Source organism: Pinus tabuliformis, chromosome J, assembly GCF_031772625.1.
Source record: "Pinus tabuliformis cultivar Carrire ecotype Pingquan chromosome J, CPIR1, whole genome shotgun sequence".
NCBI lineage: Eukaryota > Viridiplantae > Streptophyta > Pinopsida > Pinales > Pinaceae > Pinus > Pinus tabuliformis.
The window spans coordinates 698,845,562-698,989,740 of NC_142295.1; positions in this window are offsets into that span (position 1 = coordinate 698,845,562).

A 144,179-nucleotide genomic window follows, 5' to 3' on the forward strand; every position below is an offset into this window, starting at 1 on the left:
CCATAACCAGGCCACATCATTTAACCAGGCATATAACTAGCACATAACCAAAATTAATCCATCACAAATTAGTTATAAAATCAAGACAATAATTGTTGATACCTAATCTTTTGGATCAGGAGAATTATGTAAATATTGTAAATAAAAAAAATAAGGAAAGTGAAGAGACACTGGAATTTGAATTCCAAGAACCTCCCTTCAATGTATTTATCAATGATCTCTTAATGTAAATGCACAATCAAATTTATGGAGTTACTCCTAGCCTAACATGGTATTAGAGCCAGCTCCCAAAATTGGATTTTTATTGTACGTCTTGTCATTGTCTTCATTTTCCCTACCATTATTCTTTGTTCCTCTGCTAAATTTGAAGTGTAGACCTGTGTATCCATTTTTCTTGGCCTGTGTTAATGGATGTGTTGAATTTTTTGTCACTCCTGTGCATTGAGATCCTAAAAAAAACAGTTCATATTTTAATGATTGTATCATAGTATATGCATTAAGTTGAAGTCTTGGAATGGTGTTCATTTGTATGCGTTGAAACGAGTTGCAGTTTATCTCTATGCGTTGAATGTTGAGACTGTGAAGGCGTTTGACTGGTATGTGTTATGGTATGCATTGATTGTTATATAGTATGTGTTGGAAAATTAACTATACATTAGCCATTTTTGAAGGACGGGGTATACGTTGAACAATTTTTCAAGGACTGTGTTGAATATTTTTCGAAAACCGTGTGTTGAATGACATATATGTGTATGAAAGTTTGTCTGGTATGTTGTGTTAATATTTTTTTGAAGGGTTGTGTTGAAAACCATGAATCATAGTTTTAGTTATTTCCATATGATATGTGTGTTGCTGTGGCTCCATATATGGTTCTCCCATGATTGTCATATTTCAAGTGATTATATAATGGAATTTTAAAGGGGCCAAAGCATATGAAGTGTTATGTAATGGCATTATCATATTTCAAGTAATTATATAATGGATTTTTAAAGGGGATGAAGCATATGAAGTGTTATGTGATGGCATAAGAAATTCATTGAACCTTTTTTTAATGGTCATATATGGTATATAAGAAATTCATTGAACTCTTTTTATATGAAATTACCATATGGTATATGGAAGGTATAAATTATATTTTATAAGTGGAAGTTTATAAATTCACATTAAACTATTGATGTTGTATAGTGAAGACTGAAGTTGGTAGTGAGGTTTTTAAGTCAGCCTTGTAAGAAGGCAAAAGTAAAGCTGCAAATATTTTGAAAATCAAAAGCACATAGTTCTTTTTTATGATGCATTCACTAATCTATATTGTAGGAGTAGTTCTCTCTAGCAAAGAGAACTATCATGAGCGGTCCCAGAAGATAAAACACACTTTGATTTTCAATGAATTGTGGAAAGGGGTTTGTGAAGGAGAGGGAGACAACACACCTAAAAATCCTACTTCAGATAAGGAGCTTTCCATCCAGGTAAACAAAAATAAATAGGCTTATGCCTTGATTGCTAATCCAGGTGGATATTGGTGGCCAATCGCCTATTCCACTTGGACCCCCAACACTGTCTCTTACATTTTTTTGGTTTCCTTAATTGTAGCAAAATTTACTATTTTTGGTAGTTTTCCAGGTCCTGAACTTCTGGAGCCATTTTGAGGCCCTAAACGATGTTTTTAGGGAAAATGGAGAGACAATAAATGTCCCATACTAGATCACTTATTTATTTTTTCGGCATCCTCTTTGAGATATTTGAAACGAGGTATTATGATAGCCAATCGGAGATCATATGCCAAAGTTACGACCCCAATAAGTTGATGTACCAATTTATCCACACAGGGTGCATAGTTTTGGCGCTTCATCTCCTAGGGTTAGGTTTTTATATGTTTAGGGGTTTCCATTGTTTCTCAATAATAAATAGGCCTTTGAGCCTCATTGTAACATAGTTCAGAGGCATGTAGCTACCACATCTCTTCTCAGAGATAGGCTACCATCACCCAAGCTAGTTTATTTCCATTATGTTTGTAAGCATATTTCAATATTCTGGTATTGATGAAATGAAGTGTTCATTATGATGCATTTTTGTATTTATAGTTATATGTGTATTTGTTACATTTTTGTTTAAGTTCGGATCAGTGGTATCAGAGCAGTCTGCTCTTTCTTTGTTTTTCTTTGCATGTCCCCAACGATGTCAGGGTATAAGGAGTTAGGGATCGATATGGTTGAACCTTTGCAAGACCAACCTTGCAAACCCCGATGGCCTCCCATGGAGGAAGAAAAGAAAGACGAGGGGGGCAGGACATGCTTTCAAAATATTGCTTGAGGAATCCCTCGAGTGACAGAGGAACGCAGTGATGGATTACTTTGCTCAGATCCTTCGACAACTACCCACATGCGACACATATTCATCCAACAGCCACTTTGGAGGCGCAAATCCTTTTAAGGTACAAGTTAACTTCAATATTCTCGTATTTGAGGGCCAGATAAAAGTAGACGCCATAGATAAATGGTTGAATTTGTTGAAAGGATATTTTTTAGTTCATTACTTTTCCAATCAGGAAAATATTACTTTTGCAGTTCTCAAAGCCACCCCACACATGAAGGACTGGTAGGAAACCTAATGTGAACAAAAGGATGAGAGGGAATCCTCAATGTTTTCACCGCACCCACTTGGGATTATTTCTGAGACACCATCAAGGAACAATATTACCCTGTCAGGAGCTATGAAGATAAATACATAAAGTGTACCATGCTATGATAGGGAAGGGACCAAGATGTGCTAGAGTTCAAAAATGTTTTCCATACCCTCCGCATGAAGTTGGGTATCAAGGATTCTAAGTGGAATCTGATACTCATGTACCGAGGCTTTATACACAAGTACATCTAGGATGAGATGCAGTTCCTGAACATCTCCTCTCTCATCACGACTTACCAATACGTTGTCAAGATTGAGCATAAGTTGAAACAGAAGAAGCAAGAATTTGGATCTGTGAATCTTGAGAAAGGAAAAGGCACCCCCAAACCACAAAGAAAAGGCCAAATCCAAGGCAGGGAAACCCAGGACAACCCTCCAAAACCACAAGAAAATAAAAACACCACAAAGACAAAGAAGGACATGGGAAAATGGTGTGAGTTCCATAAGAGCTCCACTCATAACACAAGTGAGTGTTGATCCAAGCAGTCACTAGTGGTCGAGATGAAGGCTTCCAAATCAGATGCATGTTCTGACTCTGAGTCAGAACCCTACAAGGGGAATGATAAAGGGAAGCAGATCACTGATGTGCCACCGTGGCCACCACTAAGATGCAGAAGAATGAGTTTGAAGATCTAGAGGAGGGGGAATGCCTCTTCCACTCATAGATATAGGTGAAAGGTTCTCCGCTGCAGTTCATTGTCGACAACGAGAACCAAAATAACCTCATTTCAGAAGAGGTCATGAAACAGTTGGGCCTATCGATGACAACACATCCACTCATATACCATCAGCTAGATTCACCAAGGACGAGATCTCCGCGTCAGCCAGTAGTGTTGCCTTCCCTACAGCATCAAGCACTTCATGGATGAGGTACTGTGTGATGTTTCTCCTATTGAAGTTTGTGATGTATTATTAGGAAAGCCAAACTTGTGGAAGTGACATGTTGTATATGATTCTAGACCTTGCTATATGATTATTACTTTGGGCAATAAGTTGTACAAGATACCAGAGGTAGCCCCGCCTACTACCATATCTTTGATCACTGAAAGAAATGTAGTGAGATCATTTCTTAGACTAGGAAATTTGTTTTCCTTATGATTGGCCCTCGAGGCAAGAATAAGGTTGTGGCCACGACTTCTATACAAGGATCCTCCACATAATGATAGCATATGGACAAGGTCATGGAGGAGTACAGGGAGATTTTCACCTCACCTACAGGGGTACCTTTGCACTGTCAGGTCAAGCACTCCATCGATCTGACCCTGGGCACGCCGCTACCCAATGGACTAATCTATCGATGCTCTGTTCTAGAGAACGATGAGATCAAGAGGTAGATTCAAGAGCTGTTGCAGAAAGGGCACATTAGGCCAAGCTCATCACCCTGTGGCAACGTGATTGTATTGGTACAGAAGAAGGATGGGACCTGAAGACTTTGTATTGACTATTGGGTGTTGAACAAGATCACTATCTGGAATAGGTACTCAATCCCACAATTGATGACCTTCTGGACTAGCTCAAGGGGGCCAAATATTTCAGAAAGATTGACATGAAGTTCGGTTATCACCAGGTGCCTATCAAACCCTCCGATGTGTGGAAGACTACCTTCAAATCCAAGGAGGGCCTTTTGAATGGTTGGTCATGCCTTTAGGGTTGACGAATGCCCTGCAACCTTCATGCGATTGATGGATGACATCTTGCGACCCTTCACCAATGCCTTTGTGGTGGTATATTTAGATGACATATTGATCTTCATACAAATCTAGGAAGAGAACCTCCGCCATATTCGATAGGTCCTTCAAACCCTCCGATAACACAAAATGTGTGCCAATTTGGAGAAATGCACTTTTGGCATGACGTAGGTTCAATATTTGGGGTACATCATTGATGATAAGGATGTGCATGTGGACCCATCGAAGATACAAGTCATTCGAGATTGACCATCCCCAACCACTCTAACAGAGCTCCGTAGCTTTCTGGGTCTTACCAATTTATACTGTAGGTTCATGTTGAGATTCTCTCATATCACTTGGCCTTTAAGTCAAGTCAGGAAGGGCAAAGCGAAAGCAAAGTTTTTTTGGTCCGAAAACCAATAGAAGGAATTTTCCAAGTTGAAGCATCGCCTCTGCTCTACATTAGTGCTCACATTACCAAACCTGTAGCAACCATTTGAGATTGAGACAACCACCTCCAACTATGTTATTGGTGCATTTCTTACTCAGCAGGGGCATCTAGTGGCTTACCTTAGTCAGACGCATTCAAAAATAGTCTAAAAGTATCCCAATTATGACAAAGAAATGTATTCCATTGTGTAGGCCCATCGTCAATGGAAGCATTACATTCTAGGGAAGGAAACGATCATCCACATAGACCACCAACCCCTGCAGTTCATATAGACACAAAGGAAGTTGCAAAATGGTAGCCATCAGACATGGTCCACATACCTGCAAAAATTCCAATTGAACATTAAGTACAAGAAGGGAAACACTAATAATGTTGCAGACTTCCTTAGCCAACCACTAGTCATGGCATTGATCACTGTGCTTGACTCATATGGGCACGTGACTTCGGGTTGGTCACAAATTTATGAGAGATATCTAGAATTAAACAACACATATTAGACACCTTGGAAGGTAAGAAAGTTCAAAATTTTCACCTCAAGGATGCATTGTTATGCCACCTAGGACATATATGTGTTACTTCAAGCGAGCGTGCCAAGAGGATTTGGGAGGCGCACTATAGTCGGATCAGTGGACATTTCAAAGTAGAGAAAATAGTGGTAGTACTACAAAAGTATTTTTATTGGCTGAACCTTCATCAGGATGTTGGGAGGTACATTAAATCCTACATTGCTTGTGCCATTGCCCAACCAACCATCAAGAAGAAATGCCTATATACTCCTCTGTCTACTCCTAGTTGACCTTGGAACTCCATCTCCAAGGATTACATGTTAGGCCTTCCTTCTACTAAGCATGACAATGACTGCCTTTTCATGCTCAGCGACAGATTCTCTAAGATGGCCATTATGGTAGCCTACAAGAAGAGTATCACAATAGAGGCCACTGTTAAGCTCTTGTTTGAGCGAGTGTGGGTACACTTTGGGATCCCACATCCCATTGTCCATGATCGGGAAAAAAAATTGCTAAGTGCATTTTGGTCAAGTCTCTCGTCAATGTTGGATACCAAACTCACTAAGTCCACGAGTTTCCATCCCCATCCTGATGGCCAAACAAAAGTCGTCAACAGGATGATCATACACATTTTGTGGATGTACAACTCGAAGCATCCATGCACATGGGATGAAAGCCTCCCCTATGTCTAGCACGACTAAAATAGAGCTCTCCACAGCTCCACGGGCCACAACCCCTTTCAGGTAGGGCTGGGACTTCAACCATTATTTCCCATTGATGTGGCCATACCATTTTCATATAGTCAGGCATATTTGGCTCATGTCCAGTCTGAAGCTGACAGGACTAACAACTTCATTGAGTGCATTCAACACATCCACCAGTAGGTCCATGATATATTGGACATAGCCGATACTAAGTATAAGAAACACCATGATCATCATCAGGTGTCGCACTAATTCCAAGTGGGTGACAAGGTTTGGCTACATTTACAGAAGGAGCACCTCGCTGGACCCCACCATGAGCTTCACCCACTCTGATATGGGCCATACACCATCACCAAGGTTGTAGCGGACAATGCCTTCGAGCTTAGCATTCCACCATTACTTGGTCTGCACCCAATGTTCCATATAGACTACCTTCATCCACACTTTCCACCATTGTTGGACATATCCGACGTTGCAGAAAAACTCACGCTAACAGAGCTAAACCCAAACTACATGGAACATGCCACAAACTAATCATATCACGAAAACATAGATCAAGAACACTTGCCAGTAGAAGATCCTATATTGGGTTGTCAAAGATGGCAAACTCCTTCACCAAGGCAAGTGGCTCACCAGGGACCAATTTTAGCAGAAGTTTCCCCATCTCATGGAGGCAATCAACGCATTGGGGACCATTGCTTTCTAAGGGGGGAGGAATGATCTAGGTGGATATTTGTGGCCACCTTCCTATTTCACTTGGACCCCCAACATTGTCTCTTCTAATTTTTTGTTTTCCTTAACTATAGCACAATTTACTATTTTTGGCAGTTTTCCAGGTCCTCAACTTCCAAAGTCGTTTTGAGGCCTTAAACAACAATTATAGGGAAAATAAGGAGACCAAAAACTTCACAAATTGGCTTACCTATTTGTTTTTAGCCTTCTCTTTGAGATATTCAAAAAGAGGTATTATGATAACCAAACAGAGATTGTATGCCAAAGTTATGACCCCAGGAAGGTGATGTACCAATTTACCCAAATGGGGCCCACAGTTTTGGCGCTTCATCTCCTAGGGTTAGGTTTTTGGATGTTTAGGGTTTTCCATTGTTTCTCAATAATAAATAGGCCTTTGAGCCTCATTGTAACACAATTCATGGGCATGTAGCTGCCACATCTCTTCTCAGAGATAAGCTACGATCACCCGAGCCAGTTTATTTCCATTTTGTTTGTAAACATATTTCAATATTCTGATATTAATGAAATGAAGTGTTAATTCTGTTGCATTTCGATATTTATGGTTATATGTGTAATTTGTTGTGTTCCTGTTTAAGTTCAGATCATTTATAGTTTCAGTAAAAGAGAAGAATCATGCACAATATTCTTCTAGAGGAAGAGATGGTTGAAGACGAAGAGGAAGGAAGAATTTTAGAGGTAGGGGGGCAGACATTTCCAAGGAGAAAGGTATGATATTAATTGCATATGATGCAATAGAGATGGATATGATGCTTCCACTTGTAAGTTTCCTTGGGATAGAATTTAGTAGGAAATAAATGAAGAAAAGGGTAAAACATCTTATAAAGGGAAAGGAAAAGCACCTAAGTCTGCTCATCATGTTGTGGCAAATTGCAACATTGGAGTAATTGAAGAATTATTGAATGATTCACTTGCTTCATGGAAATATTATTGGTTTCTTGATTCAGGAGCAACTTACCACATGAATTTCAGAAGAGATTTCTTTGAAGAATTCACTGGCAATGTTAATGGAGCATAATTTATAGATAAGTCAAAAATCAAGCCACCAAGGCTTGGTACCATCAGGCTGAAATTGCCTGGTCTTCCAGACTTTCTTCTACATGATGTTCTGTATCTACCAAAGTTGAGGAAAAAATTGTTATCTTTGGTCCACATCTTCCGGCAAGGACACTCCATTAATATATTTGATGCCAAGGTTGAGGTCAGAAAAGCATCAGATCACTCACTTTCCATGACTGGGATAGAAGAAGAAAGACTTTTGAAGCTGCAAGGAACCTCTGCTCGTGCACAAAAATTTCCATACAGTTCCCACTATGATGAAGGTACACTTCCATCAAGTGTTTTATGGCATGCTATATTTGGACATTTGAACTATTATATCCTTCATTTGTTGAAGAAAAATGGTGTTACTGGTTTTCCAACTATTCGTAGGAAACTTAAGCAATGTGATGCTTGTATCTTAGGAAAGCATAACAAACAATCTTTTCATGATTCTCATTCAAGATCAAATAGAAAACTTGAACTCATTCATTTTGATTTATGTGTCCCAATGCCTTTTCCTTCTGCAAATGGTAATAAATATATGATGACATTTATTGATGAATACACCAGAATGTTTTGGGTTTATTTATTGAAGAACAAATATGAAGCTTTTGAAACATTCAAGAACTTTCATGCATGGATTGAAAATGATTCACAATCAAATATTGGATCTATTTGTACTAATAATGGAAAATAATATACATAAAATGAATTTGAAAACTATCTTTTCCAACATGGGATCAAACATCAAACAATTGTGCCTTATAATCCACAACAGAATTGAGTAGATAAAAGAATGAGCAGGACAACCTTAAATATGGTATGTTTGATGATATTTTTCAAGAATGTTAAGTTGACGTTTGGGTTGATGCGGTTCTATGTGTTGTGTATATAAAGAATAGGTGTCCATCTCATGCTATCAAAAACAAGATTCCCTATGAAATGTGGTATGGCCACATTCCTTCAGTGAGGCATCTTAGGGTTTTTGGTTCCACCTGTTATGCCTTGATACCTAAGGAACAAAGAAACAAACTTTGTGCAAGGAGTCACAAATGTATCTTCTTCGAGTACTCAAATACATCCAAAGCATATCGTCTCTATGATGAAGTGAATAAGAAGTTTATAATATCTAGAGATGTGATCTTTCTTGAATCTTCTAAGTCTAACAATGTTGTTGAGTGACAACTTGATCACTTAGATAGATTCAGACATGCAAATTATTTTCAAGAGTTTGATAATGAGATTCCACATCTTGAAGGGGGGATCCCTATATTGGATCAATCTATGGAATCTTCTTCTGAAGAAACTTCTCCCTCACATGAAGCTCCAACCACTGATGACCCTTTGAGTGATGTGATTGACAAAATTGGGAGACTAAATCTTGATTCAGCCCCATCTCAGACAACTAAGCAACCTAGACCATCTCATCAAGGTCCTCCAAAATGGTTGGCGATGACACTTGAAAGTTCTCGTCCTAATCAGGTTGGAAATACAGGAAGAAGAAGCTCAACCAGACAGAATGGAGGTGATGTAGACAATCCTAGTTCACCTGTTGATATGGATGTTTCTTGTCGTTGTGAGCTAGATTTTTCTACAAATTTTGAGCCAACTTCCTCCAAATAATCCACTTCTCATGATGAATGGAAGGAAGTGTTGCAAAAATAATATGATGCTTTGATAAAGAATGGCACCTAGAATTTGGTTGATTCTCCATTGGCAACCAAACCAATAGGCTACAAGTGGGTCTTCATAAACAAGTACAAAGCAAATGTCTCACTTGACAAGCACAAGGTTAGGCTTGTGGAAAAAGATTTTGCACAAAAGGAAAGCGGTTAACTATGAGGAGACCTTTTCCCCCACAACACAATGGGATACCATCCCGACACTCTTTTCCCTAGAATCTCAGAACAGTTGGAAAGTCCATCAAATGAATGTAAAAACTGATTTATTGAATGGAGATTTGAAAGAAAATGTTTTTATGTGCCAACCATAAGGATTTGTTTTGAATGTTCATGAACAAAAAGTATGCAAGCTTGTGAAATCCTTGTATGGCCTCAAGCAAGCACCTCTAGCATGGTACGAGAAATTAACTGAGCATCTTCTAAAACACAATTTCAAACATTATGATCTTGATGATGCAACTTTGTTTTCAAGAAAGTTGGAAAAACAATTTATATATGTTGGTGTAAGTAGATGATCTTTTGATGATAGTGAACAATGAGAACTACATTTCATCCATAAAGAAAGAATGGGGGAAAAGTTTTCAAATGACATATTTGGGCTATTTTCACTACTATCTTGGTATTAAAGTAACTCAACATCCAAAGTCTATGTTCCTCTCTCAAAAGAAGTACATTGGAGATCTGTTGAATAGGTTTGGCGTGGCTAAGTGCAATCCTCTGACTACTCCAATGGAACAAAACTTAAAGCTCACATCCACTTTCAATCCAGGAAAATCCCATGCCAATGACAACAAAGCAACCAAATAACCACATGCATGTACCATGCATCCAAATCTTAGTATTGAAATAACACATGCAAACTGTTACCTACAATGTCCTCTTGTTTTCTCTTATTTTCCAACATTTTACTTGTATTCCCTTTCTTTGCTTTGCTTGCTTGCTTTTCCAAGTGCTTCCTCTCTCTTCTCTTAGAGCCTTATTTCTAAAGGTGATTAATACTAGAACTGACAAAAAATTGTGCATTTTTTCTTTGATGCCTTTTTATCATTGACGTCTAGTATCTTCATTTCATTTTTCTCTTTTCTTTCATTCTCCTTTAATTTCTCTCTAATTTCCCTTGCATGCATATTTGTGTCTCTTAATCTCTCGTTTCTCATATTTTTGTTTATTTCTCATATTAAATTGTCATTTATGGCCTCTTGCCTTTTCCAATTTCCATAGACATTAATTAACCACAAGTGATGCCCACTATTGTGTTTTTCCCTCTATTATCACTCCTCCGGATCTCCAAGGCTGAGGAAGAGTCTAACTAAGGTAACCACAGACCAATCTTTTAGCTTGGTAGCTAGCCCTACCAAGCCAGAAAGGGCTCTCTCCAAAGGATCATATCCAGGAGGGTTGGATCGATTAGGGTTTTAGGCTAGATGTAAAGTGTAGGGGGTTGTTTGATTTTGTTTTGGTTGGGTAGTCACAAGGATGAGTGATTTAGGTCAGAGGGACTAGGTTAGAGCAAATGAGATATGATTGCAGACATTCAAAGGGGAAAGGTAGGTATGAAACTTAATATTTAAAAGGTGATTTGATGAGATGGTTTAAGACTGATGAGGAGTTAGGAAGAGCATAAGAGATGTATTCTTTCTAAACTGAGGAAAAATGGACAAATTATGATAAATTACCCAAAACAGAGCATGAACAAACCTGTATTCTACCTATCAACTTGTTAATTACCATATAACATAAATGGAATGGTTTATGAACTGATAAAACATTCATACAAATGATCACAAAGAAGAAACAATGCTGAAAATTCATACCACATGTATCCCAGAAAAATCGCTGTAACTCATCTATTGAAAATTGCCAAAATATGATATAATAGTCTCTGATCACTAGTATAGCATCCCTACTAAATCCAACCTGTAAAAGGACTGATAAAATACATAATATAGGCCAACAACCAAATTATCCTAGGCTCAGGGGTCAAATCCATGAGTGGAAGAGCAATTGCAAGAAAGGCTAAACTGATAGCTGGAGTGTAGGGTGGTCAAAGTGACTCATCCCTCACTCTAGCAAACTAATTCGTTACATGCCACATAGGCCATCTAATTGATGTATCTACCCTAGGTAAAAGTAAAAACATGATAATTGCATCATCTAGATCAATTACATAGGTAAAACTTGAATTTCCCATAGATAAAAACCAACCTGGGATGAAACAGTGAAAATTGTGGAAAATTGTCAAACGAGTAGTGACCCTGGTGAAACGTGCAGTGTCCTCTTCAAGTTGACTTTTGACCGCCTTCCTGATGTCCAAATCTAGCCTAGGATAGGTCATTAGAAATCTTATCCTATCTAGTCTCCAAAAATTCCCTTGGTTTTCAAGACGAGCTTCATTTCCACCTCCAAAATTTCAATATCCCAAGACTTCTCAAACGCGCAGCGACCAAGCCAGAAAAGATGCAGAAAGGTGATTTTTTGGAAGTTTTTGACCCTTTTGGTTGACTAGTTTTGCTCCAAATTCTTAGAAAAATTTCAGGGTGCGTGTCCTCATCATTCTGAATCCAAAAACTCTTACCATTTTCTCATTGGATGCCCAAAACAAAAGCGCAATGTCCTAGGTGCTGCGCGTTTGACCATGCTAACTGTGCAAAAATTTCTTCAAAAAACACAGCAAAACATATCTTGCCAAAATTGTTCAAAAATGGCCAAAATTGGTGCGCTGATAGCTGGCTATATGTTTAAGGCATGGATTGATGCCTCAGAAAGGATATCCAACCTCTTTTTCTCCTCTTTCTTGGTCAAAGCCTCACTTTTTGCATGAGCTCTTTTGAGCTTGGCTCTTGCAATTTTGTCTCTCATAGCATAATGCTTTGCCATCCTTCTTTGAATATCATTGTCCTTCTTAGCCTTTCCTAGGAGGTTCTCCAGACGACCATTTACCTTCTCAAGCCAATATTCTCGGTTTTCATTTACCATCTTGGAAAATTGCTCATTCAAGGTGAGCTGATTTGCCATTTCTTCCTCCCTTTTCCTTTCCTGCTCCAGGGCTCTTTTTAGGCCTCTAGTCCTTAGCCTTCTTCTTGGAACCTGTTCATCAAGTGTCTCACCATACTGCCCATATGCCTCATCAAGTAAGGCATTTTCCTTTTCAGTCTCTCTCTTTGCCTTTCCGAGCTGAATCTCCATAAGCTCATTTTTGACCTCAAAATACCTATTTCCTGCTCATTGTAGGAAATTATCTATGGCCCTTTGCAAGTTGACCTTGAGCTCTCCTATGAGTGCATTCTTCTCCTTGATGAAAATAGCTATGTTTTTACTATCATCATGTTCATCTGATTCAAATAACTGAAAATCATGCTCTATCTCATGGAGGTCTTCCTCCTGTTGCTGGACCTTTGCGTCTACAACTTTTTCCTTACCCTTATGTACCTATTTTTTTGATGAAGAAGGCAAGGCCCCTCAAAAATTTAGTGGGGCAAACACTTTCCTATGCCCTCTCTAATAGGTATGTGCCAAGGTACCTAAACCAGCCCTTTTGGGTTTGCTGCTCTCACCATGCTCAATATGCTCATGCTCAGTTCCTTTATCTCTGCCAAGTGAATGAATAGGCTAATGAAATGGTGATGATGGAGGTGATTGTGTGGCCTACTCATGATATGAATATGAATGATGTATAGACTGAGGTGGAGGAATGGAGGTGGGTGGATGAGAGGTTGAAGGTGCCTCTTGGCCATGCTGAATAGTTGGGACTGTGAAAACCTCATTGGATATGAAAGTGTCCCATGCAATGTTAAGCTAATCAAGGTAGTATAGGACTATCATTTTGATGAGAGAATGGTGAAATATGCTCTACAGTTGATGATCATGATCTTTCATTCGGGAAATGTGTGACATCTTGTCGATATCCTGGTAAAGATAGTAGAGCAGATTCAACATTCTGACTCTTGTAAAATGCATGAGTAACTGAATATGATAGGAATAGAGCCTAGAAAACTTTCCCTCACATGTGAAGTACTTCATGATGATTTTCATCATAGGAACATATCTATCTAGGAGGTAAGAGAAAGGAAAATTCCTCCTTTCATTCTTATGGTTGGGTTTAAGGTATGGCTCATAGTAGCAATAATCCAAATCTGCCTATTTAAACCACATTTCCTCAACATCTGGGATCCAGTAGCAGCTGATATGATAGCAGAAGATATGGTAAAGGTGACATCGGAAAAGGTTGCTTTATTTTCATGGAGGCTGATAAGGAACTATCTGGTCAATTTAGAATGATGCTGTGTCCTTTCCACCTTCTCACAAAACTCAAAACAACCCATATGTTTAAATCTTGTGACAGTGATGGGAGATGACATGAGCTCTTTAGTGTTGGTTGGTTCAAATCTAATGATTTTCCCTCCTTTTATATATTTCCTCCTCTATTGTTTTTCTCCATCACTCTGACTTGTGTGTTCTTCTTTCGCTATGATTTGTTGCTTTTAAAACCCTAGGGGAATGATAGAATGGACTGTGGGTATTGGAAATATGGAACGATGTGAGGAGAGATGATGAGGAGGAGATGGGAATATGTGGAATGAGGGAGACGATAGGGAATAGTTATTAAGAGAGGGAGGAATAGTGATGAAAACTAGGAAATGTGATTTTGAGATGGTGGGAATGTATGGCTAGGGTTTTCTCTTAGGAAAAAAAACAAACAATTTAAACCCTATGTAGGCAAACAAAGGATGGAAGGAGTGAGTAATTCTTCCACCAACATGATTTGCTAGGGTGAATGATGATTAACTTGGAAACTTGGTGGCGATGGAGGGTTTTTAGAACGTTTGACTCCTTCCAGATGAACGCGCAGCGACCTGGGCAAAGGCATAGCGACTTATGTTGGAAATAACACTGAGAGGGGGGTGAATCAGTATTATCAAATCAATAATTTTATTTTTCAAACAGATTTATATACGCTACTTCAGTGAAGTGAACTAGCGTGTACACGCAAGTGTGATTAGAGAAACCAATGTATATCTAGAGAACTTGTGATTTAGACAATTTATCATGTGTTGATATTAAACCAGTACATCAGTAACTTATTAGACAATGCAGTAAAAGCAGAATAAAGCATCACACATAAGCAACACACATGAACACCAAGATTTAAGGTGGAAAACCAATGTGGGTGAAAACCACCTACTGTTGTCGTCTCTGTCTTCTTTTAATAACAAGAAAATTTGTTTACAATCTTGTACTGGTGCAGACTCATACCAGTATGCAGGCTTCTACATGCAGAAGGTTACAACCTTCTCTCGTTCCCCAACTTCTACTGGAAGGGAGCTACAACCTCCTAGCTCTTGTACTAGCCAATATGTTTACTAGTACATAGCTGCCAACCTACAGAAAACTCCACTCTTTCACCAGGGACCACGTTTCATGAATTTTCAAAGTGGATGCTCCTGACACATATCAAGACATATGAAGACCTTGACTCATCAATAACCCATCAGAAATTTAGAAACTCAAACTTCATCAACCAACCTATAGTTAATCTGAAACAATCAGATCACTATCACTAGAACACTATGCTAAACCTAGAAACCTACATCATCATTCAGAACCAGCTGTAACATGAGAAACCATGCATCAGACTGTATATGCTACTTGGCTAAACCCAAATTGTGTGTATACACTACTTCCATTAATCATACCTGTGTATACCTCCAAAGCTACTGCAAACATAAACTTTTTAATCAAGTATGTACCAACCAGCAATATATTGAACATCTACAGAGCTTTACATAGGCAGCAACAGAGATCACTTCTTCTCACTTATACAATCAATCTATCAAATATCAAACTCCTTATTCATTCAGTTTTACATTCAGATCTAAGAAGACTTCACTGAATGACAGTAGTAAAACAACAACATTGATCTAATAGATCAATCATCCTTGAACATCAAGCTTTTCTTTTTCATACACTACTTGGAAGAGATGAACTAGCATGTATACGCACCTTCACCAAAGCGAACCAGCATTGTTGGGCATGGGATCCCCATCAGTAGGTTTTGAGGCTAAAAGCCCAAGTTTTGGTCAAGGTGTAGAACTCCGCAAAGTACAGACGTGGAGCACGAATTGGATAATCAAGTCATAGGGTTGTCCACCCTAAGAATTGTAATTTAATGTAAATTTGTGTCGGCCTACCCATGGTCCACGGACCATGGGATTTTATATATAAAGAGAGGCTCTAAATTGTAAAGTCATCTAAGCTAAGTAGAGATATAGAATAGCGAAGGCATGGTAAGAGCATAGAGTGAAAGTTGAAGTGTATTTTGTCGTAGTAGTAGGAAGAGGCTCTGCAGCTGAGTGCGCAGAGGCCTAGTAGAGTCCGCAACTGAGTGCACAAGGCGTAGTCAGGTTTGTACTTGGGATGGAAAGCTAATAAAGAGAAGTTTATTTTTTCCATCTATTCTTGAATATGTATTTTGATGTTATGCATTACTTTTACTCTGTTATTTACTGTGCGCAATTGATAAATACATGTGTGAATTCTTATATGTGAATTTAATTTAAGTAATCAGCTATCGAAAGGCTAATTAAGGAAGACTTGGGTAAATAACATAGTTCGCGCTATGGCTAGAACTGCACGAAGGCAGTATCACATGGCGCGGGGTGCCAATAGGCGTGCATAGCATAGTAAGTGCGAAGGTTGGACAGCGTACCAATCACCACATATCAGACATCCCCAGGGTGCAGAAACCTGGTTCTAGAAACCTCCCATACTACTTTGGGTGAGACCTTAGTCCGTGCTCCACGGACTTTTGCCGAAAGGGCTAGTAGTACCAGGGTCAGGCCCCACTAAGCCAACAAATGGTTCCGTTGCTGGGACTAGGATCTTCATAAGGGATGTCTGATGTCATGACACTCAAACCCAACAAAGAAGGAAATTAAAGAGTAGTTGGACAAGAATATTCATGAGTTAGTGACACAGGAAAATAGGAATCCACAAGTATCTAAGGAACAGTGGTTGGATTGCTACTTGTACACTGAAATCCATGAGATTTTCTTTGCATCTTTTCCGTCGAAGCCGTATGAGTGGATCGCGAAGTCAGCAAACAACCAAGGAATGTGTAGGCTCGATAAATCGCTAGTGTGGACTCTAGAACTAGTGCACAGACTATAAGTCTCGGAAGATAAGATCGCACGAGCTGTGGACTATTGGCTCAACCGGATAATTAGGGGATTTATCACTGAGTTTGTGGTAGACACAACCATCAGTTACAATGAGGCAGAGTTACATTTTCTCAAGGGACCGCGAGGTAAGTATATTAAATCTTTGAACACCTGGATTAATATGTTGTTATGTGAAAAGTGGGTTATGCGAATAAATTAATGTTTGGGACTATGCAGAGTGGAAATATCTACAGAAACAGAAGTAGCGAAGAATTAGAAAACAATCCCTTAATTTCACCCTCACGGGAGAGCAAGGACGAACTCACGAAGGTTTCTCCAAGAAGCGCGGTCAGTTTGATAAGGCAACAGATTCTGTGGTTACCACCTCCACCCACACTGCCACCTGCTTCACCTCCCTCTCCTCCATCTCCACCCACTCCACCTCCACCACCTCCATAGTTCAGTCTGGTGAGTGCAATTAAACTACCAGTTTTCAGAGGAGTAGAGAATGAGGATTCAGACCAATTCTAGTTCGCGGTAAGAGCAATATGGGAAGCACAGGGCGTCACGGACAACAATATTAAGAAGGTTACATTGGTGAGTGCACTGCAAGATCTCTCATTGACATGGTATATCAAGCACTCTAATGACCACCAAAATGCAGGGATAGCAAAAATCCAGAATGCACTGAATAGGGAATTTAGTAGACCAAAGTCAGAAATGATATCAATCATTGAGTTTAATGAGATCACGATTCTCCCGAGTGAGCCTCCCTGGGATCTGGATCAACGACTGAAGAGTACGATCCGCGAAGCCAATATGACATTGACAGATGCACAACATCGCATATGGTTTGTAGCATCTCTGGCACCGCACTTGAGGATAGCGTTGTCACAACAGAAACTTTCTACCCAAGTTGAAGCATTGGAAATGGCAATGAGATTACATGAGACCCCGATACGAGACCCTGGGTTGGGAGTTCAAAAAATCCACGGGCAACTACAAAATCTGTGTTTTGAAATGCAAAGCTTGAAGTAGGATAGGGCACCACGACTAGAGACACACGAGGAAGTATGGTGCATAAAATGCAAAGGCCAGGGCCATGACAAGGATCACTGTCCAGTGTTCGCGAACTACTTGGCAGGAGGAGGGCCAATGCCATTGAGACCAGAGGCACAGGCAAGACCGAGTGCGGCACCCGCTTTATCGTGCGCGATCTATGAGATAGGAGGGAAACACATAACAAACAATTGCCATTTGTTGCAGAAGTATACACAGACACCCCAACAATTGTTTTGTAATTTTTGCAGGTCAGTATGCCACAATGGGTGCACTTGCCACAGTTACGAGCTAATGATGGATCGGACCCCAGCCTATAGGATGCAGACCGAAACGCAAGCCCTCGACCCATATGCGAGGATGACGCTTGCTGGATTTCAGGGGCGAGGTCGAGGATGAGGTGGAATGGGACTAGGAAGGGGCCGCGAACAATTAATTTATTACAATTGCGGAGGACCAGGGCACTATGCCCACGATTGTACCAACCCAACAAGGATATCCTGTTCGTATTGTGCTCAGCTTGATCATGAAACAATATACTGTCCTACGTTGATCACAAAGATAAGTGAAAAAGGGGTATTCCAGCCTCCCCCGACTTAGAATATACAAATGATGAGATCTGAGCCGCACGAAGAAGACCCGAATGTAAACATGATGCTCAGAAGTGCTGCGACCATGGGAGAGGATGAGGGGAAGTAGCCAGAGGAAAGTACATGGGTTCACAAGGCTCCTACAAAGGAACCCGAGTTTGACTTAGAACATGCAAAGGAGACATTCATGGAAGCTAAGAAGAGCTTCGCGGAGGCCTCCACTTCAGGTAGTAAGGATCAACCAGAGCCAAGAATGGATTCTTCAATGCTCATTACCTTTCTGGAGACGTGCATGAAATTGAAGTGCGACAAAAAATCAGTTAAGGGACACAGGAGCTGATCACCAGGTGTGCGGAGTCAGGAGAACCGCGCATAGTTTGGAAATTAGGGAAGCATGCATTGCGCACTGAAAGGGAGATGAGGTTGACTGCACAGATTGGTGAGTATGAAATGGATCAGGTAATCCTAGATCTGGGTTTGGACGTGAATGTATTACTGAAGAAAACATGGGAACACATGGGTAGGCCCACATTACAGTGGTCCCCTATTCAATTATGAATGGCGAACCAACATAATATTTTTCTAATGGGGAGGTTGCAAGGGGTAACAGTTGATATTGAAGGTGTGAGCGCACAGGCAGATTTTGAAGTAATAGAGATTGCCGATGACAACAATCCCTATCCCGTGTTGTTAGGAATAGACTTGGCCACTGATATGAATGGAGTCATCAATTTGAAGAAGCGCAAAATGATCTTCGAGAAAAATTCACTACGCATAGTAATCCCACTGGACAAAGCTGAAGGAGCGCGCTACACTGAACCATTTCATGACGATGATAGTGACGATGATCTTAATTGTATATACAAGATAACTGTGCAAGATCAGGATTGGGTGAATTCGACTACAAATGGGAGGATCTCGTGGAAGCGTCAAAGCTCCTGTACTTCAGATTCAAACGAGGAAGTAGAGCGATGGAAGAATCAGTTACACGAAGTGACAACGCTGAATTGCGACATGATGATTAGATCACTGCATTGCGTGATGACAGAGGTAAGAAATCTGCTGACATATGATGGATTGACAGAGGTGGGTGAATTCCTGAGAAAATTTGAAACCGCAGTACTGGAATAGCAGCAGTTCAATGCGTTGAAATGGGCACCGCATGCAACACCCGCATGATTGTGGGGTGCGCATCAAGAAAACTTTTAGGACTGGCGCGAATGTAGAAGGATGATGCACTTATGATTTGGAAGCCCCAAGCTTCTAACAAGAGTTGGTTATCGAGGACGAAACAACTTGCGCGCCCACCTGTCTCTATGGGTACAGACATGTGTTGTCATGTGCAGTCCACCCAAGCACACCCCAACTTCAAGATCGAAAATTGGAATAGGACACTGCAATAGGAGAGGCAACACACCACAAACATTCCACGTAGAAGCATTTAATAAGGTATGCGGGATCCTAAATAGAGTTCACCACGCAAGACGAACTGATTGGGACTTGCGTGTACCAGCGGTCCAATGGGCCTATAGGGCAATGTGCAAAAACCGGAGCATGAGATGATTTTGAAGCTGAGGAGCAGGGTCAAGACCATAATTTTGCAAAAAATGAATCCTCGTGCAATAGCTCCCACAGTTGGGACAGTACGCGAGGAGTAGAACAAAGGAATTATGCAGCTATGCGAGGGTGAACTTATGTGGATTCAGGAAGACATTCAGCGAGGGAACCTTAAGCTTCACGAACTCGAAGAGGATCGATTACGACTAAGGAAGAAAAGCATGTTAATAGATGTGGAGATCAAAAAACTGGAAAATGAAATTGTGCAAGCATGTCTCGTCAATAAACTAAGAATGACAAGACCAGATACAGACAGCCATACTATGGCCTTATAATATTGTCGTCGAGCATTTGTGACTCTTCTACTGTGGCTACGACCACACCTTACCAGACAGAGTAACCAGGGGAGCACACCGCATAAGGAGGAATGCACGTCGATGACTATCGCAAGGGTAATTGAGGAGCACCCACGGACTAGGCTGGAAGGTGGATTGAAGTCTAGCACAAGTGGTGCGACAACCTGACTAACCGTCAGAAGCACAGTCTCAGTGCTCCAATCAGTTGAAAGAGAGTGCATGACTATAAAAGACTCTGCGTGGGAGCTGCGCGATAAGAAGGTTGCACACAGGATCAATATGTCACAAGGGTCGCGCCCATGCATAGGGGGCTGTGCTGCCGCGCAGGTAGGCTAGGAGGCGACCGTTAGTGTCACTGTTCATGACAAGATGTCCAATTTAAGACAAAGTGGAGCGAGTGGCAGGCAATTAAGACACGAAGTCAGAACTATATTTGGGACGATCTGCCACCAAGCTAGCATTAATGGGCCAAATGTGGGGGGAACGGTCGAATTTGAATTCCAAAAGGCCTATAGATCACAGGTGGCTATCTAGCGAACAACCCTTGGCATTTTAAGAATTCAATTGTTGTGCTATCAAGTGGGTATGGACCTTATGAACTTGGAAGCTTTGAGAGAAAGTTCAGTGTTTGAGACATTACCGAAGGAGACGCATGACCTCCTGAATAGAATGATTTCGATAATCAAGGAAGTCGTGCAAAGACCTACCCTGTAGGTGGGGGCTGTACCGAAAATTCCAAAATCACCCCAGATGCCAAGGCCCAAGACGAATCCACAGGCGGCGAGACCCATCTGCATGTCCCCGCGAAATCCGCAGTTTGGAAAAATTTCTATGGAAGACAAGGGAAAGATTGTTAATCTTGAGACAGATGATGAGGAAGAGGACCTCCAGGATTTCATAGAGGAGATAGAGGAAAATGAAGAAATGGAAGAAGACATCCAGCTAGTGTGCACTGCAACAAAACTGCCCAAGTATGTCCCTCCATGGAAAGGGAAAGAAAAAGTACCCAAGGATTTGGATGCCACTAAGAGCGCACTCCAAACCTCGCTCCTTCCAGATGGAATTTTATTTGAAGGTTTGGTTCTGGACCGCCTGCCCACGATGAAATTTGAAGATTGGGACCTTGCGGACAGTGAAAAGTTCCCACATTTGGAGACTAGAAAACTCATGAAGTAGAGCAAGGAGGGGTCTGTTACAATGCTAGAACCATAGAAATGGTTGTGCAGTGTGGAGAAGGCCAGGCTACTCCACCTACTATGGATTCCACATTTTCACCATGCACCAATTATGATCTTTGTCATCAGGAAGCTACTTTTCTTGGTGCACAATGGGTATCTATTGCTGGAGGAGCCCATTCCCATCATGGCAGAACTGATTCACAGGATTTCTCAACTTCCCTATGAGGGAAGGGACCCTGTAGAAAAACCTGGAAAAAGTGAAGATTTGGTGCTTGCAGAGACCATGACAAAGAAATAGAAGTTGGAAAAGAAGCAGAGAGGCTATGTAATTAGTAGCATTCCAGACAAAAGGGTACGCATAGCCACCCATCTGCTGGCCGGGAAGGTGATGAGAAAATGTCCTGGCAATGAGGTACCAGCGATGGTCGTCGCGCTAGCCGAACAATGTGCGGAGGGGGTCTAATTAAACTGGGTCGCCTTCCTTTGTGAATAATTCCTCACCAACTGCAAAGAAGTTCAGGAGCAGGGAAAGACCTTCCACTACGCGTGGTTTCTCTTGTCCATATTATTGGTGACTAGGGAATTGCCTAAGGACAATCAGTTCCCTCCTATTGAACAGGATTTTCCAGAGGCAGCAAAATACACGTTGCTCTGGGTGACGAAGGACACCAAAAGGATCCGCGAGACCAAGATTTTCTGGGTGCTCATGGAGGCGAGCGTCCGGATGTGGATCAACAAGAGGCCACGTCTATCCCCCACAGTGTATGACATTCTACGAAGCTTTGAAGACTTCAAGGCAGATATGCACAACGTCTACATTAAGGCGCGTAAGGATTTGGCATAGAATAGGACCAAACTGTCGTTCATCGTGTTTTATGATGCCATTTTCGTTGTGCTCGATGTTAGTGTCAGTGTCTTCATCCCTCTGTCAGAGATCAAATTCTCTTGTTGCATTGCATCTTAGGTGACTCGCTTAGTCAGCTACATTCCATTAGGAGCATGGATCATCTGACGGTAGTGGCTTGCTGTACATTTACCCTCATGTCCTTTACCTACTGACCCATGTTTATTCATCAAGATCATCTGCAGTCACTTTTGTCATTAAAATTTCAAGAGTCATTCTTTTAGGGTTTCACTATCATTAGGTCTAGGGTTTCATCAAATAGGTTTTCAAAATGTCCAATAACAGTCAGCAGGTACATGAGGAGGTTCTAGTACCAATAAATTTCATAAAAAATTGCTCAGAGATGTGTTTTTCCTCAAAACTCTGTTTTGAGGAAAAACAGAGTATTTTAGATTTTATTGTATTAATTCATGTATTTTCAGTTCTCTTGTATGTAAAGCAGTTCAGAGGCAACCCTGGTCTCCTTCCCAAGCCTCAGTAGCTCCAATCCCCTGCAAAGAAGACAAAGCACAAGTCATTCGGTTCATCACAAGCGCAAATAAAGTCAAAAGCTCAAAAACAGAGTTAAAAAATAAAGTCATATTCCAAACTTTGTAAAAGTGGGCTTTTATGAATCAAATATTTAAAGATCCTTGTATATAAATTATGTTTTCAATTCAAAATCTCATTTCATCCAACAAGAAGAATTGAAGCAAGGCAAGGCCGTGTTTGAGTCAAGGGAGAACATTGGTGAGAAAACCGTCTGAAGTCTGAGGCACGATGCACTGAGCAAGTGGCACAGCGCATAGGAAAAATTTTGCCAGTTTGACCAAGTATACTCTGTTTTTCGCCTAGCTTTTGCCAGTTTGACTTTTTCACCTTCTTAATGTCAAATTTTTGATGTAATTTAATGTACATTGATGGATCATGATGTAAATATGTCAAAATTTTACTTATGGAGGTAGATTCATCTATTAAAAGGTTGTTTGAAACTGAATGAATCAGTTCCCTTGTTTCTAGAGGCATGTTGTTCCATTGCCTAATTTCTAGTTCTCAATTTAGAATTAGTTGTAACAGCTCCTAAACATGTGAGCTAGACCCCTAGAGGCTAGGATGAGCTATGGTTTGTCTATATCTTATGTTTTTTTAGTCATTAGCATGGTTGGACTCTTGAGAAAGCAAGGAGATTCATTGTACACCCATATCAACATTTTGGCTAAGGAAGTGAGACCAGGGTTTGTAGCACTCTTTGGGATCCTTGTGGCATTTTGTTTTGGTACAGTGCTTTTCTTTGTAATTGTGAATTTACTTATGTGTTATGTATGACATTATCTATCTTGTTTCTTCCTAACTAAATCAAACAAGAGTGAAAGTAGAATCCATTGAAATTGCAGTGCTCTACTTGAGGTTTTCTTTAGTTTCTTGATGTTTTCAGCTGTTTGGAGAGGATCCATGGCTCCTCTTGCCCTCTTCAACTCCTCACCTATCTAATCCCTCCATCTCATTTGATTTGAAGTGCCAAAATCAGTTGCCTACCTTGCCCCATTGAGATCTCTGCAAGACTGAGCCTCATTCCCTGCACCCAAGATCTGCCTTTTCATTAGAGCCAACAAAACATCATTTTATTCAATCAAACTCTTTGCACTTATACCTAGCCTAAGATCAGTAGTTATATCAGTCATCTCAAGCATTTAGAGATTATATTTTGCTGAGATTGACCAGGAGAGATCCCTCTCCCAACCTAGTAGGGCTAGCTACCAAGTTAAGCGTGGTTTGATGTTGGCCCTGGATCCTACCTTTCTCAGCCTAAGGTAGATTTAGGCTCTAACACTCGACTCATGGCCACCCGAGTGGCGCACCCTAGATCTAGCAGCATGAATAAGATTTCAGTACAAAAACAGAGTGATGCCACGAAGCTACTGGCTCAGCAGAAGCACAACGAGCAGTTGGTTGAGGAGGTCAGGGCTTTCCGCGAGGCAGCGAAGGCCACCGCAGAGAAGACCAAGGCCACCGAAAAATCAACAGCACCGGTGACAGGGGCCACCACGACGCAGGTGGAAGGAGGTCCGAACCTGACCACGGGATAGGGGACAGAGGACACGGCAGAAGGTGCGGACCCTAGCACGACATCTACACAATTGAAACGGTCGTGCGGTATGGAACGAATAGGCCCATGGAAGAAGACCAAGGCTTCCAAACTGGATGGTGAACCCATTACACTCATAGAGGGTGACCTATATGACACTGGCGACACAATTCACTAGGTCACTAGGGAAGCGCTCCAAGAAGCAATGATGGAGCAGCATATTGTGCTGGGGGTCCTCAGGGAGTAGCTCCAAGAACTTTAGGTGCAGCCCCCATAGGAGGGAACAGTAGCCGCCTACTGTGCCGCAAGTACATTAGCAACCGAGCAATTGCTACGAGCCAAAATGGCTAACACCGTCGCACTGCCGGAAGGAGCACTGGCAATAGACAACACGGAGGATAGAGCCGCAGTGGGTTAGATCAAGGGACTTGGCCCAAACTGGCTGCCCTGTCGTGGGATATATTATACTAGCTACAGGACAGAGAAATAATAGAACTTTGTGCTAGGGAAGGATGCGCCATACAAGTGCTCAGTGAACAGTGAATCAACATTGAACAGCTTAGTCTACAACGTGATGAAGTACTGGCACATAATCAACAGCTGGAGCAGATAGTAGAAGAAGCATGTTGTTGTGCTCCAGAGTTAGAAATTGCAACAGACCTACTAGTTGGAGTGCGAATTCATAGAATGGCCAGTGGATTCCATGAGGCAAAGGAGGAAGCAACGGGGATACATTTGGACCTCAACCTTCATATTTCCAAACTGTGATTAAAGGCGCAGTCATCCACGCCCCCAGAAGTTAGGGAACATCGTGCTAACACTATCCAAAAGGGGCTGGAGGAAATAGAACAGGTAGTGCAGGACTTTACTATGATGTTGGAAGAATCCCTCATAGTCCTCACTTCCTTACAGGAGGACCCCACCATACAGCGCCTGGAAATAGAAGTGCGGGAGCTCCAAGTGCAGTATGACATTGTGTGTAGAACGACATAGATAGTTGTCCTGACCCAGCGATTGGTGAAGCTACAACAAGTGAAGGCGTTGAAGGAACAAGTGGATGTCGCACGATAGAAAGAGGTAGTACTTAAAGCATAAGTCCAACCATGGATTGATGAGGCCTTCCGCATCACTACCGATATCGAAGGAAAGCTCGCACAAATGAAGGTGATGCATGCCTTAAGACATGGATCTACTCCTGACAGTGAGCATTCGGTAGAAAGAGTAGAGAAGATCCAGCAGATGACAGAACAGTGCACTGTGGACCTTCGCATAACACAAGCACAGTTGGAGGGGCTCCATGCAAAGATCGCCGCACTCGCAGAGTGACTCGGGATGAGTCATGATGATTGTGTTGGGGGCCTGTTGGGCATGGGATCCCCCGCAGCAGGTTTTGGGGCTCAAAGCCCAAGTTTTGGTCAAAGATGGTGTAGAACTTCGTGAAGTACGAGCGCAGAGTGTGAATTGGATAATGAAGTCATAGGGTTGTCCACCTTAGGAATTGTAATTTAATGTAAAGTTGTGTCGGCCCACCCATGGTCTGTGGACCATGGGATTGTATATATAGAGCGAGGCTCTAAATTGTAAAGTCGGCTAAGCTAAGTAGAGATATAGAATAGCAAAGGCATGGTAAGAGCGTAGAGTGAAATTTGAAGAGTATTGGGTCATAGTAGTAGGAAGTGGCTCTACAGCTGAGTGTGTAGAGGCCTAGTAGAGTCTGCAGTTGAGTACGCGAACCCCTACAGCTGAGTGCGCAGGGCGGAGTTGGGTTTGTACTTGGGATTGAAAGCTAATAAAGAGAATTTTATTCTATTCATCTATTCTTGAATCCATATTTTGATGTTATGCATTACTTTTACTCTGTTATTTACTACGTGCAATTGATAAATGCATGTATGAATGCTTAGATGTGAATTTAATTTAAGTAATCAACTATCAAAAGGCTAATTAAGGAAGACTTTGGTAAATAACAAGAAGCTAAGAAGAGCTTCACGGAGGCCTCCACTTCAGGTAGTAAGGATCAACCAGAGCTAGGAATGGATCCTTCAATGCTCATTACCTTTCTGGAGACGTGCATGAAATTGAAGTGCGACAAAAAATCAGTTAAGGGACACAGGAGCTGATCACCAGGTGTGCGGAGTCAGGAGAACCGCGCATAGTTTGGAAATTAGGGAAGCATACATTGCGCACTGAAAGGGAGATGAAGTTGACTGTACAGATTGGTGAGTATGAAATGGATCAGGTAATCCTAGATCTGGGTTTGGACGTGAATGTATTACTGAAGAAAACATGGGAACGCTTGGGTAGGCCCACATTACAGTGGTCCCCTATTCAATTATGAATGGCGAACCAACATAATATTTTTCTAATGGGGAGGTTGCAAGGGGTAACAGTTGATATTGAAGGTGTGAGCGCACAGGCAGATTTTGAAGTAATAGAGATTGCCGATGACAACAATCCCTATCCCGTGTTGTTAGGAATAGACTTGGCCACTGATATGAATGGAGTCATCAATTTGAAGAAGCGCAAAATGATCTTCGAGAAAAATTCACTACGCGTAGTAATCCCACTGGACAAAGCTGAAGGAGCGCGCTACACTGAACCAGTTCATGACGATGATAGTGACGATGATCTTAATTGTATATACAAGATAACTGCGCAAGATCAGGATTGGGTGAATCCGACTACAAATGGGAGGATCTCGTGGAAGCGTCAAAGCTCCTGTACTTCAGATTCAAACGAGGAAGTAGAGCGATGGAAGAATCAGTTACACGAAGTGACAACGCTGAATTGCAACATGATGATTAGATCACTGCATTGCGTGATGACAGAGGTAAGAAATCTGCTGACATATGATGGATTGACAGAGGTGGGTGAATTCCTGAGAAAATTTGAAACCGCAGTACTGGAATAGCAGCAGTTCAATGCGTTGAAATGGGCACCGCATGCAACACCCGCATGATTGTGGGGTGCGCATCAAGAAAACTTTTAGGACTGGCGCGAATGTAGAAGGATGATGCACTTATGATTTGGAAGCCCCAAGCTTCGAACAAGAGTTGGTTATCGAGGACGAAACAACTTGCGCGCCCACCTGTCTCTATGGGTACAGACATGTGTTGTTCATGTGCAGTCCACCCAAGCACACCCCAACTTCAAGATCGAAAATTGGAATAGGACACTGCAATAGGAGAGGTAACACACCACAAATATTCCACGTAGAAGCATTTAATAAGGTATGCGGGATCCTAAATAGAGTTCACCACGCAAGACGAACTGATTGGGACTTGCGTGTACCAGCGGTCCAATGGGCCTATAGGGCAATGTGCAAAAACCGGAGCACAAGATGATTTTGAAGCTGAGGAGCAGGGTCAAGACCATAATTTTGGAAAAAATGAATCCTCGTGCAATAGCTCCCACAGTTGGGACAGTACGCAAGGACTAGAACAAAGGAATTATGCAGCTATGCGCTTATGTGGATTCAGGAAGCCATTCAGCGAGGGAACCTTAAGCTTCGCGAACTCGAAGAGGATCGATTACGACTACGGAAGAAAAGCATGTTAATAGATGTGGAGATCAAAAAACTGGAAAATGAAATTGTGCAAGCATGTCTCGTCAATAAACTAAGAATGACAAGACCAGATATAGACAGCCATACTATGGCCTTATAATATTGTCGTCGAGCATTTGTGACTCTTCTACTGTGGCTACGACCACACCTTACCAGACAGAGTAACCAGGGGAGCACACCGCATAAGGAGGAATGCACGTCGATGACTATCGCAAGGGTAATTGAGGAGCACCCACGGACTAGGCTGGAAGGTGGATTGAAGTCTAGCACAAGTGGTGCGACCACCTGACTAACCGTCAAAATCACAGTCTCAGTACTCCAATCAGTTGAAAGAGAGTGCATGACTATAAAAGACTCTGCGTGGGAGCTGCGCGATAAGAAGGTTGCGCACAGGATCAATATGTCACAAGGGTCGCGCCCATGCATAGGGGGCTGTGCTGCCACGCAGGTAGGCTAGGAGGTGACCGTTAGTGTCACTGTTCATGACAAGATGTCCAATTTAAGACAAAGTGGAGCGAGTGGCAGGCAATTAAGACACGAAGTCAGAACTATATTTGGGACAATCTGCCACCAAGCTAGCATTAATGGGCCAAATGTGGGGGGAACGGTCGAATTTGAATTCCAAAAGGCCTATAGATCACAGGTGGCTATCTAGCGAACAACCCTTGGCATTTTAAGAATTCAATTGTTGTGCTATCAAGTGGGTATGGACCTTATGAACTTGGAAGCTTTGAGAGAAAGCTCAGTGTTTGAGACATTACCGAAGGAGACGCATGACCTCCTGAATAGAATGATTTCGATAATCAAGGAAGTCGTGCAAAGACCTACGCTGTAGGTGGGGGCTGTACCGAAAATACCAAAATCACCCCAGATGCCAAGGCCCAAGACGAATCCACAGGCGGCGAGACCCATCTGCATGTCCCCGCGAAATCCGCAGTTTGGAAAAATTTCTATGGAAGACAAGGGAAAGATTGTTAATCTTGAGACAGATGTTGAGGAAGAGGACCTCCAGGATTTCATAGAGGAGATAGAGGCAAATGAAGAAATGGAAGAAGACATCCAGCTAGTGTGCACTGCAACAAAACTGCCCAAGTATGTCCCTCCATGGAAAGGGAAAGAAAAAGTACCCAAGGATTTGGATGCCACTAAGAGCGCACTCCAAACCTCGCTCCTTCCAGATGGAATTTTATTTGAAGGTTTGGTTCTGGACCGCCTGCCCACGATGAAATTTGAAGATTGGGACCTTGCGGACAGTGAAAAGTTCCCACATTTGGAGACTAGAAAACTCATGAAGTAGAGCAAGGAGGGGTCTGTTACAATGCTAGAACCACAGAAATGGTTGTGCAGTGTGGAGAAGGCCAGGCTACTCCACCTACTATGGATTCCACATTTTCACCATGCACCAATTATGATCTTTGTCATCGGGAAGCTACTTTTCTTGGTGCACAATGGGTATCTATTGCTGGAGGAGCACATTCCCATCATGGCAAAATTGATTCACAGGATTTCTCGACTTCCCTATGAGGGAAGGGACCCTGTAGAAAAACCTGGAAAAAGTGGAGATTTGGCGCTTGCAGAGACCATCACAAAGAAATAGAAGTTGGAAAAGAAGCAGAGAGGCTATGTAATTAGTAGCATTCCAGACAAAAGGGTACGCATAGCCACCCATCTGCTGGCCGGGAAGGTGATGAGAAAATGTCCTGGCAATGAGGTACCAGAGATGGTCGTCGCGCTAGCCGAACAATGTGCGGAGGGGGTCCAATTAAACTGGGTCGCCTTCCGTTGTGAATAATTCCTCACCAACTGCAAAGAAGTTCAGGAGCAGGGAAAGACCTTCCACTACGCGTGGTTTCTCTTGTCCATATTATTGGTGACTAGGGAATTGCCTAAGGACAATCAGTTCCCTCCTATTGAACAGGATTTTCCAGAGGCAGCAAAATACACGTTGCTCTGGGTGACGAAGGACACCAAAAGGATCCGCGAGACCAAGATTTTCTGGGTTCTCATGGAGGCGAGCGTCCGGATGTGGATCAACAAGAGGCCACGTCTATCCCCCACAGTGTATGACATTCTACGAAGCTTTGAAGACTTCAAGGCAGATATGCACAACGTCTACATTAAGGCGCATAAGGATTTGGCATAGAATAGGACCAAATTGTCATTCATCGTGTTTTATGATGCCATTTTCGTTGTGCTCGATGTTAGTGTCAGTATCTTCATCCCTCTGTCAGAGATCAAATTCTCTTGTTGCATTGCATCTTAGGTGACTCGCTTAGTCAGCTACATTCCAATAGGAGCATGGATCATCTGACGGTAGTGGCTTGCTATACATTTACCCTCATGTCCTTTACCTACTCACCCACGTTTATTCATCAAGATCATCTGCAGTCACTTTTGTCATTAAAATTTCAAGAGTCATTCTTTTAGGGTTTCACTATCATTAGGTCTAGGGTTTCAACAAATAGGTTTTCAAAATGTCCAATAACAGTCAGCAGGTACATGAGGAGGTTCTAGTACTAATAAATTTCATAAAAAATTGCTCAGAGATGTGTTTTTCCTCAAAACTCTGTTTTGAGGAAAAACAGAGTATTTTAGATTTTATTTTATTAATTCATGTATTTTCAGTTCTATTGTACGTAAAGCAGTTCAGAGGCAACCCTGGTTTCCTTCCCAAGCCTCAGTAGCTCCAATCCCCTGCAAAGAAGACAAAGCACAAGTCATTCGGTTCATCACAAGCGCAAATAAAGTCAAAAGCTCAAAAACAGAGTTAAAAAATAAAGTCATATTCCAAACTTTGTAAAAGTGGGTTTTTATGAATCAAATATTTAAAGCTCCTTGTATATAAATTATGTTTTCAATTCAAAATCTCATTTCATCCAACAAGAAGAATTGAAGCAAGGCAAGGCCGTGTTTGAGTCAAGGGAGAACATTGGTGAGGAAACCGTCTGAAGTCTGAGGCACGATGCACTGAGCAAGTGGCGCAGCGCATAGGAAAAATTTTGCCAGTTTGACCAAGTATACTCTGTTTTTCGCCTAGCTTTTGCCAGTTTGACTTTTTCACCTTCTTAATGTCAAATTTTTGATGTAATTTAATGTACATTGATGGATCATGATGTAAATATGTCAAAATTTTACTTATGGAGGTAGATTTATCTATTAAAAATTTGTTTGAAACTGAATGAATCAGTTCCCTTGTTTCTAGAGGCATGCTGTTCCACTGCCTAATTTCTAGTTCTCAATTTAGAATTAGTTGGAACAGCTCCTAAACATGTGAGCTCGACCCCTAGAGGCTAGGATGAGCTATGGTTTGTCTATATCTTATGTTTTTTCAGTCATTAGCATGGTTGGACTCTTGAGAAAGCAAGGAGATTCATTGTACACCCATATCAACATTTTGGCTAAGGAAGTGAGACCAGGGTTTGTAGCACTCTTTGGGATCCTTGTGGCATTTTTTTTGGTACAATGCTTTTCTTTGTAATTGTGAATTTACTTATGTGTGATGTATGACATTATCTATCTTGTTTCTTCCTAACTAAATCAAACAAGAGTGAAAGTAGAATCCATTGAAATTGCAGTGCTCTACTTGAGGTTTTCTTTAGTTTCTTGATGTTTTCAGCTGTTTGGAGAGGATCCATGGCTCCTCTTGCCCTCTTCAACTCCTCACCTATCTAATCCCTCCATCTCATTTTATTTGAAGTGCCAAAATCAGTTGCCTACCTTGCCCCATTGAGATCTCTGCAAGACTAAGCCTCATTCCCTGCACCCAAGATCTTCCTTTTGATTAGAGCCAACAAAACATCATTTTATTCAATCAAGCTCTTTGCACTTATAACTAGCCTAAGATCAGTAGTTATATCAGTCATCTCAAGCATTTATAGATTATATTTTGCTGAGATTGACCAGGAGAGATCCCTCTCCCAACCTAGTAGGGCTAGCTACCAAGTTAAGCGTGTTTTGATGTTGGCCCTGGATCCTACCTTTCTTAGCCTAAGGTAGATTTAGGCTCTAACAATCGACTCATGGCCACCCGAGTGGCGCGCCCTGGATCTAGCAGCATGAATAAGATTTCAGTACAAAAACAGAGTGATGCCACGAAGCTACTGGCTCAGCAGAAGCACAACGAGCAGTTGGTTGAGGAGGTTAGGGCTTTCCGTGAGGCAGCGAAGGCCACCGCAGAGAAGACCAAGGCCACCGAAAAATCAACAGCACCGGTGACAGGGGCCACCACGACGCAGGTGGAAGGAGGTCCGAACCTGACCACGGGATAGGGGACAGAGGACACGGCAGAAGGTGCGGACCCTAGCACGACATCTACACAATTGAAACGGTCGTGCGGTATGGAACGAATAGGCCCACGGAAGAAGACCAAGGCTTCCAAACTGGATGGTGAACCCATTACACTCATAGAGGGTGACCTATATGACACTGGCGACACAATTCACTAGGTCACTAGGGAAGCGCTCCAAGAAGCAATGATGGAGCAGCATATTGTGTTGGGGGTCCTCAGGGAGTAGCTCCAAGAACTTTAGGTGCAGCCCCCATAGGAGGGAACAGTAGCCGCCTACTGTGCCGCAAGTACATTAGCAACCGAGCAATTGCTGCGAGCCAAAATGGCTAACACTGTCGCACTGTCGGAAGGAGCACTGGCAATAGACAACACGGAGGATAGAGCCGCAGTGGGTTAGATCAAGGGACTTGGCCCAAACTGGCTGCCCTGCCGTGGGATATATTATACTAGCTACAGGATAGAGAAATAATAGAACTTTGTGCTAGGGAAGGATGCGCCATACAAGTGCTCAGTGAACAGTGAATCAACATTGAACAGCTTAGTCTACAACGTGATGAAGTGCTGGCACATAATCAACAGCTGGAGCAGATAGTAGAAGAAGCATGTCGTTGTGCTCCAGAGTTAGAAATTGCAACAGACCTACTAGTTGGAGTGCGAATTCATAGATTGGCTAGTGGATTCCATGAGGCAAAGGAGGAAGCAACGGGGATACATTTGGACCTCAACCTTCATATTTCCAAACTGTGATTAAAGGCGCAGTCATCCACGCCCCCATAAGTTAGGGAACATCGTGCTAACACTATCCAAAAGGGGCTGGAGGAAATAGAACAGGTAGTGCAGGACTTTACTATGATGTTGGAAGAATCCCTCATAGTCCTCACTTCCTTACAGGAGGACCCCACCATACAGCACCTGGAAATAGAAGTGCGGGAGCTGCAAGTGCAGTATGACATTGTGTGTAGAACGACATAGATAGTTGTCCTGACCCAGCGATTGGTGAAGCTACAACAAGTGAAGGCGTGGAAGGAACAAGTGGATGTCGCACGATAGAAAGAGGCAGTACTTAAAGCATGCGTCCAACCATGGATTGATGAGGCCTTCCGCATCACTGCCGATATCGAAGGAAAGCTCGCACAAATGAAGGTGATGCATGCCTTAAGACATGGATCTACTCCTGACAGTGAGCATTCGGTAGAAAGAATAGAGAAGATCCAGCAAATGACAGAACAGTGCACTGTGGACCTTCGCATAACACAAGCACAGTTGGAGGGGCTCCATGCAAAGATCGCCGCACTAGCAGATTGACTCGGGATGAGTCATGATGATTGTGTTGGGGGCCTGTTGGGCATGGGATCCCCCGCAGCAGGTTTTGGGGCTCAAAGCCCAAGTTTTGGTCAAAGATGGTGTAGAACTCCGTGAAGTACGAGCGCAGAGTGTGAATTGGATAATGAAGTCATAGGGTTGTCCACCTTAGGAATTGTAATTTAATGTAAAGTTGTGTCGGCCCACCCATGGTCTGTGGACCATGGGATTGTATATATAGAGCAAGGCTCTAAATTGTAAAGTCGGCTAAGCTAAGTAGAGATATAGAATAGCAAAGGCATGGTAAGAGCGTAGAGTGAAATTTGAAGAGTATTGGGTCATAGTAGTAGGAAGTGGCTCTACAGCTGAGTGCGTAGAGGCCTAGTAGAGTCTGCAGTTGAGTACGCGAACCCCTACAGCTGAGTGCGCAGGGCGGAGTTGGGTTTGTACTTGGGATTGAAAGCTAATAAAGAGAATTTTATTCTATTCATCTATTCTTGAATCCATATTTTGATGTTATGCATTACTTTTACTCTGTTATTTACTACGTGCAATTGATAAATGCATGTATGAATGCTTATATGTGAATTTAATTTAAGTAATCAGCTATCAAAAGGCTAATTAAGGAAGACTTTGGTAAATAACAGGGTGCCCGCAGGTGTGCGTAGCACAGTAAGTGTGAAGGTTGGACCACGTACCAATCACCACATATCAGACATCCCCAGGGTACAAAACCGGGTTCTAGCACCCTCCCATACTACTTTGGGTGGGACCTTAGTCCGCGCTCCGCGCACTGTTGCCGAAAGGGCTAGTAGAACTGGGATTTTCTTGGCTAACTCACTTCCGAACCTAGGTCAGGCCCCGCTATGCCAAAAAGCGTATAGATCTACAAATACTTAACTATAACTTAATTGTAATTCCATACTTCAAACATACCCAGATCATCGCATATAAAGGATAAAACGTGTGTTAGCAATCAAATCTAGCCTGTCCATTATTAGATCACATAATGATCTCGATCCATCATTAGATCTCATCCATCATCAAACACTTAGGTGCATACTTAGTTTAGATCAAGAAAATCATAAAAAACCCATAACATGCATATTTTCTTTTGATCTAACACTTCATAAGATATTCATTACTTGTGCACTTAGCCCTTTGATCTTCTCCTCCTTATTTACTTAGATCCTTTGTTAATACTTTGGACCAAAACCACTTAGGACCAATACCTTAGACCAAATACCTAGGGTCAATACCTTGGACCAAATACCTCGGACCAAATACCTTGGAGCAAAATACCTTGGACCAAATACCTCGGACCAAAATCTTGGTTTTCCAACATGTACGCGCTTTTCCTCTTGTGGGATTGCGTGTATACGTATACGCTCTTTTGTTCTATGGACCAGCGTGTATACACTGCTTTGTCTAATTAGACTTGCGTATACTTCTTAAACTACTTTACATCAACCTTTTCCTTTACCTTCTTTATTTAGATCAGTAGACCTTAGTTCCATCTTCCTGTTCTTTTGTACCATTGCCCTATAACCTCTGAATATACCCGTTGTACTGTGAGTTGCCTTTTATCAAAAATAAATTGACCTGTGAGTGAGTTTCCATCAAGGACAACACTTGTATCATAAAGCCAACAATCTCCCCCTTTGGACTTGATGACAACCATGATGGTGTTGATTTCTAAAAGCTATAGAAACTGTTAGAGATAACAAGCAACACCAAAATTCTCTCCCCATTTGACATCAAGGGAAAAAGGGAAAAATAGGATACTCTTCATATCTGAACAGCTGAATATGATCATGCTCCCCCTAGGCACATGCTGAATTCTCTTATTAAACTCCCTCTTTGTGCATGTTCTGATATCATTGTACATGTTGTGATGCACTAACCGTCCATGCTCCCCCTGAGCACATGTAGAGTCTGCAAAAATATTTTCCAAAAGAATAACATGACTCTATAACTCAACTATGTGAGTTTGACCTTCCTATCACCAATGACTCATACATACATCAATCTCCCAATCAAGTGGGGAGATACCAAATTTGATTCATCCACCCAACCAAGTGGGGTTATACCAATTGTTTATACATGAAAGAAATACAATAAATATTACATCATCCATCCCATGCAAAGGAAGATACAAATTACATCATTTTTCCAATATGACTCATTCAAATGTATGAGAAGTCATATCACACCCTAGACTTTTACATGACTTAAGCAACAAATGGTATAAATATCTGAAGCCATAGCTGGACTCAACAACCACAATGCCAACAATGTAGAATGTGTGTGAAGGCTAATGCTCCCCCTCAACCTATGCCACCCACTGTTTTTCCTATCAGAAAAACATATACGCTTCTTCAACCACAGAAACCCGTGTGTATACGCAACTATACTTCATGAAAACCGCGTATAATAACCTTCCTTTGAAAAATTGGATTTAACAGCATGATGATGCAACAACTACTCCCAGATTTTGTCTGAGATATTCAAATGTTTCTCTGGGCAGTGATTTAGTGAACATATCAACAACCTATTCTTTGGAGGGGACATACTCCAATTTGACCTTTTGTTCAAGCATTTGTTCTCGTAGAAAATGGTACTTGATGGGTATGTGCTTGGTCTTGGAGTGCATGACTAGATTCTTTGAAATACTGATGGCACTTGTATTATCACATAGAATGGATATGGGTGGAGTACATGTGATTTGAATGTCTTACAAAGTTTGCGTCATCCAAAGTAGTTCTATGCAACAAGATGCAACAGCCACATATTCTACTTCAGTTGTAGATAAAGCAATTGAACTTTGATTCTTGCTGAACCAAGACACTAATCGGGAACCCATATAGAATGCACCACCATTAGTGCTTTTTCTATCATCAATACTTCCTACCCAATTTGCATTTGTATATGCATGAAGAGTAAGATCTGCATCTATAGGATACCATAGTCCAAATTCATGAGTTCCTTGAAGATATTTGAAAATTCTTTTGACTGCCTGAAGGTGTGATTCCTTTGGATTTGTTTGGAATCTTCCAACTATTCCTACTACATGCATGATGTCAGGTCGGGTACCTGTTAGATAAAACAGACTACCAATCATGGATCTGTAATTTGGTTGACGTACTGCTGCTGATTCATCATTTGAGCTGAGACTGCATCGTGTTACCATTGGAGTACATGCAGGTTTAGAATCTTCCATTCAGTACTTTTTGAAGATTTGCTTGAGATATTTGGTTTGTGAAAGAAAAATACAATCTTTAGTTTTCTAAACTTGTAGACCAAGAGAATAGGTAAGCTCACCAAACAAGGACATTTCAACTTCTTGCTGCATTACTGAAGCAAAATTCTGACTCATGGATTCTTCATTGCTACCAAAAATGATATCATCAACGTAAACAATAATAATTAGCAATTTATCATTTTCAATATTTGTATATAAATTGCTATCTGCAGAACCTTTTGTAAAACCTTGGTGGTGTAGATATTTGTCAAGGCGGTAATACCAAGCCCTTGGAGCCTGTTTCGGACCATAGAGAGCCTTTTTAAGTCTACATACAACTTTTGCATCATTTCCAAGAATTAATCATTCTGGTTGTTCAATATAAATTTCTTCTTCTAAATCTCCATTAAGGAACGCTGATTTTACATCCATTTGGTATACTTTGAATTTCCAAAAACTGGAAAGAGCAAGAAACATTCTTATGGCTTCAAGTCTGGCAACAGGTGCAAAAGTTTCTTCAAAATCTATACCTTCTTATTGAGCATACCCTTTACAAACAATTCTAGCCTTGTTTCTAATGACTTCTCCATTTTCATTCAGCTTGTTCTTGAATATCCATTTAGTTCCTATAATATTTTTATCATGAAGTCTAGGAACTAATTCCCAAGTGTCATTTTTTTCAATTTTCTCAAGTTCTTCATCCATGGCCTTGACCCAACATTCATCTTTGCATGCTTCATTTACATTTTTAGGTTCGGTGGAGGATAGTAATGCTATATAGCTTGAGGTCCCTGTAATAGTTCTTCTTGTTTGTACACCAACCTCCCTTTCTCCTAAAATTTGAGTTTCTAGATGATTTTTCTGAACATACCTGGATGAAGTCTTTTCTTCTACCATTATATCTTCTTCTGGTGCTTCATTGGTTTCTTCTTCAATATAATTTTGATTTGATGTGGGAAAGTAATCCCCATCTTCCTCATTGTCATAATCTTTTGTTGATTTTATCTGTTTTGGATTTCTGCATGCTTCATCAACTACAACATCAATGCTTTCAACAATTTTCCCAAGTCTTTTATTATAACATTTATATCCTTTACTTCTAGAAGAATAACCAAGAAAAATCCCTTCATCTGCTCTGGGTTCAAACTTACCAAGTTTTTCATCAGTCCTTTTGATAAAACATTTGCTTCCAAAAACTTTAAAGTATTTTACAATAGGATTCTTACCATACCAAAGTTCCGGTGGAGTTTGAGTGCTATTTACCCGAACATTTGCTTTGTTGAGAATAGTCATGACAACAAATGTAGCTTCACCCTAGAAGGTTGCAAGAGTTCTAGATTCATCTAGCATAGATCAAGCCATTTATTGAACTGTTCTGTTCATCCTTTCTACCACACCATTTTGCTGAGGATTTCTTGTGGTGGAGAATTGCCTTTTTATTCCATGTTGCTCACAAAAGTCAAAGAATTCATCCGATATAAATTCCCCTCCTCGATCAGATTTGAGGCATTTGATTTTTCAATCTAATTCATTTTCAACCAAAGATTTGAAGGCTTGGAACTTTTCAAATGCTTCATATTTATGCTTTAGAAGACCTATCCAACACATTTTGGAAAAATCATCAATGAACAAAATAAAGTATTCTCCTCCACGAGGTGACTTTTTCCTTGTTGGTCCACATAAATCAGTATGGATAAGTTCAAGAGGCTTACTAGCTGACCCTTCTTTTTCCATTAAGTGAACTCTGGTTTGCTTACCAATTTGACATGGTTTGCATATTGTATTTTCTAGGATGCTGATATCTGGAAGATCACAAACAACCTTGAGTCTACATGCTTTTCTTATTTGAGAAAAGCTTAGATGTCCTAATCTTCTATGCCACAGCCAGTTTTCATCATTCTTAGATAGCACTATTTTTTTCCTCCTTTGAGTATGTATAAGTTGTTTGGAGTTCTTGTACCTTTGATCATGGTCTCTCCTGTATCAAGCTCACAAACAACACATCCATTTGATCGAAACACCACTTCATTTCCTTGATCACACGTTTGACTGACACTCAACAGGTTATGCTTTAAACCATCTACACACATAACATTTCCATCTTTAACCTTTTCTTTTAAGAAAAAAGAACCTTTACTTTTTATGACAAGTGGAGTGTCATTTCCAAATGAGACATTCTTTTCCTTTTCTAAGGCATTATATGAGTGAAGTTTCTCTTTGTCACCTGTCATATGTTTGGAGCATCCACTGTCGATGTAACACTGATTTTCCTGTCCTTTTGCATATAAGGCTATACCACATCTTTCTGTTTGAGATTCTTTTCTTATCCATATCTTGGGATTTAATGGTGTTTTCTTATTTTTAGGTGTTTGCCGAAATTTGCTCTTGCATTCAAATTCTTCATTACCAAAGTTGTTACAAATTGAGCATTCTATTTCATTTTCAAGAGGAGAAAAGTTATTATAGGAACTTCTCTTGATCCCTGTTACATTCCTTTGATTTTGTGCTTCTCTAGTCATGATGGTTTTGTAAGAAACACATTGAGTAGGTTTTTGCCCAGAATTATGACATGAAAAACATTTCCCATTAAAGAAGTTTCTATGACTATCGAATCTATTTACCTGTTGATTGTAGTTTCTATTGATATTCATCTTTGGAGAAAATTAAGTATGATTTTCCTAAGGTTGGTTGTGGCTTCTATTGATATTCATCCTTGGAACAAATTGAGTATGATTTACCTGGTGATCAGCTTTATGCCTTTGCTAACGATTGTCATATTGTTCACTGGTCTTTGTTGCATCAAGATAGCTTTTGGTGGAGGTTGACGACTTCTGTGATTGAGATGCTTCTTCAATATATCCAAGACTTGTCTTTATTAGAGGAGAATGCTAAAATTTGATAATTTCATTTAAAGTTTCTAATCCTTTAGCAAATCTAAGATTGAGAGATTTTGTTTTCTCAAGATCTTTTCTTAGACCCACAATTTCACATTCTAGTTTTTCATTGTGTTTTTCTTTTTCAGCAAGTTGGTATGTCAAGGTATCTATGATCATATTCTTTTCTTCTAAACATATTTTGAGTTTAGAGATTTCTTCATGAAAGTTTTCCTCTTCTAAAGCATCCCAAAAATCATCATTTTCATAAGCCATGAGAAGTCTATAATCATCACTATTAGATAAACCATCACTATCCTCTTCTAAACTATCCCAAAAATCATCGCTATCATAAGCCATGAGAAGTCTATAATCTTGACCAGTTTCATCTTCATCACTATTAGATAAACCATCACTATCTTCATGAGTATAGTAATTCCTTCTATTCACAACTTGTTTCCTATTCCATTTTGCATATTCCTTTCCTTTTTCATATTTATCTTTATGAGGACATCTAGCAGCATAATGACCGACTCTACCACAATCAAAGCATTTGAAAGGTAGCTTACCTCTAAACCTTCCATAACCCTATCGAAGCTTCTAGAAAACATTTATCTCATCTTCTTCATCTGAAATGTGTCCTAATTCATTGTGTTCTTCCTTTTCTTTTCCTTTTGCTGAAGCTTTAAATGCGGCTTCTCTCATATCTGATGGGCCTCCTTTTCTCATCTCAAAATAAGTTAGGATTACGTGAAGTGTCATAGTGATATTTTTCAGATCCTGTTTTTCTTTTATGGTAGACACTTTTGATTCAAATTTAGTAGACAAGGATCTCAAAATTTTCTCAACTAAGGTAACTTTCTTTATTTCTTCACCCAAATTCTTTATACAATTAACAACCTCATCTATACGTAAGAATTAACTAGCTATATTCTCATCAGTATGCATCTTAAGAGTTTCATACTAAATTCTGAGAGTTTGAAGCTTAACATGTTTTACCTGAGAGTCTCCTTCGTAGCTCTGAATGATTTTGTCCCATATCTTTTTGGTTGATTTGAGCTACATGACTTTGAAAAACTCTGATTATGACAAACTTCCCATTAAAGTATTGACAGCTTTGGCATTCGTTTCATATTTCTTTTTACCTACCATGTTTGTAGGAATTGCTATTGGAAATGTATATCCTCCTTCCATAATTTCCTAGACATCTGTTCCAAGAGATTGTAGATAGGCTATGGTTCTTATTTTACAATAAACAAAGTTTATCCCATTGAAGTTTGGTGGTCTAATGGATCCCATGCTTTCTGATTATTCATCTTGATGGATCTTCCTTTAAGCGATCAAGCTTCTTTTGAAGGACCTTGTTGGTTTGTTGGGGCCTGACCTAGGTTCAGAGGTGATTTAGCCAAACAAATCCCGGTACTACTGGCCCTTTCGGCAACGGTCCGTGGAGCACAGACTGAGGTCTCACCTGAAGTAGTATGGGAGGGTGCTAGAACTAGGTTTCTGCACCTTGGAGATGTCTAATGAGTTCAAGTGGTTTGTGGTTCGATCTTGCACGCACGTTGCTACGCGCACTTACCTGTACCTTTTAGCTCGAGATGTTGCCTTCACACAGCCCTACTCAGGGGCCGAACACTGTTATACCCAAGTCCTTACTAGTATTCCATTGTTAGTTGATTAAATTAGCCTACTTGTATGCATTAAAGTATACTTAGCAATATAAATCATTCATACAGGTACGGGGAGTATTAATAAACAATATATTTTCAATTTATATCAAACATGTAATAACACAAGAACAAATACACATAATTAAGATAAAACTTCTCTTTATTATTTTCTTCCTTAGTTACAGACTCGACTCCACCATGGGCACTCAGCTGCAGGGGTCTGCACACTCAGCTTCAGACTACTAGGCCTTTGCACACTCAGCTGCAGAGCCTTCTCCTACTCTATGACCCAAGACACACTTAGACACTGAGACTCTTGCTCTTCACTTCTACTTCACTATCTATTACTTAGTTCTCTTTTACACTTAGAGCCTCACTCTATTTATACAATCCCATGGTCCGCATACCATGGGTAGGCCAAAATTACATTATAAGACTAGGGCGGACAACCCTGTGACTCTATCATACATTTCACGCTCTGCGCCCGCAATTCATGGAGTCTTTACAAAAATATCGAGTCAAAACTTGGGCTTTGAGCCCCAAAACATGACTTGGTGGGATTCCATGCCCAACAGGCCCCCAACACAAACATCGTGACTCGCCCTCGAGTCACTCGGTCAGTACGGTGATCTTGGCATGGAGTCCCTCCAACTGTTTTTGAACTGTGATGAGGTTCGCAGTGCATTGAGCTGCTGCTTGTTGTATCTACTACATCTGATGTTCTGAGACCTCTGTGTCTAAATAGTTTCCATACATTTGTACCAGTATCTGATGCATATGTTTATAGTCCTGCGCCTTTGTCCGGTTCCTCGGAGCATGAAGTCTGTGCTTCGGTTGGCTAGTCAGATAGTCGGCCCACCCGTGTAGGGCTTCAAGCAGCTACCATTCACTTTGCCTGGGAAGGGTTCTGCATTTAGTTTGACTAGCTGGACCGTGCCTCCGTCTGTGACCTCCTTAACCATGTATGGTCCCAGCCAATGCATTTTGAATTTTCTTGGAAATTTTTCAAACTTACTATCATACAGCAGAACTAAGTCATTTGCCTTGAAGGTGCACAACTTAATATGGCGACCGTGCCAGGCCTTTTAACGTTGCTTTTGTACATGCCGATGAAAACTAGCCAACAACTATTCCTCCTCAAGTTCTTTCAATTGCGCAAGCCTTTCCTCGAGAGCTTCATGGTCTGTCATCCATGTGAGCACTGCTATGCGCAGACTAGGTACGATATATTCCATTGGCATGACAACTTCCACACCATAAACTAACCGAAAAGGTGTTTGTCCCATCAGTTTCTTGCACATTGTTCTGTAAGCCCATAGCACTGCAAGTACGCACAGGTCCCAATTGCTTCGCTGCACATTGCACACTTTAGTCAGCGCAGTCTCTAGTATCTTGTTGAATGCTTCTACAGTCCCATTGGCTTCTGGGTGATACGGTGTACTTTTCTGATGATACACTCGGAACTCTTTTGTGAGCGCGCTAATGGTTTCATTCAGGAAATGTGTTCCATGATCACTCATTAAGATTTTCGGATAGCCAAATCAGGTCAACACATTTTCAAACAAAAACTTCACAGCCATAGCGGTCGTGTAGTCTTTGACTAGTTGTGCTTCCACCTATCGTGTCAGGTACTCCGTCACGGTGATGATGTAGTGTGCGCCCGTCTTTCCCTAAGGTTTGATAGGCCCCACAAAGGCAATTTCCCATTTCTTGAATAGTTGTAGTGTCATTTTTGGATTCAAAGACATCTTGTCCCTCTACGATGGTTTTCTAGTCCTTTGACATATATCGCAGGCCTTATAGTGTGCTTTTGAATCCTGATGAAGGGTTGGCCGCCGCCACAACCCTGAATGAAGAATCTTTTGTGTGGTCACTTGTCCTACATAGTGTCCTCTTGCAGTGCCCCCATGTGCTTCCATGAGGATCTGACTTCATTCAAATTCAAGTACATATCTTCGCAATATCTCATCATTTCCCATTTTGTATAGGTGCCCCACAATGACAGAAAAATCTGTTGCGTGCACCACCAATTCCTTCTTTTGTTGGATGGAGTATTCCTTCAACACAGTCCCTGTTGTTAGAAAGTCGATTATATCTTCGAAGTTAATGTCCGTGACGCGCACAACAAATAGCTGTGTGTCAGGTAATCCTTCCTCCAAACTAGTAGGTTCCTCGCCCATCTCAATACACGACAAGTGATTCGGTCCTACATTTAGGCATCTAGGTTTGACCACAACCTCAAAGTCATATTCTTGGAACAATAAGAGCGGCTACATATGCACCCCCCCAACACAGGCTTACTGACCAACTATTTTAGCGTGGAATGGTCTGTATACATCTTAAAATTTTCTCCTAACAAATAGTGCCAGTATTTTTGGAGCACGTACACCATTGCCAACCCCTCGCACTTGGTTGTGGAATAGTTCTTCTTGGCTTTGGACAGTCTACGACTTGCAAAGACGATAGGATGATCCAAGCCCTCTCCGCCCTCTTCTATGAGCACTGCTCCTAGTGCAATACACGACGCATCAACATGGACATGAAACTCCACATCCCATTTTGGGAAGACCAGGATTGGAGTGGAGGCCAATTTCCCCTTTAGGACATCCAAGCTCTTCATGCAATCATCATTCCAACATAATGTGACATCCTTTTTCAATAGATTTTCCATTGGCGCGATGATTTGGGCATAGCTTTTGATGAACTTCCTGTAGTACCCTGTGTGTCCCAAGGTAGCGCGCAACTGTTTAACACTTCACGGTGCTTCCAAATTTAGAATCACTGCAATCTCTACGGGGTCCACCATCAGTCCCTGTTTGTAGACCACATGTCCCAACTAGTTCCCAAAGGGAACGAGGAATGTGAAATTCTTAAGGTTCAGCGCAATCTAGTGTCGTCGGAAAGTATCCAGCATCAAGCATAAGCTTGCTACGTGGTGCTTAACCAATCCAAAGACAGTCTAATCATCTAGATAGACCTCCAGGAACTTGTGGAGGTATTCCTTGAATGCAGCAACAATGATGTGCAAAAATATGGCTAGCACGTTCTTCAACCCAAATGGCATAATGGTGTATTAAAAGCAGCCCCACTCTATTGTGAAGGTCATCTTGCTCTTGTCTTCCGGCACAATTTTGATCTATTGGTGCCCTAAGAACCCATCCATGAACGAGTATGATTCTTGTCTACCAACATTTTCCAATACTTCATCTGTGAACGGTGTCAGGAATGGGTCGTGTACACAGGCATCATTCAGCGTCCTGAGGTCAACGCATATTCTTATTTCTCCCTTTTTCTTTTTCTCTTGCACTACCATAGGGCTTACCCAGTCAGATTCTTCCACTGGCTCAATAATTCCAACTGCAAGAATTTTGTCTAATTCTATGCAGACCTTTTCCTTATACTTCGGATTCAAACTATAAGGCCTCTACTTGACTGGCTTCATGCCATGTTTTAGGGTGATCTTCATCATCCCTAAGTTGCCAACGATCCCTTTTAAGTCCGTAATCTTGGTCAGTAATAAGTCTTGGTACTCTCAGAGTAACTCAATGACCTTATCCACCGTGGCATCATCCCAATAGTCACCTAGCATTGCATACTTTGGTTCCACCTCCATCCCAAAGTTTACCTGCTTCGCTTTTAGTGGCGCGGTGATGTCAGGATCTTCAATCAATGGTCCTCGAACCTCGCAACAACCTTCAGTTTCTGGAATGTTAATTTTCCATAGATCCTGATTTTCCTCCTCAATATTTACATTGTAACACTCCAGTGTGCAGCTCAGCTGGGTCCCCCATTCCGACTGAAGCACTTCCATTGGCTCTTTGGGTATTTTGAAGATAACTGCTTTTATTGCTTGTATTGCATCATCAACATTATCCCACCAATGATCTTCAAATGTGAAGGTTAACAAGAATCCTTCGCGCAAGATATCCCATTCGCTCGTGCCATGGCAGAGTTCCATCTTAGTATACCAATTCATGGGTATGATATCCAGGGAATGACAGAACATATGCACCTATTCAGGTTTTGGTTCTCCTCCGTAGACCTTAGTCCATTTCGCGAGGTGTGCACGTGGATCATCTCGTCCGTCATACTTTTCTGTTAGCCACATCTGTGGTTTCCCAAATTGTAAGCACATCATCCTTTTGCATCCCAGTCAGTCCTTAAAATTTCACTAGTGCATACCCCACCACCTTGCGGGAGTAGCACGCAATACCCATTTCAAAGCATCGAACCACTACTATTCTAGCACCTCTATTTCAAATTTGTTCAAGAAATCATCCACCTCGCTCAACCCATCATACATAGGCAAATCTCTTACCTCTGTTGTCACGCAGCACAGTGATCTTACCATCATGTTGCAATTGAGTGTGGTTACCTCATGTAACTGATTCTTCCATCGTTCTATTTCCTCATCCGAATCTAATGTGCAGGAGCTTTCGCGCACCCACAAAATCCTTCCATCCATTGTTGGATTCACCTAGTCCCACTCCCACGTTGTTATCTTGTAGATACAGTCACTCTCGTTGTCATGCACTGGCTTTGTGTAGCGCAATCCTTCCGTAGGGTCTAAAGGTACCACTACATGTAGCGATTTTTTCTCAAAAATCATCTTGCACTTCTTTAGATTTATCACTCCATGTTAGTGGCCCAATCTATTCCTAGTAGCACGAGACAATGATTTCTATCATCGATAATCTCTATCACTTCGAAATCTGCAAGCATGCTTGCACCTTCGTTATCTACCGTTATTCCTAGCAATATTCCCATCGATAGGATCTTTTGCTGGTTCACCATTCGCAATTGAATAAGAGACCATTGCAACGCGGGCCCGCCCATGCGCTCCCATGTATGCTTTGGTAGGACATTCGCATCTGATCCTAGATCTAGAATCACTTGATCCATTTCATATTCCTCGATTTGCACAATCAATCTCATCTCCCTTCCTATTCGTGTTGTGTGGTTCCCGAGCTTCCGGACTATGCGCAGTTCTCCTGACCCAGCATACCTAGTGATGAGTTCTTGTGGTCCCTTTATAGCCTTGCTGTCACCAACAGTTTCATGCATGTATCCAAAAGAGTAGTAAGCATTGATGGGTCCATCTCCAGTTCTAATTTGTCTTTACTACATGAAGTGGAGGCCTCCATGAAGCTCTTCTTAGCTTCCATGAATGTCTCCTTCGCGCTCTCCAAATCAAACTCTAGTTCCTTTGTTGGAGCCTTGTGAACCCAAGCACTCCCTTCAGGATGCTTTCCCTTGTCATCTCTTGTTGTGATACTGCTTCGGAGCATGATGTTTACATTTGGGTCCTCTTCACGCGACTCAGACCTCATCATTTGTAGGTTCTAAGTTGGTGGAGGTTGGAGTGTTCCTTTATCACGCAACCTCGCTATCAGTGTGGGGCAGTCCTCTGTCCCATGTTCAAACTAGGTACAATATAAACATGATTCTCTCATCGGATTTGTAAAATCATGGGAATAATGTCCTAGTCCTCCACAATTGTAACAAAACAGTTGTCCACGACCCCTTCCTGGTCCCATTCCACCTTGACCTCGTTCGTGCCCCTGAAATCCAGTGCGTGTCATTCCTGCATTTTGATTGAGGGCTCATGTTTCGGTCTGGACTCTGTAGGAGGATTTTGATCCATCATCAGTTCATAACTTCTATAGGTGCACTAATCATGGGCTATTGATCTACAGAAATTACAGAACAACTACGGTGATGTCTGCGTATACTTCTGTAATAGGTAGCAGTTATCTCTAGCACACTTCCCTCTTATCTGACAAATCACACACCATAATGCAGGCACCGCACTTGGTCCTACTTGTGCCTCTGGTCTTAATGGAATTGGTCCTTCTCCCACTAGGTAGTTCACGAAAACTGGACAATGGTCCTTGTCATGTCCCTGGTCTTTGCACTTTATGCACCATACCTCCTTGCGCGCTTCTGGGTGAGTTGTCTTGTCCTGTTTCAAACTCTACATCTCTAGACACAGGTTTTTCGACTGCGCATGGATCTGTTTGACTCCCAGACTAGGATCCTGTATTGGGGTCTTGTGCAGTCTCATCGCAATCTCCAAGGATTCAACCTGGGTGGATAACTTTTGTTGTGACAGCGCGGTCCTTAGATGCAACGTTAGTGACGCTACAAACCATGCGTGGTGTTGCCCATCTGTCAAGGTCATGTTGGCTTCATGAATCATACCCTTCAATCTCTAATCCAGCTCCTGGGGGGTCTCGCCTGGAAGCATTGTGATTTCCTTAAACTCGATAATCAATTGTGTCTCTGATTTTTGTTTGCTAAATTCCCTGTTTAGCGCGGAATGGATATTCATGATCCTTGCGTTTGGATTGTCATTAGAATTCTTAATGTACCACATCAGTGCACAATCTTGCAATGTGCTTACTAGTGTTGCCTTCTTTATGTTGTCATCCATGACTCCTTGCGCTTCCCATATAGCTCTTACCATGAACCAAAATTTGTCCCGATCTTCGTTCCCTACCTCTTTCAACACCAGCAACTTTATTGCGCTCGCCATATTGAACAGTGGTGGTGGCAGAGGTGGTGTGGGCGGAGATGGGGGTAAAGAGGGTGAAACTGGTGGTGGTGTAGGTGGGGTTGGTATGTGCGAAATTCACTGTCTTATCATACTAATCACACTTCTTGGTGAAACTTTCACGAGCTCTTCCTCGCTTTCTTGCCGAGATGAAATCAAGGGGCTAGTTTCTATCTTTGCACTACCTTTGTTTCTATATATCCTCCCACTTCGTGTAGCCCCAAACATAAATTTATCCACATAACCCGCTTTTAACACAGTAGCATTTTAATTCAAGTGCTCAAAGATTTAACGTACTTACCTCACGGTCCTTTGAGCAAGCATCCTTCCGCTTCGCTGTAGATGACTGAAGTATCTACCACGAACTCGATGATAAACCCTCTTATAATTCGATCGAGCCAATGGTCCACAGAGCGCGTGATCTTATCTTCTGATGCTTCTAGTCTGTGTACCAACTCTGGAGTCCACACAATAGGTTTGTCAAGCCTGCACCTTCCTTGACTATCTGCTAGCTTCGCGATCCACTCGTATAACTCAGAGGGAAAGGATGCAAAGAAAATTTCATGGATTTCTATGTATAAGTAGTGCTCTAACCATCATTCCTTCAATACTTGCAGATTCCTATTTCCCTGCGCCACGAACTCGTGAATCTTTCTATCCAACCGCTCTTCAATTTCTTTCTTTGTTAGATTCTAGTGACACGACATTAGACATCTCTTATGTGGATCCCAGTCCCAGAAATAGAACCATTTGTTGGCTTGTTGGGGCTTGACCCAGGTTCATAAGTGATTTAGCCAAACAAATCCTGATACTACTGGCCCATTAGGCAACAGTCCACGGAGCGCATACTGAGCTCTCACTCAAAGTAGTATGGTAGGGTGCTAGAACCAGGCTTCTGCACCCTGGATATGTCTGATAAGTTCAAGTGGTCTACGGTTCGACCCTACGCACACGTCGCTACGCGCACTTACTCGTACCTCGCAGCCTGAGATGTTGCCTTCGCACAGCCCTACTTGGGGGTTGAACATTGTTATTACCCAAGTCCTTACTAGTATTCCACTGTTAGTTAATTTACTTAGCCCACTTGTATGCGTTAAAGTATACTTAACAATATAAATCATTCATACAGGTGCGTGGAGTAAATAAACAATATATTTTCAATTTATATCAAACATGTAATAACCTAAGAACAGATACACAGAATTAAGATAAAACTTCTCTTTATTATTTTCTTCCTCGGTTACAGACTCGACTCCACCCTGCGCACTCAGCTGCAAGGGTCCGCGCACTCAGCTGTGGACTACTAGGCCTCTGTGCACTTAGCTGTAGAGCCTTCTCCTACTCTACGACCCAAGACACACTTAGACACTTAAACTCTTGCTCTTCGCTTCTACTTCGCTATCTATTACTTAGTTCTCTTTTACACTTAGATCCTCACTTTATTTATACAATCCCATAGTTCGTGGACCATGGGTAGGCCGACATTACATTACAAGACTAGGGCGAACAACCCGGTGACTCTATCACACATTTCGCGCTCCATGCTCGCAATTTTCGGAGTCTTTACAACAATATCGAGTCAAAACTTGGAATTTGAGCCCCAAAACATGCCTTGGGGGAATTCCATGCCCAATAGGTGAACCATTTGTTGGCTTGTTGGGGCCTGACCCAGATACAGAGGTGATTTATCCAAACACATCCTGGTACTACTAGCCCTTTCGGCAACAGTCTGCGGAGCGCTGACTGAGGTCTCACCTGACGTAGTATGGGAGGGTGCTAGAACCAGGTTTCCACACCTTGGAGATGTCTGATGAGTTCAAGTGGTCCGCAGTTCAATCCTGCGCGCACATCGCTACACACGCTTACTCGTACCTCGCAGCCTAAGATGCTACCTTCGCAGCCCTACTCGGGGGCCGAATGTTGTTATTACCCAAGTCCTTACTAGTATTCCATTGTTAGTTGATTAACTTAGCCTGCTTGTATGCGTTAAAGTATACTTAGCAATATAAATCATTCATACATGTCCGCGGAGTAAATAAACAATATATTTTCAATTTATATCAAACATGTAATAACCCAAGAACATATACACAAAATTAAGATAAAACTTCTCTTTTTTATTTTCTTCCTCGGTTACAAACTCGACTCCACCCTGTGCACTCAGCTACAAGGGTCCACGCACTCAGCTGCGGACTACTAGGCCTCTGCGCACTCAGCTACATAGCCTTCTCCTACTCTACGACCCAAGACACACTTAGACACTTAAAATATTGCTCTTCGCTTCTACTTCACTACCTATTACTTAGTTCTCTTTTACACTTAGAGCCTCGCTCTATTTATACAATCCCATGGTCTGCGTACCATGGTAGGCTGACATTACATTACAAGACTAGGGTGCACAACCCTGTGACTCTATCATACATTTTGCGCTCCGCACCCACAATTCATGGAGTCTTTACAACAATATCGGGTCAAAACTTAGGCTTTGAGCCCAAAAACATGCCTTGGGGGGATTCCATGTCCAATAGACCTACTCTGATACCAATTGTTGGAAATAATACTAAGAGGCGGGTGAATCAATATTATCATATCAATAATTTTATTTCTTAAATAGATTTATATACGTTACTTCAGTGAAGTGAACTAGCATGTACACGTAGTTATGATTAGAGAAACCAACGTATATCCAGAGAACTTATGATTTAGACAATTTATCATGTGTTGATCTCAAACCAGTACATCAGTAACTTATTAGACAGTGTAGTACAGTAACTTATTAGACAGTGCAGTAAAAGTATAATAAAGCATCACACATAAGCAACACACATGAACACCGAGATTTAAGGTGGAAACCCAATGTGGGTGAAAACCACCTACTGTTGTCGCCTCTGTCTTCTTTTAATAATAATAAAATTTGTTTACAATATTTTATTGGTGCAGACTCATACCAGTACGTAGGCTTCTACTTGCAGAAGGTTACAACCTTCTCTCGTTCTCTAGCTTCTAATGGAATGGAGCTACAACCCCCTAGCTCTTGTACTAGCCAATATGTTTACTAGCCTACAGAAAACTCCACTCTTTCACCAGGGACCACGTTTCATGAATTTTCAGACTGGATGCTCCTGGCACATATCAAGACATATGTAGACCTTGATGCATTAATAACCCATCAGAAATTTAGAAACTCAAACTCCATCAATCAACATGTAGTTAATCTGAAACAATCAGATCATTGTCACTAGAACACTATGCTAAACCCATAAACCTGCTTCATCATTCAGAACCAGCTGTAATGTCAGAAACCATGCATCGGACTGTATATGCTACTTGGTTGAACCCAAATTGCATTTATACGCTACTTCCATTAATCAAACTTGCGTATACCTCCAAAGTTACTGCAAACATAAAATTTTGAATCAAGTTTGTACCAACCAGCAATATACTGAAAATCTACAGAGCTTTACACAGGTAGAAACATAGATCACTTCTTCTCACTTATACAATCAATCTAACAAATATCAAACTCCTCATTCATTCAGTTTTACATTCATATCTAAGAAGACTTCATTGACAGGCAACAATAAAACAACAATACTAATCTAATAGATCAGTCATCCTTGAACATCAAGATTTTATTTTGCATACACTACTTGGAAGAGTTGAACCAGTGTGTATATGCACCTTCACCAAAGCGAACCAATGTACAGATTTACAAACACTTACCTATAACTTCGTTGTAATTCCATACTTCAGACATACCCAAATCATCACATATAAAGTATAAAACGTGTGTTAGCAATCAGATCTAGCCTATCCATTATTAGATCACATAATGATAAGTCATTATGATCTGGATCCAACATTAGATCTCATCCATCATCAAACACTTAGGTGCGTACTTAGTTCAGATCAAGAAAAGCATTAGAAACCCATAACATGCATATTTTCTTTTGATCTAACACTTCATAAGATATTCATTACTTGTGTACTTAGCCCTTTTATCTTCTCCTCCTTATATACTTAGATCCTTTGTCAATACCTTGGACCAAAACCACTTAGGACCAATACCTTGGACCAAATACCTAGGGTCAATACCTCGGACCAAATACCTTGGACAATATACCTTGGACCAGAATACCTTGGACCAAATACCTCAGACCAAAATCTTGGTTTCCCAAAATGTACGCGCTTTTCCTTTTGTGGGAGTACGTGTATACGTATACGCTCTTTTTTTTTTCTGTGAACCAGTGTGTATATGCTATTTTGACTAAGTGGACTAGCATATACTTCTTAAATTGCTTTACATCAAAATTTTCCTTTACCTTCTTTACTCTAATCAGTAGACCTTAGTTCCATCTTCCTGTTCTCCTGTACCATTGCCCTATAACCTTTGAATATGCCTGTTGTACTGTGAGTTTCCTTTTACCAAAACTGAATTGACCTATGAGTGAGTTGCCATCAAGGACAACACTTGTATAATAAAGCCAACAACCTGTTCAAATGCACAACGACCTCTACAGGATGCAACGTCGTTATAAATTACACTGTAAACTTTGGAAAAAATGTAACGACCTCTATAGGAGTGCAACGACCCTTCTAAACGCATCCTCTTGCTCTGTTTTTCCCAATTTCACCTTAAAATCGCCAATTTTCTTTTTCTAAGGAGTTGTGAGAGTGCTAGAGTGCAAATGAGGCTTTCATGAGTGCCTTGAGAGGCTTTATACTTGAATTGAATTTAATTTATGAGTTTGCATACCCACTTTCTAATGTTCTTTGAAGGAATTTACAGGGTAAGTTCCTCAAACAGAACACCAAAGGACACCGCTCACAAACAGATCACAGATCAATACACCAGTATTTTTGACGTGGTTAAAACCCTCAAAGAGGGAAACAGTCCACGGCCTGAGCCAACACGGCCACTTCAGGCAATTTATTAATAAAAGAATGAAAATTTACATAAGCTTCTCACATGGACGGTTACACTACAAATGAGCCTCCATGCTCTTTAAATAGAGATCATGGACAAATCGGGTGTTAAGCCACGGATCAAGTGTCAGTAATACCGAGGAGAGAATGAACCGTCGGATCACTACATATCGTGACCGTCAGATTGTAAGTTACAAAATGTACATAGTAAAGAAACACACTTTACCTAACTCTATACTAGACCAAGTTATACTTAACTATTTCCTATGTGTTGGAATATCCTAACATCCCCCCTTAAGAACAACTTGGGATAGGAATGAAGGATTACAAATATAACACAATAAGAGAAGGAAGGAGGCACTAGAGCCTATCCCCCCTTAGTGACAACTTCCTAAACTCCAACCATAAATCGAAGTTTAGTAAACTTCGCCTCTGTGAGAGCCTTTGTAAAGATGTTTGCAACTTGATCATCTGTTGAACAATATTGCACTTCAAGAACATGGTCGTGAATGAGATTTCTGATGAAGTGCATGTGCATTTCAATGTGTTTGCTACGCTGATGTTGGACTGGATCTTTGCATAGTTGAATGGCACTTTGATTATCACACAAAAGTGTAGTCGGATGCTGCTGCTGAAATCCAAACTCTGACAGGATCTCACGAAGCCACAAGGCTTCCTTACTAGCTTCTATGGCACCACGATACTCTGCTTCTACTGAAGAAAGAGAAATGGCACCTTATTTCTTGCAAGCCCATGTAATAGGTCCTGAACCAAGAGTGAACACATAACCTGCAGTAGACTTCCGATCATCAGGGTCACCAGCCCAATCAGAATCAGTGAAACCAACCAATAGAGGAGACGCTTCGGCACTGTAATGAATCCCAAACTGAACTGTACCTCGAACATAACGAATTATTCTTTTAGCTGCTTTCCAATGACTTTCATGTGGGTTTTGCATAAACCGAGCAACAAGGCCAACGAAAAAGGAAAGGTCAGGACGAGTATGGGTTAGATACAAAAGTTTTCCTACAAGTTGACGGTATAAGGTAGCATCAACTTCAGGGGAAGTGCAAGTGACTGAAAGTTTGACTCCAGAATGAAAGGGAAAAGGGGCTGGCTTACAGTCTTCCATGTGAAAATGGCGTAGAAGATCACAGGCATACTTGGACTGGGAAAGGGAAATACCTTCCTTGGATTGCAAGACTTGAAGACCAAGAAAATAATGAAAGTGTCCTAAGTCTGTCATTTCAAACTTCTTTTTAAGGCTGGACTTCACATGGTTTATAAGGTTGGGATCACTACCAGTGAGGATAAGATCATCAACATAAAGAACAAGAATGATAAGAGACTTGCCCACTTTCTTGGTGTAGACAGCATTGTCAGAATGACACCTAGAAAAGCCAGATTCTAAAAGAAAGCTATCCATTTTGGCATACCAAGCCCGAGGAGCTTGCTTGAGACCATAAAGGGATTTCTTAAGCCAAAATACAAGGCTGGAGTCTCTTTGTATAAAGCCAATAGGTTGTTCCATATAGATTTCCTCATGCAAGTCCCCATGCAAGAAGGCAGATTTAACATCCATCTGATGGACTTCCCATTTGAAAGAGGCAACAAGGGAAAGAACAAGGCGGACAGAGTTCATTTTGGCAAAAATGGAGAAGGTTTCAATATAGTCAATGCCTTCAACTTGTGAAAAACCCTTAGCAACAAGACGAGCTTTATGTTTATCAACATTCCCATCTAGTCCATACTTGGTTCTGTAAACCCATTTGCATCTAACAAGTTTTCGTCCCTTTGGTAGAGGAACAAGATCCCATGTATCATTTGCCAATAATGAGCGATATTCTTCATTCATAGCTGTGTCCCAATTTGGATGGCCTGAAGCTTCTGCAAAGGTGTCAGGATCATAATTCGCTGAAGCTTGAGCCAGTAAAGAAGAGGCTCTATCGAACTGAGAACGTGTACGTCGCTGATCTGTAGGATCACCAGCAAGATCACCTGCTGCATCCCAAGTAGCACGAACCCATTTTGGAAGCTGAGGAGCTGAAGGAGGATCCTGAGAAGGTGGGGGAGGATTGTCATCCTCGCTTTCATCATCTGAAGAAGAAATATTTTCAAAAGTAGAAGAGATAGGGAGAGGTGGCACATCCGCCGAACTAGGCTCGTAGGCCGATATATTTTCAGCAAACTTTACATCTCTTCTAATGATAACATTTTTGGTCTTAAGTGGAATAATTCTATATCCTTTGAAATCTTCAGAATATCCAACAAAAATACATTTTTCACTCTTAGGTTCTAAAGCTTTATGTTTCTCATCTGGAATATGGGCCCATGCTTCACTTCCAAAAACACGAAAGTGACTTACATTTGGTTTAATTGAGCTCCATGCTTCTTCTGGAGTGATATTCTTTAAAACCTTAGTAGGAGTGCGATTTATTATGTAATTTACACAGTTAATTGCTTCTGCCCCAAAATTAAGACCAATTCCTTTAGATTTAAGCATACAATTAGCCATTTCCTTTAAGGTGTGATTCTTCCTTTCAGCTACACCATTTTGTTGTGGAGTATATGGAACAGTATGTTGCATTTGAATTCCATTCTCAGTGCAAAAGTTGATGAATTTGTTGTTAACATATTCTCCGCCATTATCAGATCTTAGCTGAAGAATTTGATGTCCAGATTGTTTTTCAACAAAGGCCTTAAAGGCCAAGAACATGTTAAATACTTCATTCTTGAGTTTTAAGAAGTATACCCAAGTGCGTCTGGAGAAATCATCAATGAAAGTTAAGAAATACTTGTAGCCAGAGAATGAAACAACTAGAAGTGGACCACATAAATCACTATGCACAAGCTGTAAAGGGGTTGAGGTGTGCCAAGAGGCACGTTTTTCAAAACTATCTCGATGATGTTTTCCAAGTACACATCTAGAACATACACCATCTCTGAAAGATACCATTAGAAGACCTGTCACCATATTTTCTTTACATAGATTCTAAAGGGAGCGACAGTTTAAGTGACCAAATCGCTCATGCCAAAGTTTGCTCACTTCGTCGTTATGAGCAACAAATACTGAGCGAAGATTTGATGACCCAAAGTTGTGAAACTTATACAACCTTGTAGAATCATCAGCAATGCCAGTAGCTAAAATCTGTCTAGGATCTCTTAGGTCCTTAATTACAACATCGTGAGGTGAAAATTCAACAATTTTACCTTCACCTGAATGAGTTATCTAATATACAGATAGAAGGTTGCAGGATAAGGTTGGAACACATAATACATCATTAAATTGACCATTGTCTATATGAACAGTTCCAGTCCCTACAACACTAAGAGATCTATCATCACCAACATATATATTTTTGGTGTTACAATAATTTAAAGAAGAAAACATGGCTTTGTTTTTGGCCATGTGATAAGAAGCTCCAGAATCAATGAGCCACTCATGAGAATGAGAAGAAGAAGATACATTTAGTGCATAGCTAGACCGAGATGCTTGACAACCACATGCAGAAAGTGTTATTCCTGAAGATGAAGTTGAAGTTGAAGAGTGCTCCAAATGGATGTTATGCTTCTTCATTGCTGCTTCCAAGGCTTCCATCTTCTTAAAGCATTTGCATTCTAAGTGGCCATCTCGATTATAAAAGTTGCAATGTCTATCAGTCTTCTTCCCTTTGTTTTTATTTGTCTTATCATTTTGTTGAAATGATTTTTCATTTTGAGGCTGAAATTGCTTAGAACCCTTGTTTGCTTTAGGACCATTCCTTTTAGGATACAACTTCTTAGGATTCTTTGAATTTGGTTGTTGATGGGCGGCTAACGCTTTCTTAGAAGAGTTTCCAAGATTAAGAAGACCAAGGTTTAAGATTTTTTCTTGTTCTCTTATTAAAGAATCACAAAAGGAATCAACGAAAGGGGACTTGTAGGCTTGTCCTTGAGAAATGAAGGCTTCTCTTGTAGAATGGAAGGTGGAAACAAACACAGACTAGGCTGGTCCCAACTTAGTAAGAATGGAATAGATAAGGTTACTATCTTCTTTCTTAACCTTAAAACCTTCCGAGAGAAGTCTAAGGGTCTTGAACTTGGACAAAAAATCTTCAATGCAAGAAAAATTATTGGGGTCCAATGTAAGCAACTCATTTTCAAGTTGATGGGCTTTAAGTTCATTTTTAATTCCAAAAACTTTAGTGATCTGTTTCATTTCTTCCTCAGGAGTATCAAGTTATGCAATATGGAATCTAAGATCTGGAGAAATAGACATCCCTATCAACCCTCGTGCTTGATCTTGCCTATTTTCCCATTTAGCTGCCTTATCTTCATCTTTCGGTTTGGTTTCTTGGCCTGAGGCTATTCTGTAGAGACCTTTACTTCTAAGTAAATCCACAATGTAGGACCACCATTGGAAGTAGTTGGTGCTGTCAAGAATAACTTGGCATGGACTTTCCATTTTAACAGAAACTGAAGCTATATATGCTGAAACTAAGTGTTCCAATGGAAAGATCTAGAAAAATTAGGATGGTTAAAAAAAAACGGCTTTGAAAACAGCTTCCGGATGAAGAAGTTATGGATTTTTTAAGAAAAGTTGATGAAGATGCCGACGAAGTGCGGGAATGTGTGGAAATGGATGATAATGTTAAAAAAAATCCACCCCCTTTCCAAACTTAATCTAATTATCTCAACAAAAAGAAGACTTGAACTCAAGACCTCTACTCTCATAAAGTAGCTTTGGACCAAGTGAGCTAAACTAAAAGTTTAGTAATTTTTGGAAAAGAGGAAGGGTTTTTTTTTTTTAGTCGTTGAAGCTTCGGGCTGCGTGGTTACTTTGAGAAAGCTCTTTTTCCCTACAAAACAAAAAACACAAAACCCAACACGGACATACAAAAAAAACGAACCTTACGGCTTGAAGTTAGCTTTAGCCGTAAACTAAATATTTTCCTCAATGTTTCTGATTTTCCAAGATCACACTAAGGCACAGTGGAAAAGAGCATACACATGAGAAAAATCCTTCCTTTCTGTTTCTGATTTGCCCAGATCGCACAGAGTCGCGGGGCAAAGAGCATACGCAGAAATGGAAGGTGTAGATCCGGTAATTAAAAAAAAGCTAAATAAACTGAAATAAACAGAGAGAAAATAATTGTAAACTGCAAATAAACACTATATACCTCCAGATCTTAAAAATGACGTAGCTAGGGCTACTGGAAACCTTTTCACGTGAAACGAAAGGGGTTCCTCACTGTAACAGATGCTCCAGCTTCAGATTTGGATCACCAATGAACGCGACCCTCAAATAGCTCTGATACCATGTAGGAATTTACAGGGTAAGTTCCTCAGACAGAACACCAAAGGACACCGCTCACAAACAGACCACAGATCAATACACCAGTATTTTTGACATGGTTAAAACCCTCAAAGAGGGAAATAGTCCACGGCCTGAGCCAATGCAGCCACTTCAGGAAATATATTAATAAAAGAATGAAAATTTAGATAAGCTTCTATCATGGACGGTTACACTACAAATGACCCTCCATGCTCTTTAAATAGAGATCATGGACCAATCGGGTGTTAAGGCATGGATCAAGTGTCGGTAATACCGAGGAGAGAATGAACTGTCGGATCACTACATATCGTGACCGTCGGATTGTAAGTTACAAAATGTACATAGTAAAAAAACAAACTTTACCTAACTCTATACTAGACCAAGTTATACTTAACTATTTCCTATGTGTCGGAATATCCTAACATTCTTTGTCATTTCCAAATTCTCATAATAATGCCTCTTTTACTTTCTGACCTTTTTTACTCTTAACAGGTGGATGATGATTTGGCAATCCTGATTTTGACTTTCTGCTTGGGATGCTTTTGGAAATGGACTTGAGTATGCAGCTAAAAGTAACCTATTACATATAATAGACATAAAATTACATAAACAAAAATAAAAATTATTACATGTGTTTGCAGTTCTAATTTACAAACTTGGGACAAAATCCCTTCTTGAAATCAAATTTAGGGCTTTCAATAACTATGGTTACATGCTTTCGAAAGCTTTATTTAACTGAAAAAGACATTATTTGCTTCACTCTCATATTTTGCTGACCTTATGTAGTGAGATGGTGACTTATTGGACCTTGGAAAAATAAACCCTAGGGGACCTAATGGAACCTCAAATGACTAAATTTCATGTGGATTTGACTGATATAAATGGCATGATAAAAATAAATTTATGGATGATGTGTAGTCAACAAGATATGAAACTATGCTAGCAAGTAATCACATTTAGGGAAGAGTGATGTTTTTGGACTAGGACTACCATCAGTGACTAATTTTTTTGCATGACCTAGTGGAATGATAAAAACAATTTTGAGTGGGACCCTTAAAATGATATGAAAAGAGGATTTTTTATCACTGATGGCAGTATGCAAATACTGACTCTAACATCAGCCTTATTGGGGATGGCAGTTTGTTGGAGGTGTCAAGAACACCGTAGACCAAGTGCCTAACAATGTGGGCCAATACGGTCAAAAACTTAAACTGAAATGCATGACTAAGCACTGACAACTCAAATGACACAAACTGACTTGTGACAAACTGAAAACTAACTGAAAAATGACTCAATACTAACTTACTTAACTGACACAAGTATTTACAAATCTTATTAATGGTAGCAGACAATCAAGATTTGAGGGCTTCAAATACTGATGACAACCACCTACCTACTGAAGAAATATGTACAATCATATGAATTGAGCCTTCCAATGTAACCAATCCAGCAGATGGCTACTTACTAAAATTTTGCTCTCACTTTCCCCGAGCAGGAAGAACGATGTACATGTAGGCAACTCACCATAACAATTAAAACCAAGGCTTATGCTAACAAACTAGACAACATTCATCTTCTCCAATGCTTGCAAAAGACTATCGAAGGGATCTTGAAAATCCTGAAGCATTACCTTGTCTTGAGATCCAACAGTAAAAGTACAAGTACTCCCTTCATTCTGATTTGAAAGAACAGTTGGTTGCTGATTGATAGGAAGGCATAGAGAAGTATAATCTTCTGATATTTGAGTGTTGGCTATTCGAGCATGAGAAATGCTGACTCGATTTCTGGCATACTGTCTCTCTCAGGCTCATACTACTCAATTTCATTGTCTAAGTCATTCTTAAACATAAAAAATTCTTCAAGATTATCAAACATGACAACCATATCATCTTCATGAAAGAAAAGAATATATGTTTGCTGATCTATAAATCTAATTTCAAGACCATCCTCATTTTCAAAAGTGAAAGAAGCTTCACTAACAACTTTTTGACTATGTGAACACTTCAAACCTACATTAGCTTAGGTTGTAACATGACTTTTTAGGAGTTGATCTATCTCATCTTCAGACAGAGGAGATAGTACTTTTTGTTTTCTTTTGCTAAAATAGTAATTGTCTTCTTTCCCTCCTAAATTTTGACAAGGATATTGAATATCTTCATTAATTTCAAGCAAAGGAGTATATAAATTTTCATCAGATTCCTGATTCATTTCATGTGATTCCTTTTGACTATCAAGATGCAAAATCCCTTCATCTTCAAGCAAAGAGGAAGCTACTGTATGTTGACTATGATCTTGTGTATCAAAGTGACTGACTTCTTCAGACTGTTGTTGAAGAGATAAATCAGAGAAGGCTTCAATGATTTCTTCATCATCCATACATTCGATATCATCAATACTTTCAAGATATGCAATGAAACCTTCACTATAATCACAACAACTTTGTAAAGAAAGATAAGACTTCACATAATGGTTGGAGAACACATTATGGAAATATTTTAAAGAGCATAAGATTCCTTCAGGTAACCCTTCATACCATACCCTAGCTTTCTTTATCTTCAAGGGCATCCATAAACAACTTCATGAGACAATCCTCAGGAAACTCAACTCTTAGTCTACATACATGTACATGAAACCTTACTAAATGCAAGGTAGCATTATCTTCTTGTTCATTTTTAAATATAGGAAGATTTGTAAACCAGTCAACATGAGGCATAGGATTTGGAAATTCAAGGATCTGATATCGATCCATAGGAGCATACCTGGTATTTCTTCTTGCAACAAAAATCATCTTGACAAAAATGAAGTCACCAAGAAGGTTTTCAAACTACTGGTCCTTGAAAAGTGGATTTGCCATGAAGTGTTGATTTTCTGGATCTTTCAGTCAATGGAGTCGTCAGGTGAATGGTACAACACTCCTATGTGTCCAACTATTGTTCACCATCAACAATTAGATCCAAATCATTGTTTTTCTTTCCTGAGGAAGATAGATCTTTCGTCCCCAGCAATGGCACCAGTATGTTATCACTCCTCCGAATCTCCAAGGCTAAGGAAGACTCCGATTGAGGTAATCACAGACCAATCTTTTAGCTTGGTAGCTAGCCCTACCAAGCCAGAGAGGGCTCTCTCCAAAGGATCACAGCTAGGAGGATTGGATAGATTAGGTTTTTAGGCTATATGTAAGGTGCAGGGGGTTGTTCGATTTGATTTTGGTTGGGTAGTCACAAGGATGAGTGATTTAGGTGAGGGGGACTAAGTCAGTAGAAATGAGATATGATTGTAGGCATTCAAAGGGGTAAGTTAGGTATGAAGCTTAACACTTAAAAGGTGATTTAATGAGATGATTTAAGACTGATGAGGAGTTAGGAAGAGCATAAGAGATGTTTTCTTCCTAAACTGAGGAAAAATGGACAAAGTATGATAACTTACCCAAAACAAAGCATGAGCAAACATGTATTCTTCCTATCAACTTGTAAATTACCATATAACCGAAATGGAATGGTTTATGAACTAATAAAACATTCATACAAATGATCACAAAGTATAAAAAATGCTAAAAATTCATAACACATGTATCCCAGAAAAATAACTGCAACTCATCTATTGAAAATTGCCAAAATCTGATACAATAGTCTCTGATCACTAGTATATCATCCCTACTGAATCCAACCTGTAAAATGACTGAGAAAATACATAATATAGGCCAACAAAAAACTCATCCTAGGCTCAAGGGTCGAATCCATGAATGGATGAGTAGTTGCAAGAAAGGCTAAATTGATAGCTGGAGTGTAGGGTGGTCAAAGTGACTCATCCCTCACTCTAGTAAACTGATTCATTACATGCCACATAAGCCATCTAACTAATGTTTCTACCCTAGGTAAAAGTAAAAACATGATAATTACATAATATAGATCAATTAAATAGGTAAAACTTGAATTTCTCATAGATAAAATTCAACCTGGGATGAAATAGTGAAAATTGTGGAAAATTGTCAAACGTGCAGCAACTCTGGTCAAACGCGCAACGTCCTCTTCAAGTTGACTTTTGACCCCCTTATTGATGTCCAAATCTAGCCCAAGATAGCTCATTGGAAATCTTATCTTGTCTAGTTTCCAAAACTGCCGTGGTTTTCAAAATGGGCTTCATTTACCCCTCCAAAATTGCAATCGCCCAATACTACTCAAATGTGTAGCGACCAGGCCAGAAAAGAGGCAGAAAGGTGATTTTTTGGTAGTTTTTGACCCTTTTGGCTGACCAGTTTTTCTCCAAATTCTTAGAAAAAGTACAAGGTGCATGTCCTCATCATTTTGAATCCAAAAATTCTTACCATTTGCTCATTGGATGTCCCAAACAAAAGCGCAGTGTCCTAGGTGTTGTGCGTTTGACCATGCTGACTGTGAAAAAATTTCTTCAAAAAACACAGCAAAACATATGTCGCCAAAATTGTTCAAAAATAGCCAAAATTGGTGGCCTGATAGCTAGAGATATTTTTGAGGCATGGAGTGATGCCTCGACAAGGATATCCAACCTCTTTTTCTCCTCTTGCTTGGTCAAAGCCTCAATTTTTGCATGAGCTCTTTTGAGCTTGGCTCTTGCAATTTTGTCTCTCATGGCATAGTGCTTTGTCATCCTTCTTTGAATATCATTGTCCTTATTAGCATTTCCGAGGAGGTTCTCCAGATGATCATTTACCTTCTGAATCCAATATTCTCAATTTTCATTTACCATCTTGGAAAATTGCTCATCCAAGGTGAGACAATTTGCCATTTCTTCCTCCCTTTTCCTTTCCTGCTCCAAGGCTCTTTTTAGGCCTTTATTCCTTGGCCTTATTCTTGTCACCTGTTCATCAAGTGGCTCACCATACTACCCATATGCCTCATCAAGTAAGGCCTTTTCCTTTTCAGCCTCTCTTTTTGCCTTTCTGAACTGAATCTCCATGAGCTCATTTTTGACCTCAAACTGCCTATTTTCCTGCTCATAGTAGGAAATTATCCATTTGGCCCTTTGCAAGTTGATGTCGAGCTCTCCTATGAGTGCATTCTTCTCCTTGATGAAAATAGTTGTGTTTTTACTATCATCATGTTCATCTGATTCAAATAACTAAAAATCATGCTCTATCTCATGGAGGTCTTCCTCCTGTTGCTAGACCTTTGTGTCTACAACTTTTTCCTTACCCTTATGTACCTGTTTTTTCGATGAAGAAGGCAAGGCCCCTCCCACATTTAGTGGGGCAAACACTTTCCTATGCCCTCTCTATTAGGTATGTGCCAAGGTACCTAAACCAACCCTTTTGGGCTTGCTGCTCTCACCATGCTCAATATGCTCTTGCTCAGTTCCTTTATCTCTGCTAGGTGAATGAATAGGCTGATGAAATGGTGATGATTGAGGTGATGGTTTGGCCTACTCATGAGATTAATATGAATGATTTATAGACTGAGGTGGAGGAATGGAGGTGGGTGGATGAGAGGTTGAAGGTGCCTCTTGGCCATGCTGAATAGGTGGGACTGTGAAAACCTCATTGGATATGAAAGTGTCCCATGCAATGTTAAGCTGGTCAAGGTGGTATAAGACTATCACTTTGATGAGAGAATGGTGAAATATGCTCTGGATTTGATGATCATGACCTTTCCTTCGGGAAATGTATGACATCTTGTCAATATCCCGGTAAAGATAGTAGGGCAGATTGAGCATTCTGACTCTTGTAAAATGCATGAGTAACCGAATATGATAGGAATAGAGCCTAGAAAACCTGCCCTCACATGTGAAGTACTTCATGATGATTTTCATCATAGGAACATATCTATCTAGGAGGTAAGAGAAAGGAAAAATCCTCCTTCTTTCATTCTTATGGTTGGGTTTAAGATATGGCTCATAGTAGCAATAATCCAAATCTGCTTGTTTAAACCACTTTTCCCCAACATCTGGGATCCCAGTAGCAGCTGATATGATAGCAGAAGATATGGTAAAGGTGACACCAAAAAAGGTTGCTTGATTGTCATGGAGGTTGATAATGAACTGTTTGGTCAATTTAGAATCATTTTGTGTCATTTCCACCTTCTCACAAAACTCAAAGCAGCCCATACTTTTAAAGCTTGTGACAGTGATGTGAGATGCCATGAGCTCTCTAGTGTTGGTTGGTTCAAATCTAATGATTTTCCCTCCTTTTTTATATTTCCTCCTCTGTTGTTTTTCTCCATCACTTTGACTTGTGTGTTCTTCTTTCGCCATGATTTGTTGCTTTTAAAACCCTAGGGGAATGATAAAATGGACTTTTGGTATTGGAAATGTGGAATGATGTGAGGAGAGATGATGAGGAGGAGATGGGGATATGTGGAATGAGGGAGATGATAGGGAATAGTTGTTAAGTGAGGGAGGAATAGTGATGAAAACTAGGAAATGTGATTTTGAGATGGTGGGAATGTATGGCTAGGGTTTGCTCTTAGGAAAAACAACAAACAATTTAAACCCTGTGTAGGAAAACAAAGGAGGGAAGGAGTGAGTAATTCTTCCACCAACCTAATTTGCTAGAGTGAATGATGATTAACTTGGAAACTTGGTGGCGATGGGGGATTTTTAGAACATTTGGCTGCTTCTAGGTGAAAGAGCAGTGACTCGGGCAAAGGCGCAACGACCTGGTCAAACGCGCAACGACCTGGTCAAACGCGCAACGACCTCTATAGGAGCACAACACCATTATAAATTACACTATAAACTATAGAAAACGTACAATGACCTCTACAGGAGCGCAGTGACCAGGCTAAACATGCAACGACCCTAGTGAACGCATCCTCTTGCTCTGTTTTGCCCAATTTCACCTTAAAATCACCAATTTTCTTTTGCTAAGGAGTTGTGAGAGTGCTAGAGTGCAAATGGGGCTTTCATGAGTGCCTTGAGAGGCTTTAAACTTGAATTGACTTGAATTTATGTGTTTGCATACCCACTTTCTAATGTTCTTTGTCATCTCCAAATTCTCATATTAATGCCTTTTTTACTTTCTGACCTTTTTTGCTCTTAACAGGTGGATGATGATTTGGGAATCCTGATTTTGACTTTCTGCTTGGGATGCTTTTGGAAATGGACTTGAGTATGCAGCTAAAAGTAACTTATTACATATAATAGACATAAAATTACATAAACAAAAATAAAAATTATTACATGTGTTTGCAGTTCTAATTTACAAACTTGGGATAATTTCCCTTCTTGAAATCAAATTTAGGGATTTTAGTAACTATGGTTACATGCTTTAGAAAGCTTTATTTAACTGAAAAAGACATTATTTGCTTGACTCTCTTATTTTTCTGACCTTATGTAGTGAGATGGTGACTTATTAGACCTTGGAAAAATAAACCCTAGGTGACCTAATGGAACCTCAAATGAGTAAATTTCAGGTGGATTTGACTAATATAAATGGCATGATAAAAATAACTTTATGGATGATGTACAGTCAACAAGATATGAAACTATGCCAGCAAGTAATCGCATTTAGGGAATCGTGATGTTTTTGGACTAGGACTACCATCAGTGACTAATTTTTTTGCATGACCTAGTGGAATGATAAAGAAAATTCTAAGTGGGACCCTTAAAATGATATGAAAAGAGGATTTTTGATCACTGATGGCAGTATGCAAATATCGACTCTAACACCCTCCATTCAACTTGGAATATGTGTCTTATGACCTTAGTCTTATTCATTTACATAGAAAATCAACTCAAGGTTGTTACAAACCCCTCCCCCTTGGGGGAACACCATCCTCGGTGTTCTATGACACTTACGACCAGAAACACATACTGGATATGGATATTTATAACACAACTCGATGCAGTATTTACTATGACAACCACTAAAAAAATGACAACATGGCAAACATACCGCATATATATATATATATATATATATATATATATATATATATATATATATATATATATATATATATATATATATATATATATATATATATATATATATCTATATATATATATATATATATATATAGATATATATATAGATATATATATATAGATATATATATAGATATATATATATATATATATATATAGATATATATATATATATATATATATATATATATATATATATATATATATATATATATATATATATAGATATAGATATAGATATAGACACACAAACACACACACCAAAAACTCATTTGTGTCAACCAACAAATAAATAAGGATATCTATATATATATATATATATATATATATATATATATATATATATATATATATATATATATATATATATATATATCGCTATATATATAGATATAGATATAGATATAGACACACAAACACACACACCAAAAACTCATTTGTGTCAACCAACAAATAAATAAGGATATAAAGCTCGCATCTGATCAGCCATCTCCCATGTAGCTTCATCAAGCCCAAAGTGCTTCCACTACACTTTAACCTTATCTATTGCTCTATTCCGGGGCATGAGTTATTGATACTGCAATATGCTTTGTGGCTTTGGTTGGAATTATCCCTCTAGTTCCACCTGCAATATAGACCTATCAATAACATGATCAACATCCTGAACATATCTCCTAAGAAATGAAAGATGGAAAACATCATGGAATTTCATTGTTGAAAGAAATGCAAGTTTGTATGCCACTGGTCCAATCCTCTCAATGATCTCAAAAGTCCCACAATATCGAGGTGCCAACTTGGCACATGACCCAATCCTCAAGGAGCTCCTCTTGGGATTGTTGTGCAAGTACACATGCTCCCCAACCCGAAACTCTTTGAATGCTCTATGTTGATCTACATAACTCTTTTTCGTATCTTATGTTTCCTTTAGATTCCTTTTAATAACCTGCATCTCCTATTCCATCTCAACCAACATATCTGGTCCAACCAACACCTTGTTCACTGGATCACTTTAACTGATAGGAGTATTACAACTCTGCCCATAGAAAGCCTCAAATCAAATTATCTTTAAGGATTCATGATGCCCATTGTTATAGGAAAACTCCACCAATGGAAGATAATCCTCCCACTTCCTTTGTGGATGCATGACATACATCCTCAACATGTCCTTAAGAATCATGTTAACCCTCTCTTTTTTTCCATATGTTTGTCGATGGTAAGTTGTATTGAAGGCTAACTCTATCCCAAATCATGCAAACAACTCCTTCCAGAACTTGGAAGTGAACTTAGCATCTCTCCTCGATACAATATTCTTGGGAACTCCATGTAACCTCACTATCTCACTGATGAAGATCTGAGCTACTTCACCAGCTGAATTGGTGGAATTCATTGCAATTAAGTGAGCTACCTTTCTCATATTTTCAGCCACAACGATGATGGAATCATGTTGTCTTGATGTCCTAGGAAAGCCCATATTGAAGTCCATGGAAGTGACCTCCCATTTCCATTTTTTAATCAGAATAGGCTGCAATAGACCAGTTGGATGCTTGCATTCAAATTTCATATGCTGATAGTCCAAACACCTTGGTACAAACTCAACCTCCTCTTTCTTCAAATTTGGCCAACAATAGAACTTCTTAAAAGTTGTCAAAATCTTCTGATATCCTGGGTGGCCTAAATATGGTTTGAAATGAAACTCTCTCAAGATAAGCTTCTTTAACTCGCTATTCTATGACACATAAATCCTTCTCTTGAATCTGACGAAGCCATTTTCTACAAGGTGACACTCCTCATCCCTATCACCTTAACCTTGTTGTTGCAATCTCTAATTCAACTATTGATACCTCTCATCATCTTTCCCTACCTGTAAGATCCACTCCTATAAATCTATTCCATAAGACATCACAACTGAAATATGATTCACTTGCACTCTCCTACTAAGAGCATCTGTAACCTGATTCTCCTTGCCTTTAATTTACTTGATCTCAAAATCAAACTCAATGAGAGTAACCAACCATCCAACAAATACATCAACCCACTGTGGCCACTCATCAAGATGAACCTCCTTCCAAGGAGATAATGTCTCCACATATTTAATGCATGAATGATGGTTTCCAACTCAATATCATGAGTCACATAATTCTACTCGTGCTCATTCAACTTCCTTGATTCATAGAAAACCACTTGTCCTTTCTACACTAAGATTCCACCAAGTCCTTCCTTGCAAGCATATGTAAAAACCACAAAATCCTTATTGGTATTTGCAATCTTCAGAACCGGAGCATTTGTAAGCAACTACTTCAACTGCTCAAAACTAGTTGCACACTCTTCAAGCCATTCAAACTTCTTCCCTTTCCTCTGCAAATATGTGATAAGATAGCCAATCTTAGAGAAGTTCTTGATGAAACCCCTGTAATAACCGACTAGTCCCATGAATTATATGACCTCATCCACATTCCTCGGAGTTGTCCACTCCATGATATCATTAATATATTCTAAATCCACTGTTATCCCTTCCTTGGAAACAACATGTCTCAAGTAATGAATTTGAGTATGAAAAAAATTGTACTTGCTGAGCTTGGTATACAACTAATGCTCTCTCACCAATATCAATACCACTGCCAAGTGTTATGCATGCTCCTCCTCATTCTTTGAATATACCAATATGTAGTCAATAAATACTATCAAAAACTTATTCAGGTAAGGCTGTAACACATTATTCATCAAATGCATACAGGTGGTTGGAGCATTGGTAAGACCAAAAGGAACCACAATGAACTCATAGTTCCCATACCTTGTACAAAATGTAGTATTACAGATGTCTTCTTTTTTTTATGCGTACATGGTGATATCCTTATCTCAGACCAATCTTTGAAAACACTACAACTCCCTTCAGCTAATCAAAAAATTCATCAATCTATAGCAATCAATACTTGTTCTTGATAGTCATCTTGCTCAACTGCCTGTAATCAATGCATAATCTGAGAGTACCATCCTTCTTCCTTACAAACAACATTGGTGCACCCCAAGGTGACTCACTTGGGCTTATGTATCCCTTATCAAGGATTTCATTAAGTTGCAACTTTAGTTCCACCAATTCTGGAGTGCTCATCCTGTACGATGCCTTAGATGTTGGTGTTTCTCCTTGTACCAACTCAATATAAAGTCCACCTCTCTATGAGGTGGAAAATTTGGAATCTCTATAAGAAACACATCCTGAAACTGCTACAAGATAGGATATGTAACAACCCTTGGTTGAAATTTCATGTAATAAAGTTAATAAAGGAAAAATAAGACCAAGGTCATGGGACATGTATTCCAAGTTGAAAGTTTAACAAACCATCCTAGTGGGAATCACTTTTTGTTTATTAGGGTTAAGGGGAAATTAGAAAAGGAAATGGAAAAGGAATTAGAGAGAAAAAAAGGCATTATTGGTATTTTATTTATGAAAATAAAGAAAAATAGGAGAGAAGGGAGGTGAAAGGTCACAGGTTGCATGTGAGGAGGAAATTGAAGCAAAATAGAGGAAATTGAAGAAAATAGAGACCACAATGATAAAAAGGATTCTAGGAATCAGTTCATAGTTTTTTTTAGCCTTTTTCAGTTAAGTTTTGGAATTAGCCTCAATGAGGAGAAGAGAACTAAGAGGATAACGAAAGAAAGCAAGAAGAGGAAGGACAAGGAAATCAAAGGAAGGACAGGGAAAGCAAGGATCGAGCAAGGAAAGGTTGGATCAATCAGCTTTAGCAAGAATGCTTGTAGGTAGTAGGTTGCGTTTAAGATTTCCTAGCTATTTTTTGCATGCATGGTATATGCATGTTGTTTCAAGGAAAACTAGTGTCGATTCGAACTGCTAGTCCCACTAAGATGGGTATCTATCTTAGAAACAAACAATGAAATTTTTTCAAGAGTTCCTTTAAGTATGATAGATGAAAGAGAAGAAAAGGGAACCAACCTAGATCTTACGCTTTGGTCCTAGCTTGATTTCTCCTTTCCTTGATAGAATTTTCCATTTCTCTCCTACTTGTCCCGCTTCAAAGAGTACCTATAGAGTCAAAGTAACAGAAAACTATCAAAGCATCTCTATCTAAAACAGCATAAACAATGTTGAATCAGAAACACATTGACCATACAATTGCATTCATAAACAATAAGATTCACAAATACAAGATTATATGGAGGAAAACTCGAAGAACTTTATTAATAGTAATGTAAGAGAGGATTACAACCCATCTGCGTGATCCAGCATCATCCTCCTAGTTGTAGAAGCCCTCTTCAACTCATGAACAAGCAAATCACCCAACAATGCAATGTCTCTTCTCACCAACAAACCAACAACACTTCCTTACAAATTACAAAATTCCAGCCTCTAGATCTCTTAGATGAGGGATCCATTTATAGATTTCTTGCAAGGGTGTGAATCAGCTCTGGGTTTTTGATTAGTGTCATTCCACTGATAGTTCTTGGTTCCACTTGGAGATTTCATTGATCTCTTACTCATCCCTGGGTGAAATCAGAGAGGGAAGTGTCATAGGAGAAGTTTTTGGAAGATTCCATGATCATCCACCTTGCAAATTGTCTCTGCCATTTGTCTATTCTTGCTCATCGCACCCAACAAAAGGCCATTTCAGTATGTATCACACCTGGACAGTTAGGCAGTCAGTATGCATCGAACCTTGCCCATGGAGCAGTCTGTATGGTCCAGTTTTGGCCAGTTTTGAGTAGTTTTTCAGGTGGAACTTCTGGGAAATGATGTAATCAATTGACCATGATCCTTTAGGGTGTGAAACAACACTTTTAGGGACTTAAGGAGCCCTTATTTTATGGACATATGAGTTTGGGGTTGCAGTGCCCAAATATGTCTATAACACTTGCCCCTAAAGCATGAGGTCGTAAATCTTCTAATGTCGGGTGAAATGCTTTATTCATGAGGATCTGAGGTATTCATACTGGAAGGTGACCTGTATAAGATACAATACAATACATCATCATCATATTATTTTCATGATCTGGCTGAGGCGGGCATTCCCATGCTCAGCTTTATAAATTCATTTTCATGTACATAGGATAAACAATCGTCTGTTGTTGCAGCTTGGTGATTCTTCGCATGAAGAGTCATCTTCCCTGGCTTAAATGACTATTTGTGCAGCTTCTGTGTAAAATTGATGTCTTTATTTTCCTGAATATATCATAGCCTAGATGGATGAAACTAGATCCGGGGTCTTCAAAACTCGTCCAATATTCGTCCGATGTACAAGTCGATCCATGTGAAAAGATGTTCTGAAGTTGAACATGGAAAGACATCGCCTGATTACCAGCCATAGATGTAAGATGTTAACAGGCGTGAGAGGAGTCATCGATAATGATGATGACCCTCAAGGTACTACAGTACAATTCACGTGGTGTGAATATACAAGCCGATGTCGAACACCACGCAAAGTCTTTCGGTCGAAGGTCATTGATGTAAACCTGTCACTGGAAGTGAGAAACTTGCCATTGAGGAATATAAGCTTCAAAGTACTAAAAGGGTTGTTTTTAGGTCAACTTCTTGGATAATGAGCTGATGCTGACAAGAAGTGACCTGTCGTAGGAGGGCCTTGATGTATCCCACATCTACGAAACGAAACGGAGCAAATGATTTTTGTGGAGGTGAAAACGATCTGATGATATGAGGTTCAGGGATGACGGCCATGAAAAATGAAGAGTGGATGTAATGCAGTGGATGAGGCATTTGCTGGATGGTGAATTCTCTGAATGACTTCTCTTGAACATATTGGTGACACTGATATGGACTGGTAGCGTTAACCCCATGGATGGCATGGCGGACCAATGGTGACAATGAATGGAAAAATCCAACCCAACTCAATCACGGTGATGGAGTGAAAGTGTCATGCTCGAGAGCGACTTGCTACCAATAGAGTTCTTCAATTTTTCTTCCCATTTTTCCCCAGTCATTTCTGTCTAGTACCTCTTTATTTTTGACAAGCTTGAGGAGGATAACATATGCTTGGTCTATAATTTTCCCTTCGGGCAAACCTGTCGCTTTGTGTTTAGCAAGCCTAGCGTCAGTGAGACTCGTTCTTGTCTGGGTGGACAATTTTGTCACTATTGTTTTAACAAGTTTAACGAAAAAGATAACTCGGTCCTTTTCATGTTTAGAGAGTTTGAAAAGGGATGAAAAGGAGACTCCAATAGTCCTTTCTCGTGGCATAATCCCTTAAGTCTGAAAAAGTATAAAATAATACGAAAGGGATGACTTTTCGATAGTTTTAACGAGCCGACAAAGACAAGTGCTCGATCTTTTTTTTTTTTTATAATCCCTGAAGTCTAAAAAGATTAAAATATATGAGAGGGATGGCGTTCCCCTTACTTTAACGAGCTATAAAGGCTAATAGCTCGATAGCCTTTTTATTTTTAACGAGTCTAAAAAGAGTTTAATTGAGACTCATTTTTGAGGAACGAGTGGTATTTCTGGGTAGCAGCTGGTTCCAGGTAAGTTTGGAACTTCTCAAAACATGGCAGTGTGAAGAGGGTGGCAATCAGAATCACTCGTCGTAGATGTTCCTCAAAACGGTAAACAATCAAGTGGAAGTGTATGATCGGCCAAATGAATGGAGGTGATGGAAGGAACACAACCAAAGTTCAAAAGGGTTGATAGCAAAGCGAGCACAAAGGTTATTTACCAAAGGCAGGTTTATTTTTAATGAGCTTGAACCTTGTGCCAACATGTGCTCAGTGCAGGTTGATTTTTTAACAAGCTTGATCCTTACGGGAATAGTACTCTTACCAGTATTTTGATAATGTCTCTTGGTAGATTTATTTTTTAATGAGCTTGACCACTTCTATAACATGTGCTCATTACCTTTTTATGCAAGCTAGAAACAACCAAACTACAAGGTTAAAGGGTTGAGAACCTACAAACTAAGAAAATCAAAGGTCGCTTTTCACTTGCATGCAAAGGTTTGCATGCCCCTAGGTCTTTCAGTAAAAGGAGAGTTTCCAGGTTACCAAATGGAAGTCCCTACAGTTAGGCAAGATTGTTTCTGTCGGTAGACAAAAACTCTTCCTTTTCTTTGTCCATCGAAATAGATGAAGGTGATTGCTGTGAGCTTCCAATCACATAACTTACGAAGGTGAATTTTGTAAGCTTCCGTTCATAATCATACAAAGGAAATAATCGTGTCAGACTAATCACATAACCTATACGGGAATGTTATTCGGTCCAAGTATTATGACCTTTCAAGAAAATCTCTCTTTTCCTCTGGGTTCGCCTGTCGAAGCAGACTAGGGTGCATGCCCCCTAATCTTCATCACACTCACCAAACTACTCATGGTAATCACGTGGATGGGATGAAGGTTGAAGAGACATTGTTGATACGAAGAGACCATTTAGGGATGATGGTTGATTTATAGTTGTGTTTGAACCAGGAAATTAAATCTGGTCAATATGTTGCACCAGTCTGCCTTCATGTGGAAAACACATCACTCGAAAGAATGTGGAAACAATAGCTTCCATGCTATATATATAGTCACGTCTAAGGAGTAGATTGTAATCTAGTGGACCTTGGACTACCATCACGTTCAAATGAACGGTTTTCTTTCTCAAAGTTATAGGTAACTTTGGAAGGATCCCTAATGGTTGACTAGTTCCTTTGTTGAAGCCCGACAAATTTTGTTTTTCAGGCAAAAGTGATGGCGAACCAAGCACTCTCCAAGTAGTTGAGGTAAGGATACTCACCGAAGCCCCTTCATCTATGATAGTGCCAGACACGATCATTTTGTAAACTTGTAGTATGATTCGAAATGGTACATTAGATGGAAGGAGAGGCTTTGCTGGTTGATTCCAATCAAAGAAAACGACTAGACTGCTCAGAGGAGGTACCGGATAAATGTCCGGATAAGTCTAATGAACTGGGGGGTCTCTTCCTATTGTAAAGGAATGGGTGGATTGCCTGCAAGTTCATTAGACTCTGTATCGACAAAAATAGTTTGAACTGTCATTCTCATCCTCTTTGGAAACTATATCATCTGAAGGTGGATTTTTTGAAGGCAAGACTGGGTCGACTGCCATCTCCACTAGTTGACTTTGGTCTGGTATGGCCTCAGAAGGTTCAATTTCAATGATAGGTGGTTCAATCGACAATTGAGTTATGTCAATCGGGTTTTCAACTAGCGAAGGACTTGGCAAGAGTTTCTTGTATCCAGGTGGAAGTTGCTGCGGTGAAGCAGGTCAGTTATCCAAAATGCTTTTGGCTTCGTCAAGAAAAGGACAACGGTGAAGAGTATGATCACCTTCACATAACCTACATGGAACTCTGACTTTTCCTTTTGTTCTATTGACTTCATTTTCACTAGTTGATGGTGCGTTGTCAACTTGACTGTCACGGGTTGATGACGCCAAATGGTGCAAACAGGGAGACCATTCTCTCAAGATCCGCGGGATGCAAGGGCAATCTTGATGGTAATGTCTCTCCTTGCAAACTACGCATGGAGTTTTTGGTTTGGAATTTTTAGTGTGCGGATTTTCGCAAGATAATGTTTGGTCATTCCCTTCTTTAGCTGGCTTCTTCTTCTTTCCTTCGCTTTCTTTTTTTCTCAACTACTTGGTTTTTAGTGTCACTAGTTTCACCAAGTGAAGAGGAAGAAGGGGAAGGAGAAACAAACAAAGTAGAAGGTGAAGGGGTAACTTCAATATCATCTAGTTGCTAATTAGATTATTGAGGAATTACGGTGTTTTGAATGACAGAGGTCGAGAAAAGCCATACTGGCAGGCCAATTGTGATTTCGTGTAGCCATATATGGAGAACCAATATCTCCCCAAGAGGAGAAAGGACTAGGATTCCCTCCAAGAGGGATTCCTTGATTGGTAGACTCCATTATCTCAACCTCAGATCAACGAAGGAACAGGGATGTTATTTTAATTAAAATAAATTTTAAAGACACTTTTATGCAACTTGCTTTTTCAATTTTTAAGAGTTGAGAAAAAGCTAAAGGTGACTCTAGTCGCCTTCAATTTTTAATGAGCCTGAAGTGACAAGTGCTCAGATGGATCTTTTCTTTTAAGGAGTTGAAAAGGAACGAAAGTGACTGCTCTGGAAGTCTAGACAAAGGGTTTACCAAACTAATCGTAAAACTGTAAAATACACCTTGGTGATAAATGATAGATAAATTACCAAGGACTTATGTATGGCAGTCAATCTTCCCAAATGCTGTGTTCAGTGCATTACGATCGGTAGGGCGGCAGACACGGCTTCCTAAGGATAAAGGATATCATCCTATTGTGGTCTCCCAATATATACTCAATGGTATGGGGAGCACAAGTCCCTACTGGCACTTGTCATATCAAAGAGGAAGAATCACCCAACCTTAGATTAAAACGATAGTTACCAGGTTTTACGACACTGGAACACGTCTCTAGCCTAGACTTCTAGATCTGTTGCATTAGCTTCCAAAGCATTTTTATGTTCATTGAGGTTTATTTTAAAGTTGATCTTCCTTAGAAGTTTGTCTTTCAAAGTTCACCACGTGATGTAGATGTGAAATTCCTAAATATGCAATCTAAAATGATAAACAGTCGTTTATGTCCTTTTAGTAATGAAATTCCTAGCTACAAAGGAAAGAAGATGATGATTTTCTTTTAGCAGAGAGCATAGGGCACACACTAAATGCACTTTCCTAAATCAAATTTTGCATGCAGTTAAAATGCAGATGCACATGCATGTTTTTGTTTTCCACTTTCTTAATGTGTGAATGCCAAAAATAAAGCTAAGTACAGATCTGAACTATTTTCTTTCATAGCAATGATGCTAACAATTTTCTATTCAAAATGAAAGGAAGACTAAGACGATACTTTTCGATTTCGAATTGAAAACTTTTTTTGACACTTCAAATACTAATAATTTCAAATCAAGTACAATGACAAAAGTACAATCAACTATCTAGAAGAGGAAGACTTTATGACACTCTTCTTTTGATTCAGAATGACAATTACTATGCTTGCATCAAAAACAACAGTTCGATTAGGCTACTTTCGACAAAGGAAGACTATAAATGATTGACAAATACACAAAAAACATTTACAATTCCTAACTGATGGACACTGAAATAATGTGAAGGAAGATGGTTTCAGCAAGAAGGTATTGATCATGAACAACAAAACTACTGAATAAAGCTGAAAACAAGGAGAAAAAAACCAACTTTCAGAAAAGAAATCAGTATCACTCAATCATCGCACCTGCAACACAGGGAAACAAGGATGCATCTCACCTGCAACACACGGGAGGTGCGATGCATCCAGGTTGCACAGATACAGATAGTACGATGGGCCAGGGAGTGAAACTGAGCTTGGTTTTTGCTCAAAAGTTGCAGCTGAGTTCAGTGATTTAGGCTGAGTAATGATGGAAAACAAACACAAAGCATAAGGGTAAGATCTGATGAGGTTCTGAGCTACCACAAGGGCACTTAGAATGCTTTGTAAATCAGATGTTCAGTTCATAAACTAACCCAGAGATTGACTGAAGCAGCATTCATCTACTTCGCAATTTCATAGCAAAGGTGTTTCGAAGGCTAGCTAGCTAACTTCAGGCTCCGTCTGTAGTTTATAAAGCGAACAATAAACAAACAAAACAAACTATTCGTTCCCCAGCGCAGTCGCCATTTTGTTTTAGGGAAAATTAGTGTCGATTAGAACTGCTAGTCCCACTAAGATGGGTAGCTATCTTAGAAACAAACAATGAAAATTTTTGAAGAGTTCCTTTAAGTATGATAGATGGAAGAGAAGAAAAGAGGACCAACCTAGATCTTCCGCTTTGGTCCTAGCTTGATTTCTCCTTTCCTTGATAGAATTTTCCACTCCTCTCCTACTTGTCTCGCTTCAAAGAGTACCTGTAGAGTCAAAGTAATAACAAACTATCAAAGAATATCTATCTAAAACATCATAAACAATGCAGAATAAAAAACACATTGACCATACAATTGCATTCATAAAAAATAAGATTCACAAATACAAGATTATATGGAGGAAAACTCTAATAGTTATGTAAGAGAGGATTACAACCCAACTGTCTGATCCAACATCATCCTCCCAGTTGTATAAGCCCTCTTCATCTCATGAACAAGCAAATCACCCAACAATGCAATGTCTCTTCTCACCAACAAACCAACAACACTTCCTTACAAATTACAAAATTCCAGCCTCTAGATCTCTCAGATGAGGGATCCATTTATAGATGTATTGCAAGGGTGTCAGTCATCTCTGGGTTTTTGATTAGTGTCATTCCACTGATAGTTCTTGGTTCCACTTGGAGATTTCATCGATCTCTTACTCATCCCTGGGTGAATTCAGAGAGGCAAGTGTCACAGGAGAAGTTTCTGGAAGATTCCATGATCATCCACCTTGCAAACTGTCTCTGCCATTTTTCTATTCTCGCTCATCACACCCCATAGAAGGCCATTTCATTATGCATCGCACCTTGCCATGGAGCAGTCTATATGGTCCAGTTTTGGCCAGTTCTGAGTAGTTTTTCAGGTGGAACTTCTGGGAAATGATGTAATCAGTTGACCATGATCCTTTAGGGTATGAAACAACACTTTTAGGGACTTAAGGAGCCCTTATTTTATGGACATATGAGTTTGGGGTTGTAGTGCCCAAATATGTCTATAACAACTGCCCCCTAAAGCATGAGGTCGTAAATCTTCTGATGTCGAGTGAAATGCTTTATTCATGAGGACCCAAGGTATTCATACTGGAAGGTGCCTTGTATAAGATACAATACAATACATCATCATCATATTATTTTCATGATTTGGCTTAGGCGGGCATTCCCATGCTTAGCTTTATAAATTCATTTTCATGTACATAGGACAGACAATCGTCTGTTGTTGCAGACTTGGTGATTCTTCGCATGAAGAGTCATCTTCCCTGGCTTAGATGACTATCTGTGCAACTCCTGTGTACAATTGATGTCTTTATTTTCCTAAATATATCGCAGCCTGGATGGATGAAACTAAATCCAGGGTCTTCAAAACTTGTCCAATCTTTGCCCGATGTACAAGTCGATCCATGTGAAAAGATGTTATGAAGTCGAACATGGAAAGACATCGCCTGATTACCAGCCAATGATGTAAGCTGTTAACAGGCACGAGAGGAGTCACCAATAATGATGATGACCCTCAAGGTACTATAGTACAATTCATGTGGTGTGAATATATGAGCCGATGTTGAACACCATGCAAAGTCTTTTGGTCAAAGGTCATTGATGTAAACCTGTCGCCGGAAGTGAGAAACTTGCCATTGAGGTATGCAAGCTTCAAGGTACTGAAAGGGTTGTTTCTAAGTCAACTTCTTGGATAATGAGCTAATGTCGACAAGAAGTGACCTATCATAGGATGGCCTTGATGTATCCCACATCTACGACACGAAACAAAGGAAATGATTTTTGTGGAGGTGAAAACGATCTGATGATATGAGGTTCAGGAATGACGACCACGAAAAATGAAGAGTGGATGTAATGTAGTGGATGAGGCATTTGATGGATGGTGAATTCTCTGAATGACTTCTCTCGATCATATTGGCAACACTAATATGGACTGGTAGTGTTAACCCCATGGATGGCACGGCGGACCAATGGTGATGGTGAACGGAAAAACCTAACCCAACCCAATCACGGTGATGGAGTGAAAGTGTCATGTTCAAAAGCGACCTGCTACCAATAGAGTTCTTCAAGTTTTATTCCCATTTTTCCCCAGTCATCGCTGACCAGTACCTCTTTATTTTTGACAAGCTTGAGGAGGATAACATATGCTTGGTCTATAATTTTCCCTTCGGGCAAACCTGTCGCTTTGTGTTTAGCAAGCTTAGCGTCAGTGAGACTCGTTCTTGTCTGGGTGGACAAGTTTTTCGCTATTGTTTTAACGAGTTTAAAAACAAATATAACTCACTCCTTTTCATGTTTAGAGAGTTTGAAAAGGGACGAAAAGGAGACTCCAATAGTCCTTTTTCGTGGCATAATCGCTTAAGTCCGAAAAAGTATAAAATAATACAAAAGGGATGACTTTTCGATAGTTTTAACGAGCCGACAAAGACAAGTGCTAGATCTTTTTGTTTGATAATCCCTCAAGTCCAAAAATATTAAAATATATGAGAGGGATGGTGTTCCCCTTACTTTAACGAGCTGGAAAGGTATATAGCTCGACAATTTTTTTATTAGATATCATTTTTGGGATTCAACTGCGTTAAGTAAGTCATTCAAAGTATGACCATTTCCATGAGAGGTAGTCGTAAAGTGACTAATTTCTCATGATTTTTGAATAGTTCACTTAGCACTCATTGCATCGGGTGATGCTCACAGGGGTGAAGAAGTGGGATTGAAACTAGTGAAATGTGGAGAACGAATCACATAGCATCAATCATCACTTCCGGGGCTTGCACCCGGTAACCAGGACTTCCCAGGAGGTCACCCATCCCAGAACTCCTCTGGCTCAAGCGCGCTTAACTGTGGAGTTTTTCCCCACAATCAAGCCCACTTAGCTTGCTACCCCATTTGCAAAACCTTAGCAAGTATTGTGCCTCATGAACCATTCAGGTAGAGATCCCTTGACTCTTTTTGAATTTAAGTATGGGGGATTTTCGCAGTGCATTATATTAGATATCATTTTTGGGATTCAACTGCGTTAAGTAAGTCATTCAAAGTATGACCATTTCCATGAGAGGTAGTCGTAAAGTGACTAATTTCTCATGATTTTTGAATAGTTCACTTAGCACTCATTGCATCGGGTGATGCTCACAGGGGTGAAGAAGTGGGATTGAAACTAGTGAAATGTGGAGAACGAATCACATAGCATCAATCATCACTTCCGGGGCTTGCACCCGGTAACCAGGACTTCCCAGGAGGTCACCCATCCCAGAACTCCTCTGGCTCAAGCGCGCTTAACTGTGGAGTTTTTCCCCACAATCAAGCCCACTTAGCTTGCTACCCCATTTGCAAAACCTTAGCAAGTATTGTGCCTCATGAACCATTCAGGTAGAGATCCCTTGACTCTTTTTGAATTTAATTATGGGGGATTTTCGCAGTGCATTATATTAGATATCATTTTTGGGATTCAACTGCGTTAAGTAAGTCATTCAAAGTATGACCATTTCCATGAGAGGTAGTCGTAAAGTGACTAATTTCTCATGATTTTTGAATAGTTCACTTAGCACTCATTGCACTGCGAAAATCCCCCATACTTAAATTCAAAAAGAGTCAAGGGATCTCTACCTGAATGGTTCATGAGGCACAATACTTGCTAAGGTTTTGCAAATGGGGTAGCAAGCTAAGTGGGCTTGATTGTGGGGAAAAACTCCACAGTTAAGCGCGCTTGAGCCAGAGGAGTTCTGGGATGGGTGACCTCCTGGGAAGTCCTGGTTACCGGGTGCAAGCCCCGGAAGTGATGATTGATGCTATGTGATTCGTTCTCCACATTTCACTAGTTTCAATCCCACTTCTTCACCCCTGTGAGCATCACCCGATGCAATGAGTGCTAAGTGAACTATTCAAAAATCATGAGAAATTAGTCACTTTACGACTACCTCTCATGGAAATGGTCATACTTTGAATGACTTACTTAACGCAGTTGAATCCCAAAAATGATATCTAATATAATGCACTGCGAAAATCCCCCATACCTAAATTCAAAAAGAGTCAAGGGATCTCTACCTGAATGGTTCATGAGGCACAATACTTGCTAAGGTTTTGCAAATGGGGTAGCAAGCTAAGTGGGCTTGATTGTGGGGAAAAACTCCACAGTTAAGCGCGCTTGAGCCAGAGGAGTTCTGGGATGGGTGACCTCCTGGGAAGTCCTGGTTACCGGGTGCAAGCCCCGGAAGTGATGATTGATGCTATGTGATTCGTTCTCCACATTTCACTAGTTTCAATCCCACTTCTTCACCCCTGTGAGCATCACCCGATGCAATGAGTGCTAAGTGAACTATTCAAAAATCATGAGAAATTAGTCACTTTACGACTACCTCTCATGGAAATGGTCATACTTTGAATGACTTACTTAACGCAGTTGAATCCCAAAAATTATATCTAATATAATGCACTGCGAAAATCCCCCATACTTAAATTTTTTTATTTTTGATGAGTCTAAAAAGAGTTTAAAAGAGACTCGTTTTTGAGGATCGAGTGGTATTTCTAGGTAGCAGCTAGTTCCAAGTAAGTTTGGAACTTCTCAAAACATGGCAGTGTGAAGAGGGTGGCAATCAGAATCACTCATCGCAGATGTTCCTCAAAAGGGTAAGCAATCAAGTGGAAGCGTATGGTCAGCCAAACGAATGGAGATGATGGAAGGAACACAACCAAAGTTCAAAAGGGCTGATAGCAAAGTGATCACGAAGGTTATTTACCAAAGGCGGGTTTATTTTTTAATGAACTTGAACCTTGTGCCAACATGTGCTCAGTGCAGGTTGATTTTTTAACGAGCTTGAACCTTGCAGGAACATTACTCTTACCATTCTTTTCATAATGTCTCTTGGTAGATTTTTTTTTAATGAGCTTAACCACTACTATAACATGTGCTCATTACCTTTTTATGCAAGCTAGAAATGACTGAACTTTGAGGTTAAAGGGTTGAGAACCTACAAACTAAGAAAATCAAAGGTTGCTTTTCACTTGCATGCAAAGGTTTGCATGCCCCCAAGTCTTTCAGTAAAAGGAGAGTTTCCAGGTTACCAAATGGAAGTCCTTGTGGTTAGGCAGGATTGTTTCTGTCAGTAGACAAAAACTCTTCCTTTGTTTTGTCCATCGAAATAGATGAAGGTGATTGATGTGAGCTTCCAATCACATAACATACGAAGGTGAATGCTGTGAGCTTCCATTCAAATTCGTAAAAAGGAAATAATCACATCAGACTGATCACATAACCTATATGGGAATGTTATTCGGTCCAAATATTATGACCTTTCAAGAAAATCTCTCTTTTCCTCTGGGTTCGCCTGCTGAAGCAAACTAGGGTGCATGCTCCCTAATCTTCATCACACTCACCGAACTACTCATGGTAATCAGGTGGATGGGATGAAGGTTGAAGAGACATTTTTGATGCGAAGAGACCATTTAGGGATGATGGTTGATTTATAGTTGTGTTTGAACCAGGAAATGAAAGCTAGTCGACAAGTTGCACCAGTCTACCTTCATGTGGAAAACACATCACTCAAAATAATGTGGAAACAATAGCTTCCATGTTATATATATAGTCACGTACAAGGAGTAGATTGTAATCTAGTGGACCTTGGACTACCATCACGTTCAAATGAACAGTTTTCTTTCTCAAAGTTATCAGTAACTTTGGAAGGATCCCTAATGGTTGATTGGTTCCTTTGTTAAAGCCCGACAAATTTTTTTTTTCAAGAAAAAGCGATGGAAAACCAAGCGCTCTCTAAGCAGTTGAGGATAGGATACTCATTGAAGCCCCTTCATCTATGATAGTGTCAGACACGGTCATTTTGTAAACTTGTAGTATGATTCGAAATGGTACATTAGATGGAAGGCGAGGTTTTGCTAGTTGATTCCAATCAAAGAAAACGTCTAGACTGCTTAGAGGAGGTACTAGATAAATGTCCAGATAAGTCTCATGAACTGGGGGGTCTCTTCCTATTGTAAAGGAATGGGTGGATTGCCTCCAAGTTCATTAGACTCTGTATCGACAAAAATAATTTGAACTGTGTCGTTCTTATCCTCTTTGGAAACTATATCATCTGAAGGTGGATTTTCTGAAGGCAAGACTAGGTTGACTGCCATCTCAACCAGTTGACTTTGGTCCGGTATGGACTCAGAAGGTTCACTTTCAATGATAGGTGGTTCGATCGACAATTGAGTTATGTCAATCTGGTTTTCAACTAGCGAAGGACTTGGCAAGAGTTTCTTGTATCCAGGTGGAAGTTGCTGCGGCGAAGCAGGCCGGTTATCCAAAATGCTTTTGGCTTCATCTAGAAAAGGACAACGGTGAAGAGTATGATCACCTTCACATAACCTACATGGAACTCTAACTTTTCCTTTCGTTCTATTGACTTTATTTTCACTAGTTGATGGTGCGTTGTCAACCTGACTGCTAGGGGTTGATGACACCTAATGGTGCAAACAGGGAGACCATTCTCTCAAGATCCGTGGGATGCAAGGACAATCTCGATGGTAATGTCTCTCCTTGAAAATTAATCATGGATTTTTTGGTTTGGAATTTTCACTGTGCGGATTTTCGCCAGATGATGTCTGGTCATTCCCTTGTTTAGCTGGCTTCTTCTTATTTCCTTCCATTTCTTTTTCTTCTCAACCACTTGGTATTTAGTGTCACTAGTTTCACCAAGCGAAGAGGAAGAAGGGGAAGGAGAAACAAATGAAGTAGAAGGTGAAGGGGTAACTTCAGTATCATCTGGTTGCTGATTAGATTGTTGACGAATTACGGTGTTTTGAATGACAGAGGTCGAGAAAAGCCATATCGACAGGCCGATTGTGATTCCTGGAAGGGAAAATGTAGCCATATATGGAGAACCAATATCTCCCCAAGAGGAGAAAGAACTAGGATTCCTTCCAAGAGGGATTCCTTGATTGGTAGACTCCATTATCTCAACCTCAGATCAACGAAGGAATAGAGATGTTATTCCTATTAAATAAATTTTAAAGACACTTTGATGCAACTTGCTTTTTCAATTTTTAAGAGTTGAGAAAAAGCTAAAGGTGACTCTAGTCACCTTCGATTTTTAATGAGCCTGAAGTGACAAGTGCTCAGATGGACCTTTTCTTTTAAGGAGTCGAAAAGGAACAAAAGTGACTACTCTAGAATTCTAGACAGAGGGTTTACAAAACTGATTGTAAAACTGCAAAATACACCTAGGTGATAAATGATAGAGAAATTACCAAGGACATATGTATGGCAATAAATCTTCCCGAATGTTGTGTTCAGTGCATTACAATCGATAGGGCGGCAAACACGGCTTCCTAAGGATAAAGGATATCAGCCTATTGTGGTCTCCCAATATATACTCGACGATACGGGGAGCACAAGTCTGTACTGGAACTTGTCGTATCAAAGAGGAGGAATCACCCAACCTTCAATGAAAACGATAGTTACGAGGTTTTACGATACTAGAACACGTCTCTAGCCTAGACTTCTAGATGTGTTGCATTAGGTTCCAAAGCATTTTTATGTTCATTGAGGTTTATTTTAAAGTTGATCTTCCTTAGAAATTTGTCTTTCAAGGTTCACCGCGTGATGTAGATGTGAAATTCCTAAATATGCAATCTAAAATGATAAACAGTCATTTATGTTCTTTTAGCAATGGAATTCCTAGCTACAAAGGAAAGAAGATGATGATTTTCTTTTAGCAGAGAGCATAGAGCACACACTAAATGCACTTTCCTAAATCAAATTTCGCATGTAGTCAAAATGCAGATGCACAGGCATGTATTTGTTTTCCACTTTCTTAATGTGTGAATGCCAAAAAGAAAACTAAGTACAGATCTAAACTATTTTCTTTCAAAGCGACAATACTAACAATTTTCTTTTCAAAATGAAAGGAAGACTAAGACAACACTTTTCGATTTCGAATTGAAAATTATTTTCGACACTTCAAATACTAATAATTTGAAATCAAGTACAATGACAAAAGTACAATCAATTATATAGAAGAGGAAGACTTTACAACACTCTTCTTTCAATTTAGAATGACAATTACGACACTTGCATCAAAAATGACAGTTCGATTAGGCTACTTTCGACAAAGGAAGACTATAAATGATTGACAAATACACAAAAAACATTTACAATTCCTAACTGTTGGAGGCTGAAATAATGTGAAGGAAGATGGTTTCAGCAAGAAGGTACTGATCATGAATAGCAAAACTACTAAATATAGCTGAAAACAAGGAGAAAAAAACAAACTTTCAATAAAGAAAAAAGTATCACTCAATCATCACACCTGCAACACAAGGAAACAGGGATGCATCTCTCCTGCAACACATGGGATGTGTGATGCATCCAGGTTGCACAGTTACAAATAGTGCGATAGGGCCAGGGAGCGAAACTGAGCTTGGTTTTTGCTCAAAAGTTGAAGCTAAGTTCAGTGATTTAGGCTGAGTAATGATGGACAATAAACACAAAGCATAAGGGTAAGATCTGATGAGGTTCTGAGCTACCACAAGGGCACTTAGAATGCTTTATAAATTAGATGTTCAGTTCATAAACCAACTCGGAGATTGACTGAAGCAGCATTCATCTACTTCGCAATTGCATAGCAAAGGTGTTCCAAAGGCTAGCTGGCTAACTTCAGGCTCCGTTTGTAGTTTATAAAGTGAACAATAAACAAACAAAACAAACTATTCGTTCCCCAGCAGAGTCGCCATTTTGTTTCAGGGAAAACTAGTGTCGATTCGAAATGCTAGTCCCACTAAGATAGTAGCTATCTTAGAAACAAACAAAGAAAGTTTTTCAAGAGTTCCTTTAAGTATGATAGATGGAAGAGAAGAAAAGAGGACCAACCTAGATCTTTTGCTTTGGTCCTAGCTTGATTTCTCTTTCCTTGATAGAATTTTCCACTCCTCTCCTACTTGTCCCGCTTCAAAGAGTACCTGTAGAGTCAAAGTAACAGCAAAATATCAAAGCATCTCTATCTAAAACATCATAAACAATGCGGAATCAGAAACACATTGACCATACAATTGCATTCATAAACAATAAGATTCATAAATACAAGATTATATGGAGGAAAACTCGAAGAACTTTATTAATAGTAATGTAAGAGAGGATTACAGCCCAGTTGTCTAATCCAGCATCATCCTCCTAGTTGTAGAAGCCCTCTTCACCTCATGAACAAATCACCCTACAATGCTATGTCTCTTCTCACCAACAAACCAACAACACTTCCTTACAAATTACAAAATTCCAGCCTCTGGATCTCTCAGATGAGGGATCCATTTACAGATGTCTTGCAAGGGTGTGAGTCAGCTCTAGGTTTTTTATTAGTGTCATTCCACTGATAGTTCTTGGTTCCACTTGGAGATTTCATTGATCTCTTACTCATCCTTGGGCGAATTCAGATAGGCAAGTGTCACAGGAGAAGTTTCTGAAAGATTCCATGATCATCCACCTTGCAAATTGTCTCTACCATTTTTCTATTCTCACTCATTGCACCCCACAGAAGGCCATTTCAGTATGCATCACACCTAGCCAATTAGGCAGTCAGTATGCATCGCACCTTGCACATGGAGCAGTCTATATGGTCCAATTTTAGCCAGTTCTGAGTAGTTTTTCAGGTGGAACTTCTGGGAAATGATGTAATCAGTTGACCATGATCATTTAGGGTGTGAAACAACACTTTTAGGGACTTAAGGAGCCCTTATTTTATGGACATATGAGTTTGGGGTTGCAGTGCCCAAATATGTCTATAACATGTGTGCATTTGGTTTTTGTGTTGTCATTGGCATGGGTTTTGTCATATTTTGAGTATGGTTTTAGCCTTGCCTTGCCATTGTCAGATAGCCATGGTATGATGGGATTCATTCTTGGTTGAGATTTCGATTATCAAAAGGTTTGGATCTAGGTGAGGTGGCCTCGAGAAAATCCCAAGGGTTGGGAGTGGAGATAGTTTTCTCCGAGAAGCCCTCAATAGGTGGGTGGAGACATAAAAATTACTCAAGGGATGGTGAAGGAATTCTAAGGCATCCAAGATGAGTTTGGTTTTGTGATCTCGGGACTGATTTAGGTGAGATCACGGTATGGGGAGGGTGGAGGTGGTTTAACATATGGATTCCCTTGGTTTTTTATTGATTGATTTATCCAATGAGATCCCACATTCATGCTTGGAATATGGAATGGGGGAGATTGGATGAAAGAAATATTTGGTTCAGCTAATCTGTGGTTGGGTGGTATGTATAAGTCCTTGACTTGGTTGGATTTTGCATTTGGTTAATAAGAGCTAAGTTCCTCTTGTTTTGATGAGTAATTATACTTTTTATTACGTGGCTTTAACAGTTGTTCTATACATGTTATTTATCTGATTATATGTTGGTTATGAGCATGGTAATATGACATATCTAAGTATGGATCTTATCACATTTTAACTAATGAATGTTTGGTTATTGAATGCATGACCTAAATGCAATTATGGAAAGTATTGTGGGAAGGCATTGGTCCTTCTTTCTAAACCTCAGATAATTTTCAGATCCCTATGTTTAGATATACATTCATGACCTGTATGTTGCATGCTTACCATGTGTTTGACGGAACACCTGTCCTAGCTGGGAGGGGTCACATTAATTCCTTGTTCAATTTTTGATTTAGAGGATTCGTTTCTAAGCCATTTATCATTTCTGGAAGTTTCATTGAGTTTTGGCTAGAGGACTGAGTCCTAGCCCTGAAAAAATGGCTCAAAATTCAGAGTCACTAACACAAAACTAACTAGAAAAGTCCACAATCATTGGGAAGCATGCCTATAGGAGCTACTCGAGGCTTACAGTCACTTGGAGTCGATGTCAACGGAGCGATTGAGGCTCTAGGTCAATGAAAAAGAGAGTTAGCTCATGGGTTGGACACCTGGAGAGGTTGGGTAGCTCTTGGAGGTCATGTAACACCTGAGGGAAGTCAGTAAGGTCTTATGTTCTGTTAGTTTCATTCAATTCTACCTGTCAAATTTTAATCATTTCACTAGGTTTTCAATACAAAATTTTGTCACCGACTAGTGTGTCTAGGTCTATTGTTGTTCCTTCAAAATTGTCATGTTCTGGTCACTGCCATCACTCAGTTTTATGTGCCATCACTGAAATGTCATCATCATCATCTCAATCATATCACCATGGTCTTCATTCATCTTAGTGTCACCATTAGGTCATTAGGGTTAGAGTCATCAAAACTGTCATGTCATTCATAAGCAAATGAAGGAGTAGTAATAAGGAATTTGCCCAAAAAGTTTTTGTTTCAAAGTGTAATTTATTTCAAATATCATGTAATAAGTTCCTATGTTCCAAATCTGCATTGAATATGCCAAATCTACATAGTTTTCAAAGCAAAGTGAAAATATATGGTGGGCCACCCTACCATTAAGAAATTGATTTCTAAAAGATATATAGACCATCTCATTCCTTTTCTCTCTCTCATATTCATTTCTAGAGAGCTCTCATTCACCAAAAAGTCATTTCCTCATCATTTTCACGGATATAAATACTCCAAAATGTAATTCAAACAATTTTGCTACGTTTTCCAAGAATTTTGCCGTGTTTTCCACAGTTTTGCTGCGTTTTCCAGGGTTTCGTTGCGTTTTCTCTCCACGAGCCCTAAAACTTGTTTTCAATGGGTTTCAACAGTAATTGAAGTCTTCAAATAATTTCTACAAGTAATTTCAAGTTTTTCCACCTCTCCATAAGGCTATTTCCCTTGATTTCATGTTGCAAAGACACCATTACTCCCTATGTTGCGTTTTCATAGTTTTTCTAGACCCTATACCAATTTCCTCCCATTCCACTTCTAAATGGTCCGTAAAACCTCTACCTATATCCCTAAATTTTGCTACCCTCTTTCCCCTCCCCTAAGCCCTCCATCCTGTCCCCTCATCCATTCCCTTGTTTTCCTATTTAGGGTTTTCACTTTCACATAGTCAAAATGGAGGAGGAAAGGAAATCCTATAACAAAGGAGGTAAAATATTGAGATATGAACCCCTAAAAACTAAGGAGATGATGTCTTCCCCACTTTCCAAGCAATTATTTAAGAATGTAGGGTGTTTAGGGTTTTGTGAGCTAGTTCAAAGGGTCAAATACCATGCCAAATTTACTAGTTTGTTTGGCACTCATATTAGGAGAGATAAGGTCATTATTGCAGGTATTAGTTTCACTATTTCAACTAAAGTGATAGCAGCAGCCATAGGGATACCCAACAGTGGACAAAAATGGTTTAAGAGTCAGGACTTGGACCTGCAAAACTATCAAACTTTCATCAAAGATCACTATAAACACAACATTAAGAAGGTTTTTCCTTTTGGATAGATCCTTGAGAAATTTTCTCCACTAATGAGGGTTATTATGAAGTACTTTACATGTGAGGGAAGATTTTCAAGATTTTACAAATACCATATTAGACTGGTCATGCATTTCACAGGGGTAAAGCCACTAAACCTAGCCTACTACCTCTACAAAATTTTGGTTAAAATGGTAGAGAAGGTGGAACATAGAGAGAGTGATCATCAAAAAAGCGTTTTTCACCATGCCATCATCAAGATTATTGTATTGCATCAGCTTGCTCAAAATAAATTTACTTGGGAACATTCAATCAGTCAGATGTCCTATTGCCTTCTACTAGTCAATATGCAAACCCAAGTACACCATCAACACCACCTAAGCATGTGAAGAGTGGCCCATCTAGAAGACCTAAAGTCGATAGGATACCTAGACCTGAGGTGACTCAAATATATCAGAGAGGCGATAGGATTGTACATGTTAGTGTCAGTCAGTTCAGCCTATCACCAGTGATCAAATATGCTCTTACAAGGTGTTGTTAGGGTGTCAAGTCATTTTTTTGTCATTTCAGTGAATCTTCAAATAAACATTTGGTCACTAGTTATTGTGTCTAGGTCACTGCTACTCCCTTCACTTACTCATGGTCTTCATCACTCATCATGGTCATTGTCTTCTTTAGGGTATCATATCTTCATTTAAGTGTCTTGGGTCATGAAATGCTTAAATTCCTCATTTTAGGTCATGGTCTAGGGTTTCACTCCATGTGTCATCATGATACCATAGGTCAAAATAAAAACATGTCCATCATGTAATTCAGTGGGCAAAGGAATTTAACATCTTAGGGAAAGAAAAATAAAGGTAAAGGTAATGTTTTATTTCAAATAAGACAATGTTGCAGTACAGTACCTCATCTCATCATTTCTCATAAGGCCATTTTTGCTTCAAAATATGTTTCTGACCAAATGGAGAAGAAGTTTACAAACTTGAAAGAGATTTTTTTCAATGACAGACCAAGAAACAAAAACCTCCTTCATTTTATGCACAGGTGTTATAACTTAAGATAAATTCCCAAACTACACTTGCAACAAGAGAGTTGTTACACTTCTGAACAGTTTGAATTCAAGACAGCTTTTCAAGGATTTGGAGCAGGTGTTGGCAGTTCTTAAGGACTATATTTTGTAGCAAACATCCTAACATTTCCAATGGTACCTTTAGATAGTTATTTGGATTAGTGGAAGGCATCCAAAAGTGCTCTACAAGTTGGCGCTGCGCTTTTGTCAGGACAACATGGGTTTTTGGAGCGACCTTGGGAAAATCAATTTGTCTCCCTGTTGGATTGTCCAAATTAAATTCTTGATGAGTCCATCTTGTATCAGACTTCAAGATATTTCCAAATATCTATCAAGTTCTCAATTTAGAGTAGTTTAAGGCCTCCGAAACCTGGTTGGAATACGGTGTTGCGCTTCTATGAACTGTGTTGCGCTTCTGCCAACGGCACTACACTTGGGACAAAGTAGCCCGAAACTTGCCAAAACTCAACCAAACTTCAAATTTAAGCGTGTATTCCTATTCATTACTCTTCTAAGATGAAGAAAAAGTAAGTACCATAATCTTACTCACTCTTTTCCTTTGGCAAAGCAAGTGGAAATGGTGAGAGTTGTGTTCATCTAGGGTTTATGTGAAATTTCATGCTGCAAGGCTAGTACAAATGATGGGTTTTGTTAGTTATTACATTCAAAAATTTTAAATTTTTCATCTCATACCTATGTACATGTATAAATTAAAATAACCCTATAATTCACTAATCAACTCATTTACCTACAATTTACCTCACCTTTACACAAACCCTAGCTCATACCTATCATTTTGGCCAATTTCCTAGCATGAGTATTCTTTTAAATTCTCCTACTCATATCTCTCCCTCATTTCACTCCATTCAAACTTCCTAAGTTTCCTACAACCCCTATCCATATCCAAAAATTCCCCTATCATCATCTCCCTTCCCTAACTCCCTCATTTCATCATCTCCTTCCTTGAGCAAGAAAACAATTAGCTTAAGGCCAAACAACTCATCATGGAGAAAGAGCAATACAAGGTGCTGCAGCAAGGAGGCAAAGGTAAAGTAATGTTGGAGCCTAGTGAACATGAGGAACATGAAAAAAAAGTTGGAAAAAAGAAGCCAAGGAACAAGGGACTCAAAAGGGCATTGAAGAAAGAAAAAGAACAAAACGTATTGAATGAAGACTTGGACATTGAAGACAAAATTACTTAGGAAATCAGTGAAGACAGGGAGTTTTGGATTTACAAGATCAATTTCTACCTTGAGAAGCTCCTTGATAAGGTTAGCATGGATAACAAGTTGCAAAGGAAGATGGCCATCCATTATTACACAAGGAATCAGGTTGCCGAGGTCAGAATTAAGCAATTGAAGGCCAAACTCAAAGAAAACCCTAAAAAGTAAAAATGAGAAGGAAAAATTGGAGATTGTTGCTGAGGCATCCATGAGAGCTTAATATACCTCATTTTGAACTTTTGGACCAATTTTGGGAGTTTTTAAAGCATTTTTTTGTTTCTGGTGAATTTTGGTGCAAAACTCAGAAATTGCACTAGTGACAGAAGCACAGTGCCTTGGCATGTGCTTTTTCCTCAGGGATCCAAATGACAAGTGGCTTACATTTTTGGAAAGATTATTACCTCCTCTCAAAAACAATTCATCATATTTCTCAGACAGGGTTCAAATTTTGATAAAAAGGAGAAAAAGTGGTCAAAAATCATCATTCTTCCACTCTTTTTCACAGGCGTTGTGCTTCTGGAGACACCTTGGGAGAATGAGTTTTTGAAGGCCTTCCCATGGGTCATTTTAAAACATTCAAGGTATTCTAGAAGCTAGACAAGAAAGTATAGTTGACCATTCTCTCAGATCAAAATTTGGACTTCAGGAAGGCACCTTAAATTTGGCTCAACGTTGGTGCTACATTTCTGCAAATTTCTGAGTTTTTATTTTAAATTTCACTGTGTATGTTCCTAGTTTTCAGTTTGACTTGGTCAAAGCCAAAATTCATCATATAATTGAAGTAGTTCGAGGTCATATGATGTAATCATGAATAAATCGACATGATAGGTTGTTTTTTATGGTTAATTAGGCGTCATTAAGGAATCAAAACTCAAAAAAAAGTCTAAGAGAAGAGTTTGTATTTGACCTTCTCACTCTTACCCATTGGTTGAGATAATCTTGGAAACAGTTCCACCACCTAGGAATTTGACTCCTGAAGGTGGGGAAGATGTTTGATTGATTCTATATGTATCATTACTCATTCATAGAGAGGGATTGGAATTTTGTGGAGAAGGCTTATATCTTATGTTCTCTTCAACTAATACATGAGAAGTTGCAGCTATATTTCAGGAACTCTAGTTTAGTGAGTCTATGGTGTTGTTTCCTTTTCCTATCAGTTTCTAATGGATAAATAATATCAAATTTCTATGGTTTATATTATTCCTATGAATTTCCTTACAGTTATAAAGACATAAATCCTGAATTTAAGCTATGTTTATGTGGAAATCATGCTTGTGTTTCTTTTCTTCTAAGACTAATGAATTCATTCTTTCGCATGCTCATTATGTTCTCTTAAGCTCTCAGACCTACACTATATCGACAACACTTTAAGTTCACCATAACATAGTGATACCTAGCTCCTCTTTATACCTTCCACTACATACTTGAGGCCTTGACCTAATTACCTGCTCCAATCCCTAGTCCAGAAAACATAAAAAAAAAAACCTAAATTCACAAATACTCAAACAAGACTTGTATATCTAGCCTAAAACCTTTTTTTTTTTAGTTATTCATTCACAAATCCTTAGAGAGATCCCTCTTTGGTTTAGTAGGGCTAGCTACTGAACTGAAAGTGGTTCGAGGTTACCTTTTTCGATTTCCTCCTCAGCCTAGGAAATGGTAAGGGATAACATTTTTGGCATTGTTGCCGGGGAAACGAAATATCATATCTTCCCTGGGAAAGAACGACAAAGATCAGATCTGATTACTGATGGTGAACAATGATCAGACACATATGAAAGGCTAAACCATTCACTTGGCGACTCCCACTTGATCCGAAGACTCCACTGGTAGCAGGATCTAGAAATCAAAATGAATTCTCAATCCAAAAGGTATGCTCCTATGAATCAAGATTATGTTCTAGACTTTCCAAATCGTACGCCTCAGGTAGATTGGAAAACATACTTGCCAAAATTCAAATATGGAAAAGGTGATGATGCTACACTTCATTTAATAAGATTTCATATGCATGTGCATAAGCTAAGGATTAATTTTCATGAAGATTGTTTGATGAGGATGTTCATGGTCACATTAGAAGAAAGATCATGGGTTTAGTATAAAAGCTTGCCTCTTGCTTGTATCTATTCTCTCAAGGATTTTCACTCAGTATTTTTTGAGAAATATAGAGAAGCCTATCCTTCTTTGCTTTTGATTGAGGATTGTTGTGATAATTTTGAAATTTTTATTCAAGAGCTGGAAAGTGCTTATGGCAATGAAGAGTTTATGGATGATGAAATATTGAATTCTTTGAATGAAAACCCTTTTCATCACCATGTTAAGATCATGGAGTCTACCCTGGATGACAACAAAATTGAGCAGAATTCTACAATAGATGACAGCGATCTTCTATCATCTAAAAGAGGTGATAATTTGCGGCAGTCATAACTTTATTTTAGTACACAAGATACATATGATAATGGCCATTTCAGCTACCCTCCACTCCTTGATAGGATTCTAATTCTGATTTGGTTTGCATTAAGATTCTTGAGAGTCATCATTCATCCATTGAGTTCGAAATTAATGAGTAGAAGGTTTGTTTCCTAGAAATTAATGATCAACATGTTCAGCAGATTTTAAATCAGCAAGGAAAAGAAGAAATAGATAGTCAAATGATTTATGTTTCTTCTGAAGGAACTAATGGATAAAATGCATATTTTAGATCCTTTTAATTAATCTCAAGAGCATGAGAATGCAGCCCAAGACGATGGAATTAAAAGGGTGTGTGATATAGAATTACATCTTGTTGTGCCAGTTGTGGAAGAATATTTTGAAAATAATCTTTTCCAAATAATTGATGAATCTGTTGCTATAAAAACTTTCAATCCAGATTTACATGAAGAGACATTCATACATGTAGCTTCAGATTTTGAGGATGTTAGATTTCAAATTGACGATCATGAGTTATAGGAAAGCATCGATAAAGAAGAGGTTTTTTTAGCGCCACTTGCACAGAATGATCTTCCTTCAGATTCAAAAAATGAAGAGTGTGCTTGTATTTCTCTTGAATTTCAAGACAGGGTAACATTTCAGCTTATTCAGGATCCTTTTGCTAAATTGTTTCAGTCATCAAGGGAGATGAATCTTATTGTATTTATGGATCATGTACATATGTTCAATGGAAACTTAGAGTGGCCTATTTTTTGTTTTTCTGCCTGCTCAAGGAAAGTGTGATAGGATTCAAGTAAGTAGCCATCTGCTTGATTGGTTACACTGTAGGGATATTACACATGATTGTATATACATTTTGAGTAGGTGGGTAGTTATCATCAGGATTTGAAGCCAGAGGTGAAGGCCCTAAGATCCCGATGGTATGCTGCCATAAGTAAGTTTAGTCAATATGTTTTTTTATAGTCAAGTCAGTTCAAATAGTCAGTCAGTTTCTAGTTTGAGTTTAGTCTTTTGCATTTTGACTCCATTTTCCAATGAATAAGGCTACTTGGTCTACGGTGTTCTTGACACCTCCAAGGAGCTTCCATCCCCAGCTGGAGCCAATGTTAGTATCAGTCAGTTCAGCCTGTCACTAGTGATCAAACATGCTCTTACAAGATGTTGTTAGGGTGTCAAGTCAAATTTTTGTCATTTCAGTGAATCTTCAAATAAAAATTTGGTCACTAGTTATTGTGTCTAGGTTACTGCTGCTCCCTTCACTTACTCATGGTCTTCATCACTCATCATGGGCATTATCTTCTTCGAGATATCATATGTTCATTTAAGTGTCTTGGGTCATGAAATGGTTAAATTCCTCATTTTAGGTCATGGTTTAGAGTTTCACTCCATGTGTCATCATGATACCATAGGTAAAAATAAAAACATGTCCATCATGTAATTCACTGGGTAAAGGGAGTTAACATCCTAGGGAAATAAAAAGAAAGGTAAAGGTAATGTTTTATTTCAAATAAGACAATGATGCAATACACTACCTCATCTCATCATTTCTCATAGGGCCATTTTTTTCAAAATATGTTTCTGACCAAATGGAGAAAAAGTTTACAAACTTGAAAGTTTTTTTTGTCAATGATAGGCCAAGAAACAAAAAACTCCTTCAGTTTATGCACAGGTGTTATAACTTGAGAGAAATTCCCAAACTACAATTGCAACAGGAGAGTTATTACACTTCTGAACAATTTGACTTCAAGACAGTTTTTTAGGGGTTTTCAACATGTGTTGGTAGTGCTTAAGGACTCTATTGTGTAGAAGAGATCCTAATATTTCCAACGGTACCTTTCGATAGTCATTTGGATTAGCCTAAGACATCCAAAAGTGCTCTGCAAGTTGGCACTACGCTTTTGTCATAGATATCTTGGGTTTTTGGAGTGACCTTGGGAAAATCAATTTGTCTCCTTGCTGGAGTGTTCAAATCACATTCTTGATGAGTCCATATTGTAGAATACTTAAATATATTTCCAACAAGCTATCAAGTTAGAAATGTGGAGCAGTTTAAGGCCTCCAAAAGCCGGTTGCAAGACGACGCCACGCTTCTGTGAATTGTGCTACGCTTCTACCAATGACGCTATGCTTGGGACAGAGTAGTCCAAAACTTGCCAAAACTCGCCCAAAATTCAAATTTAAGCTTGTATTCCGATTCCTTACTCTTCTAGTATGATCAAAAAGTAAGTACCATCATCTTACTCACTCGTTTCCTTTTGCAAAGCAAGTGCAAATGGTGAGTAGTGTTCATCTAGGGTTTATGTGAAATTTCATGCTGCAAGGCTAGTACAAATGATGGGTTTTGTTAGTTATTACATTGAAATTTTTTAAATTTATCATATCATACCTCTTTACACGTATAAATCACCCTATCATTCACTAATTAGCTCATTTAGCTATAGTTTACCTCACCTTTGCACAAACCCTAGCTCATACCTATCATTTTGGACAATTTCCTAGCAGGATTGCTTTTTTAAATTCTCCTACTCATATCTCTCTCTAATTTCACTCCATTAAAACTTCATAAGTTTCCTATAACCCCTATCCATATCCCAAAATTCCCCTATCATCATCTCCCTTCCCTAACTCCCTCATTTCATCATTTCCCTCCTTGAGCAAGAAAATAATTAGCTTAAGGCCAAACATCTCATCATGGAGAAAGAGCAATACAAGGTGTTGCATCAAGGAGGCAAAGGTAAAGTAGTGTTGGAGCCTGGTGAACATGAGGAACATGAAAAAAAAGTTGGAAAAAAGAATCCAAGGACCAAGGGACTCAAAAGGGCATTGAAGAAAGAAAAAGAACAAAACCTACTGAATGAAGACTTGGACATTGAAGACAAAATTACTTTGGAAATCAGTGAAGATAGGGAGTTTTGGATTGACAAGATAAATTGCTACCTTTATAAGCTCCTTGAAAAGGTTAACAAGGATAACAATTTGCAAAGGAATATGTCCATCCATTATTACACAAGGAATCAGGTTGCCAAGGTCAGAATTAAGCAGTTAAAGGCCAAACTCAAAGAAAATCCCAAAAAGTGAAAATGAGAAGGAAAACTTGGAGATTGTTTCTGAGGCATCCATGAGAGCTTAATATACCTCATTTTGCACTTCTGGACCAATTTTGGGATTTTTCTAAGAATTTTTATTTTTGGTGAATTTTGGTGCAAAACTTAGAATTTGCACTAGTGACAGAAACACGGTGCCTTAGCACTGTGCTTTTTCCTCAGGGCTCCAAATGACAACTGGTTTACATTTTTAGAAATATGATGACCTCCTCTCAAAATCTATTTCATCATATTTGTTAGAGAGGGCTCAAATTTTGAGAAAAAGGAGAAAAGGGGGTCAAAAATCATCATTCTGCCACTCTTTTTGACAGGCGTCGCGCTTTTGGAGACACCTTGGGAGAATGAGTTTTTGAAAGCCTTCACATGGGTCATTTAAAACAATTCAAGGTGTTCTAAAAACTAGACAAGCAAGGATATTTTATCATTCTCTCAGATCTCAATTTGTACTTTAGGAAGATACCTTAAAGTTGGTGTTGCGCTTCTGAAAATGTCTGAGTTTTTATTTTAAATTTCACTATGTAATTTCCTAGTTTTCATTTTGACTTAGTCAAAGCCACAATTCATGATGTAATTGAAGTAGTTAGAGGTTAGATGAAAAAATCATGAATAAATAGACATGATAGGTTTTTTTATGGTTAATTAGGCCTCATTAAGGAAGCAAAACTAAAAACAAATTCTAAGAGAAGAGTTTGTATTTGACCTTCTCACTCTTACTTGTTGGTTGAGAGAATCTTGGAAACAGTTCCACCACCTAGGAATTCGAATCTTGAAGGTGGGGAATATGTTTGATTGAGTCTATATGTATCATTTCTAATTCAGAGAGAGGGGTTGGACTTTTGTGGAGAAGGCTTGTATCTTATGTTCTCTTCAGCTAATATAGGAGTAGTTGCAGCTATATTTCAGGAACTCTAGTTTAGTGATTCTATGGTGTTGTTTCCTTTTCCTATCAGTTTCTAATGGATAAATCATCTCTCTTTACATGATTTATCTTCTTCCTATGAATTTACTTATAGTTAATTAGACAAAAATCTTGAATTTAAGCTCTGTTTATGTGGAAATCATGCTTGTGTTTCTTTTCTTCTAAGACTAATGAATTCATGCTTTCACATGCTCATTATGTTCTCTTAAACTCTCAGACCTACACTATATTGACAACACTTTAAGTTCACCATAACACACTGATACCTAGCTCCTCTTTATACCTGTCACTGCATACTTGAGGGCTTGACCTAATTACCTACTCCAATCCCTAGTCCAACAAACATAAAAAACCCTAAATTCACAAAATACTCAAACAAGACTTGTATATGTAGCCTAAAACCTATTTCTTTTCAGTTATTCATTCACAAATCCTTAGAGAGATCCCTCTCTGGTTTAGTAGGGCTAGCTACTGAAGTGAAAGTGGATTGAGGTTACCTTTTTCAATTTCCTCCTCAACCTAGGCAATTGTAAGGGATAATAGTACAAATACCATATTAGATTACTCATGCATCTCACAGGGGTAAAGCCACAAGCCTACTACCTCTACAAAAGTTTGGCTAAAATGGAAGAGAAGGTGCAACATAGCTAGGGTGTTTAGGGTTTTGTGAGCTAGTTCAAAGGGTCAAATACCATGCCAAATTGAGTAGTTTGTTTTCCACTCATCTTAAGAGAGAAAAGTTCATTATTTCAGGTATTAGTTTCATTATTTCAACTGAATTCATAGCAGTAGCCACAAGGATACCTAACAATAGAGAAAAATGGTTTAAGAGCAGGACTTGGACCTGCAAAAATATTAACCTTTCATCAAAGGTCACTATAAACAAAACATTAAGAAGGTTTTTCCTTTTGGACAGCTCCTTGAGAAATTTTCTCCACTAATGAGGGTTATTATGAAGTGCTTTAAATGTGAGGGAATATTTTCTAGATTGTACAAATACCATGTTAGATTGCTCATGCATTTCACAGGGGTAAAGCCACTAAACCTAGCCTACTACCTCTACAAAAGTTTGGCTAAAATGGCAGAGAAGGTGCATCATAGAGAGAGTGATCATCAAAAAAACCTTTTTCACCATGCCCTCATCAAGATTATTGTATTGCATCAGCTTTCTCAAAAGAATATCACTTGGGAAACATTCAATCAGTCAAATGTCTTATTGTCTTCTACTAGTCAATTTGCAAACCCAAGTACACCATCAGCGCCACCTAAGCATGTGAAGAGTGGCCCATATAGAAGACCTGCAGTTGATAGGATACCTAGGCCTGATGTGACTCAAATATATCAGATAGGCAATAAGCTTTTGTTTAATCCACATATTGTTGAAAGGGCCAAGCTTACATCAGCAGCATCAACAAAGCAGGGATTACAATCACAACATGAGGCACTATTGAAATATGAGGAACCATTTCATCTTGACACTAACATGGTTGAATTGAAGGGTAATGAGAAGCATAAGACAATAGAGCAGGTCATCATGGAGAAATATGATGAGATCAGAGAGCTAAAGGCTAGTTTATCAAAGGCCCATTTGCTAATTTCATTCCTAGGGTAGGAAAATCAACAACTAAAGGTAAAACAACTACTCTATGAAGAGTATGAGGTTGAGGATATAAAGGGAAAATCAGTGATTGATGCAGAGGATTCCAATGAACATTAGGAGCAGGTGACAAGAAAAAGGCTAGGGACTAGAGGCCTCAAAAGAGCACTTCAACAACAAAGAGAGAAAATGAATTCAGTTGACCTAATTGAAGTAGAAATCAATGAGAATAGAGAGTTTTTGTTTGATAAGGTAAATTGTCATTTGGAGAAGCTTCTTAAGAGGGATAACAGAGACAATAGGCTACAAAGACACATGACTGCTCATTATTACACAAGGAATTAGATTTCTAAGGTTAAGATCAAGCAGTTGAAGGAGAAACTCAATGAAACCGTAATCAAGAAAAAAGGGAAGGTAAAGTTGGACTTTCTTGTCGATGCCTCCCTCATAGAATAACATAGCACCTAAGGATTTCATAAACCAATTTTGAGGAGTTTTGGAGAAATTTTGGTTTTTTGTGAATTTTTGCACATTTTGACACAATCATGGAGTAAAAAACGTAGTGTGCCCCATGCTAAGCTTTTGTTAGGGAGATCGAAATCACATTTTGTTTGCATATTTCGATTTGGCATGAATTATATCACGTTTATCCTGAGGAAGCAGACGTTTATCAAGTTTTGACAGGTGAAAATGGCCAAAAACCACCTAAAAATCACCTTTCTTCCCTCTTGTTGAAGACCACGCTGCGTTTTTTAGAGTACATGTGGAAGAATGAAGTTTTGAGGGGCTAGAAGCAACTTTTTTCAACTCTTGAAGAGTTCGTCATGTAGTAGACATCCACATATTTCCAATGAGACATCAAGATCATAATTTGGACTTTAGGAAGCCCTTCAAAATCCAGTTCTCCCAAATTCACTACGTTTTCTCCAGGCTGGCTGCGTTTTTGGCTAATTTCGCTGTGTTTTTTCCCGTGACATCTTTTCTACAGTTTTTCAGTTGGATTCGACTTTTTATGGTGTAATTGATTAACCTTGATGTAATTATGATGTAATGATGGGTAAATAGACTTGTTAAGTTGTTTTATGTAAATTTCGGCATCATTAATGAGAGTGGTTTGAGTCAAAGTTTAATTGGAGGAGTTGCTTTAACCTCCCTAGACATTAGGGTTTGGTTGGAACACCTCATGTATGAGTTCCTAGACTCATGGATTCGACCCCTGAGAGCAGGGAGATGTTGTTTTGGTCTATATGTATCATTTTCTCAGTCATAGAATGGGTTGGACATCAGATGTGAGAACACTTGAAGCTTGTACTTCAACATTTTACTCAGGAAATCAAAGGAGCAGTTTGAAACTATTATCTAGGAATACATGTGGAGTGAGTTTGTGATGATGTATTTTCTCTATTTTAGTTTTATTTGAATGATATACATCTCTCCTTTCATATCTTATTTCTTCAGTGGTTTTCCTTAAAGTTTATAAACATAATTATTTGCATAAAGCTCTGTTTTGATGGGAATATCATTTTTTATAATTTTCCTTCTTACTTAATGAATTCATGATGCACATGCTCATTAAGACATTTTTCTTCTTCCAAACACTACACTACACCGACAAACCCTAAAGCCATCACAAAAGAAATTCTACCTTGCTCCTCTATATCTTTGTTGTTGTAACTCATTGATCCTTTGACCTTGCTACCTAGTTTTCATCCCTTATCCGGCATCAAAACCCTAAAAACTCAAAACCTACCTGAGCCTAGCATACCTAGCCTAATATTCTTTTACATTCCAGTCAACCTTTGGATATGATTTAATAGAGAGAGCCCTCTTTGGTTTTGTAGGGCTAGCTACAAAACTGAAATCTTGGTTTGAGGTTACCTACTTCAATCTCCTTTCTCAGTCTTAGGATATTGTGGAGGATAACAAGTTGTCGACTCCATTTCCTTAAGGTCATATAGGAGGTTGAGTATTATCATAGTGACCCTCATCTAATGTTTACCCAGGGAAAACCAGTGAAAGTGGGTAAATGTGGGAGGAGGTGAGTTACAGGGTGGTATCAGAGCGAGTTGCACTCTATTTGGGTAAAATTTGATGTTTTCAAGGTTATGGTCATCATACATGGGGTCATGGTATATAGTTGGAATGGTCATGCATGCTGTTGTTATATTGATATGCTTATGATTATATATGTATCATGCTAATGTGGGCTAATTTTGCAGATGAGATAATCCTCCCCTTAACATCATGAGGTATGGTTTTGATTTTGGTATCTATTTCGTTTATCCTAACATGGCCTACTTGTAGGAAGAAGAGAATCATAGATGAAGAGAAAAATGGTAGACTATAGTTCCTATGACTCTCTTTACAGATCATTTTGGTAACAAGGAGATGAGTATTCTCCTGGTATAAAAAATACATTAAGGATTTTGAGGGCAGAAATAAGGTGTTGTAAAGCAGAAAATGATAGGTTGGTTGAGGCTCAGAAAAGACTTGAAAAGGCTTAGGAAAAGAAAGCATAAGTCAATGCAATGATTCTTAAGAGCTTGTCATATTTGTAGAGACAGGGATAGTTGAGGATTAGTCAAGACTAGGAAGAGAAAACTAATGGAGCCTATGGTAGCAGGTCTTGGTCTAGATATAGGTTGGATAGAGGGGATATAGTCAGAGGTAGCAGATCATTGGATACACCTGATAAGCGAGCTTGTATGTATGGGAATCATGTTGAAAATGCAGCAAGAAAAATCCTAATTTAATTTTCCCTTGAATTAAATTAGGAATATAATTGTAATTCCACATCACAAGACAACTTGTACGAGTTAGCTAAGTTAATTTGACTTATTTTTCTCAGTTAATTTGATTTGAGGGTATAAATTGAGACATGTAGAGTGTATCCTACTTTATAGGAGCCCTGCTTGAGTTTATTTTGTGTTGTAATTAATTAATTCATTTTAGCTGAGTTAAAGTCAGTTAAACTAGTTCCAAATGATGGAGGAACTAGTAGGAGATCAGACAGTGGGGTGCTGCTTCACGTGTTCAACCAGTTAACTGATGATTCACTCATAAATAACTCATGCATATGAGATCTGATAATTACCCAGTTGAGATTGGAGTTCAAAGGCAGTGTACTATTAGTTGCATAATCATCCAAATTGTACAGGTGGTGCATACAGTCAAAGGAAGGCCTATGAGGATTGTGCAATTGCAATTGAGGAATTTCCCTAATTAATAGGGAGCTAATTCCCAAGGAAAAAATGCAAGGAAATAGGGATTTGGGTAAGAAAAATTGGTTAAATATTTGCCTAGCCTTATCTAGGAAGCTGTGAGACAGATAGAGATAGTGTAGAGGTTGCTCGGGCTTGAGCCAAGAATTGTAATCTTCTCATATTTTCTGACTAATCCAATATACATATAGCAAGGGTTTTTAGTTGTGGCTTTCCACAGGAAATCCTTGTGTAATGTGTTGATTGAATTATTTCTCTTGTATGCTTCATGATTTCTTGATCGATTAATTGTTTCCGCTAATGAGTAGAGTAGATTCAAGTATTTTATTTTAGAAAATCACATAAGAAGTTTGAATCTACAAGGAATTTATACATGGTATTATAAGAGAAGAATACAAGTTTGTCTTTACAGGTGAAATTGAATTTGCAGGATCATTCTTCAAAGCTAGAGGATATCATTGTACAGATTAGGACTCGAATATTCCCTTGAGGGTAGCTCAAATTATATTGCTTGGAAGGAAATGATGGAGGAAGTGTTGGAAGAAAACGAGCTAAAGGAATTGATAAACAATGATATTCCTAAGCCTCCAACAATATATGCTCAGGATTTGGAAGAATGGAATAAATATGTTGTAAATGCGAGGAGGATCATATTAGAGGAGTTTGAGATCGTATTTTCTTGAACCTCTAGAAGAAGGGTACAACATATGCAATGTGGAAAGCCTTGATCGACTTGTTTCAGAACAACAATTACCACAGGAAGATGACACTGAAGGATAAGCTTTGGAAGATCAAGATGGAGAAGGGTGACACAATACCACAATACTTAAGTAGGTTCACCCAATGTCGAGATGAGCTTGGGAGCATTGGTATTATAGTTGTTGAAGATGATTTGGTTAACCTCACACTTCTAGGCTTTCCCAAGAGATGGCACATCCACCAGGATTTAGTAAATGGGAGGGAGAATCTACTAAAGTGGGAGCATTTGTGGTACGAATTTGTGCAAGAAGAGATAAGGTGAAGCACCACAGAAGGAACTTCATCCAAGCATCATGATGATGATAGCTATGCCTTAGCTAGAAAGGAAAAGAAAGGTAAATGGAAGAAATCCTAATCCAAAGGAGATTCCAGACAGGGTAGCAAGAAGAAGGACTTTTTGAAGATTAAATGTTTTTACTGTCATGAGCTGGAACACTATTCCACGAAGTGTCTATATCCGAAGGATGATAAGAAGCCCTCAAGAGGATCGGTAGGTGAAGCTCTTGCTTCACAATTCGAGTTATATTTCACCCTCATTTCATGCATGGTGACATCAGTGATGGGTAGTGTGTGGTATCTGGATAATGGAGCCTCATTCCATATGATGAGCTATAAATATTTTTCTAGTGACTTGGAGGAGAAGGACCTCTAGATGCACACCGAGATGGGATATGATGGAAGGTATAACGTGACCGACATTAGTATTGCTACTTTTGAGAGGGATTATGATTCTCCTCTCACATTATAATATATCATATGTTCAAGGTCTAAAGAAGAATTTAGTTTTAGTTGCTATGTTGGAAAATCGTGGCTACAATGTGATATTTAGAAAATGAAAGGCTTTCCTTCATCACATAGCCACAGGGCAAGTGAAGTGGATCAGGTTTTGGGTGAAGAATCTCTACAAATTGGATGTAGAATATTTTGAAGTAATGAGCACAAAATTAGAGAAGGTGAAGAGCTGAGACATCGGTGAATTATGGCATAAACGATTGGGCCACTTGCACCATGGAGCCTTGAAGATCATGCAACCAATTTCTATAGGAATTCCTAAGGGTGCACTAGAGAAATGAGATACATGTAAAGGGTGTACATTGGGGAAGTACACCAAAACCACCTTTCATGATAAGGATAAACGAGCACAAGAAATCCTTGAAATAGTTCACTTAGATGTGTGTGGACCGTTCTTGACAACTTCCATAGCTAAGCACAAGTATTATGTGATATTTGTAGATGATTTCTCACGTAATTGTTGGATTTTCTTCATGTAAAAGAAAGCATGAGCGTTCTCTAAATTTTGTGAATTTAAAGAACTTGTTGAGAAAGACACTGGAAGGAAAGTGAATTCTCTCAAGAGCGATAATGGTGGAGAATATGTGTCGAATGAATTCAAGAACTTCTGTGCATCAAAATGCATTTGATGAGAGTTAATAGAACCCCATAACACACAACAAAATGGGGTGGTTGAAAGAAAGAAAAAAAGTATTGTGGGATCTGCATGGGTGATGTTACATGATCAGGGCCTATCGTTGCACTTGTGGGCTGAAGCATGCAACACAGTGGTATATGTGCAAAATATAAGTCCTCGTCAGATTCTCAGGATGAGTACACTAGAAGAAGATTTTTCAGGGAAGAAATAAATTGTGTCACACTTCAAGATATTTGGTCCATCACTTTACTGTCATGTTACCAAGCATGCAAGGAAAACGCTAGATCCAACAGCAAAGTTGGGCATATTTGTAGGTTACACTGATACACCTCAAAACTATCAGGTGTACATTCCATCTCACAGGATGACAATTGCTCGTAGAGTTGTGAAGTTCGATGAAGAGAAGGCCATGAGATGTTCCCTTGAGAGGGAGATTTAGTTACATGCATATGAGGAGATTTTAGCTCCAAAGGAATAACCTCAAGATGATGTGGAGCAGCCACATTCTGAGGAGAAGAGAGTGGAAGCACCCACTCATGCAAAGACATTTAGAGATTGACATAAGTGCGTTAGAGAGGATGAAAGGTTGATGCTTTATGTGAGGTTGAATTTGGGATCACCCACATCACAACACGAGTAGAGGAGGTCACCAGATTGGTACAATGGATACATGGCTTTGATGAGTGAGAGTGTAAAGAATGAGCCATCCTCATTCGAGGAAGCAATGCATAAACTAGTATGTGTTGATTCCATGGTTGAGGAGTATGACTCCATTATAAGGAATAGTGGTTGGGAAGTTGTCCCAAGTCCAAAGAACAAGTCATTGGTAGGTTCCATGTGGATCTACAAGGTTAAGAAAGGAGTAGATGGGAGTGTTGAGAAACACAAGCCCAAATATGTGGCTAAGGGGTTCTCTCAGGTGGAGGGAATTGATTACAAGGAGACTTTTTCTCCAGTAGCAAGGTACTCTTCAATCAAATATATTCTAGCACTTTAAACACAGATGGGATGGAAGATACATTAGATGGATGTGAAGACATCCTTCCTCAACGAAGTGATTGAGGAAGAGGTGTACATAAAGTAGCCGGAAGGATTTGAGACCTTCACTGGAAATTTGCATGTGTGCAAACTATATGAGCATTGTATGGATTGAAACAAGCACCTCGTGCTTGGTGAGGTGAAGTAAAATTATGAGTGTGGACACAAACAATTCCTCTAGCCCGATAATGGGTCTAGCCAAAACTGATACATTCTATGGAAGATTTCCTTAGGTTAGAACCAATTAAGAGGGCCTACCTCTTAGTACGATTATCCTATTTGGTGATGACCTTTCTTGCTTGCTCTAGCTATCTCTTGTTTCCTTCTTCGAACACCTAAAACAAGTAAACAACAACAAACAAAAACCATGATAATAGACAAATTGTAATTCAACCTACTTAACAAGTCAAGAATCATTAAGCTATAAACATGTGAGATGACACATTATGTAGGAAATCAATCGATAGTTGCATATATATTGAATCAGGAAGAGATTACAACCATTTTCTTAACATTGTTGTTCTCCTCCGACAAAACCAGGTTCCCACACACTTCTGTTAGCATTCCATGATGGCCTCAACAATGATAGTCTTAAGGCTCTTCCCTTTAGGCTTCACACTAAACCAAATTCACACTTCTCCCTCACACAACAAGAGAGCTACAACTATGCATAGCTTGTTGTTTACAATAAACTTAATTAGCACTAGCACCCCAACATTAACACTAGCTTGTGCTTGGGAAAAATGGAGGTTTATATAGCATGAATGGATGGAAGATGGTTCGTCTTCTCATGGGAGAATGTCTTATCTCTTAAGGTAGTTCCATCCTTATAGGGGAAAGGAGCCCAAAATGACATCCTTGACTCCATCCAGCCAAACCATTTACCATATTTCTGTTACGAAGCTTCTAGAGCTGGAAGCTTTGGCTCCTTATTTAAAAATCTTTCCATAAGAGGATCAACATGACTGGAACAAAGCTCAGTCGCTCCGATGGGAACTAGGGACAGTGTTAATCCCTGCATATTGGAGCGAGGAGGATAAGGGTCATTAGCACCGGTCTTGTAAACTGGGAAAAATAGAAGATTTTGGGGAAATGGTGCAAAAGCGAATTGTTCTACTCATGAAGAGGGACATAATGGGAGTTTATTCATGAAGGGAAAGCATGTAGGGTTCACTATAGAGGTCCTCTGGGATCAAGGGATGGGGAATATAGGGACAGTGACAAAATGTTGTGTAATAGATGCCCCCTAAAGTGTGAAGGCCGAACTAGAGTGTGGGATGAAATGTTTTATGAATCAGTGTGGGGAACCAGAATCTGTCATCGAACAACCTACAAGCAAGTACAGATACATATACATAACTAAAAACTCTGTCAAATGATACATGAGTCATGGCATGGATGCAACCACCTAGAGAATGATCATGTAAATGAATCCAGGTATGGGTGCATCCATCCTAAGAGGATCATAATGAAACCAAGGTATGGTCGCAGCCATCCAATAATGAGAAGGATCACATATGATAACTCATGGTATGGTCACAACCATCCAACTAAGAGATACATGCATATCAACATAATCATGTCACATCATCTTGCAACCTGGACTTTTGTAATCTGAGCCCAGGGTCTTGCGCTCCAACACGACTCGATAAAAGTACAAATTCTAACATGTGAATAGATGTGTTAACATCGGGCATGCTAGAAAATCGATTGATTACTAGTCAATGATGTAAACTTTTAACAAATGTGAGAGAAACCACCAATAATGACAATGGTCCTCAAGGTACTATCAGCACAATCCACAGAATGTGAATAGAGGAACTGAATTCGAACACCTGTGAAATCACTCGATCAAAAACCAATAATGTGAACTTGTCATCGAGTGCAAAGAACTTGCTGTTAGGGCATGCAAGCTCTAAGGTACCGGAAGGGAGTCTATCAGTCAACTTCTCGGATAATGAGCTGAAGTCGACAGGAAGTGACCATGTCGAAGGAGGGCCATAATGTATCCCACATCATCGACATGAGACAAAGGGATGCAAAATTATTTTGGATGATACAGAGAATCATAGGTAAGTGTAACTGCAGAAGGAAAACCCTTGAACATATCGGCAACACGACTGGAAGTTTGGCATCTTTTGGATCCATAGGATCAGTGGACATGATGATGTGGCAGAGATCAAATGGAAGGAAAAAAATGAGCGGCCCAACCTAGGAAAGTCAACAATATAAAGGAGGATATCCCAACCCGACACGAAACAGAAAGTGTCATTTTCAAGAGTGAGTTGCCGACACAATTGATTATATTTCCAAATTTTCCCCCACCATTTCTGGCAGGTACCCCAATTATTTTTTAATCGCAAGCTTGAAGGGGATAACATATTCTTTCACTCTAAGTTCATCCGTCAGACGAATCCGAACTAGTAAGTTTAATAAGCCCTAGGAAGGAGAAGCTCTTGTTCATCATGGTGACGAATCCGATGCTGTTGAATATTTTAACGAGTCCGACAAATGTGTAACTCAATATCTTTTTCACGTTTAGAGAGTTTGGAAAATACATGGAAAAGAAAACTCCACGTGATCCCTTTTCATCTAGTTGAGTATCTTGAGATTGAAAAGGTAGAAAATAATACTTGAGAGAACCGCTTGACCATTTCAGTCAAGGAGTACCTTTTTCGTAAATAGTGCATCCCAGCCAAAAAAGGGGGTAAACTTATACTGGGCGCATGACATTTCGCATCTGTCAACGAGTTCGAAATGACAAGAGCTCGGAAATATTTTCATTTTTAAAGGGTCAGAAAAGAGCTTGAAAGAAGATCGCCCCCCCCCCCCCCCCATTTTATTCTCTTTTACGAGTCAAAAGGGAAAAATACTTGGCAATCTTTTCATATGAGTTTTACGAGTTGAGAAAAGACCTAAAACGTGACTTGGCATCATCGTCAAACATCCATCATCTGGCGTTGCACAAAAAGGTAAAGTGCATTATCCAATTCTTGAGGCAAAATAGGTCAAAAAATTTACAAAACCTAATATTTTATGAAAAAATTGAATAAAAGAGGGGAAAAGTAAATATATTTCACCATTTACCATTTTACGTTGATGTGAAAGACTTTTCACCCACTTTTTCCCTAATTGTTTTGGAGCAGATTGTAAGAGATCAAGGAGGTCATTCGCCGAACCGCTAGTTGCAGGTAAGAGCCAAAGCCCTAAGCTCCATTTTCTACCATTTATTCCTATTTTCATCCATTTTTTGAATTTTTGGGGGAGGGTTTGTCAAAAAAAATCACCATCAGTCGGTGCGACTTCTAGGCACGGAATCGCGTCGACTGAGGGTGATGAAAACGGCCTATCGCGCCATCGGCGCAACTATTTTTAAAACAGGCACACTGACATTGCAAATAGGGAAAAAATCAGTTTCCCTTCAAAACCACCATTGGAATTTGAAATTTATTGGCCAAAAATGATTATTGACTTAAATATATGGTTTTTACAGGAAAGAATCGTCGAAAATGGTAGACTGGAAAGAATGTGAGCACGAAGATGTGGACACTCAAGCACTGAATGATCCAAATTACCTGAATCCTTTGACAAACTGTGGGCTCCTCAAGTTATTTCTCACATTAGGGATGCGGGCCCAACTTGAGCTACTTCGATACTTGATTAGTCTCTAGGACATAAATCAGAAAATATTCAACATTGGTGACCAGGAGTTGGAGTTAGAAACTTCAGACATACATTTTATCACAGGACTATCCCGGAGAGGGGAACCAGACAACCTATATGGGTCACAACCAATTGGGGCAAGCATATCCATGTTTCTTACCAGACATTTCCATGAAGCCCTCAAATCCAAGAGTGGCAAGATTGAGATTGACACCGTGCAAGATCTGACACTAAGAGTGCTACTGTTGGCTATAAACAGAGTGGCAGGGTCCCAAGCAATACACGAGACTAGCAAGTTGAAATTTCTAAATCCCATCAACTACACTGCATCGACAATCTCCAATTCGGCGGAAGCCATGAAGATCAACATAAAACGCCAGTTGACAAAAACTAAGGCGGGTAATCTAAAGCAATTTTGCTTCGGATCCATACTAGTGACCTTTTTCTTGGAATGGGTACCACTGTTCTAGTACCTGTTGATTGAGGTAGTTCCTCTGATGCCACGTGAGCTCTAGAATCTTCATAACAGAAGTCTGGTAAATGGTTTGGCTAGATGGAGTCGAGGATGTCAGTTTGGGCTTCTTTCCCTTATAAGGATGGAACTACCTCAAGAGATAAGACCTTCTCCCATGAGAAGAGGAACCATCTCCCATCCATTCATGCTATATAAACCTCCATTTTTCCCAAGCACAAGCTAGTGTTAATGTTGGGGTGCTAGTGCTAATTAATTTTGGAGTAAACAGCAAGCTATTCATAGTTGTAGCTCTCTAGTTGTGTGAGGAAGAAGTGTGAATTTGGTTTAGTGTGAAGCCTAAAGGGAAGAGCCTTAAAACTATCATTGTTGAGGCCATCATGGAATGCTAACGGAAGTGTGTGGGAACCTGGTTTTGTCGGAGGAGGAAAAAAATGTCAAGAAAATGGTTGTAATCTCTTCTTGATTCAATATATATGCAATTATCGATTGATTTTCTACATAATGTGTCATCTCACATGTTTATGGCTTAATGCTTCTTGACTTTTTAAGTAGGTTGAATTACAATTTGTCTATTATCACGGTTGTTTTTTGTTGTTGTTCACTTGTTTCAAGTGTTCGAAGAAGGAAATGAGAGATAGTTGGAGAAAGCAAGCAAGGTCATCACCAAACGGGATAACTGTACTAAGAGGTAAGCCCTCTCAATTGGTTCTAACCTAAGGAAATCTTCCATAGAATGTATAAGTTGTGGCTAGACCCATTATCGGGCTAGAGGAATTGTTTGTGTCCGCACTCATAATTTTACTTCACCACAAATTGGCGACCATACTGGGGATAGTGTTAATCCATGAATATCGGTGCAAGGAGGACAAGGGTCATTAGCGTCGGTCTTGTAAACTAGGAAAAACAAAAGATTTTGGGTAAATGGTGCAAAAGGGAATTGTTCTACTCATGAAGAGGGACACAATGGGAGTTTCCTCATGAAGGGAAAGCATGTAGGGTTCACTGTAGAGGTCCTCCAAGATCAAGGGACGGGGAGTACAGGGATAGTGACAAAATGTTGTGTAACACTTGGTACACTAGGATCGGAAACTATTTCACTAGGTTGGGCTTAACCAAAAGTGAAGAAGATGCGAACCTTCACCATATTGTGGTTGAAGGTAAATTATTGATTATAGTATTATATGTCAATTATTTAATTCTAATAGGTGATGAGAAGCTAGTAAAAACTTGCAAAGAGGGTCTTGCAAGAGAATTCAAGATGAAGGACCTAGGGCTCATGCATTATTTCCTTGGTATGGAAGTATGACAAGGAGGTGGGGAACTATTTTTCTCTCAGGGAAAGTATTCCAACGAGATTATGAATAAGTTCCACATGGAGAGCAGGAAACCCATGGAGACTCCTCTAGCAGGGAATTGGAGGAAGGAAAATGTTACTTCAGGTGAAGTACTGGAGGCTACTTTTTACAGAAAACTTGTGGGTTCACTTATGTACTTGGTGAACACACGAACAGACATGTGTTTTGTAGTTAACTAACTTATTCAAGCAATGGTTAAGCCAACCAAATTGGATTGGAAGGCAGCTAAACATGTGTTGAGATACCTAAGAGGCACCACTTAGTTTAGTCTTTGGTATAGACGAACAAAGGGAGTGAAGATTCAAGTCTTCACAGATGCAGATTTGGCAGGGAGGCCATCAAATAGGAAGAGCATATAAGAGGGGATCTTCAATATTGGGTCAACAACAGTTTCTTGGTACATCAGGAAGTAGAGATCAGTTGCACCCAGTTCAACAGAAACAAAGTACATGGGTGCTAGTTAAGCAACTTTTGAGGCTATCTAGATGAGGAAGATCCTTGTTGGGTTATTTGGTCAACAAATGGATCCTGCAATGGTTTACTATGACAATCAGAGTTGTATCAAAATATTTTAAAATCCATTTTTTCATGATTGGTCCAAGCATATCGACATTCGATACCACCATCTACGAGATTGTGTGCAGAGGAGAATCATGTTGATAAAGTAAATTCCTATGGAGGAACAAGATGCAAACATCTTGACTAAGGCATTGTCAAGAGGAAAATTCAAGCTCCATAGAGGCAGCTTTGGGGTATCTAATAATCCCTTTCTTGTTGAGAGGGAGCGTTGAAAATGCAACAAGAAAAATCTTGATTTAATTTTCCCTTGAATTAAATTAGGAATAAAATTGTAATTCCACATCATAAGACAAGTTGTACGAGTTAACTAAGTTAATTTGACTTAGTTGGCTCAGTTAATTCAAGTTGAGGGTCTAAATTGAGTCATGTAGAGTGTCTCCTACTTTATAGGATCCCTGGTTGAGTTTATTTTGAGTTTTAATTAATTAATTCAGTTTAACTGAGTTAAAGTCATTTAAACTAGTGCCAACTAATGGAGGAACTAGTAGGAGGCTAGACAGTGCGGTGATGTTTCATGTGTTCAACCAGTTAACTTATGATTCCCTCATAAATAACTCATGCATTTCAGATCTGAGAGTTACCCATTAATATTGGAGTTCAATGGCAGTGTACTATTAGTTGTATAATCATCTAAATTGTACAGGTGGTGCATGTAGTCAAAGGAAGGCCTATGATGATTGCGTAGTTCCAATTGAGGAATATCCCTAATTAATAGGGGGTTAATTCCCAAGGAAAAAAAGAAAGAAATGGGGACATGGTAAAAAATAACATTGGTTAAGTATTGGCCTAGGCTTGTCTAGGAAGTTTTGAGACAGATAGAGATAGTGCAGAGGATGCACGAGCTTGAGAAAAGCATTGTAATATACATATAGTAGGGATTTTTAGCTATGGATTTCCCTAGAGAAATCATTGTGTAATGTATTTATTGAATTATTTCTCTTGTATTCTTCGTGATTTCTAGATCGATTAATTATTTCCTCTGATGAGTAGAGTAGATTCAAGTCTTTTGTTTTAGAAAATCAGATAAGAAGTTTGAATATACAAGGAATTTCTACACATCATTCTAGTTCCTCATCTAAGAGACATTATCACCATCATCGCCATCATCATCCATATAGGATTAGTGAGTACTTGCTTAAAAATTTTAATAAAGTCAAGCCTCCTACATTTGATGGAGATATGAGGAAGTCAGAAGATGCAGAGGTGTGGTTGCTTGGGATGAACTATGTGACTCATAGTCTTTAGTTGGGATCTATTATTCATGCCTTGAAAATGTGGAGTCATTATATTCTTGGTAGGAGGTTTGTATTTATGAGCGATCATAGTGGGTTGAGATATCTATTTGACAAACCAAATATGAATGCCACGTAGGCTAGGTGGTTGGCCACGATAAGTGAGTTGAATTCAAGATCAGATACATTAAGGTTAAGAAAAAAAAAGGTTGCAAATTCTCTCAGTAGGAGAGTGCAGATGAACCATGTAGTAGCAATGAGCTCATACGGGACAAATTCACAAGATCAGATCTTATAGGCAGGATAGAATGATGACATGTACATGGAGCTTAGGCACATGTTACAATAGGGTACAGGTGATCAGGATGCGGACTATCATCTCACGACAGATGGTTTGGTGAGATTCAAAGACATGATCTATGTGTCGGGTGACAATGGGCTCAAGAATCTTATCTTGAGATAGTTTCATTTCAAACCATATATAGGTCACCCATGATAGTAGAAGATGTTGATAGCGATGAAGAAGTTCTAATATTGGCCAAATCTGAAGAAGGAAGTGACAGAGTTTGTGGCTAGATTTTTGGACTATTAGCATGTGAAAGCAAAGTGTAAGCATCCAGGTGGGTTGTTTTAAACTATTCTAATTCTAGAATGGAAATGTGAGGTCATTTTCATGGATTTCATTATAGGTATTACGAGGACATTGAGGCAGCATGATTATATCATGGTTGTGGTCGATAGGTTGAGTAAGGTAACTCACTTCATTCCAGTGAGGACTACTTATTCAGCTAGTGAGGTGGCATAGGTATTCATTAGAGAGATAGTGGGGTTGCATGGTGTTGCGAAGAATATTATGTCGGATAGGGATGCTAAGTTCACTTCCAAGTTTTGGAAGGAGTTATTTACGGGTTTGGGGATAGAGTTGGCCTTCAGTACAACTTATCATCTGAATAAAGATGGACAAATAGAGAGGGTCTATAGGATTCTAGAGTATATGTTGAAGATGTAAATCATGCACCAGTAGAGGAGATGGGAGGACTAAATTTCATTAGTCGAGTTTGCTTATAACTATTAGGGTCCTATAATAATAGGATTCATAATTTTGGATTGGCTATGGTTAGTCTTGTAATATTGTACATACTTTTGCTTTCTCCAAAATGTTTTCCTATATTAAAATTAAAAAATGTAAAGAGGGTATGTCCTAAGAGAATAATCAAAGGACAAAAAGAAAGAAAAAGATAAAAAAAAAAAAAGTAAAAAATATGAGCCCCAAAAAGAGATAAAAATAAATCATGAAACTGTGCAAATTCAAATTCCACTACTCTTTACTTTACTTTGTAGAATAATATTGTGTACATCTTGTCAAAAATGCCACAACCCATGATGGTCAAATAGTTTAATCTCAATTCATTCATGCCTTAAATTTCATGTTGATAGATAGAGAATAAAGATCTGGCCAAACTATTTAATCTTGGCAGATCAATAGTTATATAGAGAATAAAAATGAGCTCATCAGTTTAATCTGAGCCATTGGAAGTTATAAGGTTAGAATTAGATAGTTTGCTTATCAAAAGAAAAAGAAATGAAGGGTCAACAAGCTCAAATGCACCCAATGAATGAAGAGAAAATGCTAGGGTAAATCAAGGGAAGGTAGAAGAAGTTTTGCAAGTGCACAAGGTTGCTAAGTCAAAAGCACATTCATCATGCTTAATCCTATGTTTCACTCCAGGAGGAATTATGAAAGAGAAAGGATATTCACTAAATCGTGTTTACTAATTTCCCCTCATTTCACTAGACCCCCACATACTTAGTTTATTAATTCCCCCTCATTATCCCTTCATTACTTGTAAAAACCCTTTCCCCTGATTTTGACCTTTTATCCCTTTGTTTCACACATTCCCCTAGACATTACCCTTCAAAAATCATTCTGTCTTCCCAAAATCCCTTTCCCTAGTGTGAAACACATTCCCATCACAAATAATACATTCCCCCCTTATTAATTTCCCATTTTCCCCTTAAAAACCCACTAAAACCCTTTATCCTAAGTTATTCCCTAAAGTCCTGTGTTATATTTCCATGACACCTTTTAACTCACCAAATCTTGGTGTATAATTAAAACCCTCTACCATATAAACCCATGGTCTCCACCTTTATTAACACATTGCTTATATTTAAAATCTCATCATTATTTGTTAATTAATTACAATTCATTGTAATTAAACCCTGGGCCCCACCAACCACGTCCCAACTCCTTCCGTGCAACTTCACCATGCAATATACCTCTGACCTCCCACCTCCAGATCCAAAAGCGCATATAAATATCATGCAGATTCACAATCCAACAGTTAATGGTCCAAAGGCACATGAGATTCAGGGTTTTGGCCGAGCACTATTTGGCTACGTGGCGACACCAGGTTATATCGCGTGCTCACAAAAAATACCGCCCCCCACCCAAAAGCGGTGTGATATGGCTCAAAACCACCTCCCCGCCTAACAAAAACTACCCATTGTTCATTCACCAATTCTTGTGCCAAAATATAATCGTTATTGGTTAAAAGGCCGAAAAAGCCCCATTTTGCTCTTTTCCCTCATCTTCGCTGCAAACCTCTGATAACCAATTCTGACACCATGAACCTTTGTGCAACCTTTTTAGCCACCTCTTGCAACCAGAATATGCTCTAGACACCAAATTGAAGCAACGAATTGACAATTAAAGCCTTAGTAACCTCTGTTGTTACCACAGAACCTTGTTTGCGCACCAAATCGTCATTCTCCAGGTATTCTTGAAAGAACTAGAACGGCCCTGTAAATATGAGCTATGAACAGTAAATATTAAAAGGTTAATTAATTAAATTAACTGAAAAAACATGTTAAACTCAAGAAAGCCTTACTGTGCATCCAAAAACCCTATTCTACACATTGTAATTACCCTCCCCACTATTCCTAACCTTTTGACCTTACCCCTAAAGCCACAGAAAGAGTAATTCAATTCAATAAACCAAATTATAGCTTCCCAAACCTCTCTGGATGTAAGACCTCTGCAAACCCCTCACTTGGATATTGAGCACCTCCCCTTAGCTGACAAATAATTTCAACTTAAGGATATTGTTTCCCCTAGACACCTACTCAAACTCCACTGTTGGAGTAAAGACAAGTTTTTGAACCAAAATGATGAAATTCACCTCTGGGAGTCAAATTTTCCCAAGTATTTGTTCCCACGGGTACACCTATTCCCAGAAATCATCCACTTCTACCAAGCTTGCTATGTCCCCCTGTCAAAGAGCAGTGGTCACCCCTCACCAACAGGTTTTATTCACCATTACTGTAGAGTCAATAAACCAAATGCTGCAGATCCAGCCAGGCCAAAATGAGACCCCACTTTCCATTAAAAGCTTACTTTAACTCTACACAAAACTAGAACTTCCCAAGAAATCTCAAATCTTTTAGACTTTCATCATAGAGGAGTCTCATACTCCTACAGATAGTCCTCCATATGCTGCCACCATTTTCTCTGAGAGAGCAAACAAACCATTACCATGTTCTCTTGTATTCTAATATACACCACTGATGAGCATGTGGATGAGGTTGTTCTTGCTTTTATTTCTATCTTTTCCCCAGGTAAGCCTCCTACTACAGCTTACAACTTTGCTCAGTTCATAGCAGACAGAATCCATGAACATTTTATCATATTTCCAAATGAGAGAGTCTTCAAATATTCATCAGCATTGTTTCACAGTTCTTATACTTTCAGTCAAATAAGTTTCCAGTTAGCATTCAAAAGTTAGACACCAAGGGCAATCCAAGATATGTCATCTTTTGGACACCATTGATCCAAAGATATTCCACTATTTTTTCTTATAAAGAGTTCATTGATTCATTTTTTCATCCAGTTATAAACATGCTAACCAGTAGCTATCAACCTAGGATCAATGATGAAATTAAGAGAGTTTTACAGTTGGCTAAGAATAGTAAAGTGGAAGACTGGTATATATACCAGGACCACACATAAATTAGGATATATGGATGCCAACTCACTCCCTACAAGCTGCCCAAATACCTCCCCATGAGGATATTTGCATTAGAGTATTTTAGGCAAATCACAAACTCTGATGAGGTTAATTTCCTATCAGCTAGGAAGAAGACTCAGTTTAAAATCAAAATCCAATTGGGCCCTTTTCTTGTAATAATAGGGAAGCTGGACAAGAAGCAGATAAAATCTTACAGGAAATGAACTTCAAAAGAAGTTTCATGTGGTAGTTTGACCCTAATGGAGTCATAAATAAGCTAAGGCTCAAATTCAAATTGAGTCCTTTCATACATGATCCTAGGCCAAACATTAAAAGATATGCTAACCAGTCAGAATGGTTGGAGAATAATTTGATAGACGTGGATAATACTTTGATATATGTGGAAAAGCAAATTGATACTAGTTCCTTTCTGCAGGTTCCAACCCTACAGGAACAAATGAGTATTACTCCCATTCTACAGACTCCAGCCAATGTGGACAAAAATGTGAAAAGAACCAGGGAATAAGGTTCTAGCTCAAGGATGGACACTACAGATGACAAGTTTGAGATCAGTTACAGGAAGATTCCTAATCTTAATCCTGTAACTAAGCAAGAAGACACCACTGAGATAATTGAAATCACTAATACTGACACAATTGTGGGAAAGAGCAAAGGTCCAACAGCTTCAGATGAAACGCCTTCTACCTCAAACAATCAAATTATTCAGAAACGACTTAGCATTGAAGTCTCTTCATCCAGCAAGCTAGTGGATAAAGAGAAAGATATAAAAGAGAATTACAAGGAAATTATGTTGAGGAATGAGGCATTAAATGTTGAAACATATGCCTAGTACTTCAAACAAACACCTGCAAATCAGAATAGATTAATGTCAGCATTTGACATTAAGACTGGTTAGATGCAAATTACTTTTATGCAACCTACAATTCATTAGCCCAGATCATCAGCAGATTACAGGAAAAGAGATTTCGAAGTTTTGGCCGGGAATGTTCACCCTATTGACCAAATCAAATTCCATAAGCAGGTAGGTGAGATGATTTACTCCACAATGACTAACAAAGCAATGACTGTGCACAAACTTCAAAGCTCACTGGATAACATCACAGCATAGTTAAAGTTAGAAAAGGAATCCTCACAGGCCAAGGACAACAGAATCAAGTCACTGGAATACTTGGTGATTGAAATTGGGTATAATCCCAGTGATGTCAAAGCTGCAGAAAAACTGATAAAAAATAAAATTGAGGACATTACTGCTTTAAAGAAGCAATTGAAGATGCCTCATTCAGAACATCCACAGACCAAGGAGGTTCTTGAGAGCCAAACCCAGCACGAGGAAATGATGGATTTCATTCTTCAATTAAATCATCAAGAAAGAAATGGAGAAGGACTTGGACAGTTTAATACAGTTGAAACTGGCCAGCCTTGAGAAAACCACTGCCACTGCTATTCCTACAATAACTATAGTAGCTCCATCAACTTTGGCAGCTTCATTGGCCCCAACGGCTCCACTAGCTATAACACTCCCAGCTGCAAAAACATCTACATCAGCAACAGGTTCAACAACAACAGCTACTCAGCCAAGTGATGAGGCAAGTAAACTAGTCAAATCCATGGAGGACATGTCCATTCAGACCATAGAAATAAATAAACTCAAACAACAGATAATAAGTCTGGAGGATGAGAAGAAACTGGCCCAAATTATGCAGAAAAATGAAGTACAGAAGTCAAACAGGTTGACTGAGAGGATAAAGAGCTTGCAAAGAGAATTAACACTAATGGAGCCACTTGCCCAAGCAAAAGAACATCTATGGGCCAATATCATTAACTCTATCAATGATATTTGGCCATCTATACAAGTTATCTTTGAACAAAATGATTTAGTCAAAGAGGCTACTAAAGCAATTCAAAGAGTTAAGGTTGAACTTGGAGATGTGCCAGAAGAAGCTTCAAGAATAATCCAATTCCTTATCTCTAAAAATAAATATGAATTACAGGAGCTGGACATAGCTGATAGGACTAGCACTATACTAGAGGTGAAGAAAGTGCTCACTAAGAGGAACTTAATGACGCAGCTTGAGGACAAATGCCAAACCATGGAGATGGCTATAGGCAGATTCATGGTTAAACTTTATGCTTTAAGGCAGAAAGGTCTGCCAAATCCCTTGGTAATAAATGACAAACTAATACCACATGAAGACTACAACAGGAAAATCAGAGAAGTGGCAAGAGAGCAGGCCAATAGTTCATCCATGAAAGGAATTCCTACAGGAAAGGTTCTGTACCAGACATTTGAGAACCCATTTTACCTCTAGCGTGAGGTAAAACACCTTTTTGTAAATAAGCCCACCTTTTCAAAATACATAGAAGTTGATGAAGTCTACAGAAGGATGGTAAATATCAAATTACCATATATAGAGACTTGGGAAAAATTAAATGATCTACTGTGAAATTGCAAGTTAAAAGTGAATATAGAGCGGTAAAAGAAAAGCAACAAGTCAGCCTAGTCAAAAAGTATCAGATAAAAGGAAAAGTAAAAAGAACATTCAACGTGGAAGACCAACAACAAAGGAGAAAAAACAGCAAAAGATCAAAGCATAAGATAACATAGCCAAATAACAGGGACAACTTGCAGCAGTTGCATATATGTCTTTATCTTCTTGCATTAAGATATTTCTTTTTCCTAGAATAATTCCCAAGACAGTTTGGGATATTTTGTAATAAATTTTGTATAAATACTTCATAATTCGAAGTATAGAGGGTGGATTTCTTGACATTACTATAGTTGTATTGATCTGAAACCTGAGGGTTCATTGTACCAATTTTTCAAGTCAACAGACTGGACTGAGTAATAAAGACATTGCATTACAGGATTCATGTGTTGGGCCACTTCAGTGAAGTATTTTCTGTTTGTCAAATTGTTATTTTCTTAAGTGTTTCACAAACTTGCATGTTATCTAAATTGAATGAAATAACTGGAAATTTATTATAGAATTTGTTTAAGTACACTCTATCTTGAATAGTTAATCATTTTAATGTTTTCTTCTGATATCCAGAGTAGGGAATCCTTCATTGCTCCCTAGTTTTGATTGACCCCTACCATTTCCCTCATTGTCTGATTTGAGGAACCCTTAGTTGCTCCTTGACCACGATTGAAAACCACTTCACCATCCAACCTAAAAGATCTGAATTCACTCAACTACCTTGCCCTGTAAACACTATTTTAATTTTTTAGAACTTGATCCAATCCTATTTTTTTGACACTTGACCCCACAGCTCAATGGTAAAAGAAATCCCTCTATCCATCTAAGTCAGTGATTCCACCACTAAATCAAAACCAAAACCCAACCAAAGCTTAAATAACTAGCCTAAAATCAATTAACTAAACAAAGTTAAATCATAAAGAGAGAGACCTCTTTGAGCATTAGGAAGGCTAGATCCTGATATCAAAAGTAGGTTTGTGGTTACCTCTATTATTTCTTTCATAACAACTATAGGGAAATTTTAGAGTGATAACATATTGGTGACCATACTAGGGACCAGTCCTCAGTTTAATAAAACTTTAAGGAAATCTTAAATCTCATCTTTTGCACCTTAAGGTCATTTTAGAGTTGTGAAAAAAGTTTCATTAAACAATTAAAAAATTAAAATTCTGGCTCCCAAAAGAACACACTATACCAGGGCGCATCCAGATCCAAACCCTGCTACAATAGTTGATGATCTTGATAGAATTTTAAGAAAACCAAAATAGGTAGAAACTAAAGGAAGTAGTAGTCAGTTAATTAAAGCAAATTCACTCCCTGAGGAGATATCGAGTTTAGAGGACATTCAATTTGATCTATCATTTGAGCTTTCTTTGTTTAGAACCAAATATGAAAATTCATTTTATGATACTGTAATAGACCCCAATTTTATTCAATTTATTGAGTCAAAGAAGGTTTCTATACATCCAGATTTAGATCAACATGTTTTGGATACTATTGATATCTATAAGCTTTAACCTCAACCTTTATAAGGCATATAGACGAGGCCTATCTTCAACAATCAGTTGAATTAGCTACCTTAACTGCTACTACCCCTGAAATTTCTACAGAGTCTTCAAAAAATGTAAATACAGCTTCATTTACTACCACCTCACCTATAATATCAACCACACTTCATTCCCCTAAAACAATTATTCCTCAACTTCCTCTTCAACCAAACATCTCAAGCTCATCTAGTTCATCCACATCCATCTCAAGTTCTACTTCAAGCACCACTACTTTATCTCCTAGACAAGCTAGAACCTTAGCCATGGAAAACAAGTATGCACCTTTGGTCTTACCAGCTCAACTACATGCCATGCCCCAAGACTATCAAAGTAAAACCTTTCTGGTTGATGCTACTGGCTAGTATACTACCCAACATCATGTGAATAAAATGACTAATTACTTTGAGTTACATGAGATTGATGAGTCTGATGTGCAAATGAGGTTATTTTCCCAAACACTGGCAGGGGATGTCAAGAAATGGTTTAAAGGTTTACCTGCTAATCATATTTCTGATTTAGCTGCTTTCCATAGATTTTTTATTGATAGATGGGAAAGAAAGAAAAACCCTTTACAAATATTGTCTGAATATGAAAACATTAGAAGAGCTCCTAATGAATCTGTTCAGGATTATTGTACTAGGTTCAACAGTATCTATAATGCAATCCCTGCAAATATTAAACCTCCACCAGACCTAGCACTAATCAAATTTCCTGATGGTTTTGACACTGATATGTCTTACCAATTGAGAGAAAGAAACCCTGAAACATTGGAACAAATGCAAAGTAATGTTGTTAGTGTAGAAGCCAATTTATTAGCTAAGAAAGCTAGGATGAGAAATGAGAAAAGAGTTACCATTAAAGAGGAACCATCCACTTCAGATGGTAAAATAGATAGTTTAGCTAAAAGTGTAGAAAGGATAATGGATAGATTAGAAAATATGGAAAGAAAAACTCAGTGGGAAAATCAACAAGCACCCCCAATTAGGAACCCCAACTTTAGGAAAAATCTTAATACTAGAAAAAATGCTATACCTGATCAACAGGTTAGACCACCTTTCCAGGAAAATTATGCTGAAGGTTCACAAAACCATGAAGAAGAGGATGACACCCAGATAAACCTATTAGGGATTAGAAATGAAGATGTTGTTTTTCTTACTCAGGAAGAACAGGAATTGTACATGTTACAATAATTACAATTAGAATCTGGAGAGTCCTTTGACTTCAAACAAGGCTATGAATCTGCTATCTATGAAGTTCACAAATAGTACAGCCTTAGAAGCAAAAAGAATACAAAAGTTCCCACTAAGAAATCAGTCCAAATACAAACTAAAAGAATAACAGAAGCTCATGTGACCAAATTTCTACAAATTCTCCCTAGAGGAACTCAGGAGGCTTCCAACCCAAAAATTGTAGATATAACTTCAGCTAAAACTCAAACTTCAAATGTTAGTCAAACTATTCCAAATAGGAGAATTCAAAACAAAACTGTTGGTACACAAATTGAATTGCAAGTGCTGAAAAAGAAGATAAAAGTACACAGACCACAATCACTCGGGAAGATCTCACACAATCAGGAAAAACTCAATTTCCATTCAACATTAAGACTGAGATAGCCAAATTGAAAATATCAGTTCCTTTGACAGAACTAGTGAAAAATGAATCATACAAAGCACAAATCATTCAAACACTAAACATAGGTGAAGGAGAAGATGATGTAAACCTTAATGATGATCAACTTGAGTTATTATTTGGCCCAAAAGTAAATGGCACCCATCAACAAGGGGGTATCCCTCCATTCTACATTAACTTAAATCTTCACAATAAAATATTACATAATGCTATGCTAGATTCAGGGGCATCCCATAACCTAATGCCTAAGGCAATCATGGAGAGATTAAACTTAGATATCACTAGATCCTAAAAGGACCTGTTTTCCTTTGATTCTAGCCAAGTCAAATGCCTTGGCCTGATTAAAGATTTGTGTGTAACTCTAGTCCAGTGCCCAACAAAGAGTATTGTTATGGACATAGTAGTTGTTGATATCCCACCTAAGTATGGAATGTTGTTATCTCGCTCATGGGGAGAAAAATTGCAGGGATCTTTACAGTTGGACATGTCATATGCTACCATCTCTATATTTGGTTAGCAAAGGAAACTTTACAGAGAGACCTTGATGAAATACATGGTGAGTAGTGCAGAAAAACCACACAATTACCCTATATACTCCATGAATTCTGATATGGACTCATTTATCTTGTATAATTCATACAATAGCAAAAATGTAATCACAGATGTAGAAGAAAAATACAAATCACCCGATAGTGAAAACATATTTCATGAATCTCTATGGCATCTGGATTTTGATGGCTTTGTAAATAGATTAGGAGCAGGTGCAGGAGTTTGGATTCATAACATGGAAAATAATCATTCTGAATGTCATGCCTTTAGATTAAACTTTAAATGCACAAACAACATGGCAGAGTATGAGGCTTTAATATTAGGACTGCAAATTCTAAGAAAACTTGGAGCCAAGAGAGTTTCTATCATGGGAGACTCCAAATTGATCATAAAACAAATTAAAGGAGAATATTTTGTGAATAATTCTAGACTTAACCAATACAGAGAGACCGTCCTAGATCTAATTAAGGACCTTCTTAAAACAGTTTTTGCTACTATTCCTAGGAAACAAAAAATGCAAGCTCACAGTTTGGCTACTTTTGCTAGCACTTGTAGATTACCTTTTCATCCCAACCACCACTACACTATTGAAGTAAGACACAGACCTGTCATACCTGATAATCTGAAATATTGGCAATTTTTTTCACAAGATTCTCAAATCTATGATTTCATGAATGTTGAAAGAGAGTTTAAAAAATGTAACATAGATACTGATTGTACAGTAGATAATATCATAAATAGTGATATAGATATAAATGCTTTATATGTAGATAAACCCACTAAATTCATTAAAGTAGAAATAGATAACTTAGAAAAAGTAGAAATAGAAGAAATAATCAATGATGATTCTGAGATATTACACCTTAAGAATATTTTTTGCCTAAGGGATTAGTCCCATTAGGAGATTCGTTTGATTCAAATGATGTGACTAGAAAACCAAAAAGGAGCCTTTAAGAGCAGACATAGAAGAATGTAACATAGGAACAAAAAAAAACAAAAAAAACCAAGCTTATCAAAATATCAAAAGCATTACCTCCAAATGAAAAGCTGAAATATATAAGTCTGTTCAAAGAGTTTCAAGATGTCTATGCCTAGAGTTATGAAGACCTTAATTCTTATGATACCAGCATTATCCAACATAAAATACCCCTCAAAGAAGATTAGAAACACTTTAAACAAAAGCTTAGGAGAATTAATCTAGTTCTTGTGCCATTAATTGAAAAAGAAGTAAAAAGGATGTATGATGCACAAATCATAGCACCAATTAAATATTCAGATTGGGTATCTAATTTAGTCACTACTAGAAAGAAACCAGGAGAAATCAGACTCTGTGTTGATTTCAGGAACTTGAACAAAGTATCATTAAAAGATAATTATCCCCTCCCTAAAATGGACCACATTCTCCAGAGGGTAGTAGGGTCATCCGAAATTTCATTGCTTGATGGATTTTCTGGATACAACCAATTCTTAGTTCAACCAGAGGATCAAGCAAAGACTACATTTACCACTCCCTGGGGTACTTTTATGTATTTAAAGATGCCTTTTGGACTAATGAATGCAGGGGCTACCTTCCAAAGAGAAATGGACATATCCTTTGCCAAAGAAATCCATGACTTTCTAGTTGTTTACCAAGATGACATCACAATGTTTTCCAAATCAGATAATGAACATCTAGATCATTTGAGAAGAGTTTTTATTAAATGTAGAAAAATTGGCATTTCCTTGAATCCCAAAAAGACACTCTTTGGTCTAGAATAAGGTAAACTCTTGGGACACATAATATCAAAAGATGGAATTAGAATAGATCTAGCTAGAATAGAGGCAATCCTAAACATCACTCATCCTAGAAACATCAAAGAATTACAATCATTTTTAGGCAAAATAAAATTTCTTAGGAGATTCATTTCTAACTTAGAAAAATTAATCAGAGCATTAAATAACATGATAAAGAAAGATTTAGCACTTTAGCGGACAGTAGAGGCTAAACAGTCTTTTGAGGCAATCAAAGAAGCCCTTACTAAAACACTAGTCCTCATAAGTCCTGATTTCAAAAAATATTTTTTATTTTTTTATTTTACTTAAGAACATACTATTGCAGCAGTCTTGTTGCAAAAGAATGATCAAGGTTATGAGCATCCTATTGCATATTTCAGCAAATCTTTGAGAGATGCTACACTAAAGTACAACATAATAGAAAAACAAGCACTTGCTTTAGTGAAAGCTATTAAAGATTTCAGAGCATACATCTTGTACTCACCCATCATTGCTTTTGTTCCAAATTCAGTAGTAAAGGACATTTTGACACAAAATGGGCCGAAGGAAAGAGACGCAAATGGATTGCCACCATTTTGGAATATGACATAGAAATAAATCCTACAAAACTTATCAAAGGCCAAGGTTTAGCTAAACTCATAGCTGAATCAAACTGTCAGGCCTTAGATAATCAGCAAGAGATGGTGACTCCACAGATCAGTGAGGTTTTCACAGATTCACCCTAGTATGCATATATCATATTTGGTTTACTAAATTTACAAGCTCCTCCTAGTTTATCTAGAACTAAAAGTATATTTTTGAAAATTAAATCAATGAAATATTGTATCATAGATAATGCTTTATTTTGGAAAGATAATGGTGGCATTTTATTGAATTGTTTATTAAAGGTTGAAGCTGACAAAGTTATGCAAGAATTTCATGTAGGAGATTGTGGAGGACACCTATACTGGAAAATCACTGTTGATAAGATTTTAAGGGCAAGTTTTTACTAGCCCACCCTTTTTGAAAATGTCAAGAAATATGTGACCTCCTATCACAAGTGCCAAATATTTGAGGGCAAAAGGAAGCTCTTACTATTACCTCACAAACTCGTCTCCACAGAAATACCTTTTCAACAATGGGGTTTAGACTTCATTGGGGAAATTCACCCATCCTCCTCAGCCCAACATAAATGGATTTTGACAGCCACTGATTACTTTACTAAATGGATAGAAGCCATCCCTTCTAGACAAGCCACAACTCTGTCATCATTTCATTCCTTGAAAACAACATCCTTTCTAGATTTGGATGCCCCCAAAAGCTCATTACTGATAATGCAGCTGCTTTCAAATCCAAGAAAATGGTAGACTTTTGTAACAGATATCACATTACCCTTGGCCATTCCACTGCCTATTACCCTCAAGGTAATGGACTTGCAGAATCCTCAAACAAAATCCTTGTTAATATCATCAAAAAACTACTAGAAGACAACAAGAAGACCTGGAACAAAAAGTTGGCTAATGCCTTATGGGCAGACAAACTAACCACCAAAAGCTCCATTGGTACATCTCCTTAACAGCTAGTATATGGAATGGATGTTGTTTTTCCATCCTCTTTAGGAGCACCATTGATGAAAATGATTCAAGAGTTGCAAGTAGAACCAAATGATATCCAAAGGAGGATAAATCAGACAATACATTTGCAACAAATGAGAGAAGAAGTCTATGTCAAATCACAAGTGATCCAGGGTAAAATCAAAAAGATTTTTGACAAGAAAACCAAAGCTGATGATTTTTACATAGGTGACAAAGTACTCAAATGGGATTCTGGAAGAGAAGAGAAGGGTAAACATGGCAAGTTTGATTTCCTATGGCAAGGCCCTTATATCATTTATGGTTATAGAGGTAACAATGCATTTTTCTTGAGACAGTTAGATGGAACAGATCTACGAGGAGGACCAGTCAATGGTAGAATGCTGAAGTATTACTTATCTACAGATTAATAATAGTTAATTTTAAATTGCTCATTGTATATAAAATTGCAAAGTTTAGATTGGATTGGATGGTAATATTTTGAGGTTGAAGCCCGAAGAGAAGGCCCTGAGCTTTGAAAGGTGTACCATCATATGTATGAATAAAGCAGATCATAGAGGAGTAGTTACAAGCCAGCCACAGTCAAAGTTTCAAAGGCTACTGATCTTAAAGTTCTTGACATTTCACCAAGAAATGCCATCCCCATGTGGAGCCACTGTTAGGGTCCTATAATAATAGGATTCATAATTTTGAATTGGCTATGGTTAGTCTTGTAATATTGTACATACTTTTGCTTTCTGCAAAATGTTTTCCCATATTAAAATTAAAAAATGTAAAGAGGGTATGTCCTAAAAGAATAATCAAAGGACAAAAAGAAAGAAAAAAGATTGAAAAAAAAGAGTAAAAAATATGAACCCCAAAAGGAGATAAAAATAGATCATGAAAGTGTGCAAATTCAAATGCCGCTACTTTTTACTTTACTTTGCAAAATAATATTGTGTGCAGCTTATCAAAAATTCCACAATCCATGATGGTCAAATAGTTTAATCTTGATTCATTCATGCTTTAAATTTCATGTTGATATATAGAGAATAAAGATCTAGCCAAACTATTTAATCTTGGCAGATCAGTAGTTAGGTCGAGAATAAAAGTGAGCTCATCAGTTTAATTTGTGCCAATGGAAGTTATAAGGTTAGAATTAGATAGTTTGCTTATCAAAAGAAAAAGAAATGAAGGGTCAGCAAGCTCAAATGCACCCAATGAATGAAGAGAAAATGCTAGGCTAAATCAAGGGTAGGTAGAAGAAGTTTTGCAAGTGCACAAGGTTGCTAAGTCAAAATCACATTCATCATGCTTAATCCTATGTTTCATGTGCAAGAGGAATTGTGAAAGAGAATGGATATTCACTAAATCTTATTTACTAATTTCCCCTCATTTCACTAGACTCCCCCATACTTACTTTATTAATTCCCCCTCATTATCCCTTCATTACTTGTAAAAACCCTTTCCCCTCATTTTGACCTTGTATCCCTTTGTTTCACACATTCCCCTAGACATTTCCCTTCAAAAATCATTCCCTCTTCCCAAAACCCCTTTCCCTAGTGTGAAACACATTTCCATCACAAATAATACATTCCCCCCTTATTAATTTCCCCTTTTCCCCTTAAAAACCCACTAAAACCCTTTATACTAAGTTATTCCTTAAAGTCCCTCATTATAATTCCCCAACACCCTTTAACTCGCCAAACCTTGGTGTATAGTTAAAACCCTCCACCATATAAACCCATGGTCCCCACCTTTATGAACCCATTTCTCATATTTAAAATCCCATCGTTATTTTTTAATTAATTACAATTCATTGTAATTAAACCCTCGACGCTACCAACCACATCCCAACTCCTTCCGTGCAACTTCACCGCGCAATATCCCTCTGATCTTCCACCTCTAGATCCAACGACACATATCAATATCGTGCAGATTCACAATCCGATAGTTAACAGTCCAAAGGCACGCGAGATTCACGGTTTTGGTCGAGCATTGTTTGGCTACGTGGCGGCATCAGGTTATATCACGTGCTCGCAAAAAATACCACCCCACCCAAAAGCAGTGTGATATGGCTCAAAACCACCTCCCTACCTAAATGAAAACTACCAACTGCTCATTCGCCAATTCTCGTGCCAAAATATAATCGTTATTGGTTAAAAGGCCAAAAAACCTTATTTTTCTCTTTTCGCTCATTTTCGCTGCAAACCTCTATTAACCAATTCTGACACCCTGAACCTCTATGCAACCTTTTTAGCCACCTCTTGCAACCAGAAGACACTTTAGACACCAAATTGAAGCACTGAATTGACAATTAAAGCTTCAGTAACCTCTATTGTTACCACAGAACCTTGTTTGCGCACAAAATCGCCATGCTCCAGGTATTCTTGAAAGAACCAGAACGGCCCTGTAAATTTGAGCTATGCACAGTAAATATTAAAAGGTTAATTAATTAAATTAATTGAAAAACCTTGTTAAACTCAAGAAAGCCTTACTGTGCCTCCAAAAACCTATTGTACACATTGTAATTACCCTCCCCATTGTTCTTGACCTTCAGACCTTACTCCTAAAGCCACAGAAAGAGTAATTCAATTCAATAAACCAAATTATGGCTTCCCAAACCTCTCTGGATGTAAGACCTCTACAAACCCCTCACCTGGATATTGACCACCTCCCCTTAGCCAACAAAGAATTTCAAATTAAGGATATTTTTTCCCCTAGCCACCTACTCAAACTACAGTGCTAGAGTAAAGACAAGTTTTTGAACCAGAGTGATGACATTCACCTCTGGGAGTCAAATTTGCCCAAGTATTTGTTCCCACAGGTACACCTATTCCCATAAATCATCCACTTCTACCAATCTTGCTATGTCCCCAGTCAAAGAGCAGTAGTCACCCCCTGATCAACAGGCTTTATTCACCATTACCGCAGATTCAATAAACCAAATGTTGCAGATCTAGCCAAGCCAAAATGAGACCCCACTTTCCATTGAAAGCTTACTTGAACTCTACACAAAGCTAGACCTTCCTAAGAAAGTTCAGATCTTTCAGACTTTCATCATAGAGGAGTCTCATACTCCTACAGATAGTCCTCCATATGTTACCACCATTTTCTCTGAGAGAGGAAGACAAATCATTACCATGCTCTCTTGTATTCTAGGATACACCACTGATGAGCATGTGGATGAGGTTCTTCTTACTTTTCTTTCTATCTTTTCCCCAGGAAAGCCTCCTGCTATAGTTTACAACTTTTCTTAGTTCATAGCAAACAGAATCCATGAAAAGTTTATCAGGTTTCCAAATGAGAGAGTCTTGAAATATTCATCATTATTGTTTCACATTTTCTTATACTTTCAATCAGATAAGTTTCTAGTCAGCATCCAAAAGTTAGACACCAAGGGCAATCCAAGATCTGTCATCTTTTGGAAACCATTGATCCAAAGATATTCCACTGTTTTTTCTTATAAAGATTTCATTGATTCATTAGTTCATCCAGTTATAAACATGCTAACCAGTAGCTATCAACTTAGGATCAATGATGAAATGAAGAGAGTTTTACAATTGGCTAAGAATAGTAAAGTGGGATACTGATATCTATACCAAGACCACACATAAATTAGGATATATGGATGCCAACTCACTCCCTACAAGCTTCCCAAATACCTCCCCATGAGGATATTTGCATTAGAGTATTTTAGGCAAATCATAAACTTTGATGAGGTTTATTTCCTGTCAGCTAGGAAGAAGACTCAATTTAAAATCAAAAACCAATTGGGCCCTTTTATTTGTAATAATAGGGAAGCTAGACAAGAAGCAGGGAAAATCTTACAGGAAATGAACTTCAAAAGAAGTTTCATGTGGCAGTATGACCTTAATGGAGTCATAAATAAACTATGGCTCAAATTCAAGTTGAGTCCTTTCATACATGATCCCAGGCCAGACATTGAAAGATATGCCAACTAGTCAGAATGGTTGGAGAATACTTTGATATATGTGGAGAATACATTGATAGATATGGAAAAGAAGATTGATACTAGTTCCTTTTTTTAGGTTCCAACCCTACAGGAACAGATGAGTATTACTCCCATTCTACATACTCCAGCCAATGAGGATAGAAATGTGAAAAGAACCAGGGAATAAGGTTCTAGCTCAGGGATGGACACTACAGATGACAGATTTGAGATCAGTTACAGGAAGAGGCCTAAGCTTAATCCTGTAACTGAGCAAGAAGACACCATTGAGACAGTTGAAATCATTGATACTGACACAATGGTGGGAAAGAGCAAAGGTCCAGCAGCTTCAAATGAAACTCAACATCCTTCTACATCAAACACTCAACTTATTGAGAAACAACTTAGCGTTGAAGTCTCTTCATCCAGCAAGCTAGTGGATAAAGATAAAGATATAAAAGAGAAGTACAAGGAAATTAAGTTGAGGAATGAGGCATTAAAGGCTGAAACATATGCCCAGTACTTCAAAAAAAACGTGCAAGTTAAAATAGATTAATTTCAGCATTTGACATTAAGACTGGTAAGATGCAAATGACTTTTATGTAGCCTACAGTTCATCAGCCCAAATCATCAGCAAATTACAGGAAAAAAAAAAATTCAAAGTTTTGGCCAGGGATGTTCACCCTATTGACCAAATCGAATTCCATAAGCAGGCAGGTGAGATGATTTAATCCACAATGACTAACAAAGCAATGATTGTGCACAAAATTCAAAGCTCACTGGATAACATCACAACATAGTTAAAGTTAGAAAAGGCATCCTCACAGGCCAAGGACAACAGAATCATGTCACTGGAAGACTTGGTGATTGAAATTGGATATAATCCCAGTGATGTCAAAGAAGCAGAAAAACTGATAAAAAAGAAAAATGAGGACATTGCTGCTTTAAAGAAGCAATTGAAGCTACCTCATTCAGAACATCCATATACCAAGGAGGTCCTTGAGAGCCAAACCCAATACAAGGAAATGATGGATCTCATTCTTCAATTAAATGATCAATTGCAAGAAATGGAGAAGGAATTGGACAGTTTAATATAGTTGAAATAGGCCGGCCTTGAAACAACCACTGCCACTGATATTCTACAGTCACTACAGTAGTTCCAACAACTTTGGAAGCTTCATTGGCCCCAATAGATCCACTAACTATAGCACTCCCAGCTGCAATAGCGTCTACATCAGCAACAGGTTCAACAACAATAGCTACTCAGCCAAGTAATGAGGCAAGTAAACTGGTAAAATCCATGGAGGACATGTCCATTCAAACCATAGAAATAAATAAACTGAAACAACAGATAACAAATTTGGAGGATGAGAATAAACTGGCCCAAATTATGCAGAAAAATGAAGTACAGAAGTCAAACAAGTTGACTGAGAGGATAAAGATCTTGGAGAAAGAATTAACACTAAAAGAACCACTTGCCCAAGCCAAAGAACAGCTATGGGCCAATATCATTGACTTTGTCAATGATATTTGGCCATCTATACAAGTCATCTTTGAACAAAATGATTTAGTCAAAGAGGTTACTGAAGCAATTCAAATATTTAACGCTGAACTTTGAGATATGCCAGAAGAAGCCTTAAGAATAATCCAATTCCTTAACCCTAAAAATGAATATGAATTGCAGGAGCTAGACATAGTTGACACGACTGGCACTATACTAGATGTGAAGAAAGTTCTCACCAAGAGGAACTTAATGGTGCAGCTTGAGGACAAATGCCAAACCATGGAGCTGGATATAGGCAAGTTCATGGTTAAATTTGATGCTTTAAGGCAAAAAGGTTTGCCAAATCCCTTGGTAATAAATGACAGACTAATGCCACATGAAGTCTACAACAGGAAAATCAGAGAAGTGGAAAAAGTGTAGGCCAATAGTTCATCTATGAAAGGAATGCCTATAGAAAAAGTTATGTACCAGACATTTGAGAACCTATTTGACCTCCAACATGAGGTAAAACTCCTTTTTGTAAATAAGCCCACCTTTGCAAAATACATAGAAGCTGATGAAGTCTACAACAGGATCGTAAATATCAAATTACCAGATACAGAGACTTGGGAAAAAATAAATGATCTACTGTGAAATTGCAAGGTAAAAGTGAATACAGAGCATTAAAATAAAATAAATATGTCATCCTAGTCAAAGAGTATCAGACAAAAGAGTATCAGATAAAAGGAAAAGTAAAAAGAACATTCAACATGGAAGACCAAAAATAAAGGAGAAAAAACAACAAAAGATCAAAGCATAAGACAACACAGCCAAATAATAGGGACAACTTGTAGCAGTTGCATATCTGTCTCTATCTTCTTGCATGAAGATATTTCTTTTTCCTAGAATAATTCCTAAGACACTATGGGATATTTTTTAATAAGTTTTTGTATAAATACTTCATAATTCGAAGTATAGAGGGTGGATTGCTTGACATTACTATATTTGTATTGATTTGAAACCTGAGGGTTCATTGTACCAATTTTTCAAGTCAGCATACTAGACTGGGTAATAAAGACATTGCATTACAGGATTCATGTGTTGGGCCACTTCAGTGAAGTATTTTTTGTTTTTCAAATTGTTATTCTCTTAAGTATTTCACAAACTTGCATGTTATCTAAATTGAATTAAATAACTGGAAATTTATTACAGAATTTGTTTAAGTACACTCTGTCTTGAACAGTTAATCATTTTAATGTTTTCTTCTGATATCCATAGAGAATCCTTCATTGCTCCTTTGTTTCGATTGACCCCTACCATTTCCCTCATTATCCTGTTTGAGGAACCCTTATTTGCTCCTTGACCCCGATTGAAAACCATTTCACCATCCAGCCTAAAAGATTTGAATTCACTCAGCTACCTTGCCCTATAAACACTATTTTTAGAACTTGATCCAGTCCTATTTTGTTGACACTTGACCCCATAGCCCAATGGTAAAAGACATCCCTCTATCCATCTAAGTCAGTGATTCCACCACCAAATCAAAATCAAAACCGAACCATAGCTTAAATAACTAGCCTAAAATCAATTAACTAAACAAAGTTAAATCATAAAGAGAGAGCCCTCTCTGAGCATTAGGAAGGCTAGATCCTGATCTCAAAAGTAGGTTTGCAGTTACCTCTATTATTTCTTTCATAACAACTCTAGGGAAATTTTAGAGTGATAACAATAACAATGGTTATCAAGAGTCATCGAGGATGAGTCCGTTTGAGGCATTGTGTGGGTGAAGTTATAATAATCCATCAGTTGGAGTGATCTAGTGAATAAGGTACGTATAGGACCGGGCATGTTGGTAGAGATGGAATAAGAAATGAAGGCTATAAAGAAGAATCTAAAGGCAACATGGGACAGATAAAAGAGTTATATATACCAACACAGGTCATTTAAGGAGCTTAAGGTTGGGGAGAAGGTGTATTTGCACATTAAGCCCAAGAAGATCTCCTTGAGGATTGGATCATGTGCCAAGTTGGAACCACGGTATTGCAGGCCTTTCGAGATCCTTAAGAGGACTGGACCAGTGGCCTATAGACTTGCACTGCCTCCGACAGTCAAAGTCCATGATGTTTTCCATGTTTGATTGCCTAAAAGATATGTAAAGGATGTTTATCATGTTATTGATTAGTATGTATTGTAGGTGGAACCAGAAGGAGAATTCTAGCTAGAACCTCAATGCATATTGCAACGGAAAAAACTCATGCTTCGAAACAGAGCAATCAAGCAAGTTAAAGTGCGGTGGAAGCACTTTGGGCCCGATGAAGCTACATAAGATATGGTTGATCAGATGTGGGCTATGTATCCTTCATTGTTTTTTGGTGGAGGAAAATGAGTTTCTGGTATGTGTACATATTTATGTATGGTTTTTATTATAAATACCGCAACGAGCTATGTTATAAAGCTCCAATAATCAGTATGGTTGTCAGGTTGTAATGTTTGTCATGATGGTTTTTCTTTTGAGCAGGTTTTTCATTGTAAATACTGCAATAAGCTAAGTTATAAAGATCCATAGGTAGTATGCCTTTGGGTTTTAGCAGTTTTGTTGGTTTTAGGTGTTAGAGAACATCGTGGACAATGTTACCCTAAGGGGCAGGAGTCTGTAACGACCCCAGGTTAAAAGTCACGTAATAAAGTTAATAAATGAAAAATAATACCAAGGTCATGGGACACATATTCCAAGTTGAATGTTGGGAAAACAATCCAAGTGGGCATCACTTATTATGTATTAGGGCTAAGGGGAAATTGGCAAAGGCAATGGCAAAGGCATTACAAAGGAAAAAAGGCATTCTTGGTATTTTATTTATGAAAATAAAGGAAAATAGGAGAAAAGGGAGATGAAACATCACATGTTGCATGTGAGGATGAAATTGAAGGAAAATAGAGGAAATTGAAGAAAATAGAGGCCTCAATTATAAAAAGGATTATGAGGATCACTTCACAGCTTTTGTCAGCCCTTTTCAGTTCATTTTTGGAATTAGTCTCAAAGAGGATAAGAGAATCAAGAGGATAAGGAAATCAAGCAAGAAAAGGAAGGGAAAGGAAAGCAAATGAAGGTAAATGAAAGAAAGGATCAAGCAAGGAAAGGTTGGATCAAGTAGCTTCAGTAGGAATACTTGCAGGTAACAGGTTGCATGTATGATTTCCTAGTTGGTTTTGACATGCTTGGTATATGCATGTGTGCATTTGGTTTCTTTGTTGTGATTGGCATGGGGTTTTCCATATTTTGACAATGGTTTTAGAATTGTCTTTCCATTTTCAGATAGCCATGGTGTGATGGGATTCATTCTTGGTTGAGCTTTGGATTGTCGAAAGGTTTTGGATTTGGGTGAGGTGGTCTCAGGAAAATACCAAGGGTTGGGGGTGAAGATGGTTTTCTCTGGGAAACCCTCAACATGTGGGTGGAGACAAAAAAATTCCTCAAGGGATGGTGAAGGAATTTTTAGGCATCCAAACTCGATTTGGTTTTGTGATCTCAGGACCAATTTAGGTGAGATCACGATATGGTGAGGGTGGAGGTGGTTTAACCTTTGGATTTCCTTGGTTATTTATGGATTGCTTTATCCCATGAGATCCCACATTCATGCTTGGAATATGGCACAAGGGTGATTGGCTGAAAGAAATATTTTTTTCAGCGAATATATGGTCAAGTGGTCCATGGAAGTCCCTTAATTGGTTGAATTTTGCATATGGTTAATAAGAGATAAGTTCCTCTTGTTTTGATGAGTAATTATACTTGTTATTATGTGGTTTTAATGGTTGTTCTATAATTGTTATCGATTTGATTATATGTTGGTTATAAGCATGGTTCTATGATAGATCTAAGTATGGATTTATCACATTTTAACTAATGAATTTCTGGATAATGAATGCATGACCGAAATGGAATTATGGAAGCTATTGTGCGAAGGCATTGGTCCTTCTCGTTAAAACTTATACAAGTTTCATATCCCTATGTTCATATATGCATTCATGACCCGTAAGTTGCATGTTTACCATGTGATTGACAGAACACCTGTCTTGGTTGAGAGGGGTTAGGTTAAGTCCTTGTTCATTTTTTTGGTTTAGAGGCTTTGATTCTATGTAATTTATCATTTCTAGAAGTTTCATTGAGTTCTCGGTAGATTCCTTAGCCCTAGCCCTGAAAAAGTGGCTCAGAATTCAAGTTCGCTGGCATAGAACTGACTGGAAAATTCCACAGTCGTTGGGAAGCAGGCCTATGGGAGCAATTGGAGGCTTATATTCTCTTGGAGGCCTTGTCAATGGAGTGAATGAGACTCTAGGTTAGTGCAAAAGAGAGTTATCGTAGGGGATGGACACCTGGAGGGGTTGGGTCAATATGCTCCACTCGAGCCTCCAAGTCACATAGATGACCATTGATGTATCATTAGTTCTAGCGAATGTTATCTAGTTGTTCCAGAGTTTCATTGAGGTTGAATTGAATATAATTCATGTATACCACCAATTCATTTTTATCTTTGTAATGGTGCTCTCTAAGGATGTCCAGGTTGGCCTGAACTCCTCGAAGATGTTTTGCAATCAATTCCAGCATAGTCAGTGCCTCTACTAAGCATGGTGAGCGACCGTGGTCATGAGCCACCTTGCCCACCCATTCCCCACTTTCCAAGTCCTCCAAATTTGAGCTTAGGTAGTTTTTTTTATGCCTGATAGAGCCATGTGCCCCCCTTCCACAACGGGGATGGCCTCACTGACAAGGCATGGTTAGTGGCCCCCAAGAACGACTAAACAAGAACACATAAGAGACCCCAGAAACGGACGTGGAATTACCCACCACTACACACCCAAACAAACCAATATTCCGCCATAACCACAATGCACTGACCCCATGACCAAGGCCACTATGAGGATCACACAAAGTCTTCCCTATCCACACCTTCTCAAATCCCCACGCCGACTCACCCTCACCAACATGTTGAAAAATGCAACAATAAATTCTCAATATGATTTTGCCTTGATTAAATTGAGAAAATTTGAATTTCCACATAAACAAACAACTTGGATGATGTTAACTTGTGTGGCATGATTTGTGTCACCCAGTTTACTCATTAAATTCTAGTTTGTGGAGTTAGAGTTCAGTTATGCATGTGTGATTGATAATTTGTAGCATCAAGGTCAATTATCTCAGGTTTTTTTTAGTTAAACTAGTTCCAACTTTTGGAGGAACTAGTGGAAGGTCATTTAAGTAGTGGGACTTTAGTTAAACTCAGTGATCATATAGTTAGCTGATAATTTGGTCCAAAATATCTAGTGCATGCAGACAATTCAATTTACCGAATTGAGGTGGAGATTCCAAGGCAGTGTAACATTAGTTGTAGACTAGTCTTGAGTATACAAGTGTGGCATGCAGTCAGATGATTAGCCTAAGGAATTGCGTAATTAAATTAGAGGAATTTACTAAATAATAGGGGCTAATTCCTCAAGGAGCAATGCAAGGAAATAGAATCTCAAGATGAGGCAAAATTTGACTAATTCTAGGTCAGAGGCCTTTAGTGAGTGTTACAATCTGCTGCATAACTTGACCATCAAGTGTAGGAATCACCAACATGAAATGACCAAGCCAAAGTGAAATAATGAGACCCTCTACTCGATACGAGGCGTTGAAAAGAAATGGAAGTTGGAACCAAGATACACTGCCCTCTAGGCCATTCTTCTGGAATAAATATGTTGATGTCGACAAAATATGGCTCGCGATAGGTGAAACAATGAGGATCCTCAACTAAGGCATGAGGGAAAATAGTAATGTGACTGACAGATTGACACCAGGGATAATGGGAAAAGTGGTACTAAAGGACAAACAGATGACTTCCCTTGTGAGAGCATAAAGTGCATGGTTGACCTGGCAGCGACTGAATCAACTCCGGAGGGGGTGGGGACAATATGACTGGAGGAAAAAATAGGCAACACAGAATGAATGGTATGAAAATATGGATGGAATAATGTGACATGATATAATGGGATGTGAAACAGAATCCCTGGATGCAAGGGTGACTCATCACGGATGCTCTGAAAAAGGGTGACTCGATGACGTTGTCACATAGAATAGGCCCGGTGGGGACCATGAAAGCATGAGTAAATGATGGTTACTCATGACTAAAATTGACACGTGAGATGGCAAGTACCAAGGGAAGGTGGACCCTAAATTATAAGTGTTGCATATGAAGAAATTCACTTTTGAGAGGTGATGAAGTCACCCTTCTTGGAAAAATGGCTTCCTGGTGAAGTGTCAAATCATTCAAAACCGAGGAAGACCCATTATAGTACTCAATGATATTTTTCCAATGGTGCTAACGGTTCGTCAAACTAAGCTATAGTTTGGTTGCAATGGGTGACAGAAAAATTGTAGATTTTTCCATGAAAGGACGTTTTCCCTCCAATTTTAATTCATTTGCTAAGTGAGCTATGGTGAATTTGGAGAGGAGGAAGAGGCCATAAATATTATGGAGATCGTAGCGGAGAAACCGACCGTCGAAATCAAGATCTGCGACTTTCAAGAAAGTGGCCTTACTTGTCGAAAGATGTCCTTAATGCTTCTTGGAACGATGGTTATTGGTGAAGGATTAAGGGAAGAGGAAAACGAGAATGAACTACTAGAGGAGGTCTAGAATAATCCTCACCTATTAAGTCAAACATGGGGACTATGTGGACATAGAGTAGAATATTTGAAGAAACGGTATCAAATGTCTATGATATGCGATGTGCATATGGCTCACGGGAGAGGCCGATAGGACAAACTATCCAAGGAATGGGAGGATAATCCACCATACCTACATTTGATGGGATCTAGGATGAGACTTAATTGAGAATATGGCTGGGGGAAAACCATCATGCCTGCAAGCATGGGATATTGCCCACAAACATATGTAATGGAGGGGACTGATCTAGTATGTAAAGGTAGGAATGATGCCCCCTAGCAGGAGGAGTTTGTGGAGCGCCATTATGTTCCGAGTGCTTGAAAAATGGATTCAAGCATCTCGGCCCAACTTGGCACGAGATCCTACAAAGGATGATAAGGATATGTAGGGGCCTATGTGCCTTCTAGTATGCTATGGGCGTACCGGATGTATCTAGAGCTATTGGCTCCAAACACTTATATGATACATAATATGATTATGCATTTTGATATGACAATGATGGTTCGTCATGTGTTATGTTTTATGGTTTTCTTTTGTGGTATACATGTGATAAATGCCAATCTAGAATTTTATTTGCAATGGTATCTACATAGTTATTTTGGGCTCTAGGAACATGACTGAACGTAATGGTTTCAAATTCACGTACCAACAGCTTATCTCATAGATATTTCTAAATAGGACTTGGTTATGCACATGATACACGCCATTCAATTGCATGACAATTATCAAGGAATCTAAACGAACATGAAGATGAAGGATGCGATGAGCAAGGGTATAGACTAACAAACCTATCATTACATCATATTCAGCCTGGTTATTGGTGGCAGATCTAATGTACACACTATTCGAAAGGACTAACATATGCAAGTGGGTAAAAACAGCCCAGGTTGCCGAGGATAGATTCTTGGATAAGCGACTCGTGCCGTCAACATGACCAATATACGGTGTTTATGATGGATCCATTTGAAAGGTGCAAAAGACAATGGATGAGATGATGCAACCTACCTAACTTCATGATGGAAATAAAGACACACAAATCAAAGGAATATGTTATGATCAAAATTTCATGAGGTAGAGTACATTGGGAGGATTAGGAAGGAAATGGCCTTCATAATCCTCCAAAAAATATGCCCCCTTACCTAAGTGCAAGGGTAATCAAAGGTAGACATAACTTCCATGATGTCCTCATTGGAATGGAGGATGGGCAGACGGAAGGAACATTGACTACATGATGTGGCGGTAGTACCTGGTGCATCAATCTGAGAAAAAACGTTCACATACGCATCACCTAGAATGGTAGACGACGAGCCAATAGATGTAGGATCTACGGATGTTGAGACCTGCTATTCTATCGAACGAGGTTTGATAAGTGCATGCAAAAACATCAAAAATGTTTGCCTACGAGGAACTCAAGGATGATGACAAGTAAAGGTTATGGCCTGTGGTGTCCATCATCTCAACATCGGGGGGAGGGATCACGATGGTGGGACCAGAGTCCCCCTATTTTGGTTGACTAGGGGCACTAGAATCCATGGGTAGAGGAGTAGGTGTTCCACTACGAGTGGCCTCGTATCCGCAAAGCACTTCAAGGCAATCAAAAAATTCATCGAGACGAGGGAAAAATGGGAGTAGTGACCATGATGATCACACAAGGAAAAAGGGTGATTTGAGCGTAATGTTTTGAGTTTCTTGGTTGGTCTTGGTAAGGTAATGTGGACCTCAAGGATATTAGACTCAGGAAGCACTTCATGAACCAAAGGTTTGAGATGAGAAAATTCAGGACAATTATTGGTGGCATACTCAACAACTTCACACAAAGCACACGGATGTGATGATTTTGGGGCTTTGGGGACTAGAGAAGCTTGGGGAGCCTTGTCCTTAGGTTATTTTCTCTTAGCTTTGCCACCTTATCTAGATGCTTTCACAACAGGAATGGGTTCCTATTGAGGCCACAGTGGAATTGAAGCATTGACAACGGTTGTAGAGACCTGTTGAGCTGGGGTCAAAGCATGATATGGTCTAAGCTAGCCAGGTGGAGTGTTCACTAGGGGATCTATGTACCATACTACGATCCCAAAATTCATATTAGGGAGGACTAGTGAAACCATGACAGAGACATGAAAGATTCCCAGAGGGGGGAACAAGAAAGGTATTTTTCCTATAGGGAAATGTCCCGACCGAACAACTCCTGGATGGTTAAGACCTAGAGGAACAGTTCTTCGTGGGAACATAGGAGAGTCACCCACAAATGGAGGAGGTCATCAAGGCATGGAAGGATCTATTGTGCCCAAATTAGTTAGTAGAGATTTCTTTTGAGATGGGCACGACTAGAGTACTTCCAACGTCAACATGGTGGTAGGTGATTGTGCTAAGTCGTATACTATACTATATGTATGGGCAGCTCAATTAAAAGTCACATTACATCATAATGGTCCTTTTGGGATCTTGCTAATGGCCTCAAATTTTGGTTGAGTTATCTGTAACAGACCATTTGGTGTCATAAGAGGCTCAACAGATGCTTTGGTTTTGGAGTAAGTGGTGGGCGAAGTCGGTGGCTTTTCATATTGATGCAACCAAGTTTGGAGGTTGCTATCAGAGGGATTAACCTCATCAAAACTCATCATAAGGATCTGGTAGTCACCAAGACTAGAAGGTTGGGGGGTGGGCTGCTTGACCTAGCTAAGGTTGAGCAACAACAAATCCTTGCTGAGGGAAAGGATTTGTGAGCACTGCCAGTTGAGATTCTAAGGCAATTATTGACCTCTAGATGTTGCTTGAGCTTCTGACATTTGGTGCATCTCGTGTAAGAGAGGACACTCATGTGTATAATGGCTATGTACACCCAAACATGCACAAGGCTTGTTCGTACAAATAGCCTTTACTGCTTGGGTTGGCTGCCCTGTTGCTAGTTGTTAGTGTTAGGCTGGTTCCCCTGGGGTTCACTAGGTTGATTAACTTGATTACCCTAGTTACCCTTGTTACCCTTCCTCTTATTCTTTTCTTCAAATTTTGGGGATTGGTCACACTCTGCTACGCAAACACTTGACCCCGGGGGGGTGGCTGCTGGGGCGGAGGATGCATGGGAGGATGCAACACTAATGCTTGAGGGGATGGAGTGCTCGGTTGTGCATAAGAAGGAGAAACAATTTGGTAGACATGATGGGGCACTAAAAACATGTTGCTAGTAGGAGGGGAATAAGTGTTAGAGGAATTGATGCCCCCCTTCGGATAGCCATAACTTTGCTGAGTATATGGCGAAGGGTGTGAAAGGGTTCCAACAATACCATCGGTGGCGTGAGATGCCCCCAGTGCATTGGCACTTCTAGGACGAGGGAGGTTTGGAATGACGGTATAGACATAACCATGTTGCACATAAATCAGGTCATATCTTAGAGCATTTTGGAGAGCTTCTTCCTCGGTCTGAGGAAAATGGGATGTGATATATTTTCCAGTGGGTGATAAAAGGCTCCTAAGAAACCAATCTAGGTAGACACGATCTTTGAAGAGCGGGGCACAGCATGTGCTCCTTATTCAACGCCACTCTTGAACATGGTCGGAAAGGCGAGTGGCGTGGCATAGGACTGATAGAATGAGGTCAATAGCTTCATATCAGTGTCGTACCCGAGAGGTAATTGAAAATATGAAAGGAACGGTTTAGCAAGCATCACGAAAATGGAATGAGATGCGGCGGGCTGGTCTACATATTGTTTTGCAGCGTCTCTAGTGAGCTTTCGTTGGAAGAGCGGAAGATGAATGGAGTCATCCATAATGGATTTGGACGAACACCACATGTGGAAAGAGCGGACATGATTAGTAGGGTCTTCTCTAGAATTACCCTCAAACTTTAGGATGTTTGAGGGAAGTTTAGTCGGCATAGAAGGCCAACCAACATCGTGGTGTACAGGGTCATTTATCAACTAGCTAAAATCCAACAGACTTAACCCAGCCATAAAAGGGACCATGGGGGTTGCCGGAACGGTTCCTGAGACTGTTTCGCTTAATGTGAATACCAGGATAGAACCGAAGATAACACTAAGTTGGGTTCCTGCACCATATGTGGGTCTAGACATGGTGACAATATGCCATGAAGGAGGCTCAGAATTAGATGAGGAATCAGAAGAACTAGGAGAAGAGTTGGTATGGGGACTCAGAGGGCTATGAATGCGAACCCAATGGGGAGTGGTATGCCCAAGCGGAAATTAGGGGTGAAGGCCTAATAGTCTTCGTGACAAATGCCTTGGTGACGCAATGGTGGTAAGACACACGTGACACGAAAATGGTAAAGGGAGATCAACAATATGCCTTTGTCTCGATGAGGGGAGATAAATTTATTATGTTAAGTCTTGGCTTGGCGGTGTAAACGAAGTGCCCTTCACTTAAGGTGTGCTTGTGTGTGCGAGTGTATTTATTGGTTAAGCACAGATCATGTTTGTAAAAAAGAAAAAAGCTTGCAGAAAATAAACTGAAATTAACAACAAAAAATGAACAGCAAAATAATTAACTAAACCCCACCCAAACTGGGTTTTCAAACATTGTGCTGGTTGGTGGCTAAATTGATAGAAAATACACTAAAAAAGTCAAGATATTTGAATATCAATGTGGCGGGGTTCAAGTGACACTAAGCCACTGGAAAGTGATGCAGCAACAGAAAAAAAACCAAAGAGGAATATCGCTGCAAAAAGATAGGGAGATGGGTGAAACACCTAGGGCAACCAATGGGACCCTAACGCCAATGAACAAACAAGATGTAATGTGAAACTATGGATGGTTACATCCTATCTATAGATCTGAAACAGAATGGTACATATCTGGAAAATATGGTTGAAAGCGCTGCAGAAACTCAGACTACTCACTTAGCTAAACTCCTCCTATAAAGGTGGAAGTGTACTAGAAGCCCTAGGGGGGCTAAATTCCACTTCGACGAGTAAATTAGAGTAGATCAAGGCCTAAGTGGGATGAGACAGAGGTCAAACAACTCTCTACAAAACCTAGAAACAAATCTGAGAAAAACCCGAAAACCCAAAAATCGCAGGTACTGACCTGTTTTTCAGATGGGATCACACTTTTTGGGCTGAGAAGTGCGCTTTAGCCTCCAGATCACACTTTTTGGGCTAAAAAATGTGATTTCTGCTTCGTGGATCTTGGTTGGAAAATCTCAGAGAAAACTATCACCTTTGCCGCGGTTGGTTCACGTGACCTGCGAAAAAGACCAAAAAGCTTGCGGAAGTCAGAAGTTTAATAGATCTAGGGTTAAAAAGCTAGGAAACATTTAGAGACTTGAGAGAAAAAAAAACCCTAAGTTGAATACTGAAGGTCACCTAGGTTTTGGGATCTAAAGTATAAAACCAGTGGAGTCATCAATTTTGTTGTAGTGTTTTCTTCTCAAAGATGTACAAAAAGAACCCACTTAAGATTGTGGATGACAAACAATCTCAA